At 33.8% G+C, this 136677-nt stretch overlaps 1 protein-coding gene and 1 pseudogene across 1 annotated transcript; both read left to right on the top strand.

Annotated features, from left to right (window-relative positions):
- The first annotated feature begins 57448 nt into the window (after nucleotides 1-57448).
- Nucleotides 57449-61215, top strand: LOC128241288 (protocadherin-16-like). The gene is made up of 4 exons (XM_052958228.1): nucleotides 57449-57585; nucleotides 57848-57954; nucleotides 58745-58798; nucleotides 59882-61215. The coding sequence occupies exons 1-4, from the start codon at nucleotides 57449-57451 to the stop codon at nucleotides 60118-60120; spliced, it is 537 nt and encodes a 178-aa protein (XP_052814188.1). The 3' UTR covers nucleotides 60121-61215.
- A 6265-nt stretch (nucleotides 61216-67480) lies between these two features.
- Nucleotides 67481-122043, top strand: LOC128241287 (calcium/calmodulin-dependent protein kinase type 1D-like; annotated as a pseudogene).
- Nucleotides 122044-136677: the final 14634 nt, after the last annotated feature.

The raw sequence follows: 136677 nt of genomic DNA, 5'->3' as shown, positions 1-136677 counted from the left end.
TAATGATTATAATACCAATCAAGCAAAATAAATCGATCAGCGCCTCGGCTTAGCCAAGCGAACAAATCAAGGTGTGAAAACTGACATCGAGTAATACAAACAAAGCAAAATGTTTACTGTTTACTAGAGAACGCAAAATGACATCGAGCGTGAGAATATTTAACCTCAAAATACCAAGCTAACCGATCGAATTTTATATGAACATATTGAAAAAAACAAACACTTTAAACCTTGTTCGAGCCAACGAGGATATCGAACCTTGCGATACCGATACACCGAGTTTCGACTGTAATCGAATATGAATTTATTGGCATCAGTGGCCGATCTGCCGAGATGAAAACCTATCATATTTATCATTTTGTCACTTCCGATTGCACTTAAGTTTGGGTCGCAATTTTTACACCTTACTTAATATATTGTTTAACGCTATGCGTCTAGAATTTTTATATTCACTCGCGTTACCACGCACCAAGAAGGCAAGTATCTTAAACCATAGCATATTGGTTGTCGCCAGAGTAGGAACATAATAGCGACATTCTATGCCTGAATAGAAGACAGGGAGACCTCAGCCAACTGGTTGTCGAAATTTTGGAATCATAAAAGACATTTACAGTCTTGAACAAAACTTGTACGAGTCTTTACCTTAAAAAACCTTGATAAACAGTGGTCTTCACCATGTCACGGCGCCGTATTAAAACACCCTGAGTCTGAGCAGAGAATACAATGACCTCATACTTCTGAGTATTGCCATAGTTTACTCATTATAGGGAGTAACTAGACGTGAACTGGGTATAAAGTGACCTCAGACTACTTGTTTTCGCACTAGTAGAAACATAATTGAGACGTCCTTGACCTAAAGTGATTATGCAGTGACCTCCGCATGACCTAGTGCCCTAGCGGGCATTAATAAGGTCATCAACCAGGCTCAAATGTCGCAGGCCATCTTTATTATTGGAACATACTGGGCCTGAGTAAACGTATAATAGCTTGCACGTACCGATTGTCGCCCTCATGTGCACATTTAGTGAATCAGCCTACTGGTAGTCTCTCTGTTCGGCACAAATACAGACATACCAGACCTGATTTGATCGCATAAATATTGACCGCCGCCTACTGGTTGTTGCCCAGGTAGGGATTCAATAAGGACATATTATGAGTCCTGAACTGAACAAAGAATGATATCCGCCTAATTTTACCGTTCTAGAAGACACAGTATATGAATATACTTGGCTTGAACTAAACAAATTGTTGAGAAGAAATATAGTTGGAACATACTAGGTTGAACTGATCATACAGTGTCATCCTGGTTATGCCTGACGCCCTTGCATATGCATAAAAGAGACTTACTAGTCCTAAACTGAATGTATAGTGACTTCCGGCATGACCTTGGACCATAGCTTATACTCATTCGGAGCTCCTCGGCCATTTTTTTTCAAAAACAACCTCGGATGTATTTGGACGGTTTACATAATAAAAAAGAGGTACGTTTACGTCCGCTGCAAGTAGATCGCGTAGTGATTTTATTTAGTAGTTAAACTTTATGACTTTACTCTTGGAAATCTTAATTATGTTTGCAATAATATACTTCAATGACAATCAGTTTAAACTTAGATCAGTAAACACAATTCTAAAACACTACATTTCTAAAATGATTTAATTAAAAAAATACGAACTACTTTAACTGATGTACCGACAAACATCCGAGGTTGTTTTCAATAAAAATGGCCGAGGAGTTCCGAATGAGCTTATACTAAGCTTATTCTGAACAAATGGTGACCGCCGCCTACTGGCTGTTGTCCTAGTTTACACATATAAGGGAAATAATAGACATAAACTGACAAATACAACCTTTGGGTAACATGGTTGCGACCTTTGGGAGACATTGAAAATTTTCACCAGAAGGTCATTTCTTCTTCTCGCTAATAGTCAATGCGCGTTTAATAATAATATATTATTGTTAACGTATTTTTATGTAACATGTTTTATTATCCCAGTTGTTATTTGATAAATATATTTGAGTTTTGTTTTGTTTTTGAACCAACGTTCTGATGAAGTGGCTACACGCGCGTTTTGATTCGGACGGAGAATTGATTTTTGCTTTTTTTAATTTGCTAGATATCACACCTTATTAATTCTTTACTTAGGACTTTTAAATAAGGCATCGTTTATTGTTACAAACAAATATGAATAGCATGGTACTTCAAATTAAATTTCTTTGACGCGTACCAAATAAGACGTTTTCAAATACATATACAATCGAAATCCGTTGTCTCGATATATCAGGGACTGGCCATAATACTTCGAGCCTCGCGAATATTGAGCCAAGCGATATTGCGTATTGTATGTGTATATTTATACGTTCAAGAAAGACTTGTTAACCTCGTTTGTTGTTTGCTACGTTATCTCCTAAAGACCTATTATTACCGTGTGCATATCGTACAGTTCACAATATGACAAATTTGATCATATGAAATAATTTGATTTTTTTTTAAATTTATTTACGCAATAAAATTATATAAACCCATCCATAGAAAACATAAACAACTAATCTTGATACTAAGTTAGTAGGAATACGTGTGAATAGCTTAGGTTGTACCGAGTCCTCTCAAGATTGCTCAACATTTGACAGTTGTATTAATTCTTCCATTTGGAGAAACCTTCAGCGCAATAATTTTTCTGAAGACGCCTGATTAAAACACAATCAGATTTATACCTGTACTGACATCACTATTAAAACGCACATTAGATGAGTTTGGACATACATAAATGTGACATAATGCAAATGTTACGAAGGTTGAAGTGGAGATGTTAATCCAACGTGTTTATGATCAATGCGTACTTTGTTGGTTTCAAAATGTTAATAATTGTAAAAAGCTTGAAACGTCTGTACTTATGAAAATAAGTGTTGTATGTGAGCCAAATCTTAACTATATTAATATAATCAAACATAGAATAGCATGTATCAATCTATTAAACTAACACAGTGGGCGATTTGTTAAACACGAAATCCTCGTGCACGTTCTTATCAATGAGATATTTATGTCAAATTTGTTCTTATACATGTATTCAACAATATTCAACCCCTATATTTTCATCAGGCATGTTATTTACAAACTTAAATTATTATTGTGTAAATGGAAAAGTTAATGATAACTTGTATTATATATAATAGCAATATTCAAATATTTATATATTTAAAAGTTTATTGGCAAAGATCGGCATACAAATGCCTATTGCCATTAAACACATAGTCATGGTGATAATATACACAAACAGAAACACACAAAGATTCAGTAATACAGTACATATCATAATACAAAAAAAGACACAAAAACATAAAGCAAAAAAAAACAACATAATAATAAGCCAATTTGTTTATACTTAATTATTTCATTAAATTTTAGAAACAGTTAAGGTTCCAGGGTAGATTTTCTTAATTCCATTGAAAATTTGATAAATCTTACAGTATTAAATAACTTACAAGTTGATTTGTTTAGTAAAACAGATTTTAACATATTTATAGAAGGCCAGGAGGTGTTGCCTAAGTAAGTTTGTCTCAATCTATTGTATAGTTTAGAACATAACATAAAATGATACTCGTCTTCTATCATATTTGAAGAACAACATTTACATTTTCTGTCAACTCTGGCAGTACCAATATATCTACCAGTTTCAATTTCAAGATTATGTGCTGATAATCTAAAACAAGTCATATATTTTCCTAGCCTATCATGTTGAATTTGTACAAGATAATTTCCAAAAGATTTTTTTCGTTAAATTTACAATTTAATGAGTTTTGGCATACTATTTATAGAAGCATTCCATTCTTGAATAAACTGATCACGAATTCTACATTTAAGTAAAGGAAGATAATTTATGTTTACATCGAAGTTTAGTCTTATATCCATAAAACCAAGATGATCAATAATGGAATTTATTCTCTTTGCCCAAGAAGAATTATTTATATTAGCATTCAAATCAGTGTATACCATATGTATTGATGACGCAAGAGAAGTATTTAACTATCATTCCACTAAATCATGCTTTAAATTTATACAAACTTAGATCATGTAATTTTAAATTTCCAGTTGAAACTTTAGCATGGCAAGGAATAGAATACGCGCACAGGCAGTGTCCGCTCTGTCAGTCAGACAGTGGCGACAGCTACCATTACATATTAACGTGCACAATTTTCCAGGATCAAAGAAAAAGCTTCATTTCACGATATTATTGGCAGCATCCAAGTATGATAAAATATAGCGAGCTCCTAAGTACAAGTAATAAAAAAACTCTCGTTAATCTGTCAAAGTTCGCCAGATATCTGATGAATCACGTGAAATTTTAACAATTATTGATTACTCTACTTCTTCTTACCTCCAGGCTTATATTCCTAATCACGCAGCGATCATTATCTCTACTAAGTCCATTATTCATAACTAGTTAAATCTAAATAATCTCATATTAAATTTGTAGTCCAAGACCACTTACACCATTCATAATTTTCTGCACGTGCTTTTTGTACCGTTAGCCAACGAAACGAGGCGAATTTCCATTCATAAAATATCCCGAGTTTAAGGGACTTGTTTTTACAACAGATCTGTTAGTATACATGCCAAATTTTAAGCTGTACAACTTTGTATTACATTGATTTCCTTAATCATGTCTGTTAGCGATTTGTCACTGTACCCGGTGGTAAAATTGCCTCAATTATTATTTTCCGTCATGTTGTTTACCCAATTGCCTGTTTATGTTATTACATGTCTGTTGTAACGATATGTTACCGTGACAAAATAAAAAGTGAATGTGTGTGTGTGTGTGGTGAATTTACATTTTTTTAACCAAAATTTAACCGATCGTTCCTTGCATAAAATGGATAAAGGAAATCTGCCAAGCTCACCATATACAGCAGCGTTAGGGGTTTGTTGCTTTACACCTAAAATATACTTAAGAAATGTAATGGGTAGCTTGTCAACATCCTTAAAGTTATATACCCCGCATACCTCTGAACCGTACAGTAAAATTGAAACAACCATAGCGTCAAACAAAGACAATTTGGTTTTAACATCGAGATGAACTTTGTCAAACAATGACAAGAGCCTTTAGAGCTTGACCATTTAGCATTTTTATTGCATGTGACATATTGCCTGTATAATGAAAGTTAACACCTAAATAAGTAAAGTTATCTACTATATTTACCAATTCATTGTTAATATAGAATTGTACATTTCTAGCTTGCTTCCGTTTTTCAAAAAACACAAGTTTTAGTTTTATTTACATTGATTTTTAAACCCCATTTAACAGAATAATGATAAATAGCATCCAACTGGGCCTGTAAACTTGCTGGATCTGTGGTAAATAATACAAAATCATCAGCGAATAAAATCATATACATTGATAAAAGTTCTAAATCCTTAGTAATAAATGCTTGAAAATTTAAATTCTCAAAGATATCATTTATAAACAATATAAATAAAAGAGGAGAAAGAGGTTCTCCTTGTTTCAGACCGACTGTTACGTCGAAAAATTGGGAAAATTCCAACTCGCCAGCAGAACATAGTTTAACACATGACTGTAAGTCAATGACATTTTTATGTTTATGCTAATAAAACTTAAACTTGACTCTGACATACAATAAACGTCTGTATTCGTACCAGCTAAAGACAGAAATTAAAGTGAAAGCATGTTTGCTCAAACTGTTAAACATTTAAATATGATAATGATTATAATACCAATCAAGCAAAATTAATCGATCAGCGCCTCGGCTTAGCCAAGCAAACAAATAAAGGTGTGAAAACTGACATCGAGTAATACAAACAAAACAAAATGTTAAATGTTAACTAGAGACCGCAAAATGACATCGAGCGTTGAGAAATATTAACCTCAAAATATCAAGCTAACCGATCGAATTTCGTATGAACATATTGAAAAAAACAAACACTTTAAATCGTGTTCGAGCCAACGAGGATATCGAGCCTTGCGATACCGAGACACCGAGTTTCGACTGTAATCGAATATGAATTCATTGGCATCAGTGGCCGATCTGCCGAGATGAAAACCTATCATATTTATCATTTTGTCACTTCCGATTGCACTTAAGTTTGGGTCGCAATTTTTACACCTTACTTAATATATTGCTTAACGCTATGCCTCTATAATTTTTATATGCACTCGCGTTACCACGCGTTCTGTTATGTTATATATTGGTGTTATTATTACCCTCTCCTAATGACTCCGGGTATTCTGCGTTATCTAACACTATGTTTTACAATTTGAGCAAATTTGGCGGAACTAATTTCAAATGAATTCTTAAAATAAAACGCCATTAACATATTGATGCCGGGGCTCTTTCGATATAGAAGATATAAAATTCTTAAGTTCTGTTTCCGAGATTATCCCATCTAGCGACTCATACGCCTTAAAAGGTTTTAATTTTTCGCAGCACCAAAAGGTTTCAAAATGCTTATACAACTCATCTATAGATAAGCCTTCTGAGCTGAGTATACTTTTCTTGTACTGAGTTTTCATTTTTTTCCCAAACTGTTTTGTTTTTGTTATTGCCATGTTAGCAATTCTACACCCTCAATTTATGTTATTATTATATTATTATTATTATTATTATTATTATATTATTATTATTATTATTATTATTATTATTAAACGCGTTAATCGTTACTGTGCGACTGAAGTAAATTTAAGAATGAATTACGTTTATCGTTATCACACGCAATGTGTATACTGGGGATATCCAATTGATCAAGTACTTGAATTCCTGTTTGTAAACAAATACCTTATAAACATATTGTTATTGCCGAGTGGTCATAGAGTTGTGTGGAAGGAAGTATTTCAAAGTTGCTCAAAAGAGAGAAATATCGATAGTTAATGAAAAAATAATCTACCGGGTTATTTGCTTTAGTTTTATTGAAAATAAAGTCGCTTACTTTTACTATCCTTACTAGTAACGTTTTTACGTGGTTGTCTGAACATTTATCTTTATGTAGGAACATTTGTCAACATTTGTTCGAATTGCTCGATGTCTATATTATTATCAGTTTCAGTTTAGTTTATTGGCAATATCAGCAAATACATGCTTTTGGCCAAAATTAACATCAAATATCACATAGATGGCCACAAAAAAAGAAATAAGAAAATTATCAACATACAAACATATGAGTATTTGATAACTATAATTTTAGGCTACACATGGTTACTCACACATGCTCACATTCACACATATAAAATACATACATATATTAATACAATCAATAATCAAAAATGCTACTGTATGTAATCAAAACTTATGAAGCCAATTTCATCCGCCATGCGGCCGTTTAAATTGCAATTTAATGCAAGTATATAATCAGTGCTATATATTTCGATTTCCTGTTAAGTTTTACAATTTGTATGCCTTTCAATAATCGTATATTATCTTTAACACTATCCTTAAAATAAATGGAGAAACATCCACTATAACGATTTTTTTGTATTTTTATTGGAGGTACACCATTTGTGATAAAATAGCAACAGATAAACATGTAAAAATGGAATATAAGACTGATTGTATGTTGTTTGTTTTAATCATATAACTTGCAGTGCGTTTTTCAATTAATTTGAATAAGACTTCTAAGCTTGTTCGGTCAGAAAACAATCAGAGTCAATTATTGATTAACAAAGACATCAAAACAATCTTGAAAAACTGCAAACTTTCCATTAGTTTTTTTTAACGAAGCCGGGCATTAATTTGTGTCATTATAACTTCTTTAATTATAAACAATGCGAGAGATTTGAGTAATAAACGCTTAAACCAAGCTGACTTAAAATAGACCGCTTGTGAAAATACCCATCACAAGACGATAGGCGGATTCGAAATAACAAGACCGACAATCAACGATCCGAATCCGCTACAGAGATAAGACGCGTGGCTTCTGTAAACACCAACGGGGTTTAATGGTCTTATCCGATAAATCAATACTCAACCACATGCTACAAATGCATTTGCGTTTACGTTTGGAGAGGAATTATAAGCAAGATATTAGTATGATTTTTTTCAATTGCTAAAGTGAATTTGATGTTATATTTAGATATTTAGGACATTTGGTATATTTATAAATATAGACATAATTCAAAATAAAATCCTTAAACGTTGTTAATGTCATTTCTGCACACGTTTTTGTTTTGATTCTAAAAATTGATATGGTTTCCGTTAATGTAGGTCTAATACATTTGACTTAAACATAAAATATTACAATGAGGCATTCATTTAGATAACGCTACAAAACAATTATGTTTTATTTAATATCATTGTAATGTCCCAAGGCCTATGTCAAGCCTTCTGTAAGTGACAATTGATCCCCGACCGAAACTCGTGTGAATAACTTCTCGGTATTGATCTTTATTTCAATTGTCTTGTGTTCCCTATTTTTACATAACATTTATTCAGCATCAAATGGTGTAAAAATAAGCACTAGTAACTCTGCAATATATGGTGAACTAGGACGGTACCCTCTGTATTTTACTAGACATGTAAGAATTGTAAAATATTTTCTTAAACGGATTAATTTAAAACAGACAGTTCCTTTTTATACAAAACATTGCAAAGCCTTCGATACGATGCGGAAAATAACGCAAATTCAAACAAGTGGTGTTCTAATGTACGCACACATATCCGGAGTCGATTTATATTGATTATTTTATTTTTTTTAGAAGAAGATTAATCGACTCATTTATTGGACATTGGAAAACTTATATAAACTCATTAAGTTCATTAGTGTTATACAGAGAACTACAATTCACTATTCATATGTCATCGTATATAGATAAATTGTATAGCTATAGACTTAGGAATATTATTGCTAGATTTAGATTGTCTTCTCATATGTTAAATATTGAAAAAGGCAGATATGTTAATATTGAAAGAAATCAACGTAAATGTATTTTGTGTTCATAATGATATCGAAGATGAATATCACTTTGTTTTGATTTGTCCGAAATATAATGGCATAAGGAAAAACAAATATAACTAAATTTTACTATGCAAGACCAAGCATGTTTAAATTCATTCAATTATTAAACTCGGAAAACGCTGCATGTCTACGAAAACTAGCTTTGTATTCCAAACATACTTTTAAGCTACGATATACTGCTTTGAATAATAATGCTTAATTTTTAACATGTTGAAATCATTGATAGTTTATATATGTATAATGCACTCTCGCATCTATCAACTATTGCCATGCAATGTGTTATATTATTGTAACAACGATGAACTGTAAATGTTAAAGTTAACAATAAATGTTCTGTTCTGGTCAATGATATATAACGTTCAAAGACAAAATGCAAAAACATATGAAACAAATCATCGTGATATCATTATAACCATCATGCACGCTGAATTGTGTGATTAACTTGGTTGATATTTTCCTTTTACTCTTTTATTCTTTCGATTTTTGAGTAATTTCTAAAAATTCTGTCAATGATAAAAAATCATTTAAAACGTGTTATACATTAAACTATATATAGTTTGATTGTTTATGTGTGTGTATTCTATATTTCTGTTTTGTATTCATATAATATAACGATGAGCTTTTTATGTTTAAGTAAAAAATAAACTTTCTGTTCTGATCTTTTCTATCAATAGAGAAGTATACTATACATCATAGTATCAAATTCTTAACATAATAATGTTCTCGATCGTAACAAAGATGCATACTATAAATATTTACTAACTTGGCATATTTTTTTCCGCTGTCTGAGGAAAAAGGGTAATACATTTTGTTTTGTTGGCCAAAAGCAAAAATATGGTTTACAGCAATGATTTCGTAGATTATGATGTTTTTGACATACAAAATGATATTCATCTCGATGACATTCATATTACAAAAGCTACATATTCTATATTTTCTTGGAAAGTGATGCTGTCTTCCTGTTTCGATTAAAAGGTCATGTGAGGAAATGTTGTAACGACCGTTCTATATTTATTCATGTGCATACTATTTAGATATTTTCATGCTTGAGTTCATTTTTATACCAGCGATATGTTTCTAGTCTGTTCGATTCATTAATATCTGCATTCCATATATGTCAATTATTCTTTGTCGTATTATTTCGATCAAAATCATAATTGAATGTAAAATATAGGGATGGCAACGAGTAGTAAAGTTAATACTCGAGTACTCGGACGATCGTTCGATCTAGTACCGGGTACTCGATTACTCGGAAAAATTGAATATGTGTTCGCAAAGACAAGATTGTGTATACATGTATCGTTAATGACGTATATTGCGCGTTGGTCGTATTATTGGTCATTTTCACCTTTAAAGTAAACTTTCATTACGTATTTTAACAAAAAATGATATAAAAAGAAAACAAATGTTGTTTCAGGCTTTTAATTTGTCTTATTCGTTTCATTTTATACAAGTATGCACCGCAGAAATGAACAACAATCAGAATTACAATGAACGAAAATTAATAGCATACATAAAAATAGTGAACGAAATTCAATACGAAGTTCAGTTGTTTAGTTGTTCACTCTACAATTTTTTTTAAATGATAGTTTTTTGTACTGTGTAATTGTTGTTTACCTCATTAATATTCATAATTCTTGATTTAAAATATCAACCAATCAATTGTGATAATCATTGCAAAAATAGTTAAAATACGCCCATTAAGAAATCAATTCTCGTAACATTCGATACTCTTTCGCTCGTTAGCGTCCAATTGTTTGGTGAAAGGTCTCTAATTGGTATACAATAGAATTGTGTAGGTGAAAGTACCTCTATCAAAACGCTAATTGACATCAGTGCTAATTTGAAATAGAGGTCCTTTGTTGACAGTTTAAAACTATCACAACAATTGTCAAATAATTGACTGAGGTCAATTGTGTACACAGCGGGGATTAGAGGGACCGTAAATTGTCCTCTTGGCAAATAACCAGATCTGATATTTTGTCTGTAAATCGTGAATTTGGTGATTTTTATAGATTTGTTCCCGAGTACTCGAGTAGTGATTTGGTACTCGAGTACTCGGACGTTCGATCGAGTACTCAAGTCCTCGGGTACTCGTTGCCATCCCTAGTAAAATATCAACAAATCGTAGACTTGCCTTTTTGAAATTGATTTTAAATAGTTTTATTAAGACTGCTCCAAGTCAATCTTTTAAGAAATATTTGAGAATTAAAGTTCGAAAAATAACAATGAGGGTTATTTCTCTATAGTTCTTTGGGTCGTCTTCATTGCTCCCTTTAAATGCAGGTACTAATAATCTTCCCTAAATGGATCTGGGATATTCTCCTGTGGTAAAGATGCGATTTAATAGTTTCAATAGAAACGATGATATATCTGTAAATATGGTTTTATAGATTTCAGCATTACAGCTTCCTTAATCTGCCAAAATGACCTTTTTATCAAGATTGTCATCGCAAATGTTTGCTCTTAATTTTGAGTTGTTAGTATAATCTTAAGTACTATATAGTGTTTTGAAATTATCCTATAAATCCGACGCATTTTGATTCTCAGATTTTGGTTGACTTTTTTATATTCGTTTTTATTTTATTTCTAAAATTCGTTAAGGTTTATTTTGCTCAGGCTCTCACGGCTTCTTTTGAAAGCGATTTTCTAGAAGTTGTATCATTTTGTTTTTTGGCAAACCGACACAAAGACGAATTTGAATTATCTGTATGAACGAATTTGTTGAACCCTCAATGTTTAATTAGAATCTAATTGTTCTACAAATCAAGACAATTGGTTACATTTGAATGACAAACTACTTTTAAGTTCTTCAATTTTGAATGGATTCCATTAAATTGTATTATCTTTATTGATATTATTACTCTTACTATTATTTTTGGCATTATTTTTCCCCAGCTGCTTATTACAAGCGAAAACGATCCATGATTGATTCGAAAATTCGGTTGGATCTTGTATTTGAAAGTCTGAAACAGAAAATATATTTTGAAGCTGAAGTATTTAATAATCCAATACGCCCGATTGATTCTTTTTGAATAAAATGTATATTTGCCCATACCTGATCGGTGTGCAGTCGACATATAACAAAAATATCAAATTTGGAATGACATTACTCGATGAAGCGTTTACCTTGTGTAACTAGCACATAATCTTTTGAATCACGTGGTGGAATATAAGCACAATCTGACAGCTGATTACCCGTCGAATGTTAGGTAATCTATGATTTAGAGCTACTGCCATCCGCTGTAACCAAACATTTATTAAGTTGGTAATCCTTTTCAAAACCGAAAACAATCAAATTGATCATATCGTAATAGTTTACAGTTACTTTATCGTTTTTTTTTCTCAGCAATTTCAAAATATTTGCTAAATGATTTGTGATGATAATATTCATTTCACGCGTTTCGTTAGTATAGCGTGAAATATTTGTCTTGGCGAAATGATAGTATTTGAATACAGTAGTGGTCAGTCTTGCACGAGGATTTCGTGCTATATTGGTATATTAGCGTGAAGAGTCATTCTACCAGTCGACTTCATTCAGTTCACTTCGTAACCTAAATTTTCACTTCAATATTTTTAGTGATTTTGTTTCACTGTTTTATATCCATATTTGAAACCAGACAAATGAATGAGGTTCGACATTCATACGTTGTGGATGGACACTTGGCAAACGAACACAGGTTTCCAGAGTTAACCGTCTCTGGTTTTGCCTGGCCGGTCGGTTGTACTGCATAGGACTTTGCCAGTGAATTTCATTGTGTTGTGCTCTACATAAATACATGTGCTCGTTTTATACTTACTTAACCTGGCTTCACGTCATCTAATCGTAAATCGTAAATGATTCTCAAATTGACAAAATGTGGTCTACAATACAATGTTTACGTTTTCTAAAATAAAGACGGGAACCAAGATTAGCAGAGCGTATTCATAAGACGTCAAAATTACGCGGTGTACTTAAGTTATAATATAATATAACGTACTTTTCTTTATATTTCATCATAATAGTGGCCATCAATATTAAGTGTTAGAGGCTTTTATACATGTTAGCATATGCACAAACCCTAAAATCTCTGACTGGTAAATACCAGCTAACGTTTTACGGGCGTCAACATCACCTCTATCTAGTAGTTTAAGCTCCCAACAAAATTCCCCACACTGGTATAGAAACATCTGCGGTACAAGACCATTTATGTATTTTATTATTCAAATAGTAAATCTACCCAAAGCGCCTTCATTGGTTGGGATCAGGTTTGAGCACTAGATTTCCGCTACGTGCCTTTGTCCGGTCTTCGGGTGCCACATCGCGTCTTTATAATAGCATGAAACCCATCCAGAGTCAACAAACTGGCTTATAATAGAAAAATACGTGGTTCTCTAAGCTGGCCCTTGTTTGCTGATATAAGATGGTAGTTCAAGTTGTCCCCTTCGTACCAGTATCGGTCTTAAAAAGTCAAATCACATCGTTCTAGTATTATGAACCATATTATTCATAACATATACTATTATATTATATTAATAACGAATGTTAAGTAATTCACCATTCACAGCCTTCATGAAATATTTCCTAATTTGCTGTTACGGTAATATTATTTATTAATACCTTGGATATATGTTATATTTCGACGTAACCCGCATAGTTATTTGTTTTAAGCTGCGTTATTTATTGTTTTCATTTTTATCCGTTATCCTTCGTTGGTTAAAATAGGGCCTATATAAGGTTCATGTCGCTCACACATGGAGTGAACCTCAGTTACAGTGATTTATAAGTTGACTGCATTTTTAAAAGTTTCTGTAGATGCTCACTGTCATGCGATACACATTAGTCATAACTGATATCGAAATGAATTTGAATTTAGCAACTAAGCACTCAAGTTGATGGAAAGAAGATATTAATTATAACTGTTTTTTAAGTATAGTCGACTCAGGTTATTGCAGATGTACGTGTATTACGTATTAAGTATGAGTAACTACGTTTATTGTCTTCGAATGAACATTTACATGTTAAAATATTATTTTGGGATACAATATTTGATCTTGAGGATTTGGGGAAAACTAGTTAGATATGCCGCTTGTAAACCATACACCATCAGATTAAAATGTTTGTTTTTGGTGAGGAGGTTTAACCCTGAACTGATTTTGGTTTATCAGTACATGATAACACATTTCGACGTATTTTATGATTTTTGCCGTCCATTTGAAAAATAGATATATTTGCTTAACAGATTTCCGCTTTTATGTCGGAATAATTGATTACAAGACGTTTGTCGAAATTTTTATCTAGTAGTAACCCAGAGCATTTTTATCTAGACATGAAGAAAACGTCTTGTTGTTATCGAAAACATGTACCTTACTTTAATATATGAACTCATAGTGGATTCGTCATTTTCATGTTATTCTAAAATGTAATCAATGCATCAATATAAATGTTAATCAATACAAATAAAACATTAAAACAATTCTATATCATTATCTGATATTCACTATCAACTAATGATAGATGACTTCTCTTAAATTCTAAATGTTGGTCAGTTATAAATAGGCAGGAAACTTGAAGCAGGAAACGACATGTTATGTAAACCTATTTGTACCAGCATCTAAGGATTGAGGAGATATGGCGAAGTTACTGTTTACACTGCATATATAGATAGCAGATATTTGTTTATCTACTTTGCAGAACATGTGTATCCCCTTGAGAACGAATTATTCTTAATAAGCTTAAAACAACCTTATCTATAAGAACAGAGTGATGGTTTTATGCGTTAGATTTTAATTGTTAAACCTTTGATGGATGAGAATAAATGCAACCCAAATTTCTAATTACATGACCAAAACAAATCCGATAATCCATTCAAATTATCGCAGAAAAAATATCATACGCCAAGAAATTGATTTTGTTGATCACTGAATACATGTATATATGTACTGTTATCACATAATTGCTTTATAAATCAATATACTTTTGTGTCTTAGCCATCATTAGATAGTTTGTAAATGGTCAAAGGCAAACATGCCGATTCGCCAATAAACTCTTGAAACTCTTAATCACGAAACTCTTAAACATCAATTAAAATTATAGAATTTTTGCTATAATCCCTTTAAACATTGATTTTGTTTTTGAACGACATTCATCAAATTGATATTTCATATTCAGGAAAATTTATAAACTCTTTAGTTGACCAAGGGTCCATTCTGGGACACCTCATGTTTTATATATATAAATATATACATCATAGGCATTCCCTTTGAAATACAAAATCTGATTGTCTTGTATATGGATTGTGTCTTACCTTATCATAATAATTAACGTAAATGCACAAAAAATAAATGTACGTAGAAACTATTCTTGCACAGCATATCAGAGTGGTGCGTATCGGAAATAAAAGCTATCACGTGTGAAGAAAATAACTAGACTTTAACTAACAGGTCCAAACAAGTATATTGCTTAGCAGCACAGATTTAACGTTTTTTACAACCTTTTTTATTTTTTGTACAGAAATGAGCAGAATTTTTCGTAGTACTAAATATCTGCAAACGCGATAAAAGACTGCTGATAAAAGACCGCAGATTTTCATAGTTCCGTTCTTAAATTTATATTTAAAGCTAAAAGTGTTACTAACTGTTTACAACAAATGCATAAAACATCGAACTTAAATAAAAAATATCTGGGACCAATTTCTGTCTGAATTCTTGTTTTTACATGCATTTTCACATAATTTGGCTCGTTCTAAAACAGTTGTCACAACGTTCAATCTGTGAAATAACAGCTTTAAAACGCGAATAAGAATTGTTTGAAAAAAATAAAACGGATTCAATATATAAACCATCGGTAGTATCAAACAGCTGCATTTGAATATAAATCCTTACTAAATCGTCACACTAGCTATTTTGAGAAATCATTACTCTATCTTATACTGCAGCATAGGACATCGTCTCTAAACGAAGAAGATATCGCTCATTTTAGGCATACAAAACGATAGAAGAAACACATGCTTGTAGAATAAACGTTTAGAATTTTTACGAATAGATAAACATAAATCTAAAAACATGTAAGAATTGCTTTACAACATCAGATGCAAATAAAAAATTGGATTTTTTGTGTAAATTCTGTTAGATACATATTAACAGATAACCTTTAATATTATAGTTGTTTTAACTGATCGATATCCTCTCTTAAATACATTGTATGTGTTCCTTAATTTACTGTAAATAGTTTATAAACATTTTATGTGATAACATGATGGTATCGATGGATCGATACAAAATGGTGTAATCTGTGAGTGTGCATGTGCGCGTGTGCGAGCGTGTGATACACGCGGGCATTCATATTTCTTATAAATGATTGATTTGTTTAATTGAAGTAGCCGGGAAAGCTGCGTTATTGACCGATAGTATTGATAATTCTGATTTTGCGGTCACAATGGACTGCATATGCAGCACAATCAAGTATCAGTGTGACGTTATATCTATTTTTAGAACTGCACAAGTTGAGCTCACTATGGCAGAACCAATTTTATATATACTACTCGTATCAGATGATGCTTAAATTAAATATAAGTTAATTAAAATGTTCCTCATACAAAACATATTGTCATTCAGGAACGGATGTTGTATATTGAGCAGAAATAATAGCCTAAAATCATAGTAAAACTTCAAAAAATCAATCTTTAAAAATGTATATTGATTGAGATAATGAAAAACGAATAATAAAACACTGTGTGCAACTGTTTGCAGTCTTTTTGCAATGGAAAACTAAAGTATATTTTGTCAAACTATCTTTAATTGGTGCAATATTTAGGATATATTCAAGGAGCTTGAAATACCAAAACATATAGTCCTCGACGTTTTGCTGAACCAGTGTTGAATGGTCCATTGTGAAGAAATTAAAGTTTACTGATAAGTAAATTAACAGTTTTCGCAATCATTGTAAAATAAGTAAGACTCATATATTAAACAGTGAAGGCGTGTGACGTTGAAACTGAAATATACGGATTTCAAAACAATGTTTTAAGAAACGCAACATTTTGTGTTGTTTACCATTATTTTGATTCCTTTGATGATAAAATTTCAGCCAACTTATATACAAATCAAGAACACTACCAGGCGGTCGGTCTTAAAGCTAGTTCTGCATTAGCTAGACTTAGCTAACTTAATTTGTAGCCTAATTGTTTGTTTTGATATTTTGTGTATATGTATTGTAAAACACATTTGAACATATATTGCCATATGACAAGAGTGCTTTGTAAATCAGGTATAATAATAATAATAATAATAATAATAATAATAATAATAATAATAATAATAATAATAATAATAATAATAATAGTTGACTATCAATCAACTAGTGATTGATGAAATCCGATCAGGCGTTAACGTTCAATGCTGCTCATCTCTTTAACACAAAAGTATGTTTGGTACCATTGTCGATAAAACATATATTAAGTAATTTAGTTTCATCCTAGATTTCTTACAGGTAACCAATGGTTTCTACAAAACTTTGACATGATGTACTGACTACTGAATGTAATATAATTATGTGCTTACTATCATGATACGAAATTATGTTAAATAAAACCAGTATCTCTATACGATGTTGATCTTAATGTGCGATTGCCTGTAATTATACATTTGGCTTCATTTAGTAAGAAACCATAGGCATAAGTATTCGTATATATTTTTAAGATTAATGCCGTTTGACTTCACGAAACTGTATTCATTTTATTGCATGTAATATTTTGTTTATTCCATGTTATACACGATTGGTGTAAGAATAATATTTGTCAACATTTGTTCAAATTGCTCGTTGTTTATATAATTAACAAAATTTAAGAAGTCAATTGTATACGCCATGCGGCCGTTAAAATAGCCATTTAATACAACTATGCCAGCAGTGCTATATATTTCGATTCCCTGTTCAATAAGATCGAATAAATATATTTAAAATTGTTTTAAAATAGTGGAATTACTTGGTGGTAAATATAGACTGCATATATATAAATCTTCGAATGCTGAAAGGACACCTAAACATATTTTAATCTACAAAACAACATTTTCATGTATTTCAATAATTGTAATATGTTCTCTAAAACTATCCTTAAAATAATTGGAGATACCTCCCATTATAACGATATTTTCTTGTATTTTTATATTTAGTACCAAAGAAAGGCTCATAATGAAAAATTCCTATGTCTAAATTTATAGTATGTTTTTCTGATAGGCATGTCTCTGTTAAAATTACTATATCATATTCACATATAATGTTCACAAATTTAGTATCGCCAAGTTTTCTACGAAGTCCATTTATATTTCACGACTACTATTTTTACTACTAAATTGGGAGCTATGTTTTGTTATATTAACAATTACGGATAATCATTAAGTCGTAATTATATAAAAAAAATAACTTTTGAAATTATCACTTGACCTTTGAAACTGTGCAGATAATAAATGTTTTGCAAATCAATAATTAACTTACGAGGTAAAGTAATCTTGAATAAGCATACACATAACGCACAATGACTATTGGTCGAAAGAAGATATGACCTTCTGGTGAAAATTTTCAATGTCTCCCAAAGGTCGCAAAGATGTTACCCAAAGGTCGGATTTGACCAAATACTTTGGACACTATTTACAAGCATTTTTAGTATTTTCTTACTGTGGCTCTACATCTGTTATTGAAAGTGTCATGTGGGTGATATTTCGTTTCTCATACATGCAAAATATTCACGTAATAAAAATATAAACCCATCCAGATGAAAACAATAAACAAGAAATCTTGATACTAATTTACTACGAATATCTTAGGTTGTACCGAGTACTCTCGAGATTGCTCACCATTTGACATTTGTATTAATTCTTTTATTTGGAGAAACATTCAGCGCATTATTTTTATGTGATCATCAATACGCCTTATCAAAATACCTTCAGATTTATACCTGTCCATACAAGTAAAACGCTTATTAGATGAGTTTGACATACATATATGTAGCATAATGCAAATGATACGAAAGCTGAATTGGAGATGTTAATCCAACGTGCTCATGATCAATGCGTATTATGTTGGTTTGAAGATGTTAATAATAGCAGAAAGTTAAAATCGTATGCAGTTATGAGGAAAAGTTATATATATGAACCCAATCTTAACTATATTAATATTATGAAGTATAGAATAGCATTACCACGATTCAGGTGTTCTAAACATAAACTTATCATTAAAGAAGGTATATACAGAGGCATCGATTGAGCAGAAAGACTGTGCACAAAGTGTAATATGCGTACTTTATGAAAAATGTGCTGAAATATTTGTATTTAAATGTGCTATGTAAACTTTTTATACGCAATAAGGCCAGAGTTTTTTTTTATTTTTTTCAAAATTTTCAAAGAAAGTTTTCAAAGTTAAGCGCCATGAGGAGGGAATAAAATTAAGAAAAAGATGTCGAAAAATGAGCGTCGAGAAAAAAAAAATAAAAAAAAAGATTGATATTTTTTCTTTTTTTCGGAAACATTTAAAGAATGTATGTTTTGAAGTTGTGCACTCTTGTTTCGCACTCCATACTGCCTGTTGTATACTAGATCTGTATAATAATGTCAAAACAAGAAGTCTTTTTCACAAGTAGCCTCAACCATGCACCATTGAATTGTAACCAGCCCCTCCCCCAACCCAGGTCTTAAGAATTGCGCAGACTTTGACTTTCAGTCCAGCTAATCCTTGGTAACACCCGGTCCTGCGTAGATACAGGCGACAATCTACTGGTCAAATCCACGCCAAATCCCCTGCACCCTGAGGTAAGGCCCATTCCCCCACTATTTTCGGCGCAAAATCAAAACCACCGCATTCTCTCAGCACTGCGGGGCCACCTGGAAGGTAAATAACCGCCCATTTCTCTCGTTATCCCCTTTATACTCCCGGACCTAGGGGCCGTGGTTACAATTGACTGGTGCATAACCTGGTCCATAATGCACGTTTAAGGAACTTATTTCAACATTAATTTTGGATATTCATTTTACTTCCTAAACGCCACAAGTCAACTGATTCACACCACATGTAAATATATTCTTCAACTGTAATTCCACAGTATTTAACACTGCACTTTTAAATAAAAATTAGTAAAATTACACAAATTATTATATATGCATGATTTTAATATGAGCATATATACTTTTGTCGTGCTTTTTATAGTCACTGAAACTGCACCGGCAAAACATAAGGCATCTGGCATATTGTTTGTGTCTAAAATGTTGATAAATATCATTGTGGGTACATATATTGAGATAAACAACACATCTGAACAAATTTAATGTCTTTGATATACAAGAAAAGAAACAAGGTATGTAACTCAAACTTACCAGATTTCACAGTAGAGTCCATTTATTTCAGTTTCTTAATCAACATACAAACAATCCATTTTAAAATGAGTAACATGAAAAGAGGAGCCAATGCCCATTAAAATGGTATGCGATATGTTGGTATAACTTAATTGTCTTTAGACAAACAAGCCAAATCCAATGTCACATTCTCGTCTTTTTCTGTAGTCGGAACATTTACAGCAAATTACAATTCTCAATGTTTCCCCCTGTAAACAGGTCTACACACAGAACTATTTTAGAGATCTTATGCTTTGGTATAAATATCACAAAATGACAAACGCACTGATTTTTATTAACAACAGTCTTCAAACTAAATCCACTTTAAAATTTCGTAAAGGCGGCCACTTTCCTTGCAATCGCTTAGATGATGATAATAAGCAAGTTTCAAGTTTTATTTTCATCATCACATATAATATGCATGTGATATCACAAAACAATGAAACACATTTCAGTTAACATCATAAGCAAGAAGCGCCGGCTTCCGCCATCTTGGAAATTGTGCGCGATAATTTGTTGTTGTTGTGAAATTAGCAATAAGTTAAAAAAACACTAAATTTTATTTTCTATCGGAGATCAAAAAAACGGGCGGCGGAAAAAATAAAAATAAAGTTAGGAATTTGAATATTTTTCTTATATGGGTTTTGCAATATTAAGGTACGGCGCTCCCGTAAAACGAAAAAAAAATAATCTGGCCTAAAATATGAGTAAACCAAACAGGCGGGTCCGTGTAGATGCGTACGTGCGTGGGTGCGTCAGTGTTTGCGTAAGTGCGTCCGTTCGGCTTATTAACACTATAAGTTGAACATGCAAGGAGGATAACGAGTGTCAAGATTATAGTCTTAGCTTTATAATAATGAACATTTCTAGAAATAGCGAAGACTGATAATTATTTTGGTTTAACAAGAATTATATATCTTATCACATTAACATAATTATAAGACAAAAAGAAAATAGTAGCTCGATTAGATAAAAGGTCTTCATTATTTATCACGTACATAAGTGCTGAAATAAGTTTATCTATGCAAAGATCTTGAATAGCTTAAACACCATAGTCATATGATTCTTTTAAAAATGATAAATTACACTTTAATCAACAAGTTATTTATTACAGCAGTACAAGTAAGTCCAGTATAAATGCGTACAAAAAAACGCTATGGCATATAAAAAAGGATAATTTCGAACAAAATATTACAAAAATGCTATTCAAAGTACATGCAAAATACAGATATAATTTGTTTAGTCTGTATAAGATTTAAACAACATCAATCTTATTTTGGTTACGATGTATGTGTAGTCTTAGGTGTCAATATATTTCCACCTTTTTTGTGGCGTCTCTTCTTGTGTTCTGGCTTTTAGTGACGTTAAAGCTTTACGATTACTTCTGATTTATCTCTTGCTAAAATCATTTTTCATACAACATTTAAGAAACATAGCAATAAGTCTTATAAAGAAATATGCAAAACATGTTTTGTGGCATACTTCTCACTAACTACATTCCCTGCTTTGGGAGGGTTTCTGCATGTTGCCTAAAAATACATCAAGGCAAAATCTGCATGTTTAGTAACGTAATAATACTGCCCTGTATCACAAATAAGTCTTATTTATTTCATTATATTTCATTATATTACTGACAATTTCTTATTTCAATATGAGATATTCATGAAAACACACACCTTCCCCACCATTATTTTGGGACATTTTTTAAGGAACATTTTATGTGACTGCGCAAAACAACTTGAGCCAGCCAATTCTTTGAAGGTTTGTGTAATTTTCCGTCTTAGACTTATGCTTTATGGCTGGTTGTTGGTACATTCATGTTTTCTGTTCTTTTTGATAATAGTCAGTGTTCTCTGTGACATCTTGTTAGGAAGAGGCAGTGCATTTTTTCTTTAAATCATATAAATTTGACTTCCCAAACCTTTTCGGTCAGAAACGATCACAATCAATAATGAATTAACCAATATAAAATACTGCCATCTAACTGTTATGCTTTCATCAAGGCTTCAAATTATAAACAATGTGGAATATTTGAGTTATAAACGATTAAACCCAGCTGATTGTGAAAATGCCGATCACCACACGGTAGGTGGAGTCGAGATAACAGGACTGACTAATCAACAACCGTATCCGCTAATGCGGTATGCATCTTCTTATAAAGAAATCTATGTAAACACCGTGAGAGGTATAAAGTCTTAACCGATAAATCAATATACAACCCCATAAAAATGCACTGAAGATAAGTATGAAAGTCATATTATGCAAGTTCACTTTTTATGCTTTATGGCATTCGAAATCATTTTTTTCTTTTGCTAATAAAAGTGAATTTGCTGTTATATGTATCTTTATAAATGTATATGTATTTTGAAATATAACTTGAACTTATTTTTTTTTTGCTTTTTCTTGTGAATAAAAGATATGGTTTCCCTATTCTTTGTCTAATACATTTGACTTAATCATTAACCTAATAATAAGAATTTCAATGTATGAACGCTTCAAATATATGCTTATTTATTTGTATTTAAATGTTTCAAGCTTATTTAGATTGAACCCACTATAGGTGCTATAAAATGCTGTTTAAATAAAATAAAATTATATCGTCCGCATAACAATGTTTACATTTTCTAAAACGAAGTGGGTAACCAAATATAGCAGAGCGTATTCATAAGGGGTCGCTGTTTAATAATTACTTCCTATACGGACGTCAAAATCGCACCAGGTTATAATATACTACTATTATGGCGTTTCCTCCATATTTTATCATACTAATAACAACCATCTTCTAACTAGTTTAAGAGGCATTTCTAGTTCTTCACATTTGCACAAATGCGATTGTTTCAACTGGTAAATGTTTAACCAATACTTTGAGCGAATAAGCCAGGACACGGTGCCTTTGGGTGCCATTATTCGCTTATACCAAGTATTAGCCCTAGATGTCCCATACATACCGGTACCCAGTCTTTAGGCGTCACACCACCCCATCTAGTAGTATTTACCCCCAACAAAAATCCACACCCTGGCTTATAAAGGAAAACTCTGTGGTCCTTGACACTTAAAGTCATTTTGAGTAGACCTACCCGATCCTCCCTTATTGGTTCGGGTCCGGATGGTAAACTAAATGTCACCTACCTGCCTGTATCCAGTTTCCGGAAGTCACATTGCGCACTTATTATCCTCCCAGCCCAGAGTCTACATACTCGCGTATAATAGCAAATTCCGCGGTTCCTGACATTAAGACTCATTTACTAGTCAACTTGACTCAAAGCTGGCCCTTATTGGCTTGTATCAGATGGTAGCCCTATATGTTCCCTACGTACCAGTACCCGGTCTTTGTGCGTCACATCACCTCCATCTAGTAGTTTCAATCTTAAAATTTGCATATATACCTATTTCTCTTAATTATGTAAAGGATAAATTTACACCGTTGCCCATATCGCTATTTCTGAAAAAGGGTATAGGCGTAGACAAGTTTAGTATATATATCTAATATTCACATGTTATTTAGCAATTCACCATTAATCAGTCTAAGTCATTTTTGTCTAACTGGCTCCTACGATGATATTATATGCTAATAACTTGGTTATACTTTTTATTTCGGCTTATCCAATCTAGTGATTGGCTTCTGGTTGTAGTTATTCTCTTTTTCATTTGTATCAGTTATCATCACTTGATTAAAATGGGGCCTATTGTTTCATGTGGCGCTTGTACCCCCTAAACCTTTCAGCTCAGTTTGAGGTTTAAAGGTTTTTTCCTCAAATAATTAAGTTAAATCAATACAAAATGATAAATTCAGACGGTTGGCTTCCTTTTAGACAATAAATTATGCTTGGGAAATAAAAGGTGCAGGGGCTGCTGCCCAATTAAACTGCATGTTTAATTTAATTTAAAAAAAAAAAAAACAGAAACTTATTAAGTTATAAAATGTAATCGAATCAATTGCATGATTATTTAATTTCTGATACAAAAGTCAGCTTTAAAATTAAGCTATGCATGTAATTTTGAAAATCTTGTTGTTCAACTGTACGACTTGATAGGGGGCATTTCTACATCTTAAATCAAGAAAAATCATTATAAATGAACTATATATGTATGTAAAAAATAAAATATAATATGCATGCAAAACTTAATTTTGAACACATTGATTTTACGATTCGATTTGTGAACAAAGATCTGTGCACTTAATTAAAACAATACCCGATTAGTTTTAGCAATATTCTAATGCATTCAATTAGACCACTTTTTTCTAATATAATAGTTAATCAATATAAATACAACATAATATTCTCGATTGTTATATCTAATATGCAATAACACCCTAATGATGGCTGACTTCACTTTAATTTGTAATGCTTATGTGTAAAACAGCTAGGCTGGAAACTCGAAGCAGGAAACTAACTGCTAAATGTATCAACTTATCTGTACCAGCATCTTAAGGATTGGGGGAAAATGGCGAAGTGTATGTTTATACAGTAAATATCAATAACAGTGTTTGTTTATCTACCTTTGAGAACGTGTCAAACCATTTGAGAACGAACCATACTTAATCAGCTTAAACAACCTAATCTCTTTACCCAAGTGATCATGCTATGCGTTAGAAATACCGTTATCAAACCTCTGATGAATGAGAATGAATACTAATCCAATGTCTAAATACATGACCAAAACAACTCCAATAATCCTTTCGAATGCAGACAATTGATTTCCCCATCCGGATGAAAATATCATAGTATTTGAATAGGTTAATCACGAAATTCTTAAACATCAATTAAAATATAGAATTTCTAGCTATAACTCATTAAAACATTTAATTTTGTATTTGAACGATAGACATCAACTTATTAAGCTTGAAATGAATATTCACGAAGATTAATAAACTATGTAGTTCTCCATTCTATGACTCATCATGTTTCTTATGCATGAATGTAAATAGCATTTCCTTTGAAATACAAAATATGATTATCCTGTATGCGGATGGTATAACAAGCAAGAATTTGAATGTTTGCAGAAAATAAACTTAAACAGATTGTCGGAGTGGAGCGACTGGGAAAAACAGTAACATGTGAATAAAAAATAAATAAATAAATAAATAAATAAATAAATAAATAAATAAATAAATAAATAAATATGCTTATTTACTTTTAAGCTGGGAAATATGAGGTCATATTGACCCAAAATAAATTATTGAACGAGACGATAGAATAGAGAATACTGATTTTGAGGTTAACAACAACTGTATATTATTTCACAAAAATAAGTTAATAGCTGTTTATCTACATGATAACGCATGACGTAGCATCACGTCATGATAACAGTATAGTTAATTGAGAATTCAACTGATATTAAACGCATTGTCAATCAGGTACGACAGTTGTATATTGATCAGAAAGAATAGCCTTTAATCATAGGTCAAATTAATCAATCTTAATACATGAATATTTATTGAGAAAATGAAATACAAACTATAAGATCTTAGTGTGCAAATGTTTGCTGTCTTTTTGCAATGGAAAACTAAAATATATTTTGTCAAACTATCTTATATGTATTGCTATGTTCATTATTCGGGAGCTAAGGGACACATTCAGAACAGCCGCTCGCACTAACACTCCAACCACATTCCCGCAAGGGACACTGAAGTAACTTTAGTGGTACAAGGGGGATGACACTCAAGAGATATGTTCGTAATCACACGCCTCACTAACACTCCACTTAATCAAGTCACCAATACAATAACAAATACATGATTATGGTATTGTATCGGATTATGGTGGTGTTTTCAGTAAACATAAAAAATATGTTTATATAAGATTTGGGTACCTTATTGTTAGAAATGGTGTCAAATAAAAGACAATTACTATTATAATTTGAAATTAATATTTTAAAACAATCGCTTGAATAAACATTTTGGAAATAAACAAAATGATGCAAAACGCATTGAAATGCACGTGTGTGTGTTTTAATATGCAGCCGTTATGCAATGTATCACGTTAATTGATGTGTTTTCGTGTATAAATTTATTTTTTGTTTGTTTGCAAAAACTGTTTTTTAGCGTTTAAAAATACTAAATGTTAAGTCGAAAACACATGGAAAGAATAAGCAAATGAATCGGCTTCGGGATTTAAAATAATACATCATAGTGAATAACAACTCAAGCGATGTAGGATATTTTTATAATAATAAAAATGATAATAATAATAATAATAAGAAGAAGAAGAAGAAGAAGAAGAAGAAGAAGAAGAAGAAGAAGAAGAAGAAGAAGAAGAAGAAGAAGAAGAAGAAGAAAAAGAAGAAGAAGAAGAAGAAGAAGAAGAAGAAGAAGAAAAAGAGCGATATTAATAATGATAATAAAAACAATACTACTACTAATACTAATACTACTAATAATAATCCAACTGACTGGTTTTTGGGAAAGACATATTAATGCCCTGACCACGCTCTGTAATAAAAATCTTGCGTAAAACCTCAAAGCTGCAATGTACGTGATGTTAGCGGTCTATCGGCATGTCGGCCAAGCGGCGTGAAGTAAGCGGCCACCTAAAATTGCTTCCTAATTCAAAACATTATATATGCGCTTTCTTCTAAAACAATAATTAATATTATGTTCCTATTCACAAATCAATATCCTTAAGCGAATACCGGCATTTTCCCTCAATGGATTGGTGATCAAATTTGTTTTATACTCGCTTTAGAGTGTTGATTGTTTCGTAAACAAGTATTGTTTAAGAAGCAAACACATATAAAAATGATTTGTGTTAATCTATGAATACATATGCTTTGATTAATCATTGTTTTCATAAAATGAAACGAATGTTCAATTGCATTGAAGTAGAGAAGTAGGACGCTAGGCCACCAACTTCACTCCGCAAGGCCGCTCGTTCCCAGATAATATTCAAGAGACCGGGATAATCCATTGAAGTACATTTTACTTCAATAACGTGGACTTCAAAAAAATTCAATTTTTCAAAAGGATGCAAAAATCACATATTTGTTGTTTTTTTTGTGCTGATCTCAAACGCTCAGCAAACTTGATGGATGCAATTCATCGATGGCTGCAATAAAAGGCAGCTTCATGTACGTGAATTGTGCGGCGTGAGGTAAGCGGCCAAGCGACGTAAATTAGCGGCCTTGCGTCCTAGCGGCGTGAAGTTGGCATCCTAAAGTCCTAAATTTGTTCTCTATCTCAAAGAGATTGTGCATGTGTTTAATTGGAAACTAATGATAAATCAATGTTTTATTCACAATTATAGTATAATTGCGGCCTTATATCATTTCTTATTCAAAACATTTTTATATTAGTTTTTTTCTAAAACAATGCTGAAACCATTGTTTTTTTATGCGAAATGCAATACTCTGGAGCGATTATTAACATTTGTTTTAAAAACTTGATCGAGCAATCCAGCGCCATAGCAGCGTAAATCTTGGGGCCTAACGGCCTGATGGCCTAGCGGTCTAAAATTCCGATACCACTCAATCCAGCAGCCTAAAAATAAGGAAAAATGCTTATATGTTCGTAAGAACATTGACCTTTGAATAGAAACATCTAATTTATCATTGTTGAAAAGAACGCATATTAAAAGTTTTGAAATACGGAACGTTGTTAGGCCGCTAGGAAGCGGGGCCGCCAGGCCTCAAACTTCATGCTGTTAGGCCGCTAACTTCGCGTACATGGTTTTACGCAACATGTTCATTTCAGACCTTGGTCAGAGAAATAATATGTATTTTCCAGCCTACATTCAATTGGATTTATTCTATTATTATTATTATCATCATATAATGATATTATTATTATTATTATTATTATTATTATTATTATTATTATTATTATTATTATTATTATTATTATTATTAGTGTTGTTGTTGTTGTAACCGTCATCATCATCCGATCATAGGCTCCCTACATTTCTTGATTTGCTTTCAGTCCGAGATGTAATTTTCTTTAAAAAGTAGATTCATTCGTTTATTATTTCCATATAATGTGCTTTTTTATAAAGTCTTAATTTATTTTCAAACTCTAAGACCTATTAAAAAAAAAAAAAACAACAACAACAGAAAACGAATTTTAACGAATTTTGGAACTGTTATTTTAAATATTCACAATCCAAAACATATGTTAACATTAAATACTGTAAACACCACCATAGTGAAACAGATAATCCGATATGATCATGAAAACATACATGTATTTGTACTGAATTGGTCATTTGATGAGATGGAGTGTAAGCGAGGCGTTTGAAAACAGAAAGATCTTTTGAGTGTCACTCCATTCATTCAACTCAAGTGATCACTTGAGTGTCCCTAACGGGATAGTGGTTGGAGTGTGAGTGAGAGTGCATGTTCATTCGGCCCTAATTTTAAAGAAGATTTTTAAAATAAGACTAAAAAAGAACATGGAAATCCTTGTACCACACAGGGCCAGTCTAGAGAGCAAAAAACCTTAATTTGAACAGACTGTGTAAAGCACCATTAAACCATGCTCAAAAACTTTATTTCAAGGGTCTGCGACTTGCGGTTTCAGGAAATTTTCTTTATTTTCTTTTTTTTACTTCAGACGCTATTTACTAAGGCCAAGGCATGCTTTGGCCAAAGGAATATTATTTGATTTTTGTTAGTTAACAGCAAAAATATGAGGCTACATACAACTTATCAAAATTCTTGTCCTTGTGATTGAGAGACATCTTGGGCAGGCCAATTTTTGGCAACAAAGCAATCATTTTATGTTCTTGTTAAATTGGCATTGAAAAAAAAAATTGACGCACGGAAGAGTGAACACCGCCTCCCGCACTCATCCACCAATACTTGCACGTGTCTTCTAGGGGAAGGCCTTGATCTTAGGTAAAACCAAACACACGTTCAAAAGCATGTCAATACGAATATCTTAGTGTTTGGTTTACAGCCATAGTCAGGCGCGTAGCTAGCCCTCTATTGATGAATGTGCTTGCTCCCCCTTCGGAACATTTGTAAACCACGGTGCAATCTGGTTCATTCTGGTCGTTCTGAGGTGCTTTATTAAGTATTTTGAAATAAACATCAGGTAGTCAAGTATGCGTATTGCAACGTTGTCTGTTTTGTGTCAATATCATATGGATTCAGCCGAGTACTCGTATATCTATATTTACGCGCCTGATAGTCCATTTAACTCTGAATTTTACTAACCTATGACGGATATCGACCGACACTTGTATCCGAGAACAAGGTGCTGGAAGACAAATATATGTGTATAACGTCCCAAATAGACCTACAGTACTACTGTGAACATTGCAGTGTAACGGGGATTTGAACGTATGTACAAGGTAATATTATGATGCACACCAATTGCTTGGTCCGGGGTTGTAAGAATCCAATTCAAGAAGATAATAAGTGTAATCTTCAATGTTTCGATATACACTTTTGCAAAGAATGGTTCTTATTGGGTTGATTGTTAAAACAAGAAGTGCAAAATGCATTGTTTGCACAATATCACAGACGGCGAATTTTGTCACCACATTTTCACAGCCCATTCCTGAACGTAGTAGTCTGGGTCTGTTTCAGCATTGATTCAAACCCGCCACTACTAAATAAAGTTGAAACATGCGAGAAATTTGAATTAGCTCGTGAGACAAAGACATTCTGCAGGTCACAACTATAATGGGTTGTACCTGCTATAACCCCGTTATTGCACTTTGGACACTTATTCATCAGAATTTTATGAGGATGTGTGTACTGTTGCATTAAAAATCATTTTTTTTTTATACTTTAAATGTTATATCTAATGTGCATGCCCTACTTAAACGGGCCAGTGTTTTTTGAGTGCCTATTTGACATGAACAATGATGACCTTAACCCTAAACTAAAAAAAAAACATGAAAGTTATTTATACGGCCGCTTTTTAGAGTCATGATCGCGCCATGGAGTTAAAAAAATAAATACCCTGTTAAATACATCTGATAAATTCAATTCAAATTGACGAAAGTTGTGCATTGATATATTAACGCAATTGCATGTATTCAGAAAGTCTCTGACGTGTGGCTGAACCAGTGTTAAAATGACCATAGTGAAGAAAGTGAAATTTACTGATTAGTTAATTAAGATATTTCGCGCTAATTCTACAATAAGTAAACAGTGAAGGCGTGTCACATTGGAACTGAAATATATGGATTTCAATACAACTTTTGAAGAAGCGCAACATTTGGATTTTTTTACTATTATTTTGGTCTTTGAAGGTATTATTTTAGCAAACTTTTATACAATTATCTAAACGAAAAATAGCTCATTGTGATAAGCATACAGATAATTCCCTTTCGAATTCCCAAAACGCTTAAAAGGGTAAAATGGCACAAATTAAACCAAACAAAAAATCGGCTGAACTTAATACTGTTTTAAGGGACTTAAGATGTATCGAGCAATTGGAGCCGGAGGTCTGTAAATGGTACATGATAAAGCTGACGTCACAGTAATCTTGGACCCTTTTTTATTATCGAAGATTTAATCGGCTGACAACGCGATCTGATTATTTTTGAAACTTATATATCGCCCATGTGCATTTTAGTCTTAGCAACAATAACTGTTTATTCGTCGTATTGTTTAAAATTCGAAAATCATATCACGAATAACGTTTGAAAAGTGAATTCTTCGACAGTGTATACTTTTGAAATTCTTTTTCGGGCGGATTCAACTTTCATAAAAACGTGGTTTGAAATATTCATTTCAATTTGAACATCATAACTATTGCATTGAAATTGTAAAAAATAAAATAAAAAAGTTCATTCAATAAGTTTTCATAGAAAACATTACCGATAAAAATAGGATAATTTATGTCCACTGCCTCATGGGTTTTAGACCTATTTGCGTCGAAATGAGAAATCCTGAGATGAATTGTGCGGCTTCTGCAGTCTGCTCAAAACTACATGTAATCATAACGAATGAGATTTCGGCGCATCACCTTCTGCTCTTAAGAAATGTTTTGATCAGTCCCACAGAAGTACCACAAAGGTTTAAAACAAGCTTTACACTGAAGAGCTGGCCGGAAGGATAAGTATTGAAAATGTATCTGTTCACAAACTTTGACATTGACTCATAGATGTGAGTGCGAGGTTGGTGCCACGACACTTGAAAGTGACGATAATGCAAATGGGGCAATTACCATAAAAATATAAAAATGAGTCATTATCACCATGCGGTTGTGCGGCATAGTTGTTTCGCAAGAGACCCTGCTTCGAATCCTAATCCCGAGTGGAACTATTGCTTATCTAGGAAACATAGTATACTGGATACTTAATATTGGCACCGTTTAGGGGCCATTTTGAGTTAACAGTTTTCGGTTTCTGACTTATATTGTCTGAAGGTTGCAACTAAGTTAATCTTATCACTTTCAGCTGTTAAATAAAGCTTAAAAAGGTCATTGCTTGAGTTCGCGTCTAGGTCCTCACACTAAGTGACCGATATTCTATACTGTAATAATTAAGAAAACTCAAATTATTTTTCTTATAAAGATTACACATAGTTGAGAACCTAATTGTTGAGAAAATGCATATATCAAGGTTATGAAAAAAATATCATTATATCGGTATAGAAGCTAGAAGCACATACTTGTACAATGCACAAACCCCCCTTGTCCTGCAATCACGCCCACTGCTTTATTTTAAGAGATTCTATCGACATTTCAAGATATTTATGGTGTTTTTCACATTTCAATTTAAAAGTTAACTACTGTGTATTCCAAAGTAATAAAACGCGACTTGCATGAACATATATCCTTATATACTCGGTTTTAAAGTCATGCTACAACACATTTAATTGTCAACATTTAAAAACAAGTATCTCTAAGACACAAGTATTATGCTATTCTTGAAAATGTTAACTCTTACTTACGCTTATATAAAGGCAATTAAGTATCCATGAGTTATTTACAGGGACTAAAACATACATGATATGAGTAAAGGGTCTGGCATTTACAGACTATTCATTTGCATATGGTAGACATATTTCATGCATTACTTGTGAAGTGGTAATGCAAGCAACACAATGGAACAACTCAATGAAGTCCGAATTCCTCGGTTTAAGTGTCAGCGGCCAGTCATTGTCAGACGGGATACTAGTGTTGTCTCTACGTCGTTCAGTTCAGGATTCAAGCGATTGACTGTTGAATGTTCGCAAAAATCATATTTTAGTATTTTTAGAATTGGACTTTCTTTGGACATTAAGCAAGAGAGGACTTCTGTGACATTTCATGTGTTTCAAATTTAGTTGAAGAGTTACTGGTCAAAAGATCTCATTTAAAGATTCACTCTCACGCCCAAATTAGAGTAACCTCAATTGAAAGAAGTGTTTCAATTTATCAAAATTAAGAAATATAATTAAAAAATATAATGAAGGACACCGTCTTTAATATGAAACAAAGGAACATAAAAATGTATTTCTTTTATGAGACAATACTTGATGACTATTATTATCTTAGGACCCACCAGTCATTTATGTTTTGTACGGTTTTAGCTACTGAATACATGTTTATAATCTTGTTATATGTAAGAAATATTTTCCATAAATGCATAATTTCGCAGTTCGTTTCGCCGATAATAGTTAACACATATAAATACACGGAAACAGCCAGTCATCTAATTATTCACTAATAACGCATCATTACTCGTTAAACAGTAATGTAACAGAATTAAACTTGTGTTTTACTTTTTTAAACCGTTCTTTTTCTAAAGTAATATGCATATATGAACTGAACCTGTACCAATAAACAAGAAGTATAAATTGAAAATAAATAACCTATTACACTTGTTTTATTTCTAATGATTTCGGCAACATTTGTTGACAACGGAAATAGAAAAGGCTATTAATGGCCTGTATGATTTGAACACAATTTATGGAATGAATATCAGCAGCATTCACTCCCTACGCATTCCATAAAGAAAATTTTTTACCTTTGATTAATGTTTATGTAGATCCAGACCAGTTAAGTAGCATTAAAAGATGACAGCTTTTGTATATATAAAATCACAGATTTCGTTGGCTTCAAGACAAACATATCAGTTTGCATGATAAAATAATACGTGCAGGTATATAAGTGTATATTTTTACTCTCAAATACAGATATTGTTAAATTAACCACCAAAACCTGTTTTAATATACTTGAATTCCGATTCAATGCTTTGTACAAGTAGTTAAGTGATAATCCTTTTAGATGTATCATAGTTTCTTAGCTTAAAAGAGTCATGTAAATAAGAGTAATTATCCTTTTTAGAATAGACTTAATTGTTTTTTATCCTTTATTAACAATGTCAAGATATGTTGTTGTATTTTTAGTCTCCTGTAATTCAATTTTATGAATGGATGTGCACTGAACTCTCAAATATTTGTAGTTTATGTTTTGTAATGTTGTGTACATATGATACATGAATAAACTATAAAACTGCAGTGAAAATCATTTATTATAGCACATTATAAAAAAAATATCAGATAACTGTTGTGAGTCACAATTGTTCAATTACTAACTAAGATATAATATGTGCTTTATTTAGCTTGCAACTCCGAGCAAATTCATTTTATCTGAAGTATTATATCCGAACGTATTTGTAAGTATATGTACCTTAAATGGTTTTGAAATGAACTGTTCCCATTTATATCAGTATATAAATATAGAACACGGTTTTCTGTAATATAGAAACGAAGCACATGCGACCATATTTGCCATTCGTTATTCGCAAATAGTTGCGTCAGGTCCGTCACCCTTGGTAGTGACTGTAGGCCAAATTGAAACTTCCTCGACGTTTGGTTCGAATGTCCAATTAAACATTTTAAAATACAACTATTATAAATTATATATTAGCACTTTTGTCATTTGTGTTTATTAAATTTTCAATAAAATAATTAATACAACTAAAAAGAACATGCCGTTCTTATAGTCTGCAAAGCATTGAATATACATCAACCTTTGGGCGACACGAAAACACGGAACGTACGCTTATTGCGAAAATATTTTTTTGAGGGAATTTCGGAATCTTTAAAATTGAACACAATTTACTTTTCTGTTAAAAAATATTATGTTCTTTACATTTATGAATTCTTATCTCAAACATATACCTATGACAAGAACATTATTGATAAAAATTTAAATGTATCCCAAAGGTTGTTTTCAAAATATACAAACTTTTTAAAAATTCATGATTTTTCCTTAAATGGTATTCCTGCTGATTAGTGCTTAATGACTGAACCTTTTTTAAAGCGTTCAAAATCGTTTGCAAAATTGTTTTATTATTTTAAAAAATAAATTGATAGAAAAAAACACAATTACTTTTGGGCGACACAACATATATCCTATGGGCGACACGAGTCTCCCAAAGGTTGCATCAAAGTTACCCAAAGGTTGGATTGGTCTAAATATATATATATATATATATATATATATATATATATATATATATATATATATATATATATATATATATATATATATATATATATATATAATTGACAGGGTTAAGCATTTAATTGTATGATGGCTAAATGGTATTAATGCTTGTCTCCATGAGGGTAGAAAGGTGCCAATATTGTTCTCCATGAAAAAGGATCTACCTTAAAACGAATGGGGTGCAGCACCCTTCCTTAAATCTATGCAATTTACATTTTCATACTAATAATACAAACAGCAGCCGTCAATTCTGGCTCATTCTTATAAAGCTACATTATAGTAACAATTAACACAAACAATTTTAACGATTGATTATAAACAAACCTATGAAAGACATGGTATAATAGTACCACTGTACCATCTGTATTTTGTACTTGCATAAATTACTATGACAGACATTTATATAGCCCTAGGGTAGGATCACTGGAACATCTGAATGAAGTACTCAAAAACAAAACTATGGCAGATGTATAGCCATAGAATATGACCACTGAAACATGTTTATTAATTCCTTAAAACAAGACCCTGACAAACATTTATATAACCCTAGGGTAAGACCAATGGAACATCTGTACTATATATGCAAACATGCTGCATATTAGACGTACCTATCACGTTTTCTTAATTTTACTTGCTTAATTTAGACTACGACGCTTTCACCAGACTATATTCGCTAAGTTTGATCCGTTTGCTATTAGTTTTATAATGCATACCGTATTCCGGCGTTCAGTAGTAAGTAAAGGAAATAGTCCATGCTTGTAAATAACGAAAGTCGATAACAATCTTGTTTGTTTTCAGTAGTTGAGACATATCCATTTTATGTCAGCGTATTGGTAATGCATAATAACTATTTGTTTTAGAACATCATTGACAATGTTAGAATATGTGTCAATGTCTAACCATTCCAGATGCCACCTTTGATGTTGATCCAACTACTGGAGCTGTGACAACGGCTTCCGATGTTACTCTCGACAAGGCCACAGCAGCCGAGCACACGGTCACCATTACAGGCGCGGTCACTAACGGTGAAAGCAACGACCTTACACTGACGGTGAAAGTCGGTGACTGCAGCGGAAAGGAAAAACTGGCTGCCGCTCTCGGAAGCCTTCTGTTGTCTCTGCTAGTGTATACCATTCTTTCCCTGTAAAAGGCTTTAGTGATTTTAGTTGGCCCGCCCTTCTAGATTCCTGCATTGTATATGTATATGTATCATGAATTTTGCACAAAGTTCCCACGACTTTGTATTCAAAAAGTGAAACATGTTTTCGACGCTTAATATTTAAGGTGCCATAGAGTGAACGCGTTTTAATAGAAAATGTTTTTTCTTATTATAAAATATAAGTTTGAGTAAATCAACAAACGAAGATTTATAACATATGTTACAAGGTATTCATTAACATAGTTGATGTTTGCACCGATTGTTTTAAACTGCGTTTCAATTGAGCCTTATTATTTACAAGTTTCAACAGATACCTTACAGCAATTATTCACACACTTGTAATTATAAAAATATTTTCGAAAGTGTTACGAACGTTTTGGCGAAACATAGTATTTTGTGTCACATTTTAAGATAATAATAACAAAATAGTTATGATTTGAACTATCAATGATTATTTATTCAAAAAGGGCAATTTCATCGCATTTAACACGATACTAATTTAGTTGATGTCTGACAACGAGTTTCTGTTATTATTACTAATGACGTTCAGATCAAAATACATATAATTCAATACAATGGGATTGTGAGTCGAAGGGTGACCGTTTTGTTAAAGCACCGGTTTATTTTCTCTATAACCAGTGTACGGACTACTTTGATTGTGAACGTTTTGGTAAAAATCTTAAAACTTGATAGAGTATTAGCTCATCCGATAATCAAATGTTTTATAAAATACAAATGACAATGCGTAGAGCAGTAAAAACATTATGCGAACTGAATCTTCGAAGACAAATGTCATGATACACGTGTACAAATTGTCTAATTTATCCAAAGAAAATATGTTTTTGTCATGTTTTTGTTGGTCAACACTGGTCGTGTGTTTTGCTTATCTTCCTTCATTGAGAATTCTGCATTATGATGACCATTGTGGTTCTGATTGCTGAATATCTCAGGCTTTTTCACAGTTGTTCTATTTCTTTCTTTCTTTAGCCTACAAAAAGGAAACGTTGATACATGATAACTATGCATGCCTGACATTAGATGAACATCAAGTGGTATAAGTTGATGTTATTTACGTTATTTGACACATACCAACCTATTCATTGTAATAAATAGATTCCAAGTAAATCTCTTAAAATTGAAGTAAACAACCCTGATGTGTCAAAAGCAAATATGTACTTGTATATTAATATTTGAGAAAAATAAAACATGTATCACAATTTAGGAGTTTTGTTTGTTTTTTACATTTTATTTGAGTTATGCAAATGGACGATCCAAGCGCATAGCAGAATGACCATATCGTCCTATATCGTTCACATGCGCTGAAACAAAACAATGATAATACAATGAACAAGTCCAGTAGTCAGACGTTCAAGATGAAGACGCCAAGGACACTGAATAAGAGACACAAACGCACTATCATCAAAACCTGACCAAACACTCTTCACAATAGCTTTATCAAAAAAGATTGGTCAACACAGCGCCTTGGAACAGTCATTGAAAGACGAGTTCACTGTAACATGAAGTTACTGAAGTTTTAAAACTTGTAAAACCTTACATTTGCACCATCTTGTTCCCACATCTAACATTGATAGAACTGCTTTTAATCAGTCAGTCATCAAAATATATTTTGAAACTCATGAAGGTTTATCAAATTCAAAGCTAAAAAGATGTGGTCTGTTTCTGAGAAAAATTGTGTACGGTGTGTCTCGATAAATATCTGGTGCCTACAAACATGTTCTTCGTTAAAGTATGGCTACTGAGCACGTCCCTGGTAAATAAAAAAATTAAGCATCAAGCGTGAACTTTAGTATCTTGTTTAACGTCATACTCCACGCTGAGCATGCAGTCAACTTTTAGGTTATTCGAAAGAAGAGAGTTTTGATTCGTTTCGCGCATGAGTATATATAGAGCAGTGTATATGAATAGGATGTAGCTGAGCCTATGCCGTGAAGGTACTTGTTTGAAGTGTGTCAGCCTAAAGGTGTCTGTAACTTTAATTCCGCTAATTCATTGAGGTTGAATATGAAATGTATACGCGCCAAAAAGTCTGGTAGTTTGATTACGCTGATGCACCTGTCCCTACAACCCCAGATCGACTGCAACAGATTGCGTGCTCAAGCTGCGTTCCAACAGCAACCCTTTGCTCTTTATGTCGATGCCAATCCCCGGAACGTCTTGGGCCCTTTATTGCTCAGCTTCTAGTAGTGGACGCATTCTGTCATTTTCGGAACTACTCTGAACCTCAATGATGGCTATTGTAGCTATAAGTGCTAAGTGCTCGTACCAAAAGCATAGCTAGGAGTTAATTTCGTCAACATACAAATACTCTTGTGGTTAAAACTGTCAGTGCAACAATAAAGCCGTGTTATAAGCTAGTACTGTATTTACGCTGGAGCCAATTTACTAAACCAAATTTACTCGGTGAACCTCATTTCCGCAAAAAAACCTACAGTCGTGTTAAGATTAACCTATCTTACACTCAACAATCTGCGAGAGCAGAGTTATTTGTTAGGAAGTTCAATCACCCATATAGTATATATCAATTAAGTCCCCTAAATACATCTCAACTTGTACAAAAGAAGTGTGTGCTTGACCGGCATCATTTTAAGTGGCCTTATTGCGCATAATTAAGGGGAGTCTCAATTCTTTCTTTTTTATTTCCACACACATTTGTTACAGTGTGTCTATGACTTTATATTTTTTATGATTATTATTTCATAATTGTATTTTAAAAAATGTAATGTTTATATTTTTCATAAGTCACTTACATGCCTTCCAATTATTTTTCAAAATTGTATGTCATGATAAATTTGAGTTTTAAAATTCGATTTACAATTTTAGATTTTGCTTCAAGCTATAGAATGTACATCCTCTATTGTCTCATCACCTTAATTTTAGGGCCTGCCATTTAACATTTGTTTTATTTATTTGTTGTAAGCGATCAATATACTCGATGTCATAGGGAACATGATCGTATCAATATTATGAACTTTAACTTGTTAGACAATTAAGTAAGGGGAAATACTCCTGTTCAGTCATTGGAAAGAGTTGGGAAGGGTTATCATCAATTTTACAACCATGGTTACGTAAAGACTCTTCTTCATAATTGGGTATTTAGACACTTTGACTCATGTTAATACAAGTGATCATAGTTTCGATGTCATGGAAATAGGAATGACTATTTTTCTTTTGACGTTCGGTCGCATGTAAAGAGAAGTAATCATAATTTAATTCCCTACCATGGTAATTGGAATGACTATTATTTATAACCGGGACTGTTCACTTTTGGTCTGATGTTAAGAGTAGTGACCATAATCTGTTTCTTGGTCTCTGGAGTTTTGGTCTCTTGTAAAGAGAAGTGACGAACATTTGTTTCACTACCTTGGGTTAAGGAATAACTATTCTTTATAATTGGGTATTTAGACTTTTTGACTTATGTTAAGAGAAGTGCTCGAAACCTGATTCCCTACCATGGTGATAGGAAAACTATTATTTATAACTGAATAAAATCGGCATCAGCAAACAACAATAGTAATAAACCTTAAAAGTTTTAAAAAGGGCAGTATGCTGCAGAAGTCTGTCGGGTTGCTATGAGAAAAATGGAGTATTGCATCGTTTTGTGAAGAACATTTCGAGATTCACAGAAAAATGTTAGGATTTGTGTTTCAGTGAAGTACTATTAAAAGTCATCTGCCAAATACATTTATGTATAGTTTGTTAATATTTAAGATTAAATCCAAACCAAAAAACATTTAAATTCCTTGAGCTTCTAATTATATGATGGCAGAAGGATGCCAATGCTTACCTTTATAATGGTGGAAGGGTTCTAGAAAGGGTGCAGCATGCTTTACAACTCTTAAGCTTAAACCCGAAACATTATTCTGACATAATTATATCATTTTTACGGTACTCTATGCTTGACCAATACTCCAATATTATAAGACTTTAATAACTGCTAAATTCGAGGTATTTGTTTCCCGTACCACCGCCCTTATAGTACAATTGACAAAAAATACATCTCAACTTGTACAAAAAATGTTGTTGTTAAACAACATAGTTGTCAGCTGCCTGGAACCAATACAATTACCGGGAAGCTTTAAACGCCGAGTCGTCTGCAATATTCTGTGTTAGTAGGTACATGTATATCATTTCTCTCCGACCGATACATTTTTATTGAACATCTTTCCCAGGATTTGCAGCACGAAATACATGGACTTCCAATTCCAAACCGGATTGACGAATCCTTTCCCACGAGAACATTAAACATACAGAGGCATTTCTCGATGCCATTTGAAATCACCTGAATGTTTCAAGGTACCTGTCCTCTTTAATCTCTACAGGCGTGACGATTCAAGTGCAGGAGAATACAAGTATATCCTATTTTAAACACAAAATATTATTAAATTAATCCTGTCGTTTTATATTTGTAAAAGTTTAATAAAATCGTATAAAATTTCAGATTTACTTTCAAGTCAGGACTTACTCTTTATGTTTTGCATTTATCTTATTGAATAAGCGATCAATATTCCCAGTGTCATAAATGAAATGAACTTGTAAGGCAGTAAAGTAAGGGAATGTACTCCGGTTAAGACAATTGAAGGGGATGGAAAGGGTTATCAGCTTTACTACAATTGCGATAGAAAATACTTTGCTTTATATTCGGTTGTCAACAAGTCTCATGTTAAGAGAAGTGTCCACAGTATATGTTGTTTGTTTATTATGACATCTTAAATACAGAATAAGGATACAATGAGGACATTTTTGCTAAGGCTGACTTATTGTCACGAGATACGGACATTCAAAATATCTTATAATCCTGGCTTTAGATAACAATTGTTTAAATAAGATACAACTACCGTTGTAAGTTTTATAGGTTGATATGATCTTTCAAAAACTAACCTATTCAAAATATAAAAATTCATGCAAATTTGGATTATTGTTAATGAATTTCTTGAAATCAACCCCACTGTCTATAGGGCAGTGTCTGATGTATATGGGTCTATATAGCCTATAAAGAGCAGTGTTACCTGCGGATATTCTTTACATCAATGTAATGAACTGAACAGATTTTCAATACATTTTTATCTACTGTCAAAGTAACTCGCTGATGGTTTGTAAAATGCTCGTTTTTAATTGCGAAATAAAGTGTGGCAGATCATAAGGAAATTTAAAACAAATATACCAAAAGCTGGAACCCTTCAGCAAATGTCGATATTTGCTCAAGCATCGTCTTTGAAGACCACAATATTTACTCGTAGTAACGTGATTGAAAATTAATTACGGCTGTAATGTTGCGTGATTGGTCTATTGGCATTATCACGTGATGTTATCAATGTATCCTTAACAGGTCAACATATCCACCACGTTTGTTAAAGTCCCGGTGGCCGTTAGGACTAGCTATCTCTTTTCTACTTTTTCTTGAATTTATCGGCGTGGGTTCGAACCCCACAAATAACAAAATACTTTTTTATGCGATAACTGTATTTGTTCTGCAATTTCATAGACTAAAATTATGATAAAATAAATGTGTTCAGATGCATTATGGGAAAAACTAATTTCTGGTCCAAAATTTGAAATAGGCCAACATGACCCGTGAAAAAATCCGTCATAGAATATGTAATGGTTTACATATAAAAATACAAATAGCGAATAAGTAAAATTAAACAAGTATGTTTCTATCAAATAAATAAACAGCAACTGCATCACATTTCACAAATAAATAATAAAAATAAATTATACTCTAAAATAGTACATTTGTATTATATTATTAACAACAGTATTTATAGAATTTGAAAACTTTCGAATTACGTCTCATTCACTATTGTCTAAATTTGAAATCGAAAGCGAAAGTTGTTTAGACTATTACAGGACTCGATTAAATAGCTCATTTTGTCGGCATTGAAGTTTTTCCTTACTTAAACAAAAATTCGATTAACAAATATTTTTCTATAAATCAAATAGTTGTACAGCGTATGATTTACTCTTTCATATAAATTCTGGTTAACAAACAGTTATCTTCGACCTTCTTTTCGTAAGTATATCTTTGGGTTACAAAGTGTGTTTACATTTACAACGTTTACCCACGTGTGAAAGTAAAGATTATTCAAAACACAACATATAATAGGTGTCATGTGTGTATAATAGATGCAAAAATACGGACAGTGTAAAATTGAATTTCAGTAATAGTTAAGTGACATGTGCAATTTCGTTTATACAAGGATTATTATCAATTCGAGACAGTAGACACAGTTCAGTACACGATGAATAATCAGATAATTATTAACTAAGAATATCGGATTAAAGGAATTTAGTACAGTTGTTTATCATTTAATGATGAAATTCTTCAGAATTGAAGGATATGGTAGTCAGAGATAAATGACTTAAATTAAATGGATAATTTAAAAGTTTATGTTATTATTAATAATTAATTACCAGTCTTTATTAAATGTGAATTTGGAGTAGGATTGGTCCCAGATGTTATAACTAGTAAAAGAATATAGTATACTGTAAATACTATTATTTTTTATAAGAAATTATTTTATAAAATCTTATTTGAATGCGATTCTTTGTGTCTTGTTTTCTTTTCAGCTTTTCTTTTCAAGTCCTGTGTCTGCTTTCTCATGTAATTATACATTTATAGGTAATTAGTAGTTTGTAGTTTTCTAATTGTTGCATCAATTGTCAAGATTTCTAAGTATGCATACATCGTTAGACTATAACATATCAGTACATGTGAACATGCTCGGTCTTAATCTATAGTACTTCTTAATGTATTTTACACGTTATTCATCATATAACTTGCACTCAAAAATAAAATAATATTCATCTTCTTTTGTTACATATACTACACAGTCTTTCATTTCGTGGAATGTTAGACCACCTATCTGTTTCAATATTTAGTATGTGTGATGACACTAACAATCATGTGAAGGCAATTATATATATATTTCACATTAACACTCTTCAGATAATTACTAAGCTCAAATTTTGTAAACGCAAAACTCCTTGTGCTAACCACACATCATTAAAACCAAAATTACATAACATATTTCGTAACATAGATACTCAGTTGATACATCTCGGATTGTTTTCGAAATCTTGCAGTAATACATTGTACATAACTCTCGTATATTTTCTATCTGCACATTGTAATATCTAAAGCCAGTATTTAACTATAGAAGTAAGTCGATGCGAGTATATATCAGTTCTACCTATCTCTCCATATAAAAAGTCATTTTGCAGGGTAATGCACATCAGGCTTTTACAAAACATAGTACAAATTCGTTCAAAAGCACTGGCCTGCGAATAACCCCAAACTTCGCAACTATAGAAGAATATGGGTTTAACCAACTTATTCAATAAATCAAGAACATGATCAACAGATATGTTCGTGAATTTAAACAATTATATTTTAAGCTTGTTAACAGCTTTTTGAGCTTGACACGATAGAGTTTTCTTGACATTCTACCCATGAGCCACCTGACGTCATGACTACCCCAATATAACAATATTTTGAAACAATATCAATTTCAGAGTTGCCATAATAAAAATGTAAATTGTCAGGTATTCTACCACCTTTTCTGAAAATAACATTTTTTGTCTTATCATTATTTTCTGTGAGTTTCCATTTCACACAATATTCATGTAAAATATTTAAGTTAAGCTGCATATCTTCACTTGTTTGTGCAAAAATTACAATGTCATCTGCAAACATTAACATAAATAATTTCAACAATAAAACATCAATGCCATTAGACTCCTTAAGAAATAGCTCATCTTCTAAATCATTATGTTTAACGCGAATGAACCATAAAACACAACGCGTACCTCTTGAAATCCGTAATAATTATTTACGATGTGTGCATTGCCATTCAATAGACCATAAATACATCATTAGAACGACTTTAACCTTTTAATACATTTTCAATACACCATCGTTATAGATGACTCTGGTTACGAAGATAGTATTATGTATTTTGATAATTTGTTTTATAATGTTTGCACAAGACGGTAGGCTGTTCAACTAAAATGAACTGGTATGTACTCGCCCATTGGAGGTGAACAAATATTAACAGTGAATGTTGGAAACGTTGAATGTTTCGTTTTTATCTAACACATAAAAAGAAAACAAAATACAATTGAAAAGAATCAGTTTTCAGTAGGTATCAGGATTAGGCATAAGTCTTGCACATCCAAACGTCACATCAGCTGAAAAAAACTAATTTCGCGCTCACTCAATGAAATTAAATCAATTATACAAGTCAATCTAACAATTATCCTCGTTTAAGTAAATGCTTTCCGGTGGTTTGTATAATTGCGTTAACGTTTCAGAACGATTCATAACATACATCTGAAGAATTTGTGGCAAAGAGTCATGCGTGCAAAACGACCGTTGATCCTTAATAAACTGTATGTTATGCGTATATACATGACAATTTGCCAAACATGGCGTGAGACCACAGTTAGTTTTACTATATGTTTCATATAGACACTAACCTGGCTTTTGACTTTATACACACCCCAATTGAAAAACAAGGACATGGCATCTCTAGAACAATTCAAGACACATAATATAATCACAAGAAAACACCATGTTGACCATTGACCCGACTGTCAAAATTGAGTTCAAATACATAACCCTTCCGCCAGGGAGTCAATCGGTTACAAACAACTAATTTTCAGACTTCCACAAGCTATGATTTACCCAATATTTACATTGAAAACTATCAATTTCTGCAATAGAGTGTCAAATTCAGTCAAGTTCTCTGCAAAAAGAGCATTTTTTGCTTCTTTTTCATTCAATTTTAATAAATTATTGATACTTGAACACAAGCACTCTTTTTTTCTGTATTCACATCCGGATCTTGGTCAACGGGGGCAGATAACTGTGGTCTTGAGCCACATTATGAAATGATAAATGAAAATAATAGGAAAGTTGGTTACAAATGGTAAGTATGTATGTTATTGGGTCAATACGCAATTGTGAAACATTATCTTATTCGATTGGTCATTCACAAAATATCACAAACAATACCGAATTATAATGTTATTAAGTAAATTTTAAATATGTAAATTGATGATATTAAACAAATTGTTTGTATCCCATACAATATTCAGAAACACAGATCAATTCGTTAATGCGAGGGGTTAAAGGGCTATCATTCACACTTAACATTCATTTGTTTCTGAATTCAAAAGCCTTCTAAACATCCATGGATTTTTTATTTTGTATGCTTCTAGTTTCTGACTGGAAAGTTATATTTTAAACATAACATTTCGTTGACAATAAAATCTGATACAGAAGTATATACACACTAGAATTCAAATAAAATTCAAATTAATAATTATTATTTTAAAAACAAAATAGGATCTGTCACGCGTTGTCATATCATGTGGAGTGTAGACTAGTGGCAGATTAGTCACGGTTATAAATAAAACATACCTACCAGTTTCACCTTTGCAAATATGATAATACGACCATCACAAACTGGTAAAGCATGCTGAGTCCCACGCTTCATGCGTTGCGTAAATTTAATACCCATAATTATTTAAAAACGGACTTTATATCCGTTTTTTATTCCGTTTGTTAGAAAAGTGAATACTGAGATGATATCCGGTAGAAATCCTTATATAAACACCATACTGTTTATGAAAACTGTTTGCTCGAAAATGGTAACGTCACACTCGGTTAGATGTAATAATATAAAGATGTAGCATAAATTGCAGTATGTTCATACCATCATTTAAATACAGAGGTGATGAATGTTTTAAGAATGAGAAAATATGACGTTTTCTGCGGTTGCTTAATAAAAAAATCACTCCTTTATTTAAACCTTCATCATAATACAAAATGAGAAATAAAAGTATGACTTGCTTGAACGTTACCAATGAAGCAATCGGTGTTCCAATTGGATTGTATACATGCAACGTGTTATATAACACACGTGTATTACTGAATTAACGTGATGGTTCTATTTAACCGGAAACAAGGTAGAGCTTGTGATAAACGTATATACTTAATTATTCACTCTTGCTTTACCTTGATTTATTTAAAAAGAAATACTAAATTAAAGCATTGTTTTCGGACCATCATGTTTATAACATCATCTGGTAGTTTTCGATTCGCTAACAGCGGATTGTAAGAAGCATCTAGTTCCCTTTTAGCTGTGTGACGGTAGCCTTTGGTTCTTTTACTGTAGTGTGTTGGTTGCGTCACAACCAGTGGCGCGTTAGTGCGTATAGGTCCAATAACAGTGGCTTCCTTACTTGATTTCAAAGTTGCGCGTTAGTAACCTTCGGTGTTCTTACAGTCAAGGCTATGGTCTTTGAATCCCTCATATAAGGGCGTTAGAGGCCTACGGTACTATTTCAGTGCTGCGATTATGGCTTTTGGAACCCATACTGTGGTGTGTTAGTGGACTATGCCTCCTTTTAAGTGGCACGTTTGAGACCTTTTACAGTTGTACATGAGAAGTCTCGGTTTATTTCCAGTTGTTTGTTTTAAGTGGTATTCGGCATCCCAACAGTGGTGTTTATAGCTTCCCAAGCAATATTATATTGATAGCTTTCGCTTGCCCAACCTAGGCTACAACATGAGGAACAGAAACATGATCTTCACATGCGGATAATCAAGGTATACTTACAATAAAAAACTAAATATTTTATGGATAAATATTTGATACTGGGATTTATTTTTTGAATAAAATTTTAAACGCACGAAAATGTGACTGTGTTATCAATGAATATCACTAGCTCGTGGGGGCAGCACATATAGGCATAGTGGACAGTTTAACCAATAAGATAAATAATAAGTAAATAACATTCATTGGACAATTCGTCCCGTTTTGCTATCCAAATCAAACGCACACAAGCACAAAATCGAAACGAAATACTGAGGACGTCATTTCCTTCATGACGTGACGCTTTCGAAACGTTTTGATCGCTTTTCGGATTTAATATTAGTTAAAAATAACATTTTAAGTAAGGTTTAGGCTAAATCAAATACTGAAAGAATACTGGAATTGTGAAAGGGACACGGATGCTCCAACAAGCATATAGGTTCAAATAATTGCCGCCTGGTTGTGCAATGAAATATGAAAGTGCAAAATTGACATACACTGTTTTTTCACTTTACTCAATACTAATTTTATAGAAAGTAGGCTGTGGTAAAATATGCACACGTACGTTGATATTACCTTCTTCACGTATATTGCTATGGTTTGAATGCAATAATTTTATGAAACAACTATCTTAATTAGTCATAAAAGTATTGAAGCAGAAGCCAAAATTTATAGAAAACGAGTAAGCACGAGCTCATATTTTAACTTGCTATGTTAACCCTAACCCCAGTTTCCTCAGTTGTTTATGCAAACTGCATGGCACATCAAGTTTATCGCTTAGTTATAAATCAAATCGTCCGTACAATTCAAGAAGCATCGAACCAATATATTACTATTTTCTAATACTTATTTGATGCACTTTCTTTGCAAATAAAAGAACGGATGGTAATGTAAATCATTTTCAAAACGCAGACAGTGCGGTATTTTACTTCGTTTGATATCTGTTCATTAAAGGACCCCTAAGGCGTTAAATTATTGATGACGCCTGCAAAATTTGGTAGCCGATCGATAATACATTTAATACAAGTTCTCATATATTAACATCAATGAGTCCTCAAGTGTCAGTTTGTTTGCAATTATAAATTGCAACTCACAAGCATTTGTCTAAATAATGGTCATGTAATGTTGTCCTGCTGCCGTAGAAACCCTAGCATTCTGCAGTATAAATTGTCAGGTCGGTGCTGTAGTGCCTCACCGGCTGATTGAAAAACGCTCCGCACACAACTTCAATCCACTTTGCCACGATGTTTCGGGATATAGTTTTCTGTGCTATGGTGTTCTGCAGCGTTCAGATATCTGGTATGTTGATTCATTGCATTTGATTACATTATTAATGATTATAACCAATAGAAAGAACATAGTTATATTAGAATATTAACAGGCCTTTGACTTAAAATCAGCATTTTCTTTCATGCTTTACGATGAAATATGGGGTTTTAACAGTGAAATAACAACAGTGAAAATATCAATTTGATATTTTCACTGCAAAATAAATTTTCAGAACTACTTTTAAAATCCTTTGTTGTTACATGTACTTGCATTGGTCAAAACAGAACACTGGACTTCAGTAAATTATGTCAAAAAAGGTTAAAAAAAATAAAGAAATATTTCATAAATTTAAATAAATATATAATTGGAAATTAACAACTTACCGTTTATTACCGGTTATCCCGTTTATCAAACATTTTACTGATCTTTGAAGCTGAATGTTCGAACATTTGCTTTCATTCCAAACAAATTACAGACAGAAACAACTGTTCGAACATAAATAAAATTTTATAGCATCGATCAAATGTATTTTGAACTGTTAACCGTTGTAGTACGTAAAATGAGCTTCCTGGAGAATTCACACAGCAATTTACAGATGGATCCGATATTTTTTACCCCACCCACATCTCAAAATGTGTCAACAAACTAGCGTGGCATTTACTTTTCTGGAAAACAAACATTTTAAAGCGAAACAGACTGGTCTCTGACAGTAAGATGACTGTATATTAACTTACTATAAAAACACGCGTATATGCAGTCTTAAATTAAGAAGAATGGTTAAAATCCAATGAGTATCCACATTTGTTTTGCTAACACATTTGACCTTCCAAATGTTCATTCTATAAATAGCGGCGTAGTAATTTGGTTAAAATAAAAAGTGTTTTCATTATTTTTTGGAACATTTGTGCACTAATAATACTTCATTTTTACTGTTCATAAAGCTTTGCAATAAAAAACGAGCGAATATTAAGCTATAAGAATGAATAGCAGAGAACTATTTCTCAGCAAACCGAAAGTAAAAAAGTTGACAGCTATAATTATGCATGAGGGGCGCCCCACGGGTAGCGGCGTAAAGCCCACCCTTTTCAAAAAAGGGGGTAATTCAGAAATAAATAAAAAAACAAATAAAACTCCGAAAATAAGCATAAAAGAAACAGAAAATTTGTTTATTTCAGTGTAAGATCGTATTTAATTTCACTCGTGATCATAAAAAAACTACATTTTCACTCGTGGCTTCGCCACTCGTGAAAATATGTTTTTCTATGACACTCGTATTAATAAAATACGATCTTACACTGAAATAAACAAATATCCTCTATATCTTGCACGAAGAGATGATTTATATCTACTTTAATGAGCGAGTATTTGTGTTCAGAAATATTGTTGAAAATAAGCTTAAACAAATAAATAAAATAATACAATATTGGTGACATTATTTTACCATCAAAACACCACAATCTTAATTAACTACTATAATTTCAACCCTTTGAGTTTTGCTAAGGTTCATTTTTTCAAATGCTATTTTACGCGGAGCGAAAAGGTTATGTTTAAACCTTTAGCTATTGAACTTGTTTCTGTAGTTTTTCATATAAATATTGCATTAAATTGATTAATTTTGTTACACTACATTATGAACACGCATTTATTGTCACGACTGACCATATTGCATACACGTCGAAGACAGCATAGTACTGGCGCAGAACAAGATTCGAGCGGATGCCGTACGAATTCGGAACACGATATTTTAAATTGTTCGTGTATCTGTAGCTCTCGCCCGGCTCCCGTTTCCTCCACAATAGAATAGGAATAATTTCGAATATTTTCTTAACAGACGGAATTGCGTGGTAGTAAATAAATTGACCGGATAAATGCTATGAGAATATTAAAAAAAACAGAGCAAACTACTGAAAAGCGACGAAAACGCAGAATATCGTTATTAACGTTCGGGAACGCCGGTATTATGGAACAAAATAGTATTTTTATGATTGTTTTTTTTTTAGATTAAAATAAACCACACAGATAGCAATAACATTTTTAAGAATTTAATTACAATTGTATTTAATTAAAATATAATTTGAAAAATAAATCAAAACGTTCGGGAGCTTGCTTTCACGCGAATTAATGTTTTAAAATGATAAAACAAATTTAAAATAAGAGATTTCTTTCGTGCGGGGGGCTAAGCGTACAGTAATGAAATGATTTAATACTAATAGTTTATAATAATAATAAAATATAATAATAATAATAATAATTATAATAATAATCAGATCGCAATAATGTAGGATATAAACGTATATATTGTAATTGAAAAACATTTTACTACTAAAATACACCTGTACATAATATAATTTTACAAGATAATTTTAATCAATCTCAGCTGTAGAAAATGACCGCGCCGATTTGAAAATTTAGGAAACAAAGGATAGTCGAAGAGTGAAAGTGGAATCTTATTTTAATGTTTCTCAGTTATTTTGACCAAACTAAAATCAGTTGTGCCTGCATTACTAGAGCCATTACTCTGTTTTCATGACACGCGGCGCTTTGTTAACAGATCTTACCAGACGACTTGTTCTTATCCACACTGTACCCAATCCCACATTAGGTTAGCAATCCTCGTACATGCTGAGTGCTTCCGCAATGCGTACATTTAAACCTCACGATTTAAATAATGATGGGACTGGTGCTGTGCGCATCCGATCCGTGGTGGAAACAATATAAGAAATACCGTTGGCTGTTTCTACACACTTCAGCATTGCATTGAATCTGAAGATTAAAAACGACTAATAACATTTAGATTAACTCATATATGTATTGTGTCACCTCATTATTGTAAGGCTATTAGAACGCTTAAATCTTAGCTGTTCATGTTTATTCACTGTTAATTTTTGAAACAAAATGCATATGAAAAAAATATGCGGTAGCTTTCAACTCTTGTTTAACAGCCTCTTAATTGACCAAATAGCTAAACGCTATGAAAGAAAATCAGATGTAAACATCGTATTTAGATATATTAGTTGCTTTTTAAGAAATATTTTGCCAAAGATTTTCGACAACATATTTAAAACATAAATAATTGTGAATATATAACAATGTTCATCCTTCAGTTTTATAATTATACCAAACATTTTCTGAAAATTGCGACTTAAATCAAAACAACACCGTAGGCAAATCAGGTTTATATGACATCCTGCGAGAGAGAGAGCAACATTTTTATTTGACTCACCTGCTGCTACAATTTCTAACTCAAAACTAAATGTTCAAAAAAACTTGTGCCTCTATGTATATAGCTTTTTACCATTGAACAGTGTTTTTCGGTCTTTCGAACTTGCAAATGATATTGGTCCACAAAATATTGTGATCGAAATATATGTAGTTTGTTGCGAAAGCCTTGTCTGGTGCATGTATGATCTGCCTGTATTGTTTTGTGGGTCAGCAGTAGTTTTGTGCCTTTGAAAGGGTCCGATAACTGGTCTATGGTTTTCATTATATATTTCTTTAGCAAAACATCAGTGAAATATTACTTGATAATTGCAACATATAACCGGTTCAGAGATTTTATTTTGATCTTATCAGTGCAATGGAATGTGAAAGTTCAGACTTGACACACAAAATGCCTTGTTTTATCTAAAAGAGAATACAGATGTAAGAAACACACCTTTTTGATATTTCGTTCTTGATGTTTATATGTGTAGAAAACGTATATGGTTTTCAAGCATTTATCATAGAATTTTTCTTTATTAATAAGATAATTATTTAAGCATTAGTAACATATTTACTTAGTTGTGGTGACCCCTGTGTTTTATTCTGTGTTTGCTCAGGTGATTTCGAAAAACCTACGGCGCAGGTCACAACCTGGTAAGCGCGTCGTTATAAATTAAATCATCCTTAAAATGAAGATGCATCGTACTAACATAAAACTCGTTTTATATTTGGTAAAAATTTAATAAATGACAAGTTGTTTTTGTATTGCAGTCGTCATTAAAATCCCCGGGAGACTGTCTGCAAATTAATAATGGGTCCTGCAATGGGGATGTAATAAAATGTTCAAGCACTTTCTTTGCAAATAATTTTAAAAGGATGAAAATGTAAATATTTAATGATTTCACTTTCAAAAGCAGTGTTTAACTTCGTACTTTCGTTGGTATTTGTTTATAACATATCTGCAAGGGCCTACTTGGTATTAATTGATGGCGCATGCAAAAACAGTTGTAGCCAATTGATAATCCATTGAATAAAAACACTTAAATTTTAAAGTCAATGTGTCCTCAGGTGTCAGTTTGTTTGCAATAGAAAACTACTACTCATATTAAATCTGTCTAAATAAGGTAATGTTGTCTTGCTGCCGTAGAAACCCTAGCAATCTGCAGTATAAATCGTCAGGTCGGGACCGTAGCGCCTTACCGACTGATTGAAAAACGTTCCACACATAAATCTACTTTGCAATGATGTTTCGGAAAATTATTTTTTGTGCTTTGTTGTTCTGCGGCGTTCAGAAATCTGGTATGTTAAAAGATGCATTACTGTAATCTTACTTTAAATAAAAAATATTAACGAAAATAAATAGATACACATAAGGATGCTGACACGCCTCCGACTTACTGATATCTTAAAATTAGCAGCGCTTTTGTTACGAAGAAATCATTGATGAATTATATATACTTTAATGAAAGGGTGACTTTGTTCAGAAGTAAATAAACAATCATATAATGTATGTAATTGACATGCTTTTACCAGCATATAGCAAAAGCTGTGTCCATTTTAAGCAACTTACATAATTTCAATCGCATGTGTTTTTAGAAACATTTGTTTTGTTTCAAATGCTATTTAACTCAGAGCGATAAGGTCTAACTTGATCTTTAAAGATACAAGGTAAACCTTTGATACCGTGGACTATGATCCAAATTAACTTTTCAATTAATAAATTCATTAAATTTGTTTAACTCCGAAATACTTTGATTCTATTACGATATCGTTAAGAGAATGGTCCATTATGCATTGTTTAGTTTTTAATAATCCATTAATTTAGAAAGCAAACATTCTGAAAACGCATGTTTATTGCCATGACTGTACTTGAACTTAAGAGAACAGATACATTTCCTTAAACCATAAGTTGGTTGCCGTAGAACGCATCGGGAGTGTAACGTTAAAAAAGTCCGATGTGAGAAGATTTCTAACTGACCGTAGGCTAGCATACACGTTAGAAAATATTGCAACGACCAAGGACGGCCTAATCAACAATCGGGCGGATTCCGTACGATTTCCGGACTGACGTTTTGGAGATTCTGGCTCTTTAAATCGTTCAAGTTTTTAGTCATGTCCGTACGTGTCCATTGCGAGCGCCGTAAGGCGTCTAAAATCGTACGTGTATCTGACGGCTTCCGCCCGTCTCCCTTCCAAGTACCGTACGGCATCCACATGAAACATGCGGTACCATTGCATCTTACTTACAGGCTTCTCGCGATTGGATTCGCTTAATACGGTTGCCGAAGTAGACTAACAATTCGAAGGGTCAGGTGAACAGTTGATTAAAGAATCTGTATTCATTGTAATGATTAATAACGTTTTTAACGGACAGAAATGCGTTGTAGAAAATAATTTGACAAACAATGTGAGAATATAACAAGCAGAGCAAAGTACTGAGAAGCGACGACAATATCATTATCAACGTTCAGGAATACATACGAGTATTTGTATGGTCTACATAAGTATAAATCGCACACATACAAAGATCAATGTTTAAGAATATAATTACTATTTTATTTAATAAAAGAAAATGACAATTAGAATCAAAATGTTGGGGAGCATGCTTTCACTCGTACATATGTTTTAAATTGAAAATTCACCAAAACATGTAACTTTTACAGGTGAATATTTAGCACAACTTAGTATTACTAAACACATCCGCGTTTATTCCGAAACTTCTGAAACATTGGATAGTAGCAGAGTGAAAGTGGAGCCTTAATTAAATTTGTCTCAGTTATTTTGACCAACAAATAATATTTTTGACCAATAACTGTATTATTTCAGTCGTTCGATTTTCAATATCATTTAAAACAACAATGATCTGTTGTTATAGCATTGTGGTGTTCTCATACGTGGTTATGATCGAGGTCGGCGCGCATAAACTCAATACTAGGCTTCAACTATGACACAACAATTGCTCAAGATATTGAAATGAGGCTAGATACATATGTCTTCAGACTCATACCCTTTTATCGAACAAAACCGCTTACTATGGTCCTGTTTAGGTAGGAAATGTATTGTATGGAATACAGTTCTCGTTGTAGTAGGATTTTTATCATCCTCATTTTTGAAGACATAAATAATTGTTGCAAATTGCATAATTGATACAATATACTATTTTGAACAATGCATATACTTTTTCTTGTGCTAAAATGTTTTAGTGCAGATGCAGACAGGAACAGAACTGTAATATTGCACTTTAAGTATTTTTTAAAAGATTGCATATTTACAATAAAAAAATCATTTTACTTAGTTCAAGTATAACTATTCATCGTTTAAACATAGATGAGGCAACTTATTCATTACATTTCGACATTTATAATTCGTTGAACATAATATTGCTCACTTTGGAAAAAGGAACCATTTTGGCGTCTTGCATTAATAAATTAATTTAAAATGGCTTAACTCTGAAATGCTCCGATAATTTTCAATAAATCATTCATTCAGAAAAGAAACGATCAGAAAATGCATGTTTATTATCATGACATTACTTATAAAATATGAGGCATGCAAGGTACCGAGACTGTCCTGTAGGCGCCTTTTTTAATTAGCCGTAGGGCGCATCGGGAGTTGTTGTTGCGAAGTTAAAAGATTCCGATATGAGAAGATTTGTAATTGTAATTGGCCGTAAGCTAGCTTACATATTGAAGTCATCATTGCACGGTTTTGGTCGTTTTTCTTAATCATTACCTTCTAGAGGTGGTTGAAACAAAACTATAATTATCTGATAACCCATGTCACCAGGCAAACACGCGGTCGTTTGTTTAAACCTCACGATTTAAATACTGTTGGTACTACTGCTTGTGTGCATCCGATCCATGTCGGACATATTCGGGTTTGGTGGAAACAAAATTAGAAAGACTGGCAAAAGTTATATTTTATGAACAATCAGAAACTAAAATGCTAAATGTAAAGCATACAGATAATGAGTTTAATTATGTCCTTATCATTTTGATATAGTCTTATTTTCTGCGATTACGTATCAAATATTAGTTCGTGTTTATTTCAATGTAAAAAGTGTCATGACCAGTGACTAGCGATATAAATAGTTATATATAATTCATTTTTGTTTTGTTAGATTAATCTAACAGATGTCCTGTATTACCTAATTCTATAATTGTAAGACTGTTCGAACACTTAATATTAGCTGTTCATGTTCATTCACTGCTGGATTTTTTTTAAACAAAATGCATATAATAAATTGTGTGCAGAAGGAATTTCGACAATCATAGATTTAATAAAATAAATAATTGACAGTGTATTTATAACAATGTTCACTCTACAATTTTATAATTATGACGAATATTTACTAAAAATTCCGACCAAAATCAGAAGGTTTATATGACATGATTGTCCAACGGGAGGCACATTTACCCCAACTCAAGACTTTAATGGTAAATTTAAACATGTTTTTTTGCATTTATGTGGCCACATTTCTCACGAGGATAAATTTGCTCACGTCATATAAACGGGTCTAAACATTCACACATAATATAACACAAAATTACAAAGTTTCTTTCGTGTTTAACATTTTACGCAATATACATGAAGACATCAGTCAAAATTTTCCCCTCATCATTGATAAATTATCACGTATGCGTATAAACATGGCGATCGAGGTTTATAGGGTTTATAAAAAGAAAGATAACTGTTTGAATGCATGACATAAAATGAAATAACATTCGAGTCGTTTATGGCAAAATTAAGAATAAACTTTATACTTTGTTTCTTATGAAATATCTCAAATATTCAAATATATACATTGGTATTAATACACATGTTTGATTCGATATATTTTTCAAAGCCATTGATAAACAAATTTAAATTAATCTCTCATTAAGTTAATTGAAATATGCAAATCGGCGAAACTGAACAAATGGTATCTTACACAATGTAAAATGTGGAATTTGTTAATATGACAGGGGTATTTACAGTTCTGAATTGGATGCTTTATATACAAAGATGGATAATTTCTGACTCTACAAAGATATAGCTTTTAACATAAAGGGTCGTCGACAAAAATATCTTGGTACGGACTAACAAACAAATGCGATACCAACTATTTGTTTACCACATAGATATATAGGATCTGTCATGAGTTGTCATATAGTCAACGAGTTCAGGAAATGTGTTAGTAAGCGAGGATTTTGATAAGCTCACTAAAATAGTTTATATTAAAACGAGTTGAACATGTTGAATACGATTGTCGTTAATATATGATGAAACGAGTATCAGATTTTTAAGTAAATACAGTGGGCTGCAACACAACACTTCGCTTAATAAAGAAATATGAAATTACGTTATTAATAACTTTAATTAACTGTTTAAAATGGATATGCTTTACAGTTTCCATGTGTCACGTACATCCAATTATCGTGTCACCTATTTTCCCCTAATAACCGCTTTGCTCAAAATGTTGGTGATAGTGCGTTCGTTCGAACCAATGTTTTAAATTGAAAATTCACCAAAACATGTAACCTTCACAGGTGATTATTAAGCAAATTCTAGTGATCAGGGAAACGACCGCGTTCGTTCCAAAAAAAAGAAACATAGGATAGTAGCATCTTCTAGTGAAAGCGGAGCCTTTATTAAATATGTCTCGGTCATTTGAACCAACAGAAAATCACTTATAACTGTATTTTATTAGTCGTTCAACTTTCGATATTATTAAAAAAAATTAACAACACCAATCTGTTTTTATAGCAATGTGTTGTTGTCATATGTGGACATGATCGAGGTTGGCGCGAATAAACTAATACTTGGCGTCAACTATGACTCAACAATTGCTCAAGATATTGAAATGAGGCTTGATACATATGTCTTCAGACCACATGCAAGGCCTATCATAGCAATAATACTGTTTTATTTACACCCATATATCGAACAAAACTGCTTGCGATGCTCGTGTTTTGGTTGGAAATGTATTGTATGGAATATAGTTCCCGTTGTTGTAGGATCTTTATCGTCCTCCTTTTGATGACATAAATGATTGATTGTTGCAAATTACATTATTAAAACAATATACTATTTTGAACAATGCATATACTTTTTCTTGTGCTAAAGTGTTTGAGTACAGATGCAGGCAGGTACAGAGTTGTTATATTCCACTTTTAAGTAAAACATGTCGCACATTTACAAAAGAATCTCATTTTACTTAGTTAAAATATAAATATTTATTCTTTAAACATGGATGAAGCAACTTATTCCTTACCTCACAGCTTTATTATTCGTTCAACATTATATTGTACACTTTGAAACAATAAGCCTTTTGGAGTTTATGAACTCTTACGACCGATTACGAAAATGGACGAAAATGATAAAATAACATAAATTCAAATAACAAAACACGAAAGAAACATTATTAAGATAATATTAGCCGTTAAAATGAAATTTTCTTTAGGTCAAAAACATATCATTACCATATAGGTGTATAATTAATGATATAGTGATGGCACCGCAATCTCAGGATACACGGTCACCGGAACTCCCAAGTGTGGTGACATTAGCCGATGCTACTGTAGGCACTGTTACGCTTTCAGCCACAGTGGATTATGAAGTTAACAATGTATTGGTTCTTGTACTCGAGTAAGTCTATAACAAAAGAACGAATGGATTATATCAATAGAACTGTTTTTAAAACAAATTTATACTAGACTATAAAGACACGCAGCATCGTCGACGACCTTAACGGGGCCAACTTTGCCCGTGTAACTATGTTAACGACTATCTGTCAACTGTTGGGTCATTGAATATATCCGTAAACAACGATTACAGTTGTTACTTATACTTACTGAGTCTTGTTATTTCAACTGATATCAGCGTTCTAACAAACGTTCTTTAATTTCAGAGCCACAGATGGCACTTTAACCGCTACTGTTTCAGTGCAAATTGGAGATGTCGGCCCTTTTACAACAACAACAAAAGAGCTATGCGTAGAGGATGGTTTAGGTCCAGGTCGGTAGAAATTTCCGATTGAAATTTTAACGATATTTCCAATGATCGGTATCAATATTAAATTCAGAAGACCGGTGTTTAAACTTTTTATGACATTATCTTTTAAATGCATATTGAACTATATTGGAGAGTGGTTTCTTCTTTGTTTTTGTTTACACATTCATTATAATACCAAAGTGGTAACCATAAAAGACAGAGCTGTAACTATGCAAGTATTAATGTGCGGATAACAGACAATGATATAACAACATATGCTGCGAAAATGTAAAATGGTTTAGAATAGATGAAAGTAAAAACATCGTTGTATACTTTACATTGATTTGAGGTTTTGATCTCTTCAAATTGTTTACACATAATACATCTGCAGTCTCTATTCGAATTGTTGAAATCATATTCGAGCGTTCTTAGCATTGTTTAGAGCAGCATTCACGTAGCGTGCGAATAAGTTAACATTATACGTCTGCACTTTACTTGTTGCACGATACTTCTGGCTACTGTTCCAATATGAAGGTATGATATTGTGCTCTACGAATATCTGTTTGTACAGTAATTACCTGCTTGTCACGCCTTACTTTATAAATTTTATTTATATTCTTTTTTTGCTAATTATTGGACCAAAGGACATTCATTATGAGACAATTAGCAGGTTATATACGTTGTGGAATCTCCAAATTTACCAGATGTTAATCAGTGTTAAAACTATGGCCCTAAAAAGCCCAAAACTCTTTAGAAACTCTTTTTGACATTTAATTATTGCTCATTTAACATAACGAACCTTTGTTGTTAATAGGTAAATCGGTTGGTGACATTTCTGCTACCGGTGTCGACACTTACGCGACAACTGGTACGTACCTAAACTTATTTATTTTGCATCGATTGATAAACAAGTCATTACAACATTATATTAATCACTCTCGTGTGGTACGATTTCACGCATGAGTATAGTCTAGTGTTTTGGAGAAAACCAGATTACTCGGAAGGAACCCATTTGTCATGGTTGATGATCCTGAACCAAACTCACATGCTCCCAGGCCGGAAATCGTACCGATCGTCTCGCCTTGAAGAGAACGGAATGCGCTACCCACTGCGCTAACAGGACAACTATCTATAAAATAGACAAAGACACTTGATTGACTCGAGAATTTGATCGTAACATGCATTATTAAATATACTACGGTGTTTAGCCCGGTTTTATAATTTACAGGGTAATGCAGAAGAGAGACAGGGTTTTACAGAAAAGGACATATTGTGTCCCCCATATAAAGCTGAAATTGTATGGTATAGTATATTTCAACAACCGAATATGTAATACTTGTGTGAATGATATAATCATTTTTTTAAAGTTTTCATAAAACAACAAAAGATATGAATGACATGCTTCAGCATTTAATCATATAAAGGCTTGTCTCAATGATCGCAGAAGGGCGCTACCAAAATATATCAGTGCATCACCCTACCATAAAACATGTATACAATTTACATACATTTACCAAGAACAGCAACAGCCATCACAATAGGATAGACAGAAATTCTCGACAAATAATTGCTATATGAATAATTTACTTCTCTTAACACACCTTACCATGACAAGATCTAATTTTGTATTGCGTTGCTTTAACAACATATTCTTAAAACATAACATCAACCTCATCAAGCATTAAAGGAAAATTGAATGAAATGTTTAAACTTTATTGCCCTTCTCGAATTTGAACTGACAAGTCGTATTCAATTTGTATTACAACACATAAAAGAACCCGTTTTGTTTACAAAGATCAAAAGTCGACAACAATGATGTTTGTATGCTAAAATTGAAACATATATGTTAGATTTATGTATTTGTAATACGAAAAGTGTGTGATTTAGAACACCGTTGACACTGATCGAGTCCCTCTCTCTATCAATGTCTTAAAACGCGTAACCATTGCAGATACCGACTTTGATGTTGGTTCAACAGATGGAGCTGTGACAACGGCTTCCGGGACTACCATCGACAAGGCCACAAAAGACGAGTACACGGTCGCCATTAAGGGCACTGACGCAAACGGTGAAAGCAACATCCTAACACTGACGGTGAAAGTAGGTGACTGCAGCGGGAAGGAAAAGATGGCTGCCGCTCTCGGAAGCCTTCTGTTGTCTCTTCTTGCGTTTACCATTCTTTCTCTGTAAAATACTTTAATAATTTTAGTTAGTGTGCCCTTATCGATTCTCGGATTGTTTATGTATATGTATCATGGATTTTACCCAAGTGGCCAAGACTGTGTATATCAAAGTGACACATTTTTCGACGCTTAATATTTTAAATGCCTTATTTTGGTATAAGTATATAAGTATATTTTCGAAAGTGTTACGAACGTTTTTATGAAAAATACTATTTTCTGTCGCATTCAAAGATAATAATAACAAAATAGATATATTTTGAACTTTCAATGATTATCTATTTCAAAAAGGACAACTTCATCGTATTTAACACGATACTAATTTAGTTGATGTTTGCCAACGTGTTTCTGGTATAATTACTAATGAAGTTCAGGTTAAGTTACATATAATTGAGTACAATGCGATTGTGAGTCGAAGGGTGACCGTTGTTATAATGCACAAGTTTATTTATACATAGGATTTTTCGCTTTTGGACCAGTGTACGGGCTGTTTGTGAACGTTATAAAGAATATTTAAGTTTAAAGACAATCTATTAGAGTATTAGCTATTTCTTTTATGATATAAAATATATGTTATAATATACAAATGACAATGCATAGAGCAGATAAAATTTATTGCGAATTTAATCTAAGAATACAATTGTTATAATTTTAATGATAGTGGGATAAGTGTCAATTTTTTTAATTCATCCAAAGAAAATAGGTTTTTATCATACTTTTGTTTGTCAACACTGGTTTTGTGTTTTGGCTTATCTTCCTTCATTGAGAATTTTGCATTATGATGACCATTGTGGTTCTGATTGCTGAATATCTCAGCCTTTTTCACAACTGTTCTATTTCTTTCTTTCTTGTGCCTACAAAAAAGAAACGCTGATACATGATAACTATGCATGCCTGACAGTAGATAAACACCGTGTCAATACGAAAAAAATCACCAAGTGGTATAAGTTGATGTGATTTACGTATTTGACACATATCAACCTATTTATTATATACAATAGATTTAAAGTAAGATGATTGCAAATTTCTTTTAAAATTGAACTAAACTACCAAGATGTGTCAATAATAATGTTTTTACTTGTATATTAATATTAACGAAAAATAAAACATGTATCACAATTTCAGTTGTGTTTGTTTTTTACGTTTATGTCTGAGTTATGGCGATGGACGATCCAAAAAATAGCAGAATGGCCAATATCGTCACATATCGTTCACATGCGCTGAAACAGTAGTCAGTTATTCAAATATAAACCATGTTGAGAGGCACAAGATGATGGCCCAAACGACGCTGAATAATTGACACAAACGCACTATCATCAAAACCAGACCAAATACTCGTCACAATAGCGTCATCAAAAATGATTGGTCCACACAGCGTCTTTGAACAGTCATTGAAAGACAATTTCACTGTAACACGAGGTTACTGGGGTTTTTTAAACTTGTTTATATGCGCAAAACCTTACACTTGTTCCCACTTGATCCAACATCTAACATTAACAGAACTGCTTTTAATCAGTCAGTCATCATAATATACTTTGAAACACATGAAAGTAAGATGTATGTGTGGTCTGTTTCAGAAAAACATTTTGTACGGTATGTCTGGATTAATATAATATATTATGGTGCCTGCACACATGTTTTTTCGCTAAGTTATGGCTACTGAGCTTGCCCCTGGTAAATAAAAGAAAAACAAGCATCAAGCGTTTACGTTAAATTCTTGATTGACGTCATACACCACGCCGTGAATGCAGTCAACCTTTAAGGTATTCGAAAAAAGAGTGTTTTGAATCTTTTCGTACATGAGTATATATAGAGTATTGTGTGTCAATAGTATTTGACTGAACCTATGCGGTGAAGCTACTGAGCCCTGAGCTCTTGGTTTAAGCGTGTCGGCCTTAAGGTGTCTTTAACTTTAATTCCGCATTTTCATTGAGGTGGAATATGAAAAGCTACGTACGAGCCAAAATACGTCTGGTAGCTGGATCACGCTGATGCACCTGTTCCAACAACCCCTGATCGACCCTTGATTGCTTGCTCAAGCTGTGTTCCAACAGCAACCCCTGGCTCTTTCTGTCGATGCCAATGTTCGGAGAGACTTGGGTCATCATTCTATTGCTCAGATTCTAGTAGTGGACGCATTACGTCATTGTCGGAACTACTCTGAACCTCAATGATGGGTATTGTAGCGAAAAGTGCTAAGTGCTCGCACAAAAATGTAGCTAGGAGATAATTTTCCAACATAGAAATACTCTTGTGGTTAAAACTGCCAGTGCAACAATAAAGCCGTAGTATTAGCTTGTTCTGTCTTTACGCTGAAGCAAATTTACTAAACCCAATTTACTACAGTCGGGTTAAGATGAACCTATCTTACACTCAACAATCTGCGACAGCCGAGTTATTCGTTTGAAGTTCAATCGCCCTTATAGTATATACCAATTAAGTCCCCTGAATACATCTCAACTTGTACTAAGAAAGTGTGTGGTTGACCGACACTATTGTAAGCGGCCTTATTGTTTTATTTCCACACATATGTGTTACTGTTTGTCTATGACTTTATATCTTTTATAATTATTATTTTATATTTGTATTATAAAACAATGTTATGTTTATATTTTTCGTGAGTCATTATTTTTCAAAATTGTTTGTCATGATACATTTGAGTGTTAAAGATCGGTTTACGATTGCAGATTTTACTTCAAGCTATTAAAAGTGAAAGATCTACTGTCTCATCACCGTAATTGTAGGGCCTGCCATTTAACATTTCGTCACCTTAGTGCAATAACTGAATAACAGCATATATAAATAGAATCAGATATTGAGTTCTTGCACTAAGGTGACGATTTATTTATCTATTTGTTATCAGCGATCAATAAACTCAATGTCATAGGGAACATGTTTGTATAAATATTATGCACTTCAACTTATTAAGCAATTAAATAAGGGGGGAAATACTCCTGTTAAGTCGTTGGATAGGGTTGGGAAGGGTTATCAATATGACAATCATTGTTACGTAAAGCCTCTTCTTCATAATGGGGTACTTAGACATCTTGACTCATATTAATACAAGTGATCACAGTTTCAATGTCATGGTAATAGGAATGACTTTTCTTCATAACTGGGACTTTTGACATAAGGTCTCATGTAAGGAGAAGTAATCATAATTTAATTTTCTACTATGGTAATTAGAATGACTAATATTCATAACTGGGACTTTTCACTTTTGGTCTGATGTTAAAAGTAATGACCATAATTTGTTTCTTGGACTTTGGAGTTTTGGGTTCATCTAAAATGAAGTGACGAACATATGTTTCACTACCATGGTTATAGGAATCAATATTCTTCATAATTGAGTATTAAGACTGTTTGTCTTGTGTTAAGAGACGTGCTTAGAACCTGATTCACTACCATGGTTATAGGAAAACTATTTTTTTAAACTGAACAACAATAATGGTAATAAACTTTAATAGTTTTAAAAGTGCAGGATGCTGCAGAAGTCGGTCCGGGTACTTTAGAGAAAAGTAAAATCCAATATTGTATCGTGCTGTAAAGAACATTCGAGATTCACAGACAATGTTAGGATTTGTGTTTGGATGAAGTACTATTAAGAATCATCTGCCAAACACATGTATGTAAAGTTTAATACTTATTATCATAATATGAGATAAAATAAAAACCAAATAACCATTTGATTTTTTTGAGCGTTTTTTTTAAATGATCGTAGAAGGGTGTCAATGTTTACTCTCATAAGGGTGATAAAAAGGGTACAACACCCTTTCAAACTCTTAAGCTAATACCCGAATCATTAATCTAACATAATCAGAGAGCCATACATATTACATTTGCAGTACACTTTGCTTGGTATTCGTTCCACGAATCATCGCCTTTACAGTAACCATCAAGTCACCAAATACACCTTAACTTGTACAAAAGGATGTTAGGTTGAGCAACATCACTATACGCGGCACAATTGATGAAAGTCGATATACGCCGAGTCATCTAAAATATCCTGATATCCTGAGTTAGTAGGTATATTATCTCTATCTGCCTTATACATTTTTATACAAAGGATTTGAGAGCAAAGAAACACATGTACTCCGATCACAACTCGAATTGAGGGATCGTTTTTCCATGAAAATATAAAACATACAGGTGCACTTCTCCACGCCATTTTAAATCACCTAAATGTTCCAGAGTGCCTGCCCTCTTCAAACTCTACATGCTTGTCGATTCAATTGTAGGAATACACAAGTAAAACCCAGTTTACACAATGAATAATTAAAGAAATCTTGTCGTTTTATTAGGAACTTATATTTCATTTTGATTTTTTTGATTTTAATTTTTTCACCCATATTTGTGACAGTGTGTCTATGTCTTAAAAATATAATGGTCATACTTTTAACAATGTTCATGTTTATATTTTGTAGGTCACTAACTAACTGCACTAGGTGTCATAATTATTATTTTAAATCTTAATTAAGATCGTTTTAAATTTCAGATCTTTCTTCAAGAATCTACCAGGACCTACCATTTAAGTTTTGTGTTACTGTTTGTATAAGCGATCAATATATTTAGTGCTATTAATAGAATAAACTTGTTAAGCAGAGAAGAAAGAAGAAATTCTCCAATTAAGTCAATTGAAGGGGTTTAAAAGTGTTATCATCAGTTATGTAATGACGACATAAATTATTTTCTTTACAATTTATACAGTCTTGACTGTGTGTCTCATGTTAAGAGAAGTGACCACACTATGTGGTACTTGTATATTATAACAAGGTTAAAAATAAAGTCGAAATTGTTCTTAAATCCGGAATAAAGATACAGTGCGGAACTGTTTGCTAAGGCTGACTAATTGTCACGAGTAAATGAAATTCATAATAACCATAGAATCCTGACATAAGATAACAACTGTTTTAAATAAGATAAAACTACCAAAGTTGTATTATAATGTTATTAATTGGGTGATTTCATATTGACCCAGTAGATATTTGTCCGAGGTTAGCTGTATTTGCCTGAGCCCTAGTATTTGAATAAAGAACTTTTACCATTTTGGTTAAAAACATTCTTATAACTTACCTTTATTTCACAGTGAAGCCGTATTTATTCCTTATCCATTCATGGTGTCTGCTTTTCTAGACTTGACTTTGCTGATTTTGACATGCATCCTTAGAGTGACATTGCACATACTTATGAATAAAGCACTGTACATTGTAAGGAAGCATGTCTTTTCGTCTTAAATTCGTAAATCATTTGCCAAAACGTCAAATGTTTCACCTTCGTCGTCCTTTTTGTCGGTGCACAAAATCGTAATAGTCGTAAAATCCACAAAAGGGTGAAATACAACTGTAATATCAAACCGTACACGGTGGTTCAATCATTCAATATGTTCAAGTATTCCAAATAGGTTTATAAGAAGCACAAACTTTTTAAAATAGTCGGAAAACGAAAAACAAAATGGCTACTATAATAATTTCCGACATATTTCTCATATTAGGCGAGTTTCGACAGCCAATGAAAATGGTCCATTTCTCAAATCCTATATTAGGCGAGTTTTTTAGCCAATCAAAACGGAGGAAACTCATATTAGACGAGTTTTGTTGATATTGCCCGAGTTTGGTAGATATTGAGCGAGTTCTGGCATATATTGTCTTCAATTATCTGGTATTGGTACCGCTTTTGTCTCTGTATCTCGCCAAATACGTAATAGTTGATTAATAATGGTTTATATGACCTTCAGGTTTAAATACTAACCTAGGGAATATTATGTTAGTCGGTTTATTATCCTTGTATCACTTTGAGACTCTTGCGTCAAGTCCATACCGCATGAGAATCAACGAGAAGTGATACAACCCCACAACAGATCAACTGACTAGAATATTTTTTGTTTTCTATCAAAATTTAAAGTACTTTTAAATAGTATTAGTTTTACTTTCACAAAAGCAATTTAATTCGACGAAAACCGTACGTCCTATTTCTTTCAAATTGTATTGCTGAAGATTAGCGGAATCAGTAAACTCATTATGCAATACACATTTTTCCGGGTTTAAATTTTAAACGGAAATTTAACATGTATTTAACTTTAATGAAATAAAACTCTTTATTTACGAAAATTTCTTTCATGAGATACAAATACTTAAGTTACGTTTTACACTTACTTTAGTCAGGTTATGAACAAAGTATAATACCGGAGTCTTACTGTAGCGACGTTATGTTCAAACAGTAGTCACGTTATGCTCAAACTTAGTCGTGTTATGTTCAAACTGTAGTCACTTTATGCTCAAACTGTAGTCGTGTTATGCTAAAGCTGTAGTCACGGTATGCTCAAACTGTAGTCATGTTATGCTTAAACTGAAGTTATGATATGCTCAAACTGCAGTCACTTTATGCTCAAACTGAAGTCATGTTATGCTAAAACTGTAGTCATGTTATGCCTAAACTGAATTTATGTTATGCTCAAACTTTAGTCACATTATGCTCAAACTGTGGTCACGGTATGCACATACCGTTGTCTCGTCATACGCATACTGTAGTCACGTTTTGTTCAAACTGTTGTCACTTTATGCTGAAACTGTAGTCATGTTATGCTTAAACTGAAGTCATGTTATGCTCAAACTGTAGTCGTGTTATGCTCAAACTGTGGTCACGGTATGCACATACTGTTGTCATAGTCATATACAGCTGTCACGTTATACGCATACTGTTGTCATAGACATATGCAGCTGTCACGTTATACGCATACTGTTGTCATAGACATATACAGCTGTCGCATTATACGCATATTGTTATAATAGATATATACAACTGTCACGTTATACGCATACTGTTGTCATAGACGTATACAGCTGTCTTATTATACGCATACTGTTGTCATAGACATAGGCAGCTGTCATGTTATACGTATACTGTTGTCATAGACATACACAGCTGTCACGTTATACGCATACAGTTGTCATAGACGTATACAGCTGTCTCATTATACGCATACTGTTGTCATAGAAATATGCAGCTGTCATGTTATACGCATAATGTTGTCATAGACATACACAGCTGTCGCATTATACGCATACTGTTACAATACACATATACAACTGTCACGTTATACGCATGATGTTGTCTTAGATGTATACAGCTGTTTCATTATACACATACTGTTGTCACCAACATATACAGTTGTCCCATTATACACATATTGTTGTCATACTGTAATCACGTCATACACATACTGCAGTCACTTATATGCAATCAAGTAACGCTATACACATATTGTAGTCACATGCGCAGTTGAAGAAAAACAACAACAACATTTCTTGTTATTAAAATGTAGCCAAACATTGCTTGTCTTGCAGGCGGGCAGTCAGGAGTTCTTGTTTGAGATGTCACCCAGCGTGGTGACTCCCCTGTCGAGTCTTACAGTGAAGGCGGGCGAGAGCGCCGTGTTTATATGTCGGATATGCGGTCGCCCGTACCCCTATCGTCACATGGACGTTTAACAGCAACATTTCTGTGGTACCGGACCACCGAATAATCACGACGTACAGGGAAGATGGCGTTGTTACTCTGCAGGTATTTGGACGAGCAAACAAGTTTTACAATCAGTTGTGCGATTATCGTGATTAGCTCTTCTGGCCAAATGGTAATGTACGTAGTATGTGCGTCCGTGCGTCCGTGCGTCGGTAAACAATTGCTTGTGAACACGATACAGTCTTCAGTGTTGATTGTATCTCGATGGAACTTGTACAGTATTTAGATATCCATAAGAGCTCGGTTCTTTTTGAAAACCAGATCCGCCCATGCATGCCTAAATTATGGGCCTTGAAAGTATAAAAAAATCACTGCGTCTGTAAACGCGATACAGTCTTCAATTTTGATATACCAGTTTATGGTTCGAGCCAATCACAATCGGTATGAGCGACCCCTGCATCCCCTCCAACTTCGTCGCCATACCAACCGAGTCAGGTAGTTATAGTCCAATGGAGTTTTGTTATATTTAAAAAATATTATATAAATATCACCTGAGGCGTAAGTATTTTATTATACCGAACAAAACGAAGTACATAAAAGGTTTAAACATGTTTTTGATTCATTTAATTAAATTATTGATTTTATTGGATGGTGCACTGTTTGTTGTTTGTGTATCTATACTAAACGTTCGTTCAGTGTGCAAGCAATTTAACATAGTTTTTTTCAGTGTGCAGGCAATTGAACGAAGTATTGTCAGATTGCAGGCAATTGAACAAAATCCTGTCAGTATGCAGGCAACTGAAAAAAAGACCTGTCAGTGTGCAGGTATCTTTACCAAGTGTTGTCAGTGTGCTGTCAATTATCAATTGTGCAGGCAACGGAACATAGTCCTATCGGTGTGCAGGTATAAGAATCAAATTATGTCAGTGTGCAGTTAAATACCTAGTCCTGTCAGTGTGCAGGCAACTGAACAAAATCCTGTCAGTGTGCAGTCAATCACCAAGTCCTGTCAGTGTGCAGGAAACTGTGACAAGTCTTGTCAGTGTGCAGGCACATGTGACAAGTCATGTCAGTGATTATCCAGGCACCATGTTTGACCAGTATGTTTTTCAATATTTTTTGAGAACAAATATCAAGCAATATTGATAACAAAGGTTAAACTCTTTTACTCAGGTGAGCGATTTAGGGCCATCATGTCCCTCTTGTTTATATTTTCACCTTTAATTAAACGATTAAATTAAAAAAAATAATCACAATTATATTTTCATAAAAGGACCATAATATTTTATCATAAAGGCATGAAGCGGTTTGTTTTTGACGCTAATGGTCTTCCATACTTATCTTTAGAACTGACAGAGAACGCTGACGGCAATTTTACAACGTGGAAAACCACATATGAGAATGACTTCACCGAACTCGAGGAGCTGGAAAAGGTATGATAGTTTTGTAACTCTACGTAAAAATTTTGCGTGTAAACATTTTACTACGGGAAGGCATGTCAGTGAAACATACCGTAACATGATTACATGTAAATATTTAACTCTGGGAAGGCATGCCAGTGAAACATTCCGTAACATGATTACATGTAAATATTTAATTCTGGGAAGACATGTCAGTGAAACATTCCGTAACATTACTACATGTGTAGTCCAGTTGAAATTCTGAGAGTTTAAGGGAGACAATTCATGCATATTGATTTTACTTTTTTACCAGTTATTGGTTATTGTTTCCCTTAGACCATGATATGTTATATGGTTGAGTGAATTCTTTGAAATTGGTCAGGTGACTGTAATTATCATTGATGCAAAGATTTTACCCTCATTGTTGAAAATGTTTGAGAAGTTGTGGAAGCTTTTAATTTGATCTTGTCGAGGTAAAGGAAAACTATTATGGTCAGTATTGGTTGCATTTGATCTTTTAACTATTTTATTTGTGTTTGCAATGTTTTGGAAATGTAATAATGCATTTGGTAGATTTGTTAGGCTGAATTATGTATTTTCGTGGTATCAGACTTTTGAGGATTGGTTTCAATATAGCATAATCTGCTAATTGTTCTTTACATTTAATATTGCATTCATGGTTTTGGGTTTTCAGTTATAACCAGCATGAATTGCATTCACCTTAGAGATGTGTGATTGAGAGTGAGGAGTTCAGTCCCTCAGACATGTTTGTTTATTGTATATGTACATTGTATGTCATTGAATGTTATGTCATTTTAACGCCACTAGACAATAACCTGACGTAAGTGTCATATCATATTTAAGTAACGCATATATTTTTTGTTTACTATGTACCTTATGTTTATATTACAAGAACAGTTATATATGTATTGTTATAAGTATTGTTACTCTTTTCTATTTTCAGAACGTTCTCTCTTATATTATATGGAATACGGTTATTGGAATCTACATGTTTATGATAACTGAAACGGTGCAATAAAGACTTAAAAACGAACCCGTGACTTTCTTTCCAATAAGAACCATTTAATAAGCTTGGAAAGTTAAGACTGGTAATATTGGCGCCCAACGTGTGTTGTGCCTTTTAACCCATAACCATTAAATGAATACAGGAGAAATCAGAAATTTAATTTTAAAGAATGGAAAGACAGTGGAAATATTATAATATATGCACCGTATTGAACATCTACATTGATAAAAGTGTATGATTTGGTTTATCAGCCTGATTAACATTTGTAGCAGTAATCGACTGCCATAACCAAGTTGATGAATTTGAACATATAGCCATATGGATTATATTGGATCGTTTGGACTTTCGCTAACACCATATCTGGTCGTTTTGTGGCCAGGCTGTACGTGATGATGTGCCATCGTTCGGGAACCTTCTTTGAAATGCTGGGACGCATTTCAGGCCGCAGGGAGACAGGATGTGTATTGTGTGTATTGTGATCACCAGGAGACGTATTCTTCAATCATCAAGGACAGAAACTTTGTAGCAGTGAACTTCATTTGTGAATTGTGAATTAGGACTTGTATATTTGTGTCTAGTGGCAGTAAAGATCAAGGTTTACAATGTGAGTAAAATAAATATTGCATTATAATCTTTTCAGAAATTGCAGTTATTTCAGTAAATCTCTATTTATTTTTATTATTTTCTGATTTGAAAGTTTTACTTTCACAAGGATAACTGCAGTTTTTGATTGAAAAGAGAATATTGATGTACATTTTTGGTGAGCTATTGTAGTGTGAAACCGAAAGTAAGAGTATTTTCACTTTGCATGTACTTTAATACTAAAAAAGGACATAAACTTACTAAGTAACTAAGTTAATTTTAGCACTGTTTAACATTTAACACTATATTCTGACTATTTTCCGCTACATTGAAACCACTCTGATATTGATTTTAATCAGCTGAGTTTGTTTACATTTGCATTCCAACACATGGTCTACATTTTGCCCTCATTTTGACCTAGTTGTGTATTGAATTATATTTGGCAATATTACCCCAGACATTTGATTTTCAAGCCTCGAGTGTATTTGTCTTGTATTAAGTCGAGTTTTGGTGAGATCATTTGTGAATTTTGGTCATTTGTCATTGAATCAACTAGGGAATAGTTTCTGACATTTGAAGTACTGCTTTTTGACAGCTGTGTTAGCTATTCCGTTTTACCCCCACTTTAGTGACGTTTGCATATTAATTAGTAGAAGTTGACTTTCATTGGTTCTTAAATTAGAAGCTAAAGGTCATGTGACGTGTCAGGTGATTATTTAGTAGTAGAGTAACCTTATTTGGAAAGGTCATGACCCATGAACTTCATTCAACAGGTAATGAATTTACTATGAATAGATTCTGAAATAAATACACATATACAATAGTAGTGATTTGTTTAGATAGACGTACTTGTAGAAAAGAATTAGCATACTTTAGGTTATTTAGATGAATAGGGCTACTTAGTATATATTTTTGACTAAGAAGTATTAGAACCTATTGGGAAAATTATTTAATTGATTCATGCATTGAATCAATTAAACTTAGAATAAATCTGGAAATAGCTGAGAATGATGAAATTGTTGTGAACAATCTCTGTATTCTTAGTTGAGAACAAATGCGATTATATATAATCTGATTAGTTCGCCTATTACATAAAATACAGTTACCAAATTAATTTCTTTACTGAAACTAATTTGACTTAATTTGAACTCTGAATTGTCAGTATTTAAAATAAAACATTGTCATTATTTTAAATAAATTTAACTGGTCATATATTTATTTTACCCCAAACTTGTTTTTGTATTTTGAAATGTTTAATATTTGTATTTAATTAACATAAGGGAACTTATTAATGAATTTGTAACTTAGAGTTGTGTCATTTTATGCAGTTGATGATTGTTTACATGAAGAGTGATCATAACAGATGAATATTGATTATTGATTTTTGGTGACTAATTATTGTGTGTGCAGTGCCTAGCGAAAAGGTACCTTGAATTTAAGCTGTGTATAATGAAAAGAGACACTTGCAATATAAAATATTTTGGATTGCATTGATAGTTTTGCAAATTATTGTTTGTACTTAGACAATTTGCAATTATTCTATTGTGAATTATTGACACTTAGATTTGTTGTGCAATAATACAACATTACCAATGTGTTTCATTTATTAAAGGCTCATACATTAATTGATGTTTTAGATTTTATCTGAATGACCGATGACACATCTTGGTATAAAAATTTAGAGAAACTTTTTATTGCTACAATGTGATTAAGTTTTTGAGTTATTTGATAACTTATTGGTGATAAAGTCTGGTGCATAGATAATGATTGAATAAATAAGCATTGGTTTTAAGAGATGACTTAGGTACAGATGATGTTTTGCATGCTGAATTAATTTCTCAATACGTGTAATTTGGGTGATAATTTTGACTTTGATGAGACAAGTTGTTTTGTCGCAGACATTGTACAATTGTGTATTACCTTTAAGCAATTGATGTGATATACTATATGTGATTGCACAAAGTGATAAGAAATATTGAATAGTAGATTTGTGTTACGCGGGACATAAAATTCTGTGGAATTATATGAATACTAGTGACTAGTGTTCAGAAAGTGCTTATGTAATATGTTTGATTCGAAGATAGTGATTATGAATTGAAGTGAATGGAAAAATGAGAACTTCTAGTCTTTAAGAGAATGACTTGTATGGTAGGATATCAGACATTTTAAAGTGACTTTGAGTTTGTGATTTGATAGTGATATGGTGTTGTGCTGTTGAAAGTGATTGCAATTATGACAGAAGATTCAGAAGATAGTGAATTTTGAGTGGGAATATGAATCTTATCTTTGTCCACGAATTTCAAAATTTATGGGGATAGTGAACAAGATGAAGTGTGCTAGGACACATTTAAATTTGAGGTGGAGATATTGTTGAATAGTAATGAATTTAGTGAAGATGTGGTCAAATTAGGTGTTTTGAAGGCTCTGAAGAGATCTGCACATGATGCTGCAAGAAGGCTTGGAACAGAAGCTACTCTGGGACAGATTTTGAACACAGTTGATTGTAGTTTTGGAAGTGTAGAGTCAAGGGAAGACATTTTAAGACAGTTTTACTCATTAAGTCAAGATACTGATGAAAGTATTAATAGTTACTCAAGGAGGGTTGAGGTATTGTTCACAAAGGCAGTGCAATTATGAGGTCTAAAGTCTTCAGATACAGAAAGTTTACAAAATGTATTGTATGCTGGATTGAGGAGAGAGATAAAATATAGGGTAAGGTATAAGTTTGACACAGTGAAAGTGTATGAAGATTTCATTTTTGAACTTAGAAGAATAGAAAAAGATTTTAAGCGAAGTTGAAGAAGATGCACATAGTAATGAACATGATGCTTATTGTGGAGCTAGTGTGAAGATTGATGGATATGCTGAAATTGAAAGTGATGTTAAAACTGAACTTCAAATATTGCTAGATAGAATTAAAACTTTAGAGAAAGAACAATTAGGGGTAGAACAAAGAAGATGGTACAAGGCAAGCAGAAAGTACAGAAGATATAGGGGTCATTATGATAATAGAAGACAGAATTATAAACCCAGAAGGCCAATCGCAATAAATATTTTTATGCCTACATGTTTTAATTGCAGACAAAAGGGTCACATTGCTAGACTTTGCCCAAACACTAGATACATGAGTCCTCCTACGACACACAGAGATAAAGTGAAGAAAGAGCCAGAGCTAGTTGTGAAGCCAATAAAGTAAAAGTACTTATGAACAAAATAGAACTGAATGCTCTCCTAGACACTGGAGGTTGTGTTAGTATTATGGCCAAAACTTTTCATGACAACAACTTAGCACATACAGAGATTAACCCCCTTGATAGTATATTGAAAATTGAACGTGCGGAATGCAATACCTTACCATATGAAGGCTATGTAGAAGTAGATTTGGAAGTTCAGAAAGGCATACCAGGCTCAGATGTACTTAGATGCATGTTTTTGGTCACCACAGATACTAAGTACTCATCTACAACACCACTTATTATTGGAATAAATATTTTACAAGTTTTACTAAATAATTGTGAACAAACACATGGTGAACAATTTCTTCATAGAGCTGGATTATATGTACCTTGGTTTTTGTCATTTAGGTGTATGGTAGTTAGAGAAAGGGAATTAAAGAGAAACAAAGACAGACTTGTCATTATCAGAAGTGCAGTAGGAGAGAAGATTGTACTAAGGCCAATGAAAGTAAACATATAAATGAATATATAGACAAGGCAGTTAATCATGCAAAAACCACAGCAACTATTCCAGAATCAAATGAGAGTGAACTGCAACCCGCCAAGGTTGACGATGAAGTGTTCAACAAGATTGAAGAAGACAAGTCAGATGTACTTAGGCAGACACATGTTGATGAAGACAATAACCGAACTTTAGATGAAAGAAAGAAGATAGATAGTTTACTTGAAAAGAATAGGGACATTTTTTCAACATCAGACACAGACATTGGAATTGCGACATGATTAAACATCGAATTGACCGTTTACGAGATTGCCAAGCACCTTTCAAACAACCACATCGCAGAATACCACCTCAAATGATAGAATGCAACCTGAAACTATTTCCCGAGAAATGCTTTTTCATACAACAAAAAGTTCATTTTCTTGGACATGTAGTTAGTGGGGAAGGAGTGGAGACCGATCCAGGAAAGATAGAGAAGGTGAATAACTGGCCGACTCCAAAGAACAGTGATGAACTGAGGTAGGTATCGAGAGAGAGATGAGAAGGAGAAGACGCTTGATGACGAAGCAGTTAAGGCCATATGCAATAGCACACATGAGACACCACTGATTCAGACAATACCAAATATGAATATCAACCTAGTAGAGACATTAGAAGAGGCAGGACAGACGTTAGCTCAGAAGGAGTTGAGAGAACTGAGAAGAAGTCAGAGACAGGAACAGATGATAGAGAAGTGGAGAAGAGCTGTGATAGATGAAAGGTTACCCAGGCAGATACATAGTTGGGATGATATAGTGATGAGGAGGCATTTTAAGAATTTGATGATGAAGAGGGGGCTTATGTATAAATACATAGGAGAAGGAGACAAATGTTATGACCAATTGATAGTACCTCCATGTTATAGGGAAGAAGTCTTAAAAGGAGTACATACAGATGTAGTACATCCTGGAAAGGATAGGACCATGTCACTACTGAAAGAAAGGTTTTATTGGCCAGGAATACAGCAAGATGTGGAAAACTGTATTAAGAATTGCCAAAGGTGTCTCAAACACTGGAACCATCCAAAGGCAACATTTCAAACATCTTAGTCATTTCAGACCATTACACTAAATTCAAGCAAGCAATTCCAACAAAGAACCAGACAGCTAAAACCACGGCAGAAGCTCTTTTCAACAACTTTATAGTTCATTACGGTATACCATCCACCTTACATTCCGACCAAGGCGCAAGTTTTGAGTCTGAGACAATGCAGGAACTGTGTAGATTGACAAACATGAAGAAGTCAAGGACAACACCTTACCACCCGATGGGAAATGGTCAGACAGAGAGAATGAATAGGACCCTCCTAGACATATTAGGGACATTAGAGCCTAAACAGAAACAGGACTGGAAGCGGTACATTGCGCCATAAGTGTTTGCCTACAATTGCATCCCTCACAAGACAACAAAGATATCACCTTACGAGTTGATGTTCGGACGAAGACCGAGATTATCTATTGACGCAGTTTATGACATAGAGCGAGATAGCATCAAGAACCCAGCAACTAGGGAATATATAGAAGACCTTAGGGAAAGGATGAAGGGAACTAACGAAGTAGTTCAGGAATACACACAGAAGTCGAAAGCAAAGCAGAGTACAGGATACGACAAAAAGGTAAAGGCGGTTAGGATAGAGATAGGAGACACAGTATTAGTAAAGAAACTAGCATTTGATGGGAAGCATAACATCGATGACAAATTTGAAGAAGAGATGTACGAGGTCGCGGATCAGCCTAGAAGTGAGATACCAGTGTTCAAGACCAGAGGTAGAAGATCAGGATTATTGAAGACAATTCACAGGAATCATTTGTACCCGGTTAATTGCCAGGGAGACGACAATGAGGAAGTGGTGCAAGATGATGAGGAAAAGAAAGTGAAAGAAGAACAGGGGAAACAGTCATCTAACGAAAGTAGAACTGAGATACATAAGGAAGAAGATAATGTATATGAGAAAAATAGAGACGACGTCAAAGATGAAACAGAAAGTGAAATTGAAGAGGGATATGAGTGTGTAGACATGACACACCGAAGTGGGGACGACTACAATCCCAGAGGAGTAAGTGAAGTTAAAACAGGTACCGGTACAAGAGGAAAAGAAATAGAGGATAGAAGAGATAGAGATGATATTGTTGACCAACATATAGAGCATAGAGCTGAGCAAAGAGATGATGTTGGTAATGAAATGGAACAACCCTCTCAGACGAATGAGGATACAAGACCAAAGGTAGTTGAAGATAACACAACAGGAACTACAGTTGGAGACAGGAACACTGAGGACACTAGCAGGAGAACATACCGTTCAGATGAAGAGAGAGAAGAAACTGATGATATCACTAGAAGAAAAGATGTGATAGAACAGGTAGAAGTAGACAGAAATGCTACAAGAGACACTTGAGATCAATGTCAAGAAGGTCAGATAGATGAAGTTGATGAGAGAGAAGAAATTGCAGAGGAGCCAGTAATAAGAAGATCAGAGAGACAGAGAAGACCACCAGATAGGTACAGAGGTTACCAGATAAACCAGATGGTTCAGAGACAACCTGATTTAAGGATTGAAGCTCTTGAAATTCTAGCACAGTCAGGAGTTTTGAGAAACTTGGATTTGATTGTGGCACAGAACGTGATAGAGTCTCTGATGAAGAAGACTAAAATGAGATTAATAGAGCTATTGAACCAATTTTATGTTTTATTGATACATGTTTTTATCAAAATTTTGGTTAATTCATGAGTGAAACAAACTGTTGACATGCAGATTAGATTGCGTTGAAGCAATATTGAAGGAGGGGAGATGTAAGACTAACATTTTAATGGTTGGGTTAAATTGATCAGCTATGGGGATGTATTTTTGGTAAAAATGAAATACTGGTTGATTGCTGGTAGATTTGAACTTTTTGTAATTTAAATAAGTACGTTTATATGGTTGATTAAGTATTTTAGACCACTAAAGTACTCTAGTAAATACTTATGGACAGCTTGTGTTGTAGTGTTATTGCTAAAGTAGTAGTGATTGTTAGACAGAATGACGAGCCTAGAGTGAATGACGGGACGTCATTTTTCGGAGAAGGGAAGTATGTAGCCCAGTTGAAATTCTGAGAGTTTAAAGGAGACCATTCATGCATATTGATTTTACCTTTTTACCAGTTATTGGTTACTGTTTCTCTTATACCATGATATGTTATATGGTTAAGTGAATTCTTTGAAATTGGTCAGGTGACTTTGATTATCATTGTTGCAATGATTTTCCCTCCATTGTTGAAAACGTTTGAGAAGTTGTGGAAGCTTTTAATTTGATCTGGTCGAGGTAAAGGAAAACTATTATGGTCAGTATTGGTTGCATTTGATCTTTTAACTATTCTATTTGTGTTTGCAATGTGTTGGAAATGTAATAATGCATTTGGTAGATTTGTTAGGCTGAATTATGTATTTTCGTGGTATCAGACTTTTGAGGATTGGTTTCAATATAGCATAATCTGCTAATTGTTCTTTACATTTAATATTGCATTCATGGTTTTGGGTTTTCAGTTATAACCAGCATGAATTGCATTCACCTTAGAGATGTGTGATTGAGAGTGAGGAGTTCAGTCCCTCAGACATGTTTGTTTATTGTATATGTACATTGTATGTCATTGTATGTTATGTCATTTTAACGCCACTAGACAATAACCTGACGTATGTGTAATATCATATTTAAGTAACGCATATATTCTTTGTTTACTATGTCCTTATGTTTATATTACAAGAACAGTTATATATGTATTGTAATAAGTAGTGTTACTTCTTTCTTATATTATATGGAATACGGTTATTGGAATCTACATGTTTATGATAACTGAAACGGTGCAATAAAGACTTAAAAACGAACCCGTGACTTTCTTTCCAATAAGAACCATTTAATAAGCTTGGAAAGTTAAGACTGGTAATATTGGCGCCCAACGTGTGTTGTGCCTTTTAGTCCATAAACATTAAATGAATACAGGAGAAATCAGAAATTTAATTTTAAAGAATGGAAAGACAGTGGAAATATTATAATATATGCACCGTATTGAACATCTACATTGATAAAAGTGTATGATTTGGTTTATCAGCCTGATTAACATTTGTAGCAGTAATCGACTGCCATAACCAAGTTGATGAATTTGAACATATAGCCATATGGATTATATTGGATCGTTTGGACTTTCGCTAACACCATATCTGGTCGTTTTGTGGCCAGGCTGTACGTGATGATGTGCCATCGTTCGGGAACCTTCTTTGAAATGCTGGGACGCATTTCAGGCCGCAGGGAGACAGGATGTGTATTGTGTGTATTGTGATCACCAGGAGACGTATTCTTCAATCATCAAGGACAGAAACTTTGTAGCAGTGAACTTCATTTGTGAATTGTGAATTAGGACTTATATATTTGTGTCTAGTGGCAGTAAAGATCAATATTACGTGAGTAAAATAAATATTGCATTATAATCTTTTCAGAAATTGCAGTTATTTCAGTAAATCTCTATTTATTTTTATTATTTTCTGATTTGAAAGTTTTACTTTCACAAGGATAACTGCAGTTTTTGATTGAAAAGAGAATATTGATGTACATTTTTGGTGAGCTATTGTAGTGTGAAACCGAAAGTAAGAGTATTTTCACTTTGCATGTACTTTAATACTAAAAAAGGACATAAACTTACTAAGTAACTAAGTTAATTTTAGCACTGTTTAACATTTAACACTATATTCTGACTATTTTCCGCTACATTGAAACCACTCTGATATTGATTTTAATCAGCTGAGTTTGTTTACATTTGCATTCCAACACATGGTCTACATTTTGCCCTCATATTGACCTAGTTGTGTATTGAATTATATTTGGCAATATTACCCCAGACATTTGATTTTCAAGCCTCAATTGTATTTGTCTTGTATTTAGTCGAGTTTTGGTGAGATCATTTGTGAATTTTGGTCATTTGTCATTGAATAAACTAGGGAATAGTTTCTGACATTTGAAGTACTGCTTTTTGACAGCTGTGTTAGCTATTCCGTTTTACCCCCACTTTAGTGACGTTTGCATATTAATTAGTAGAAGTTGACTTTCATTGGTTCTTAAATTAGAAGCTAAAGGTCATGTGACGTGTCAGGTGATTATTTAGTAGTAGAGTAACCTTATTTGGAAAGGTCATGACCCATGAACTTCATTCAACAGGTAATGAATTTACTATGAATAGATTCTGAAATAAATACACATATACAATAGTAGTGATTTGTTTAGATAGACGTACTTGTAGAAAAGAATTAGCATACTTTAGGTTATTTAGATGAATAGGGCTACTTAGTATATATTTTTGACTAAGAAGTATTAGAACCTATTGGGAAAATTATTTAATTGATTCATGCATTGAATCAATTAAACTTAGAATAAATCTGGAAATAGCTGAGAATGATGAAATTGTTGTGAACAATCTCTGTATTCTTAGTTGAGAACAAATGCGATTATATATAATCTGATTAGTTCGCCTATTACATAAAATACAGTTACCAAATTAATTTCTTTACTGAAACTAATTTGACTTAATTTGAACTTTGAATTGTCAGTATTTAAAATAAAACATTGTCATTATTTTAAATAAATTTAACTGGTCATATATTTATTTTACCCCACACTTGTTTTTGTATTTTGAAATGTTTAATATTTGTATTTAATTAACATAAGGGAACTTATTAATGAATTTGTAACTTAAAGTTGTGTCATTTTATGCAGTTGATGATTGTTTACATAAAGAGTGATCATAACAGATGAATATTGATTATTGATTTTTGGTGACTAATTATTGTGTGTGCAGTGCCTAGTGAAAAGGTACCTTGACTTTAAGCTGTGTATAATGAAAAGAGACACTTGCAATATAAAATATTTTGGATTGCATTGATAGTTTTGCAAATTATTGTTTGTACTTAGACAATTTGCAATTATTCTATTGTGAATTATTGACACTTAGATTTGTTGTGCAATAATACAACATTACCAATGTGTTTCATTTATTAAAGGCTCATACATTAATTGATGTTTTAGATTTTATCTGAATGACCGATGACACATCTTGGTATAAAAATTTAGAGAAACTTTTTATTGCTACAATGTGATTAAGATTTTGAGTTATTTGATAACTTATTGGTGATAAAGTCTGGTGCATAGATAATGATTGAATGAATAAGCATTGGTTTTAAGAGATGACTTAGGTACAGATGATGTTTTGCATGCTGAATTAATTTCTCAATACGTGTAATTTGGGTGATAATTTTGACTTTGATGAGACAAGTTGTTTTGTCGCAGACATTGTACAATTGTGTATTACCTTTAAGCAATTGATGTGATATACTATATGTGATTGCACAAAGTGATAAGAAATATTGAATAGTAGATTTGTGTTACGCGGGACATAAAATTCTGTGGAATTATATGAATACTAGTGACTAGTGTTCAGAAAGTGCTTATGTAATATGTTTGATTCGAAGATAGTGATTATGAATTGAAGTGAATGGAAAAATGAGAACTTCTAGTCTTTAAGAGAATGACTTGTATGGTAGGATATCAGACATTTTAAAGTGACTTTGAGTTTGTGATTTGATAGTGATATGGTGTTGTGCTGTTGAAAGTGATTGCAATTATGACAGAAGATTCAGAAGATAGTGAATTTTGAGTGGGAATATGAATCTTATCTTTGTCCACGAATTTCAAAATTTATGGGGATAGTGAACAAGATGAAGTGTGCTAGGACACATTTAAATTTGAGGTGGAGATATTGTTGAATAGTAATGAATTTAGTGAAGATGTGGTCAAATTAGGTGTTTTGAAGGCTCTGAAGAGATCTGCACATGATGCTGCAAGAAGGCTTGGAACAGAAGCTACTCTGGGACAGATTTTGAACACAGTTGATTGTAGTTTTGGAAGTGTAGAGTCAAGGGAAGACATTTTAAGACAGTTTTACTCATTAAGTCAAGATACTGATGAAAGTATTAATAGTTACTCAAGGAGGGTTGAGGTATTGTTCACAAAGGCAGTGCAATTATGAGGTCTAAAGTCTTCAGATACAGAAAGTTTACAAAATGTATTGTATGCTGGATTGAGGAGAGGGATAAAATATAGGGTAAGGCATAAGTTTGACACAGTGAAAGTGTATGCAAATTTCATTTTTGAACTTAGAAGAATAGAAAAAGATTTTAAGCGAAGTTGAAGAAGATGCACATAGTAATGAACATGATGCTTATTGTGGAGCTAGTGTGAAGATTGATGGATATGCTGAAATTGAAAGTGATGTTAAAACTGAACTTCAAATATTGCTAGATAGAATTAAAACTTTAGAGAAAGAACAATTAGGGGTAGAACAAAGAAGATGGTACAAGGCAAGCAGAAAGTACAGAAGATATAGGGGTCATTATGATAATAGAAGACAGAATTATAAACCCAGAAGGCCAATCGCAATAAATATTTTTATGCCTACATGTTTTAATTGCAGACAAAAGGGTCACATTGCTAGACTTTGCCCAAACACTAGATACATGAGTGCTCCTATGACACACAGAGATAAAGTGAAGAAAGAGCCAGAGCTAGTTGATGAAGCCAATGAAGTAAAAGTACTTATGAACAAAATAGAACTGAATGCTCTCCTAGACACTGGAGGTTGTGTTAGTATTATGGCCAAAACTTTTCATGACAACAACTTAGCACATACAGAGATTAACCCCCTTGATAGTATATTGAAAATTGAACGTGCGGAATGCAATACCTTACCATATGAAGGCTATGTAGAAGTAGATTTGGAAGTTCAGAAAGGCATACCAGGCTCAGATGTACTTAGATGCATGTTTTTGGTCACCACAGATACTAAGTACTCATCTACAACACCACTTATTATTGGAATAAATATTTTACAAGTTTTACTAAATAATTGTGAACAAACACATGGTGAACAATTTCTTCATAGAGCTGGATTATATGTACCTTGGTTTTTGTCATTTAGGTGTATGGTAGTTAGAGAAAGGGAATTAAAGAGAAACAAAGACAGACTTGTCATTATCAGAAGTGCAGTAGGAGAGAAGATTGTACTAAGGCCAATGAAAGTAAACATATAAATGAATATATAGACAAGGCAGTTAATCATGCAAAAACCACAGCAACTATTCCAGAATCAAATGAGAGTGAACTGCAACCCGCCAAGGTTGACGATGAAGTGTTCAACAAGATTGAAGAAGACAAGTCAGATGTACTTAAGCAGATACATGTTGATGAAGACAATAACCGAACTTTAGATGAAAGAAAGAAGATAGATAGTTTACTTGAAAAGAATAGGGCCATTTTTTCAACATCAGACACAGACATTGGAATTGCGACATGATTAAACATCGAATTGACCGTTTACGAGATTGCCAAGCACCTTTCAAACAACCACATCGCAGAATACCACCTCAAATGATAGAATGCAACCTGAAACTATTTCCCGAGAAATGCTTTTTCATACAACAAAAAGTTCATTTTCTTGGACATGTAGTTAGTGGGGAAGGAGTGGAGACCGATCCAGGAAAGATAGAGAAGGTGAATAACTGGCCGACTCCAAAGAACAGTGATGAACTGAGGTAGGTATCGAGAGAGAGATGAGAAGGAGAAGACGCTTGATGACGAAGCAGTTAAGGCCATATGCAATAGCACACATGAGACACCACTGATTCAGACAATACCAAATATGAATATCAACCTAGTAGAGACATTAGAAGAGGCAGGACAGACGTTAGCTCAGAAGGAGTTGAGAGAACTGAGAAGAAGTCAGAGACAGGAACAGATGATAGAGAAGTGGAGAAGAGCTGTGATAGATGAAAGGTTACCCAGGCAGATACATAGTTGGGATGATATAGTGATGAGGAGGCATTTTAAGAATTTGATGATGAAGAGGGGGCTTATGTATAAATACATAGGAGAAGGAGACAAATGTTATGACCAATTGATAGTACCTCCATGTTATAGGGAAGAAGTCTTAAAAGGAGTACATACAGATGTAGTACATCCTGGAAAGGATAGGACCATGTCACTACTGAAAGAAAGGTTTTATTGGCCAGGAATACAGCAAGATGTGGAAAACTGTATTAAGAATTGCCAAAGGTGTCTCAAACACTGGAACCATCCAAAGGCAACATTTCAAACATCTTAGTCATTTCAGACCATTACACTAAATTCAAGCAAGCAATTCCAACAAAGAACCAGACAGCTAAAACCACGGCAGAAGCTCTTTTCAACAACTTTATAGTTCATTACGGTATACCATCCACCTTACATTCCGACCAAGGCGCAAGTTTTGAGTCTGAGACAATGCAGGAACTGTGTAGATTGACAAACATGAAGAAGTCAAGGACAACACCTTACCACCCGATGGGAAATGGTCAGACAGAGAGAATGAATAGGACCCTCCTAGACATATTAGGGACATTAGAGCCTAAACAGAAACAGGACTGGAAGCGGTACATTGCGCCATAAGTGTTTGCCTACAATTGCATCCCTCACAAGACAACAAAGATATCACCTTACGAGTTGATGTTCGGACGAAGACCGAGATTATCTATTGACGCAGTTTATGACATAGAGCGAGATAGCATCAAGAACCCAGCAACTAGGGAATATATAGAAGACCTTAGGGAAAGGATGAAGGGAACTAACGAAGTAGTTCAGGAATACACACAGAAGTCGAAAGCAAAGCAGAGTACAGGATACGACAAAAAGGTAAAGGCGGTTAGGATAGAGATAGGAGACACAGTATTAGTAAAGAAACTAGCATTTGATGGGAAGCATAACATCGATGACAAATTTGAAGAAGAGATGTACGAGGTCGCGGATCAGCCTAGAAGTGAGATACCAGTGTTCAAGACCAGAGGTAGAAGATCAGGATTATTGAAGACAATTCACAGGAATCATTTGTACCCGGTTAATTGCCAGGGAGACGACAATGAGGAAGTGGTGCAAGATGATGAGGAAAAGAAAGTGAAAGAAGAACAGGGGAAACAGTCATCTAACGAAAGTAGAACTGAGATACATAAGGAAGAAGATAATGTATATGAGAAAAATAGAGACGACGTCAAAGATGAAACAGAAAGTGAAATTGAAGAGGGATATGAGTGTGTAGACATGACACACCGAAGTGGGGACGACTACAATCCCAGAGGAGTAAGTGAAGTTAAAACAGGTACCGGTACAAGAGGAAAAGAAATAGAGGATAGAAGAGATAGAGATGATATTGTTGACCAACATATAGAGCATAGAGCTGAGCAAAGAGATGATGTTGGTAATGAAATGGAACAACCCTCTCAGACGAATGAGGATACAAGACCAAAGGTAGTTGAAGATAACACAACAGGAACTACAGTTGGAGACAGGAACACTGAGGACACTAGCAGGAGAACATACCGTTCAGATGAAGAGAGAGAAGAAACTGATGATATCACTAGAAGAAAAGATGTGATAGAACAGGTAGAAGTAGACAGAAATGCTACAAGAGACACTTGAGATCAATGTCAAGAAGGTCAGATAGATGAAGTTGATGAGAGAGAAGAAATTGCAGAGGAGCCAGTAATAAGAAGATCAGAGAGACAGAGAAGACCACCAGATAGGTACAGAGGTTACCAGATAAACCAGATGGTTCAGAGACAACCTGATTTAAGGATTGAAGCTCTTGAAATTCTAGCACAGTCAGGAGTTTTGAGAAACTTGGATTTGATTGTGGCACAGAACGTGATAGAGTCTCTGATGAAGAAGACTAAAATGAGATTAATAGAGCTATTGAACCAATTTTATGTTTTATTGATACATGTTTTTATCAAAATTTTGGTTAATTCATGAGTGAAACAAACTGTTGACATGCAGATTAGATTGCGTTGAAGCAATATTGAAGGAGGGGAGATGTAAGACTAACATTTTAATGGTTGGGTTAAATTGATCAGCTATGGGGATGTATTTTTGGTAAAAATGAAATACTGGTTGATTGCTGGTAGATTTGAACTTTTTGTAATTTAAATAAGTACGTTTATATGGTTGATTAAGTATTTTAGACCACTAAAGTACTCTAGTAAATACTTATGGACAGCTTGTGTTGTAGTGTTATTGCTAAAGTAGTAGTGATTGTTAGACAGAATGACGAGCCTAGAGTGAATGACGGGACGTCATTTTTCGGAGAAGGGAAGTATGTAGCCCAGTTGAAATTCTGAGAGTTTAAAGGAGACCATTCATGCATATTGATTTTACCTTTTTACCAGTTATTGGTTACTGTTTCTCTTATACCATGATATGTTATATGGTTAAGTGAATTCTTTGAAATTGGTCAGGTGACTTTGATTATCATTGTTGCAAAGATTTTCCCTCCATTGTTGAAAACGTTTGAGAAGTTGTGGAAGCTTTTAATTTGATCTGGTCGAGGTAAAGGAAAACTATTATGGTCAGTATTGGTTGCATTTGATCTTTAAACTATTCTATTTGTGTTTGCAATGTGTTGGAAATGTAATAATGCATTTGGTAGATTTGTCAGGCTGAATTATGTATAACATTGGTATTAGACTTTTGAGGATTGGTTTCAATATAGCATAATCTGCTAATTGTTCTTTACATTTAATATTGCATTCATGGTTTTGGGTTTTCGGTTATAACCAGGATATGAAATGAATTCACCTGAGAGATGTGTGATTGAGAGTGAGGAATTCAGTCCCTCCGACCTGGTAGGTGATTGATATGAACCGTTTTGTACATGTTTGTTTATTGTATATGTACATTGTATGTTATTGTACATGTTATGTCATTTTAACGCCAATAGACAATTACCTGACGTATGTGTAATATCATATTTAAGTAACGCATATATTCTTTGTTTACTATGTACCTTATGTTTGTATTACAAGAACAGTTATATATGTATTGTAATAAGTATTGTTACTCTTTTTTTATTTTCAGAACGTTCTCTCTTATATTACATGGAAAACGGTTATTGGAATCTACATGTTTATGATAACTGAAACGGTGCAATAAAGACTAAAAAACGAACCCGTGCCTTTCTAACATTCCCATCGCCCCTGAGAACATAAATATGGAACTACATGTATAAATTATTTATATACGATGATTGTTCGTATGCTCAATAACTTACACAAGTATACGTTTCAACACCTCCAGGGGTCGGTTGTTAAGGAAACGTCTCAGAACTGCTTCGGCAAACATTTTGCCGCCAAATACATAAAGAAGCGCGGCACGTGCAAGGCGCTCGTGGAGACCGAATACAACACCGTACAGAGCCTGCAGCATCCGGGCATGGTCCGCGTGCATGACTTGTACGAAACGCCCGACCACTATCTTCTGATCATGCAACTGTGAGTGTTTTGATGCCAAATATATATTTATATAAACCCAAAGGTCATTGTCAGATATAACTTTGGTATTCTTTACGTATACATGTAATGGATAACCAAAACAGATCATTTTATGATTTGAATGGATTGTTTACTTTCACTACTGATCTCGAACAAAGGGATTCACTTTTATAGAACTCACACCGTACGCATATATATGCGCGGTGATGAGACCACTTAGCTTTGTAACTATATTAAAAGAAATGAAAATTATTACAAAAATTACAAACATGTTATAAACAGAGTCCGGATAATTTTTCTAACGGACGAGAACCGCGGGTTTTTCGAAGAATTTGCATGGTTTGACCTTTAACCCCGTGTGTTTTTCAGGCTTCCACAGGGCCGGTTGTTTGAGTACATCTGCACTACCTCCCACTTCGACGAGCTGAATGCTGCAGACTTCACCAACCAGCTTCTGGAGGCAATACAGTACCTGCATAACTGCAGGATTGCTCACTTAGATATTAAGGTATAGCGATATAGTAAATGCAGTAGCTGAAAGAATGAGTATCATGACACTGCATACTTGACTGCCCAGCTACTTGAGGCCATTCAGTACCTGCATAACTGTAGGATTGCCCATTTAGGTTTTAACATATAATACCAGTGTATAAACTGCATTCTAAAACAAAATGATATTCGTCTTCCGAGACGGCGCATAATCTGATAACAGATTAAGACTTTCGTGCAACTCATTATTTGTTAAGCTTTATAATAAATAAATATGATTTAAATGAAGCAATGATTTACACGTTTTTCACAGAAAATAGACTCTAGATCTTATGAATACATAGAGAACAAGAATGGCGATAAAAATTCTCCCTGCCTCACGCATAGTACACATTCATTCGTTTCACTCAAATTGTTACAATAATTTACTCTCGACTTAACTGAAGAGTACATACGTTCAATAATGTAAAATATTTTTACATCGTAATCCTCCTAGCTTGATAAGTTTTCACGAAAGATTGTCTCTGACAACATAATCGAAGACTATAGTAAAATCGACAAAAACACAATACAATTGTTTCCCTTGGTTAATGACATGCGCTTATAAGCTATGAAGTACAAACATATTATCTACATTACTCTTATTCGATCCAAAACCAGCCTGTGTTTCAAAATAAATATTGTAATTTTGAGATCACAGAGTCTGTTGTTCAAAATACGTAATCCGTATTTAGGCATGCAATGTATATATATATATATATTGCACATTTTCCTTCACTTGCACCTTATTTTATCCAGCCGGAGAACCTGCTACTAGACATCAGCAACTCGGTTGCAATGGTGAAGCTGACGGACTTCGGTGACGCTCGACACATCTACAACAATTACTACGTGCACGCGGCTTCCGGTGACCCAGAGTTCCTCGCACCAGAAATAGCCGCCGGCACTCCCGTCGGTCTTCTCTCAGATATATGGTATGGAAATGAGGAACAAAACTTATTAGATATTATTAACAATAATCACTGTTTGTAGTACTACTTGTTTGTACTGGTTTAAATTGGTCCTTGACATGTTTATGCTTAAAATCACGTTCAGTATTCAGGGGCGTAACTAAAAACTTTTAAATGAACGCCCTTCGATATTAAAAAGGTATTTTATTTTTTGGGTTTCAGTGTGAGAATTTTATGATAAAAACAGTATTTTAAGAACCGTGTTCGAAGCGAATATTCGGTGTGAATTGTTAGCCTTCGATTTAAACTCCAAAGTTTAAGATTGAAGCACGTGCGTGTTTGGAGGAACCTTAAGGATTTGTTCGCCCGGGCGTACTGGAGTACGCATATAGTCTTGATTTGTATAATGCTTGTTTCATTTTTGCGTGTTTAGATTTTGAGTTTGCATATGATTGACAGTTTACTACTTTGTGCTTTGCTGGGATTTATCAAACAATACAACGCTATAGCTTACCGTTAACAATGTGTTCTTTACAGTGTTACAAAGTAATTATGGTTCTGTATGCCTTGCTGACCTTAGACGAATGCGAAGAGAAGACTTCCTCCAACATTACGAGTAACAAATGTCTGCCTTGTCTATTAATCGTGTACATTGATATATACTGTAATGTAAATACCCTTTATCCGTATCCTCAGGGCGGTAGGTGTGGTACTGTACGTTATGCTAAGCGGCGTGTCCCCGTGTTTAGACGAAAGCGAAGAAGAAACTTGCTCTGACATTCTGAGGACCGACTTTTGCTTTCCCGACGAGTTCTTCGCCGGTGTCACTGCTGAGGCAAAGGAGTTTATTAAGACGCTGCTCGTCGATGACATGGGGTGTGTACATGTTGTCTTTGAACATTTTGACAATTATTTTTCATCTAAAGACCACGATACCCTAATAAAAGCAATCAACTATGTCATTGTTTAACGGGACCATGCCATATTACAAAACAAGGATAGCACACAACTGTAAGCACAATACACATGGACAGAATGTTGTTTTGCTTTTAGAAAGCGGCCCACTGCGCATACGTGTCTGGACTCCGCCTGGCTGAAGAGGGCGGCGCTTCACCGAAGCAACCAGATTAGGCCCCACCCTCTCTCAACTGCCCGTCTTGCTTATTTCCTGGACAGAAGGCGACACCTGGTGAGATTTTATATAATGGATCAATAGTTAAGGAATGATATTCGAGTTCAAGCCGATTTGAATGAATTGAAAAATAGGTTGTAATGTACACATGACAGTTGTTTTTGCTAATAAAATTGATTGAGCTTTAAAATTGTGTACTGGAAATTAGAGAGTAGTATTGGTTTGGCAGAGCGATATTCAGGGGCGGGCCCAGGAATTGACATAAGAAGGGGCGTAATTTAGGGGTGCAATCTTTTGACATGAGTACCTCTATTATAATTATTTATTTATGGTTTAAAATGCTGTCAGGGGGTTCTGAAATTTTAAACCATTAAAGTCAGAAATGGTGCATTATGAGCGTGTTTTATTACTTTTTTCCGATATTGACACATAAAGTAATATAAGAAGATTTTTATATGAAATATCGGAACGTACCACGGTATCGCTACTTCGGACCAACGTTACTTAACATCTGATGAGCAGTATCGGTCCGGTAACGTCATGTTGGTCAGAAGGAGCAGTATCTACTCGGTTATGCAACATCGATCCGGGTACGCACTTTCCGCGCGCTACGCAATAATTTCCTAGCTGTTACCGTGCAAGGTACCCAAACATAATGATTGGTAATTATTTATATTTATAGAAATATATGTGTTACTGTTAATAGTAAAAATATTATAATGGGGTTTTATTTTTTTTAGGTTTTTGGCCACATCTTGATAAGAAGCGACGTTGGTGCATCTGACGAAAGGCATATATCTCAATTCTTTATAATGACTTTGTGTGTATATAAGGTGTCTTTCAGCAGCCTTTTCTCACCTATTCCGTTAGATCAACATGTATAAGACCGGGTCCCAGTGACTCGAACATACTCAAGTAATTTATCTTTACTAATCTCGACATTTTTTACAACTAAACAGCGAAACATGGGAAATGTTTTTTTTCTGTCAGATTTAAACTTATGGATTATTTTACTGTATATAGACTTGTTTGGAGAAACAGAAATGCACAAAATATGTTTAAGGGCTAGAAATGATCTTGCCAATGAGTAATAACTCGAACATTTAAAGCTGTACTCAACGGTTACAGATTATTCTTCATTAAGTTATAAAATGAAATACTCGCACAATTAAAATGATTAATAAAGCAATTATATGGAATAACTACATTGTATTTGATTTTGTTCACATTATACTCGGGTTTTTTAAAAAAGCTTGAGAATTTTCAAGAAACTGGGGCTAGTTTTGTGTATATTCTACAAAACCAAACTGGACCCCTTAAGTGAAGCTAAAATCCGTGTATAATACCAACTGTTCGAGCTGTAGTTAATTCAGTGCTTGTGTATAAATTCAATGACTCGGATTGTGGGTGCAGGCCCGAAAATATAAGAATTTGTAATAATTAATGGGAAGTCTTTTGAATACGGCCTAGCTTTTAAGTTTGATTGAATTATAACAAGGCTCATGCACTCAAAGCAAATGTTGACTGAAGAACGACTCTCTTTAAAGAGACGCCCATACACTAGCCTTCTTGTCTTACTTTTTGGTATTAAATGCCAAAATAGTTTATGGCACAGATTCTTTCCTTGTACTGAACATTTTACAATTAAGTTTCAAACACGCCCAAGTCTATTACTCCCTAATATAACCATGGGCTTACAATCATTCATTTGATTTATTATAAATTGTGTTGCATGAGACTGGGGTTAAATGTATCCGATGTACAATAATGTGACATTTAAATGTCTGGTGAACCCATATTGTTTTGGTATCATCTGAAAAAAGGTTTAAAGGGACTAGACACCAGATAATACAATTGCATGAAAAAAAGGAGATTAACAAATGCTTACACACGATTAATATCGTTTTGCACAACGCATAAAATCTTACTTACTGATGTATCTTATCGCTAATGACACATGTATCTTTTGCAGGTTTTGCGTATTTATCCAATACGAAATTTACTGGTAAATACCAGTAATTTGAAAATATGTTTCTGTACTAATCGCACGACGTTCACATGCTTGATATACACACTATAAACCGGAAAACCGTTATGATTTTTAAGGGTAAATTCAGCTGAGACAGCGACAAAATATTCTTTTTATCATGTAAAGTGATGTATTATCGTCTTAATAACAAGCTCCTGTTGACAAGTATAGGCTTGTTTTGTGGACATACTGAGGTGGCAGATTTTGGGACCATCTGGTGTCTAGTCCCTTTAATGTTTAAAGGAAAAATATGTAAACATGACACTGATACAAATATTGCAACATTAAAATATTGAAAAATCGACCGCTTCACTATCCGAAATATATTTTCGATTTTTTATTTTATAAATTGGTAATCAGGGGTCAATACCCTTTGAAATGAAACCAGATTTATATAGGGTCATTGTACTTATCTCCCAGAGATGAATACAAAAATATTTCTAATTATTTAGAATGAATATGGGGCCCGATGCTTAAAGCAGTTGGCTGACAAATCAAACAAAAACCAAAACAAGACAAAACAAACACTATTAAAAGAACGAGAAATGTAAGCCCCGCCTCGAACCTGTCCACGTGGTTTTAGTTCATGTTTAGGTGCAAAGTTTCAATGCAACGATACAAAGCCGACGGTCGCTCTCAGCGAAGAAGCAAAGTTCTAGCCACAGAATATTACGGAGGGCACAAATGTAACATCCCATTACAAATGGTTCGTTCCATGGGCTTATGAAACGCACCATGATCTTATTCCCTTCCCTCCATACTCACACAGGCCAATTGCTTAACTTAGCTTAACTTTATACTGTTTCAAATAGTGAAATAACGTCAGCGCGCATGGGGTTTGGAACAATTTCATCGATCTTATTTCCAAAATGACGCTACGTTTCCACAAACTTGGCGCGTTTCTCTGAAAAACAGCGATTATTTGTAAATTTATATCCTTTTCATGCACATTACAAATGTTTTCAAATATCATATTATTTGAACTCTCATCGAAGCCCACATTTTTTTTTATATCGTTGCTACGCCACTTTTGGTGCACACTTGGTGAAATACATTACGATCTATCTTCTATGTGGTGGCAAATAGTAAATTCCGTTACCGAGTAGCGTTTTGGTCGTAGCTACCTTCGAAATTGTTCGTTGAATGCCTTAACGCTTCCGACAAAATCAGAAACTGAAACATGTTTAACGTTCACTCTCGGATTAGAATTGATGAATGTTTTATAATACAATTAAGATTCAATACTCGCACTGTCTTTTTAATAATATAGTTAAGAAAGAGAATGTTTTATCACTAAACGGTCTCCGCTCGTGAAGGAGTGCCTTAAATCATATATCAGTGAGATAAATAAGCAGTAAAATATCGTTTTGATATCAGTCACTGCATGGCCAATTTGTCCCGTTTTGAAGTATAACATCAAACGTCAGCGCGCACAGAGCTGGAACAAAATATTAAGGACCTCATTTCCAGCATGATGTGACATTATCAATAGAGTTTCTGATTAAGAAACTGTTAAAGGTGTTTTAAGCATAAAACAGATATTATAGAAAACTTGAATTGTGTCTTAAGGACTCGGATGCCCAAACAATCTTGAATTCATCACATAATTGCCGCTTTGAAAGTTATTATGCCATAGTCAAAGCAGTTAAATGTTTAAATGTACTTGACCTTAAAATGATCTTGCGAAACTCAATACCATATTTTTAGAAATAAGCTAACGTGAAAAACGAAAACCTATTTTGACAATACCCTAACGACGTATTTTGGTATGTTTTTTATGCATTCAATTTATTAAAGATTGGAACCTTTAAACAATATTTTAGCATTAGTTAAAATATGTACAAAACTTATCAATCTTGTTCGATTTAAACATCATTCAAATGATCGTATCTCAAAAGTCACAATCTTGCCAGCAGAATGAAAAACACATCATGTCCCGTCCCATTTAATGCCCGCATTTATAAAACTATTTTGATACGCGAGCATGCAAACAGTCAAAATAGCATGGCTATGTTTACACTCAACCTTGAGTTTGATACTGCGTTTGAAAAACCACCTGCACAGGTCATAGCCTGCTGTGCGCATTGTAATAATAAAGATTTTATACAAGGTTTTTAAAATAATGGTCCCTTCTTCGAGTTCCGTTCTGAGGCCTGTTATCAGTTATTCATTTTCCCTTATTTTTCCATATGCACCGTACCAACGTTCTTCTTATTATTTGTTTAGTTGTCTCAAAATTTATGTAGTGAATGGCAAACTATTTGTATTGCATCTCCGAGGAGATAGCATGAAGTACTTAAACATATTTACTTGACCTTTCTTAACGAAAGAAACATTGACATGCCGAAACCGTAAATATTTGAAGTTTTCATCGTTTACTTCATCTTCTCAAAACGAAGAAAGTAAGTTGTTGAACTTTGTATTTGCCAGTGACTGCAAAAGAAGTTTCGCCCATTGAGACTATATGAATAAAATTAATTAAATATTAAAATCAATGTACCCTAAAGTGTCTGTTTGCTATTAAAAATGTGCAACTCCTATGAAATTTTGTCTAAATAAGGTAATGTTGTCTTGCTGCCGTAGAAACCCTAGCTCTTTACAGTGTAAATTGTCAGGTCTGGGCTGTAGCGCCTTACCGGCTGACTGAAAACGTGTTCTGTGGCATTCAGATATCTGGAACGCACCCAAGATGTTATACCCTTCCCTCCATATTCATGCAAGCCAATTATTTACTTGCAGAAAACATTATTTTGGCAAAATTATTTAGAAAACAAGTCAAATTCGTCAATATACGTTCGGTTTGATTGCATCTAGATTAATGATTCAAATGGTCACAATGCATTTCGATCCATATTATAATTTGTGACAATGATACACTATCAATAATTTATCATTTGAATTTATATGGACATGCAGTTTGTGGTTATAACACTATTTAATACAACGTTTTTTCTGTGAAATACAGGTTTCATTAATTTTACTTGTACATTTACATTTTTGTCATTGATATTATAATCACATTTCTGCTGTGTATTTAAATTGACATTTGTTTTTTATTCTCTATAAACGCTTGATGAATGTAATCTTGATGAACAAGTTTTTTTACACTATTTATTGGTAGTTCAAATACTATTTGCTTGTATTTGACTGTGTATATTGTATTGTATTTATAATAATAAACAATACGGATTCAGATGCTGTTATCATATTCATTTAATGTGTATTCAGACACACCTTTAAACAGCGGCGAGCTTCCACTAAACTTATGTTCAAAAAGCGCGACAAACAATCAGCTAAGAACTATCGAACAGTGAACCTCGCATCTATAACAGGTAGAATATTGAAACACATTATATGTAGCCACCTATTGAAATTCTTTGAAAAAAAAAACAATGTCTTGACATCACTTAACCATGATTATATATCTGGATTCTCTCCTGAAACACAGCTGCTGGTATTAAAAGATTACTTATCAAATGACTTTACATGGTATTTAGAGGCATGTTATTCAATGCAAGAAAGTGTTATTTTCCAAGAGTCAGAACTAAATAAATTAACATTTATGAACTTGCCAATACAAAACTGAAACACGTGAACTCAAACTCTTACCTAGGATTACTGATCAAATGACTTTACATGGTCGAACCACATAGCAAATATCTACATAAAGACAAACATACTCTAAACTTGGATTCCTTCGACGTAACTTGAAACATTATCCACTAGAATGAAAGAAAACCGCCTTCATTGCACTTGTTATATCTCAATAAAAAAATAACTTAAACAATTACAAGACAAAGGAAGAAGGCTGTTTAACAGAACTGCTTAGTACACTGGAACTCAGCTCTCTCTACCAGGCCGTCGTGTATTCCTAGAAACAAAAGTTCTTACATAGATATATAGTTCTTACATAGATATATGTTTTGTCAAATGACATTTAAACATCATTTCTTTGAAGGTTTGACAGAAACGAGTTTGCTGCCTTTAGCACTAGACAATTTTCTTTTCTTACTATAAAATGCACAAGTGTCAACTGATCCTTTCCTGTTCTCAGATGCTTGGCTGACAATATGCTTACTTCTGGCAACATCATTAATTCTGTTCTTACTTAAATGTTTGCCTTCTTCCTGACACCTTTCTACACATTTTCTTCCCTTCTTAATTCTTTTTTCTGCACTCTCAAGCATTCCCTGCGCAACGTGCATTTCAACCTCATTTTGCATTTCGTTTTGTTTTCAGGGCTGCCCCCAGGTTTGATGTAGCTTCTTTTAGCAGTACTTCTGCCATTTTTATTACATTACTAATTTTATCTCGTTCATTTTTCAAGGCCTTCTCCTTTCTGTCAAAATTTGCATTTAGTTTTCTTACTTCTTTTTGTTCCATTTGTAACAGTTCTTCTTCCATCTTATTTTCCTCCATAGACATTTTCCTTCTGCCTGTTTCTTCCTTTTTTCGCAATCTTTCATTAAAAAGTTCTTTGCTTTTTGGGCCCAAATGACTTGTTTGTTGAAATTCTGAACATTGTGCACACCCTTAACCTGACTTACTTAGTCCATTGTAGTCTCAGCCCATTGATGGTCCCAAAGCTAAGGTCTGTTCTGTCTGGGGTAACAGTGTTTTTGTTGTCAAATAGTGGCCTTTCAACATCAGCATTTCCATGAGCAAGAGTCAGTGCTTACTTTACTACCTCGGTCATAATAGGGTACTTCAGATGACCACGTTTTGCCCTCTGGTCAGTCACCTTGTTCCAGTTCTAATAAATTCTTTCTTACTTACCATCATCATCTTCTGACCAGTGTAGTAGAATGCCAAAGGTGCTATAATATAACCATTAATTTATTAGGGATGGAAAACAGGGTTTCCGATATCTTAAATTAAGGAAAACTTTGTCAAAATTTGTAAATGTCATTACAATGTCATATCAAAGTACAATAGTAGTCTTAAATCGCTCATTGCTGATAGTATTGCTCATCCAGATTTTTATGGTGATGTTTTAAAGAAAATTAGTAAAATTAAAATGTTTCCAGCAGTAAGTTGGGCAGATAGACTTAATGAATTACTTGGATTTTATTTAAACCGTGGATATAAAGGCAATATTTTGAAGAGCACTTGCCTTCTTGTTTTTGAAGATGAATACCTGAAACAAAATATTGGATTGAATATAGCATCCTTTCATAACTAAACTTTCAGTGCTTTGATTTTTATGAAGAATTTGCTAATTCATGTTTAAAACCGTTTTTGGCGGACACGTGTTGACTGACTCCGAGTGTTTTGGCTGTGACTTAAATTTCTTCAAATATTTTACGTTTTAAAATCATTTGGAAGGAGAGAATAGCATATACTAGTCGCTTATATTTTTAATAATGTTATTTTTTTATAATTTGTTCCCAGTTTAAGTACAATGATGCTTTTTATTATGAAACTCTATGATCACACAGTTTTAAACATTTTAAGGCAGAGTGTGATGTTTTTGGTTTCTAACGATGACTGCATCGTATCTTTGAAACGTATTTGCATTAAGTGCTCTGAATAGTTTCCCTCCGTCTGCAGATAGAGTTGGGATCTCTAATCATTGAAGTACGTGGCGTTTACCTTTTCTTTTATTATTATTATTTGTTTTATTGATAAGTTTCTTCAAATTAATGCATATTTTGATAAGATTTATCTTTTGCGTTTTATCTTTATTAAGAATTGTTGGGATAAGAGTGAGGTTTGTGCACATAAACTGGTTTAAACCCCCAGTAAATTTACATTTTACTGACCGTTCCAAGGCGCTACCTAACAATTCTTGATAAACATACCAATATATACCAAACCATACCAATATATATATATATTATGTATATATATAGTATTTATGCACTGTGCTGTTTGTAGAGTTGCGTGCTGTTCTATGTTTCTTGTCTGTGAATTTGTGTCTTTGGCGTTGCCCATTGCCACTAAACCGGGTTTATGTTCAAACTTTTTGCTACTGAGCATGTTTCTGTAGCTTTTTGCATCTTATAGGGAAAGAGCACAACATTTCCCCTCAGTATTTCAATATTAGGGTAGCACATGTAACATTTATATCATGCTCTTTTGTCTTACCTTTAAGAATTGATGTTCGGCATACTCTTCATCAAAGGTGTCCAAATGGATAACCATGTGTGTAGAACAGCAATTCTGAATGATTGACCGTTCTGAGGCCAAATGACAGTATTTGACTGTAAATTAACAATACATAAAGGCACAATCAATCCTTTGCTTGCTTTCAAAATATAGCGGCGTCACTTTTAACAAAATAAAGGAACAAACAAAAAATGGGAGGTTTTTAAAAATGTAGTTAATTTCTCAAAGTTGTAAGAAAATATAGAATATAAGAGTTGGCTGACGGCCTTGTTTTTGCCCAAACTGAACAGTATACACATTCATGTTTTCTCGGAAACACTCGTCAATTTAAACAACCTAGAATATAGTGCATGTACAGTCGAGGGCTCTCCCACAGCGCTACTAGAACCCCTCCATCCGTAGATATATGCCAGAAAGGTCCTTCTACGTACTCGAACAGATACAGATACAGATATTGATCGGTCATAGAGCAAATATTATTATTGATGTTTTATATAGGAAGACTTGTAATAAATATAAATACACAATTACAGACCTTCGAGATGGTGCAAGTTTTAAAAGTTCAAAGGGCTCTTGCTATTGTTACAATATGTCGTGGCCAAACCGCACGGTGGTGTCGAAGAGGCATTAGGAAGTATAAAAGGTGGACATTTAACATCACTAATAGCTAGCGAATGGCGTGTCTTATGTGAAATTGAAAACGTCGTTGTGTATTCGAAGAGCCAAACGTCAAAATACTTCTTTACCACCCGGATAACCCAATTTAACCTTGGTATCCTTGAAAATTGGGGTGTATTTGTGAAATATATGACAAAACCGATGATTAATCTTAAATTAAAAATACAAAGGTCATGTTCAGTGCGAATAAATTACTAAACAAATAAATGCCACTCAAAATCAGAAGTAATAATTTACGTTGTCGTATTATAATTATAAAACATATAATTATTTAAATGCACGCTACTACAAACGACTCAAACACGGTATTAAATATTTACGATGAATTCATTGTCATTCAATAGATCCTCAATACCTCCTTATACCAATGCATGTTTTTACTCATCCTCAATGCATCGTGTATAAAAGTAAATATTTGACAGACACACTGGTCACAAAGATAAACTTAAGTTGTCGTTTTTTGATTATCAAATGTGTTATTATTCAGGGCGGATCACCGATCATCTGATAGATGCTCTATGAGCTCAAGTGAGAAGTAAACAATGCTGTATTCACAGGGACTGTAAGGATTTTACTTGTTTTGTTATAAATAACCTAAGATTGCCACAATGAAGTATCAGTGTAACGAGTATTTACATGTCCATGTCTACAGACATCAACATTTTCTGATTTATTATAAGAAATGGATAATCATCTACTCCCCTAGGAAACTCACCAATATTTATTTAAAAAGTATTCGGCTTGCTTTTAAATTCACATTCACATAACAACCTTAAGAACGTATTAAAACAACGTGGTCTTTTAATGTGTACTATTTAAAACCGCATAACACCATACTTCGCATTTTTGTACCCCGGCGCAATGATTATTTTTAACATGTCATGTAAAAAAAAAGATCTGACGATACCTCATTTCGATTTGTGGTACTTACGTATGTAGTCTTGTCATGTGGTTTATACGGGCCGGAAGCGACAGGCATTTGCGCATTCTACGGTTCACATACACAAAGCCTGAACGGGGATTACTTTCAAGCAGCGGTATGATGGACCTTCACATTTTCGGTTCAGCTAGATGGAAGCAGAAAAGGTTGACAATTTGACCAATATCCAAGGTCCAACAGCCAATGGGAATTCGTACGGCAATACCCAATTTTTCTACACATAATGTATACACACTACGTTTTCACGTTCGTGAAAGTAGTTTTAACAAACATAGATTTATTATATGCTTGCAGCAGATTTATTTGAACCCGACACTAGCGATCTGGTGGCTTGTGTCACGTTCAACCTTTACGACCTTAAGCGATTAACTAGTGAAATGAAAATAGAACTGCACTGTAATACGGTACTCTTTCAAATAACGCGAGCGCGCTAGGGGTTGGGAACAATTTCATCGACCTTATTTCCAAAATGACGTAAAGTTTGCACACAACTTTGCGCGTTTTTTTTTCTGAAAAAACAGCGATTGTTTATATCCTTTACATGTACATAATAAAAAATGAGAGGACAAATAACATTGGACCTCTGACTTAAACCCACATTTTTTTTAAATTGTTGCTACGTCACTTTTGGTGCATACTTGTTGTAAAACATTACGATCTATCTTCTTTGCTGTGGCAAATAGTAAAATCGGTTCCTTACAATGTAGCGTTTTAGTCGTAGCTACCTTCGATATTAAGCATTGAATGCCTTAATGCGCTTTCGACAAAAATCAGAAACTGAAACATGTTTAATGTTCACTTTCGGATTAGAATATATGAATGTTTAATAATTCAATTAAGATTCGATATCGACCTAATTCATTTATCAGTGAGTTAATAAGCAGTGAAATATCGTTTTAATATATGTCACTGCATGACCAATTTGTCCCGTTTTGTTTCATTAAATTAAACGTCAGCGCGCACAGAGCTGGACAAAATATCAAGGACCTTAATTTCCGACATGATGTGACGTTATCAATAGAGTTTCTGTTTAAGAACCTGTTAAAGGTGTTTTAAGTATAAAACAGATATGAAAGAAATCCTGAATTGTGTCTTGAGGACACGGATACCGAAACAATCTTGAATTCATCATATAGTTATCGCTTTGAAAGTTATTAAGCCAAGGTCGACGCAGTGGAATGTTTAAGTGCTCTTGACACTCAAAATGATCTCGCTAAACTCAATACCAACTTTTTAGAACATTTGCTGACGTGAAAAACGAAAACTTATTTTGACAGTTCACTAACGACTTATTTTGGTATGTTTTTTTCCGCATTCAATTTATTAAAGAATGGAACATTTAAAAATTATTTTAGCATGAGTTAAAATATGTACAAAACTTATTTTTGTTCGATTTAAACATCATTCAAATAAACGTATCTTAAAAGTCACAATCTTGCCAGTAGAATAAAAAAAACCTCATGTCCCGGCCCATTTATAAAACTATTTTGATATGCGGGCATACCAACAGTCAAAATAACATGTCTATGTTTACACGCAACCCCTGCTTTATCCGGTGTCTGAATGAGTCCTTTTCGCAAAGCCGCATGCATAGGGCATAGCCTGTTAAGCGAGTTGTACAAATGAGAAGTTTTTATACTATACAAGTTTGATAACATGGTCTGCTGTTTGCGTTCCGTCCTGAGGCCGATTATAACCTTCCTTATGTTTTCCCATGCACCGCACCAACATTGTCATTATTATTTGTTTAGTTGTGTCAAAATAGTTGAAGTGAATGTCAAACTATTTGTATTGTATATCCGGGAGATTGCCTGCAGGATCAAAGCGTATTTGCGGGCACTTTCTTAACAATAGAGTCATTGACATGCTGAGACCGTAAATATTTGAAATTAACATTTTTAGTGCATCTTTTCAACGTAGGCAGTACAGAGTTTCACTTTGTATATGCCAATGACTTCCCTGTAATTATTTACAGCTTCTGCAAGAGGCGTTGCCCTTTGCTACCGTTTGAATAGAATTAAATAAATATTAAATTTAATGTGACCGAAAGTGTCAATATGTTTGCAACTCACACAACATTTTGTCTAAATAAGGTAATGTTGTCTTGCTGCCGTAGAAACCTTTAGCATTGTGCAGTATAAATTGTCAGGTCGGGCCTGTAGCGCCTTAAAGGCTGATTGAAAAACGTTCCACGCACACCTGCGATCTACTTTGCCAAGATGTTTCGGGAAATTGTTTTCTGTGCCATGATGTTCTGCGGCGTTCAGAGATCTGGTATGTTAAAACATTTGTTATTTTACTTTAAATAATTATTCTTTAGAAACAAATAAGGATGTTGAAAGGCCTTCGATTAAATGATTTCTTAAAGTCAGCGGAGTTACGCAGAACTCAGAGTTGGTTCATATCTTCTTTAATGAACGAGTGCTTTTGTTCAGAAATCGGGCAATTGGTAACACAAATAAATACAATCATATTGTATATGGAATTGACATAATGTTACCAACAATATATGCTAAAGAAAGCCGAGCTAAGTTGATTTTTAATTGCGTAATATCATATAAATTTCAATCGCTTGTGTTTTAGTAAGCTTCTTTTTCAAACTTTGTTTTACATGGAGCGATGAGGTTAAAAGTATTTTCATGGACTCTATGCAGACGTTTGATACCGTGGATCATAAGCAAGTTTAATGTATTGCATTTATAAATTAATTTAAATTGGCTTTACTCCAAAATACTCCGATAATTTTAAGCCCACGTTAAGAGCATGTTACATAATGCTATGTTTTAAATAAACCATTCATTCAGAAAAAAAAACGATCCAAACAAACATGTTTATTATTATGTCATTACTTATGAAATATGAGGCATGGAACGTACTGTGACTATCCTGTAGGCGCCTTGTTTTTTTTTAATTATTAGCCGTGGGGCGCATCGGGAGTTGTTGTTGCGAAGTTAAAAGAATCCGATATGAGAAGATTTGTAACTGGCCGTAAGCAAGCTTACATGTTAAAGTCAACATTGTATGATTTTTTCGTTCGTTGTTTCTTTATCATTAGCTTCTAGAGGTGGTTGGGACAAAACTGTAATTATCTGATAACCCACGTCACCAGGCAAACACGCGGTGCTTTGTTTAAACCTCACGATTTAAATAATGTTGGTACTGTTGCTTGTGCGCATCCAATCCGTGTCGGACATATTCGGGTTATGTGGAAACAACATTAGAAAGACTGGCAAAAGTTATATTTTATGAACAATCAAAGAACTCAAATGCTAAATGTAAAGCATACAGATAATGAGTTTTATGACCTTATCATTTTGATATAGTCTTATTTTTTGCGATTACGTATCAAATATTAGTTCGTGTTTATTTCAATGTAGAAAATACGATTATTGAAATGAAGTCTTTTTTATAAACCGACGATATTCTTCTTAGAAATACAATCATCTGTGTTATCAAGTAAATATGATCATAGTGTCATGACCAGTGACTAGCGATATAAATATTTATATATAATTCATTTTTGTTTTGTTAGATTAATCTAACAGATGTCCTGTATTACCTCATTCTATAATTCTAAGACTGTTCGAACACTTAATATTAGCTGTTCATGTTCATTCACTGCTGGATTTTTTTTAAATAAAATGCATATAATAAATTGTGTGCAGAAGGAATTTCGACAATCATAGATTTAATAAAATAAATAATTGTGTATTTATAACAATGTTCACTCTACAATTGTATAATTATGACGAACATTTACTGAAAATTCCGACCAAAATCAGAAGGTTTATCTGACATGAGAGTCCAACGGGAGGCACATTTACCCCAACTCAAGACCTTAATGGTAAATTTAAACAGGTGGCTTTTTTGCGTTTATATGGCCAAATTTCTCACGAGGATAAATTTGCTCACGTCATATAAACGGGGTCTAAACATTCACACATAATATAACATAAAATTACAAAGTTTCTTTCGTGCTTAGCATTTCAAGCAATTTACATGAAGACATCAGTCAAAATTTACCCCTTATCATTGATAATTTATCACGTATGCGTATAAACATGGCGATCGAGGTTTATAAAAAGAAAGACAACTGTTTGAATGCATGCAATAAAATGAAATAACATTCGACTCGTTTATGGCAAAATTAAGAATAAACTTTATACTTTGTTTCTTATGAAATATCTCAAATATTCAAATATATACATTGGTATTAATACACATGTTTGATTCGATATATTTTTCAAAGCCATTGATAAACAAATTTAAATTAAACTCTCATTAAGTTAATTGAAATATGCAAATCGGCGAAACTGAACAAATGGTATCTTAAACAATGTAAAATGTGGAATTTGTTAATATGACAGGGTTATTTACCGTTCTGAATTGGATGCTTTACATACAAAGATGGATAATTTCTGACTCTAAAAATAAATAGCTTTTAACATAAAGGGTCGTCGACAAAACTATCTTGGTACGTACAAACAAGCAAATGCGATACCAACTATTTATTTTACAACAGAGATATATAGGATCTGTCATGAGTCGTCATATAGTACACAATTGTATTCAACGAGTTCAGGAAATGTGTTAGAAAGCGAGCATTTTGATAAGCTCACTAAAATAATTAATATTAAAACGAGTTGAATACGATTGTGTACCTCGTAAATATATGATGACACGAGTATCAGATTTTTAAGTAAATACAGTGGGCTGCAACATAACATTTCGCTAAATAAAGAAATATGATATTACGTTATTAATAACTTTAATTAACTGTTTAAAATGGATATGCTTTACAGTTTCCATTTGTCACGTACATCCAATTATCGTGTCACCTATTTTTCCCTAATAACCACTTTGCTCAATCCTGCAAGAGAAAATAACATTTTTATTTGATGCACCTGTTGCTACAATTTTTAAATCAAAACTTGACAGTCAAAAATAAATCTGAGGCGGTTATGTATATAGTGTTTTTCGGACTATCCCACTTGTAAATTATATCGGATCATAACATATTTTCGAAGATTGTGGTCGAAATATATGTAGTTTGTTAGAGAAAGTGAGATTATAACATCATTTTTTAGTTTCTGATACATGCGTGATCTGCTTGTGTCGAGGGTCTCACGTTTAGTGTCTGTTAGCCTTAGTCATACGTCTTTCAAATGTGGTCTTCGTTTAATATTTGACAACTGATCTTAACTCTTTTGTGTTCAATTTGTTCATAAAGCCTCATATCAGTGAACTAGAACATAATAATTTTACAAGTTAAAATATTTAAACTGTTTGCATCAGTGCAATGGAAAGTAAATTGCAAAATTGACACACAACATGTTTCCATTATACTTAATACGAATTGTATAGAAAAAGAATGTTACTTTATTAATATGACATCTTTTTTAAGGTTGAGTTGCAATCTATACAGAACAAGTTCGCGGCGCTCACATTTACCTTGCTGGTTTTTGTCCCATGTTTTATTCTGTGTTAGATTAGGTGTGTTCACACAGAGCACGGTCTGTTCAACGCGTCGTTATTAAATAAAAGTCGTTACAATTCAAAATGCACCGTGTCATTATATACTTCCTTTTCTGTTTTGACAAAAGGTTATAAAATAATGACAAGTTGTGTTTGTATTGCATTTGTCATTGCATTTGTCATTCAAATCCCCGGGAGACTGTCTGCAAAGCAAATGGGTCGAGGAACAGGGATGAAATAAAATACATTTCCATTCACTTTCTTTCCAAAGAAAATAACAGCTTAAGCATGAGAATGTAAATATTCAAACGTTTCATCTTCAAAACGCATACAATAAAGTATTAAACATTGATCTGTATTTTTTTTTCGATTTTAATTTCGGGAAATTGTTTTCTGTGCTTTTGTGTTCTGCGACGTTCAGAGATCTGCTATCTTGAAAGATTCTGTCTGTTATCTTGCTCTAAATATAACATAAATACATACACATTAAGGAGTTGGAACGCCTCCGACTTAGTGATATCTTAAAGTCAGCAGCGTTTTTGTGACGAAGAAATCATTGATGAATATAATCTACCTTAATAAAAGAGTGACTTTGTTCAGAATTCGGGTTGAACACAAACAAAAACAATTATAAACTATGAAACTGACCTGCTATTACTAGCATATAGCACAAGCAACTTCTTTGATTTTTAATCGAGCATCTTTTTCGAATGCTATTTTTACACGGAGCGATAAGGTCTAAAATGATCTTTATAGATACCCATCAGCGAAATTAACTTGTATTTTATGAATGAATGAATTAAAATTGCTTAACTCCGAATGCTTTGATACTATTAAGAATTCGTTTACAGAATGGTACAGTATGCATTGTTTATTTTTTTATATTCCATAAATTAAGAAAACAAACATTCTGAATACGCATGTTTTTTATACTATTAAGAATTCGTTTAGAGAATGGTACCGTATGCATTGTTTATTTTTTATAATCCATAAATTTAGTAAACAAACATTCTGAAAACGCATGTTTTTTGTCATGACGTTACATTTGAACTTAAGAGAACAGTTACATATCCTTAGACCATTAGTTGGTCGCCATTATGTTACAAGTTACGTGGAAAGTTTGCAATATACCACGGCGGCAGCGAGGGTACCGTGGCTATCTGGCGTGACTCATTGGGTTCTTATTAAGCCGTTAAGCGCATCGGGAGTGCCAAGTTAAAAGATTCCGATGTGAGAAAAATTCTAACATACCGTAAGCGTGTCATCATACACGTTAAAGACAACATTGCACCGGTCCAGTACAGCCCCAACAGAATTCGGGCTGATATCGTATGATTTTGATTTTATGATTTTAGAACTAACTGTTCTGAGTTTCAGGCTCTTCAGATCGTTTAAGTATTCTACAATCCAATATACACGTGTGATTCAATACCTTATCTGTCCCTCACGAGCTTCATGCGATATTCACAAATCGTATGTGTATCTGACGGCTCCCGGTCGTCTCCAGTCCTAGTACCATGCAACGTCCGCATGAAATCCTAGGGCACCCTTGTATCTTACTAACGGGCCACTTGCGATTGAAGTTTCGAAGAAAATGATAGGGCACAAGGCGGGTACCGATTCACACCGTTGCCGAAGATCACTGACATACCTTATCCAAATCGGCAAGAATAACAAATCGTACAGATCAGTTGGATAGATAATTGTAGAATTAGTCATTCTTTATTTCAGGTAAAGATTATTTTTACCTTAATAATAAAACACGAATTAATTCGAATAACGTTTTAAACGAACAGAAATGCATTGTTGTGAATAATTTGACCGGATAAACACTTTTAGAATATAAAAACAACAACAACTGAAAGGCGACGACAACACAAACTATCATTATTAACGTTCAGGAAAGTCAGTTTTATCGAACAAAGGTTTTTTTTTATATTGAATAAACATAAACCATCAAAATAACAACACCATATACATAAGAATTGGTTAAATAAGTGTAGAATAAGAAAGAAATTTTAGAATTAAAATGGAAACAAAATCGAAATGTTCTGGAGCGTGCGTACACTTGTACTGATGTTTTTAATTAAAAATTAACCAAAACAATAATTTTTAATAATAATCTGACGTTAAAGCAATATCTAATCTGCTTGCGTGAAGCAGTGCACTCATTGATAAAATTATTCAATCAGATTGAAATAATGTAAGACATAAATATATATATTGTAATTGAAAAAAAATTCACTACGGAAACAAACCTGTATATAATATAATTTTACAAGATAATTTTAGGCAATCTCAGCAGTGGAAAATGACCGCGCCGATTTGAAAATGAAGGAAACAAAGGATAGTCGAAGAGTGAAAGTGGAATCTTATTTTAATGTTTCTCAGTTATTTTGACCAAACTAAAATCAGTTGTGCCTGCATTACTAGAGTCGTTACTCCGTTTTCATGACACGCGGCGCTTTGTCAACGGATCTTACCAAACGACTTGTTCTTATCTTTGGAAGGGATTATCCGCCAGTTAATACATGCTACTTTATGACATTTCTTATTTTAAATTGCAATTGCATTCGTCTAAATGACAGGTGCCTTCGTGCAATTGCTTCGTGCCTTTTTGTTATTGACAAACGCATTTGTCTATGTATACAACTTTAAGTTGCCTTCACTTTATTGCTTAGTGTTAACGTCTAAACGACATCAGACATGTGTCAAGTTCTTACATTTAAATAACTAAATAACTAAATCGTGTACAAAACTACAATTTAACTATAAATACTAAATAACTAATAGTATTTATATACTGTAATGAGACCATTGAAAGCTAAATTAATATTCATAAATAGGAGTATGCATTTGTCAAAAAGCATATAGACGATAGACGAATGCATATAGACGAACGCAACTAAACGAATGGAATAAGAAGGGAACCAGTAAATATTAGTATCCTGCGTCAGCAACATTAAATGGGAATGGAAACCAACTGCTGGTACCCTTCTTATCCACGGGAGAGCACTCTCGCGACTATTTATACGGTTGTAGTCACAGTTTTCGTGCAGGAGCTGTCAAAAATATATCTAGAAGAGTTAATGTAACATTATCTGACCCTAAAAATTTGATATTGATTGATGCTATTTTCTGCTGATTATTTTTTCCTTGATGTTTTTATTCGGTACAGAGCTAGACACATATCCAAATTCTAATCTGCTAACATGAAGGAGAATAAAAGTTGTACACATAGACAAATGCAGTAGTCCATTACAAACACGAACGAAAGAATTGCATGAAGGCACTTTAAACGAATGCACTATCCATTTTAAAAAAGAAATGTCATAATGCAGCATGCATTAACTGGCGGATAACCCCTTCCATACTTATCCACACTGTTCCCCATTCCACATTAGGTCACCAATCCTCGTACAAGCTGTGTGTTTCCGCATCGCGTACGTTTAAACCTACGATATAAATACTGTTGGGACTAGTGCTGTGCGCATCCGATCCGTGGTGGAAACAATATTTGAAAGACTGGCGGCTGTTTCTACTCACTACAAAATCTCATTGAATCATACGATTAAAAACGACTTATAACATTTAGAAAAACTCATATATGTCCTGTGTTACCTTATATAAATGGTTTGTGTTATGAGTTTAATTTCAGTCTATAAATAATTTAGACATAAAGGATCGTTGACAATAATATCTAGGTACATACTGACATGCAAATACAATACAAAATAATATTTATTTTTAAATGAAAATATTTAGGATCTGTCATAATTCCCCATTTAGAACACAATTGTAAGTTCATTGAAATTTGTAAGCAAGCGAGCATTTGAAGGTCTTTTGAACATTAGATGAGTTAAAACCTATGTATACCACGATGTTTTACGAATGTCAGATCATTTTATCACTGGCCCCTTTGTGGTATTAAATAACAAACAATTACGTACCTGTTTAACCTGCGCTAATAATGACCTGACAAATCAATTTTCCGAGCTACATGCATTGCCTAAATATAGTACCCGGTAGTACTTATCCGGTAAGAATCCGTGAAACAGGTGACGTCACATCTGGTAAGATCCGTTTTATGAAAATATCCCATTTTCTTCTAATGATGTAATGAAAATTAACCACTAAATTCAAATTAGTTTTTATCACCAAGACAAAAGGAGACATAAACGTATAACTTGCTGGAATTTATGCAATATTTGGCTGCAATACACATGAAGTGCTTTATAAGTTTCGTGTAAATTAAAATAAATACACAATGGTAGCATTTAAACGTGCTTGAAATGACATTCAAGTTACCCGTCAATATGATTTAAATGATGTTACTCAGTTTACGCCAAGACATCGTGGGCTGCAACACAACATTTCCCGATATAAAAAAAGAAACAACGTTATGAATAACTTTAATTGACTGTTTAAAATGGATTCATTCTACAGGTTTCATTTGACACGTATATCCAACTATCGTGCCACCTATTTTGTCTAATTACTTATCATTTTGCGAGAGAGGGAGCAACATTTTTATTTGACTCACATGCTGCTATAATTTCTGACTCAAATCTAAATGTAAAAAAAACTTGTGCGTCTATGTATATAGCTTTTTACCTTTAAACAGTGTTTTTTCGGCCTTTCGCACTTATATGTGATATTGGTCCACACAATATTTTCAAAGATTGTGATCGAACTATATGTAGTTAGTTGACAAAGTCTTGTCTGGTGCATGGATCATCTGCCCTTTTTCCGGTTTTATGAATTAAACTGATTGCATCAGTGCAATGTAATGTGAAAGTACAGACTTGACACACAAAATGCTCTCACTACACTCGATACTTAATGTATATAAAGGAATACTGACGCAAGAAACATGCACCCATTTTGATATAACGTTCTTGATGTATATTGGTATAAAAACAACAACATATGGCTTTCAAACATTACATTTATCATAGAATTTGACTTTATTAATAAGAAAGTATTTAAGCATAAGTTGAATATTTAATTGTCTGTGTTTTCCCCTTTGTTTTATCCTTTGTTTGCTCAGGCGTTTTAGGAAAAAAAAACACCGGCGCAAGGCACAGTCTGTTCAGTGCCTCGTTATAAATGAATTGTCCTAAAAATTCAGATGCATCGTACCAACACATGTTTTTATTTTTGTTGTTTTGGGGTGAAATAGGCATTGAATTAATAACGAGCCGTGTTTGTATTGCATTCGTCATTAAAATCCCCGGGGACTGTCTGCAAATCTAATTGGTCCCGGAATACGGATTACAAAGTGTTCTTTCACTTTCTTTTAAATGAAAACATTGTCAGGCTGAGACTGTAAATATGTTTAAAAAATCATGATCAAAACGCAGAGAGTGCAGTGTTTAACCTTGCACTTTCTTTGGAATTTGTTTATTCCAGAGTCTATTTGGTATTTATTGATTGTGCATGCAAAAACAATTGTAGCCCATTGAAAACACATTGAATACAACTACTCAAATATTAAAGTCAATGTGTCCTCAGGTGTCAGTTTGTTTGCAATTAAAAAAAGCAACAATTCACATTAAATATGTCTAAATAAGTTTATGTTATGTCTTGCTGCCTTAGAAACCATAGCAGTCTGCAGTTTAAAGTATGAGGTAGGGGCTGTAGTGTTGTACCGTCTGATTGAAAAACGATGCACACACAACTGCGATCTACTTTGTCAAGATGTTTCGGGAAATTATTTTCTGTGTTATGGTGTAATGCGGCGTTCAAAGATCTGGTTTGTTAAAAGATTCGCTACTGTAATCTTACTGTAAATAGTATTATCAAATAGAAAACGAAAAGAAAAAGTAGTTGAAAGACCTTTGACTTTATGGTATCTAAGAGTCAGCAATATCTAGTAGTTTAAGGTCTACTTTAATAAACGAACTCTCTAAAGAAATCAGGTTGATAGAGTCTGCAGATAGAGTTGGGATCATTGAAGTACTTGGGGTTTACCTAAAAGTTTATTATTATTTGTTTTATTATTAAGTTTCCTCAAGTTAATGTATACTTTGATAAGATTTACCTTTGACGTTTTTTTCTTTATTAAGGGTTGTTGGGATAAGAGTGAGGTTTGTGCACGTAAACTGGTTTAAGCCCCAAGTAAATTTACTTTTTACTGACCGTTCCAAGGCGGTACCTAACAATCCTTGATATACATACCAAGTGTTCTATATATCGTATCCACTGTGCTGTTTGAGGAGTTTTGTGCTGTTCTTCCATGTTTCTTATTGGTGATTTTTTGTTTTTGTGTTCTATGTCTTTGGCGTTTACCCAGTGTCATTAAACCGGGTTTATGTTTAAACCTTTTGCCACTGAGCTTGTTGCTGTAGTTTTTCACATAAGTATTGAAATAAACAAACAAATACAAGTATATAATATATGAAATTGACATTAAATTCCAAGCATACGGCACAAGTTGTGTTTTAATTACCGACATCTTATGAATTTCAATCGCTTGTGTTTTACTGCGCCTTTTACACGGAGCGATATGGTCCAAAATAATGTTTATGGATCAAATATAGACCTTTGATACCATGGTCCGAAAGCGAAATTAGGCTATCTCAAACAAGTCAATTAATTCAAAATTGGTTGAACTCCCGAAATACTCCGATAATATGAAGGGTGAGCTAAGTGCAAAGCACAATTACGCATTTGTAGATGCTTAATTAATTAAAAAAACAACATTCGGAAATCGCATTTTCATTGCATTAACGCTACATTACTAAAACCCCAGCATCCAACCTTCGGTTCGGTTGTCCTAAGTTGTCCGGTTAGAGCACCCGATGTTCACCTAGGCCCGCGGTGTCTATTCCCGGCCTGGGCGTATGTGAGTTTGGTCTGTGGTTACAAAACCGGACAAGTGTGTTTTCTCCGGGTACTCCGGGTTACCCAACAACAGAATACCACATTTTAACGCGCAACATCATGCCCACGACAGTGATTAATAAAAGTTGCAATGACTTGTTTCACAATCATTGTAAAATAAATAAGTTTAAACCATATCTATCAGTTCCGAATAAGGTGCCCGAACAGGCCATATTTCGGGTATTATTTGCAAATCTCACGTTGGCATCATGGCTAGCTGGTTGGCGCCTTTGCGTTCATACCTCGCCGTAAGGCGCATCGGAAGCTTTTAGCACGGATTTAAAAGTTCTGCTCTGTCGACCGTAAGCCCGTATATTCACGTCGGAGATATTCAATGGACACCGAACGGGCCCAATACGGCCTCCACAGTATTCGTGTGTGTGTCGTTTCATTGTGGGACGAAATTTCGCACACCTCATATCGAACGACTCTCCTACGACCTTAGAATGTCCGCTAAGTTTTAGCGATACTCCTTCGGCTTACACACGTCAGGAAAAGAACAGTTCCCGCAGAAAATTGCACAGCTTTGTACGGATTCCACAGATCCCTTGGCTCAAATCTCAAATTTCCAAAATCATAGAAAATACGCCAAAGGTAGAAATACAACTGTAAGGGCCCGGAGGATATGTGACCGTAGCATAAGCCATGCCCTTACTCCACAATACGCATAATTTACAGTCCTTTTGTGTAGGTAAATTGTTGCTGTTTTAATGTGAAGGTAATACTCCATCGGGCCAAAAAGATAAGTTTTCTATATAGGCACATTGTTAAGATTTGAAGAAATCGGAGATAACATAGGGAGCTGTATTAAATTGATATTGATAAGGCATGTGAACAATCTTTAATAAATTTAAAAATACTCAATTACTAAATTCGTTCAAGAACAGCACTATCCTCATGGCTAAACTATTTAGTCATTTTTACTAGACGTTTTTCCTCTTTGTTTTCAATGACGTATTTAGTGTTCTAAGAAATGCTTAATTCAAAATTTCGCAAATCAAATCAAGTACACTAACCGAAAACCAAAAAGTGCGATGATGAATCTTTTGCCGGAAACAAAATGCTCAAGTAATTTAAAATTCATATTTACTGGTTTTACATGTGCCTTATTAAATATCGTTATACATATAAAATGCTCAGAGATGACAACTTAGACTAGTGTTACGCGTGCATGACTAATTTAGCCGAGCATTCAATGAAATAATTTGTCTGTATGATTATTACTTAAGGACGAATGATTGCAAACAATGTTAACAACACTCATTGGAAATCAAGTAACAAAAATAAACAAAACAATCTCTTTAACTGCCATAGAACGACCGGCAACAAGATGATTTCTCAAGCAATTTATCAATAAATTCCAACTTAGATTGTAAGTGATATAATTCGAGTGCATAATATCTTCTATTCCAATCTGTATCTTGCAGCAATTTGATTTTAATGTGTATAAAATTGTTCAGCAATATTTATGTCTCAAACTACATAGCCGAACATAAAATGAAATACAATCACTGTACATTAATACCGAAAATATGAGATCCATATTATGGACTTTGGCTTTTTTGATGTTAACGTTTATTTATACTGAACTCATTGTCATGCATATTCCAGATTCATATATTTGGGCATTTGCTCATATCGCCATATTAATTTCATTTTGAATTCACACATTATTATACCGTGTTTATGCATCTCCAATAGAAACTGAGTATTCTCGTTTTTCTTTCCAGAGGCAGGCGTAACTGAATGGACAGCACCCGGAGCTATAACTAGCGGAAATGGCAGTTTTACGATTCTAGCCGGAGATGCAATAGCAGAAGACAGTCCTGCTGGGACATCCCTATTTAAAGCCACAGCAACTGTTAGCGGTACTGCATTATATGCTCTCATTGTTGATGCGAGTGGTAAAGGAACGATACATCAAACCACTGGCGTAGTGTCCTTAAAAACCGGCCAAACGCTGGATTTTGAAACGAATACGACTTTAACCTTTGAAGTTGAGTACGTATGTATTTTATTATTTCATTTTTACTTAAAGTGTCTTTTGTTTAAATGTTTAATTTTACTGTAATTGGACAAGGATTAGGTTGAGTACTCATCAATGGGGTAATACTCTCAAGGAATGACTCTATCGCTGACCATTCACAGGCGGTAACTCCAACATTTTTTAGGATATAAAAAAAATATGTTTTCCTCCTATATTCACGATATTTTAAAAGTCACTTTATTTTATATCTTACGTAGTTTCTATTAACCTGGAAATTCGAAAAAAGTTATATGATTAATCGTTTTCTAATTCTTATAATTTAAATTGATGCCAAATTTTATACTTTCAGGGCTACTGATAGTGGAGACAGCGATGTTGGAACAGCCACCATAACCCTCCCTATTTTAAACAACACAGCACCAGCCTACGCAGAAGCACAAATCACTGCATGTGTTGAGGACAGCTCTGGCGCTGGTAAATTATACTCCGAGATAAATTAGCTTTCATTATGCGTCTGCTGTCTGGGGTTGTTTCTTAGAATAAGCCGAACTGTACACACCATGTGACACTGACGTCAAACTTAAACAACATTTGGACCATTATTTCGGACATTTGTCGGAACTTGAGTATTCCCATTTTTCCGTTTTCATTGACTTTTATGAACTAACAGTTACTGGCAGATACGCATTTGAACATAATTTTGTAAATTTAAGCCTTCCATAATTCAATTTTCAAAGCGTTAGTTTAATTATCTTAGTTTCATTAAGATACATGAAAACACACAAAACATATTATATATAATATTGGGTTTTATATATGTATATACATATATATATATAAATATGAGTGTAAGGATTAAGGAGGTAGCTAGAAGCTGGTATATTTCCTTTCTCTATTACTGACGCCGTTTAGCAAAACTTACCATTTTCTATCACATGTGGCAATTCTTATTAACAATAGAGCACTTTTTTGAACTCCTGATGAAGTTTAATAGTGTGCAGTCTTATTGAAATATAGAAACTTTAGGTTTAACATTGCAATATAATTTTAGACTTTTAAAAACCTTCTATGAACTTGGATCCTTGTATTCTTTGAATTCATGTCTATAGTTAACAACAATCGTGCATCATTTCAGACACGTTGGTGGGCACATACACAGCCACAGACGCAAGCAATACCATCGCATACTCCATCAACTGTGAGTTAAACTTTCAAAAAATGTGAAACTCGTTTTTGTTTATTTGAATATTTTACTTTTATCATTTTTTCTACCAATAGTGTTAACTCAGATTTATCAAGCTCATTAATTAACATTGTAATTCATACCGGATTAAATAACAAACAAGCTGAGTTTTTCAATTACAATACTAAACCAATCATATATCTGCAAGCAAACCATATTGCAACGGATGGTAGCTGTATATAACTTGGTGAAATGAGGCCGCATTTCTAATCAACTGGAAGCTCGATGATGTTGCAAAAATATGCAGAAATCCCCATTAAAATTTCGCGGTCAATGTAAGGATATAAAAACTGTACAATGTGTTCATTTTCAGCTGGAGACACCAATTCTGAGTTCGTGTACGGGACAGATGGTAAATTGAAAGTGGCGACCAGCAAGACGCTTGACAAAAGCACAATGGCAACCTACACGTTGGTGCTTCATGCCGCTGATGCCGAGCCTCTTACCGGATCAGCAACGGTGACGTTGAGCGTCGAGTCAACATGCAGCGGCGCGAAAGCCTTCGGTGCCATGTCTGCGTCTGTGCTTATGTCTGCGATTGTTTCTTATCTGATATAAATAAGTGGGTTCTAAAGTTACCGAAGAGAATATCTTTCAACAAAGCTGATATTTCAGATTAATGTGAACAACTAACAATCATTAACATATTATGAAATAAATCAAACATAACATAACATATGGCCAATAATCCATGAACATTCTAAAAACAAATCGATGCTTAGTTTTTTTAATTTCCAGCTGTTATTTTGTTAAAATGTCTGCTTTAAATGAATACCCTATATTATTTAAAAAAATAAATCTTTAGTGATAAATATTTTAATTTTGCATCTTATTATAAAAACCTTCAGCAAATACCATAGGTTATGCCAAGACATATTTTCATAAAATAGTTCTCTGAACTTACGAGCCAATGTAACTTAAGCGAGGTTGCGAAACTCTTCGTATACGTACAAATGCTATACCTTCAAGTCATGGGCACAATTGATGAGTTATAAACGTGTAGCTGATATGAATCCTACTCCCATTGGTTTGAGAAAGTTAACGCAAACTCAGTATACACACGGTAACACTGGTAAAAAAATGAATCCAATCACAAGGAACGCGCACCGACGTCTTTGAGCCAACACGTACAAACAACTTAGACACCAACTGCAACATTTAGTGCAACTACACGCAGTGTTTCGCAAACGAGTTGTAATCTCTGTTTTATCTGAAGTGATGTGCTGTATACCCTCAATATATACTTTTATTATTATACCTTGATATGTATTTGTGATCTTTGTCCAATGACATTTTTGTTTCTTACGCATACGGTAATTGTATTTTGTTAAAAAAATGTCAACTGTTTAATCTATTATAATATCATACGATTCAGATTTGTAAACATAACTTTTTATTAAAATTTAGTTGCTTGGATAGCCACCATCCAACATATGTGATACAAATAAGACAAACAATTTGAATTCAACTATTCGGCTTTGTACAACCGATTATGAGTTATATTACCCATATTTCTTCTATTAAAGTGTGTAGTGTGTATACTAATTTCGGATGCCAGTCAGAATTACGGAAATTGTTTCGATTTAAAAACATTCAAATTACTTCTTTTGGACAATGTTATGATTTTCAATTATATAGCCTAGGTAAATCCAACATGAATTACTGGCACAGTAACGACACTTGGATTTCTTAGAGCAGTACTTTTACGTTTTGGTCACTCTCGAGACAATTTCTTCTCTGACAAGCTACCGATTGTGTGATACAAATAAATGATATATAACGCCATTGAAGTTGTTTTTTTAAATCCAACCATTCCGTTCTTACGAAGTACAACTGGTATATTCTGACAGGAAAACAGTGAAATAATGGGCACTTATGAAATAACAAGAATATGGGACAACTGTAGATAGTAGTGCATTCACTGTATGATTTGAAATATACACACTTAACTGAGGAATGAGTTATCGAAAACAAAGGGCTAGTTTGGTTAGTTTGCTAACCCCATCTGTGAATTACCAAAAGTCCCCTCATTATGTAACACGATCAATACTTAAAAACTACAGAAATACTGTGAAAAACTACAGAAACAAGCTCAGTAGCCAAAAGTTTAAACATAAACCCCGTTAATGGCACAGGGTAAACGCCAAAGACATAGAACACAAAAACAAAAAATCACAAACAAGAAACATGGAACAGCATCACAATTGTATTCAATGTTTTGTGGACATGCGTGTTCTTTTGCTTGAGCGCAAGCAAATTTGTTCCTATTATGACTTTTAAAGTCGTACGGTCCTTCGTTTAGTGATTTTTTACCTGGTCATTCGGGGTGGCAATTTGATACAAAATGGGATAGGGTGTTCTGTTTGTGGGCTACTTTGTCCTACATTTCGACGACGGAGCCATTGTTTTGTTGGTCGCCCAAATGACATTGTATTTGTCTGATATTGGATTACGAATAGCCTGTGCTGTCCTTGAGCAATAGACAAAACTAATTGCTATTTTGAAAAATATTTAAATACAAAATAACACACCGACAAAATGCCAAACAATTGATTAAACGATATACAACCCTCCCACGTAAACCAGGTCAATATTTTCATAAAATGTCCCATGCAGAATAATTTATTGTTGTACATGGATTTATGTGTAGGGGTCATTATACTTGAAGTGCGAGTTAAAAGTTGAAATCACAATCACGGTTTTAAGAATAACCTGATCAGGTATTACATGAATATTCAATTGTATAAAATAAGCACACTCAATGAGAATAATGTTCAATTCCATATCCAAACTATTATGGATAAATCACCATGGGTACCTCAGAATACAGCACAGTTGTCTGGTACGACGTGGCAGATATTATATCTGCTCTTCAAGGGAAATTATAGCAAAGAGATTGCGTATCTAGATGGTTACCAGGCTTTTTTTTATTCTGAGAACAGCTAGAACTGTCGCAAAAACCTGCATATAATAATACGGATTAACAACAAGAATTCGAAACAACTTTAAAAGCATGTATGCTTACCGAGTACGTAGTTATGAGTATACGTGGCAGGTTATAACGGAATGTATAATAATGCTAAATATGAACTGGCATCAGCCAACATAAAAGTTTGATTATTAACTTAATTGGTCGGCTGAAACATAAATAAATTGCAATGGTAATTTAAATTAGACAAGGGCGCTTTCATGTATTTTCATTTAGGGATTCAACCAGGTTTGAAACAGGGCATGTTCTACAGAAGTAGGACTGGGGCTAAAGGAGAAATTAGGGCTGTGTGAAATTCTGAACTGAAAAGTACACGTTAGGAATTGTGTTTAATTATAGTTTTAGGTTTGGACGGCTAAATATGTAACGTTAATATTTATATAAGCGATGGCCACGAGTAATGAAATTGGTACTCGAGTACTCGGAAAATCTTCCAATCGAGTACTCGGGTACTCGAGTACTCGGAAAACTTGAATTGGTTTTCGAGAAAGTTCATGTGTGTATCAATTGGCCATTTTTCATCTTGAATATCGTGTATTTTGTATATTTCAAACAGTTGTGACTCGGGTACTCGTTGCCATCCCTAATTTATATAATTAAAATGAATAAGGTGTAATGAAGGAAAAAATAAATATTTGACTCTCTTAAGCAATTAATTATATGAAAGCAGACGGACGCCCAAGCTAGCATTGAATTCAATGATATGAGAGCGAATGGATGCTTCCGACTTGGACTTGGTGCTGCTACTTTGAAAAACTCTATAGCTAAAACCCTATTTTTTTGTTCTGACATAACCAGAATGATATGTTGCATTTGCAAGTACCTTATACTTGACCAATATTCATAAGGTGTGTTTCACAGGCACAGGCGACGAATTCGTTTCAAGCTCAATCGCCTTTACAATAACCACCGTGTCACCAATATACATACTAACTTGTACAAACGGATGTTGTGGTTGACCCTCACCATTGTTAGCGGCCTTATTTAACACAATTAAGAGAAGCTTCACTTCGTTCAGTCGTTTATATCCTACTGTGTATGTAGGTTTACCAATCCTATCAGTTCGTCGGGAATAGAGCACGAAACGAATAAACAACCGACCCCTATTCGGGTAAAACCATCCTTTATCCAAGAAAACATAAATACACATATACAAGTATACCAGTGCACTTGTAGAAGTACCTGCAATGTTATGAATGCCTTTCCCCTTCAAATGCTTCAAAGGTGATGAATCATGCGCATACGCAAAACCGTTGTAACGCATTCCATTTCTACATTGAATTACAACCGTCTTGCACTAAGCTCGCGAACCATATTCTTTTATACACACTTAACGATAAAGGCAATACTGTCGTTTTATTGAGGATTAACATTAAATTATTACAAATTTTGTATTTGTATTTTGTATGGCCACACAGACTCAAATACTAACAATGTTTATATTTGAAAGTCACTAACAAGCTTTATTCATTTTTGATCATTTGATAGGAGTCATATAATAAATTTCAGTTTTAATTAAGATCGTTTTAAATTTCAAATTCTGCTTCAAGCTTTTAAAAGTCCATCAGCTTTCGTTCACTACCTTGATTTTCGGACTAACCATTTAAGTATTTTATTTAATCTAATTGCTATGATCGATCAATATACTCAATGGCATTTGGCACGTGTTGGTATTTCAACTTGTAATGCAGTTAAGTACGGGGAAATACTCAAGTAAAGTCCACTGCAGAGTGTGGAAAGGGTTATCATCAATTTAAGTACCATGATGATATGAAAGATAAATCATAATTGGGTATTTTTGTAATTTGAGTCATGTTAAAAGAAGTGATCAAAATCTGTTTCATTACCGTAGCCATTGGAATGAATATTCCTCATTACTGGGACTTTCGATCATTGGTCTTGAGTTAAAAGAAGTGACCACTAACAAATATTGAAATGACATGCGTAAAAAATACAGAAATATAATTTCAAAGTATCATTATTACAGAAATGCTAGTCATGACTATATTTTAAGTTCATAGCGACAAATTAACGGCGGCAGGTATAATAATGCTGATTATGAATTGGCATCAGCAAACAAAAGAGTAATTATTATCCATTTCGGTTATCACAAAAAATATCCGATTTGCAATGCTTCTTAAAATGTGCTCAGGGTGTAAATAGCTGCGACCGCCGAGGTATTTGTTCCACGGTCAGTCGGCTTTACAGTACCAATCATGATTGTCACTTAATTCATCAAAACTTGTACAAAAGAATGTTTTGATTGACCAACAACCATGAAACGGGCTTTTTCTGCACACTTAACTGGAAACTTTTAAAGGTGGATACGTCTGCAATCTTTTATTTTAGTAGATTAACATCTTTATCTGACCGATACATTTTGATAAAAACTTCCTCGGGTTTTGGGGCACAAAACATGAATTTTTCGAATCCCTTTTCCATAAAAACGTAAAACATACAGGTACATTATTTAATGCCACATTGAATCACCTGAATGTTTAAGGGTAGCTGCCCTTTTCAAACTCTACACACGTGTCGATTCAAGTCAAGGAGTTTCCAAGTAAATCGCATTCCATATGTTACACAATTAAAGCAATCCTGTCGTTTGAGTGGTAATAAAAGTTGATAAACATTTACTGTTTTTTATTTTACATTTCCACACGTATTTATTACGGTATGTCTATGCCTTTTTATGCCTAAACATTTTTTGTTTATTTTTCCTTTCTTTTTTATTCTAAATATTCAACAATGTTCATGTTTATACCTTGCTTTCCAGTATCCCATTGCAAAAGTGATTTCATCATTAATTTATGTTTTAGATAAAATCGTTTTCAAAATTCAGATTTTGCTTCAAGCTTTGAACGTACAACACGTTTAACTACCTTCATTTTTAGGGTTGTCTAATGCTTTTGTTATTGAGCGATCAATAAACTCAATGCATAGGGAACATGTGTGTATAAATATTATGACCTTCAACTTGTTCGGCGGTTAATTAAGGGGAAATACTCCTTTTTAGTCAATGGAAAGGATTGGAAAGGATTATCCTCACCTTCTACTACCATCACAACGGTTCATAATCTGATTAAATACCATAGTTATATGAATGACGATTCTTCCTTACTGGGACATTTAAATTGACACCCTAATTCAAAATCAATACATACACATGTATAACAAACATCAATTTTGAGTGATAAACCTTTAACTACTTACTAAATAATGCATATATGGAAAAATAAATATAACTGATAACAAGGATGTAACCCTGTATTAAATTTAAAAAAAATATAACTGATAACAAGGATGTAACCCTGTATTTAATAACAGAAAACGCAAACATATTAAATGATTGGTGAATGCTTAAAGATTTTTGCGAATCCTGCCTGCTCCGCGGTATACTGCGATTTGTAATCAGCATTTCATTTTTGTCTTTTTATCTTCACTTTACCTCCAGTTTAACTAATTTGAATAAGAAAAACATCACAAAAACAACAGTTATCGTAAATAAAAAGAACTGTACCAGGACAAGCGGGCGTGTGTCAGCCAAATGGAAATTCGACCTATGTGGTGAAGTACGTATTCGGACGGAATGATTTCGGATGGAAAATCGACAAACCGTAAAAAATGACCTTTCAGATTTGTATAAACTTTCTTTATCACTTCTATTGTGCGGCGACGTTTCGCTTAACATTGGACCTTCTGGTAACAATTCGAATAATATTTTCAGTGTTTGCCTAAAAAATGTACGCAAATATCATCATATTTAACTTAACTGCACCTGTCGTCATAGGATTCATAAAAAATGTTCCCAACTAAAGGAAAGAAACAATCAAGATCTTAAATCAGTATCAAATAATAATCTCTCTGATAACTCATTTACATGTCCTCCGTGTGCCATATGCCCTGAATATAACAATTGCTTTTGTTTTTCAGACTCATTTTTTATCCTTACACCAGAGAACATATTAACCCCAGCGACGAGGTGGACCAGGATTATCTGCAACTGACAGTTGCAACCAGTATTTAGATATAAATGACTCTTTTCAACCTATTCCAGATCCTGAAGCAGACTGGCTACAACCTGGCGAAGACACAACAGCGGACACCACAACCCCTATGCCTAATGATTCTGTCTATCTTGCTGCACAAATAGCGACTTTTCAGATTTATTCGACAACCTTAAAACTCTCAGAAATAAAAACAATAAACGCCAGGTAGGTATTTAATCTACCTAAATATTAAAAGCATACGGTACAGATTCCATGAAAATTCGTACAATCCTTGATGATAAACTTTTAGATCTGGTCGTAATTGCTGAAACCAAACTGGATGAGAGCCTCAACAACAACTTCTTCAATGCAGACGGATATAAGTTAGAAAGACGAGATCGCAACTGCCATGGTGGAGGACTGATGGCATTCACCCGTGCTGATCTCCCCTTCAAACGCCGCAGGGATCTGGAGAATGATTAACTTGAGTGCTACGAGCTGTCACTCCAGAGGCGGAAATGGGGTATTCTGTGCTTGTATCAAAAACCGTCGATGTCAGATCCAGACTTTGAAAATTATACTTCCAAGTGTTAGGACAAAATGTTGATAGCGTTTGAACATAATTATTATCTGCATACGAGACTTGAATTATGACTTACTGAACAAAGAAAAATGTAAACATCTTCATAACATTTGTGATAACGTTAGCCTGGAAAAAACTATCTCTTAACCTATGTTTTATGAAAAATTGCCGACCCACACTTATTGATGTCATCCGCACCAATGCAAAGTCTTCTATGTGTAAAACTGTTAACTTTAATTGCGGCCTAAGCGACTGTCACAACCTCATAGCTAATAATTTAAGGGAACAATCTAAGCCATTTGTGAAAAAGAATGTCACTTTAAGGCCATACAAGAACTTTGACAAAAAATAATTTAATGCACATCTTTCTCATGTACCGTTCCATCTAGCCCATACCTTTGAGGACATGAACGATATTTATTGGGCTCACGAACACCTATTGAAACAAGCATGCCCCAGTAAAACAGAAAACCCCAAAAAGGAATCCACCACCTTACATGAACTCTACGTATCGTAAACTAATTTACAAGGCTCGTCGAGCAAGAAACACCTATAAAAGAAATCAGAAAATTGCCAACTGGTTAAACTACACTTATTTCAGAAATCTCAAAACCCAGGTAAAAAGAGAATCGAGCAAGAAACACCTATAACAGGAATCAGAAAATTGCCAACTGGTTAAACCACACTTATTTCAGAAATCTCAAAACCCAGGTAAAAAGAGAATCTATACCTGTTTATTTCCAAGAACGTAGTAGTGGAGGACCCAAATCTAAGGACTTCTGGCCGACAATTAAACCGTTTCTCTCACAGAAACCTACAAATAAATAAGATTACCCAATTCTACTCAAAGACAACATCGGGAATTTGGTTTCTGATCAAAACCTGGTGGCCAATAAAATGAATTCATTTTACACTAATACAGCAGAAAATATTGGAATATCTGGAACTCAGCTTAAATATAAACACCCTAGTCTTGACAAAATAACGGAGAACTGCAAAATATCCCCTGACTTCACTTCATCTCGGTCACCGATAAAGATATTGAAAAATACATTGACAGGTTAAATCCCCAAAAAGTTACTGGTATAGATCTGACTCCTCCCAAATTTATCATTGCTGGCAAAGATACTTTACAGGTTCCCATCCGAAACATGGCCAATGAACTTATTAGCCAAGGATCATTTCCAAATAGTCTTAACCTAACACAAGGTACCCATATTTTCAAAAGAAAGATGACCCCTTTATTGAAAACAACTATAGACCAGTCAGAATTTTACCATCAATGTCCAAATTATATGAAAGTGTCATAAGTTATTAGTCATTTTTCATCCTTTCCTGGCAGCATTCAAACAATTTTGTATGTCAAACTACCCTGTAAAGGCTGGTGGAAGACTGGAATAAGGCCCGTGATGAGAACAAATATGAAGGCGCAGTTTTAATAGACCTCTCAAAAGCATTTGACTGCCTGCCCCATGATCTTATCTTAGACAAGTTAAATGCATAACAGCCTCCGTATGTAAACTTATGCACAGCTATCTTACAAACAGAAAACAACGTTTCAAACTTGGTCAAATTACCACCCTGAAAGGCATACCACAAGGATCAATATCAGGGTCTTTAGTTTTCAACATCTTCTAAAACGACATCTTCTACTTCATCAATAATGCAGCTTTGTATAATTATGCAGGTGACAATACTCTTTCTGTGTGTGATAAAATCCTGATGTTGTTAAGACCACTCTTGAAGAAGAAAGTATCACCTTTATAGGTGAATATTTAGCAGTTCTTAGTGATCAGGGAAACGACAGCGTTCATTCCAAAAAATATGAAACATAGGATAGTAGCAGAGTGAAAGCGGAGTCTTAATTAAATATGTCTCGGTTATTTTGATCAACAGAAACTCACTTATAACTGTATTATTCCAGTCGCTCAATTTTCAATGTCATTAAAAGAAAATGCATCAACAACAACGATTTGTTGTTGTAGCATCGTGGTGTTCTCATAAGTGGTCATGATCGATGTCGGCGCGCATAAACTCAATACTAGGCTTCAACTTCGACTCAAACATTGCTTAATATATTGAAATGAGGCTTGATACATATGTCTTCAGACCCAAGCAAGGCCTTAATTATAGCAAAAATAATGTTTGATTTATACCCTTTTATCTAACAAAACCGCTTGCGATGGTCCTGTTTAGGTTGGAAATGTAATGTGTGGAATATAGTTCACGTTGTAGTAGGATCTTTATCGTCCTCTTTTTTGATGACATAGATGATTGTTGCCAATTACATAACTAAAACAATATACTATTTTAAACAATGCATATACTTTTTCTTGTGCTAAAATGTTTGAGTGCAGATGCAGACAGGTACAGAGCTGTTATATTGCACTTTAAGAATAATCGGCTATAACTGGTTGGTCCGGTGACGGCACAATAACTGGGGCAGATGGAACAATAACACCGCACCGTTGCCCGAGGATTCAGCAGCAGGAACAACAGTTGTTTCACTTACAGCGGTAAGTGATGGCATCGCAATCTCAGGATGCACGGTCACCGGAATTCCAAGTGTGGTGGTATTAGCCGATGCTACTGTAGGCACTGTTACACTTTTAGCCAAAGTGGACTACGAAGTCAATGATGTATTGGTTCTTGAACTCGTTTAAGTCTAGAAAAAATAAACAAATGGACTATCTCATTAAACAAGTTTTTAAAACAAATTCATACTAGACTATGGAGACATCGTCCCCGACCTTAACGGGCCAACTTTGCCCGCGTAACTAGTTTAACGACTATCTGTCAACTGTGGGGTCATTGAATATATTCGCATGTTTTTACAGTTTTTACTTATACTACTTGGAGTCTTGATATTTCAATTGATATCAGCGTTCTTACAAACGTTCGTTATTTTCAGAGCCACAGATGGCATTTTTACCGGAACTGCTACTGTTTCAGTGCAAATGGGAGATGTCGGCCCTTTTACAACAACCACAAAAGAGCTCTGCGTTGAGGATGGTTTAGGTCCAGGTCGGTAGAAATTTCCGATTGAAATTTTAACAATATTTCTTATTATTGGTATCAAAATTAATTCAATATGCCGTTGTTTATACTGTTTTAGGACACTATCTTTTAAGGGGCATATTGTACTTTTTGGAGAGAGATTTATTCTTTTTGTATGCACTCATTATTATACCAGAGCGGTAACCATAAGACAGAGCTCTAACTCTGCAAGTATTTATGTGCAGGTAACAGACAATGATGTATCAATATACGCATAATGGAGGAAATATGTTGCGAAAATGTCAAAATGGTTTAAATAGTCCTAAGAAAAACATCGTTGTATACATTACATTGCTATGAGCTTTTATCTGTTCAAATCATATACACATAATACATTCTGTGATCTCTACTCGATTGTTGAAATCATATTCGTTCATAGCATTGCTAAGAGCATCATTCAGGTTGCGTGCGTGTAAGTGAACATCGTTAGTCTGCACTCTACTAATTGCACGATACTTTTGGCTACTGTTTCGATATGAATATAAATGAATGAGCGAACACAAACAACGCATTTTACAAAATGATACAGGAAACAGCCGTTCGAAATAACGTGGTGATTAAAAACTAAAAATGAAAGTATAAAACAGGCATTGAACTATTCCATGTTTCAAAATATGACAGTTTGTAACATGCAACTGTTTTATATTTATCATTGACAATGATATTATGCTCTACGAATATCTGTGAACAGAAATTACCTGCTGGTCACTCCTTACTTTATAAATGAATAGCCAAATTTCATGTATATTTACTTTTGCTAATTATTTGATCAAAAACAATTTATAAATTAAAGAAGACGAATCCAGATAAATTCTAATTGAAGGGTTTCCAGAACTCTTTGTTACATTTGTTATGAGAGAATAAGCAGTTTGTATACGTATTTGAATGTCAAAATTAACAACCAGATATTTATAAGCGTTAACACAATGGCCATGAAAAAGCCAACAACTCTTTAGAAACACTATTTCAAGTTTGACTATTACTCATTTAACAAAACGAACCTTTTTCTTTAATAGGTAAATCGGTTGGTGACATTTCTGCTACCGGTGTCGCCATTTACACGACTACTGGTACGTACCTTAACTCATTGATTTTGTAACGATTGTTTAACAAGTTATTACAACATTATAATGATTACTCTCGTTTGGCACGATTTCACGCATGAGTATAGTCTAGTGCTGTAGAGAAAACCAGATTACCCGGAAGAAACCCATTTGTCAGGCTTGATGATCCAGAACCAAACTCATATGCACCCAGGCCAGAAATCGTACCCGAGACGTCTTGATGAGAAGCGAGTGCGCTAACCAATGCGCGAACAGGACACATATCTATAAGATAAACAAAGACACTTGACTGAGGATTTGGTCGTAACATGTATTATTAGATGTACTACGGTGTTTAGCCCGGTTTTATAATTGACAGGGTGATGCAAATAAGAGACAGGGTTTTACATAAAAAAGGCATATTGTGTCCCCCATAGAAAGCTTAAATTGTAAGAATTTGTCAGTAAATGCTATATTATATTTCAACTACCGAATATGTAATACATGTGTGAATGATATAATCATAATCTAAGTTTTCATAAAACAACAAAAGATATGAATGACATTGTTCAGCATTTACAAAGGCTGAAGTTTTCCCATGCTTGTCTCAATGAACGCAGAAGGGCGCTTCAAAAAATAAACCGGTGCATCACCCTTTCATAAAACCTTGTATACAAATTACATCCATTTACCAAGAAAACAAACACCAGCAGGTATCACCATAGAATGTACAGAAACGACATTGCTATATGAATAATTTACTTTTCTTAACATACCTTAACGTGACAAGATCTAATTTCGTATTGCGTTGCTTTAACAACAGTTAAAAACTATACCTAACTCATCAGTCATTAAAGGGAACTTGAATGAAATGTTTAAACTTTATTGCCCTTCTCGAATTTGAACTGACAAAATGTATTGAGTTTGTAATACAACACATAAAAGAACCCGTTCTCTTTACAAAGATCAGAAGTCGATAACAATGTTGTATGTATGCTGTAGTTGAAATACATATTTTAGATTTTATCTATTTGTAATAAAAATAGTGTGTGATTAAGAACACCATTGACAATGATCGAATCCCTCTCTCTATTAATGTCTTAAAACGCGTAACCATTGTAGATACCGACTTCGATTTGGTTCAACTGATGGAGCTGTGACAACGGCTTCCGGGACAACCATCGACAAGGCCACAAAAGACGAGTACACGGTCAACATTAAGGGCACGGACGCTAACGGTGAAAGCAACGACCTTACACTAACGGTGAAAGTCGGTGACTGCAGCGGGAAGGAAAAAATGGCTGCCGCTCTCGGAAGCCTTCTGTTGTCTCTGCTTGCATATACCATTCTTTCCCTGTAAAAGACTTTGATACTTTCAGTAGGTGCACCCTTCTAGATTCCTGAATTGTATAAACGTGGATTTTACCAAAGGTGTCTTAGACTTATAATACCAAAATGACACATTATTTCTACTAATTTGAATACGTAAGGATTCCAATACTGTACTAGTTTAAATATAAAAAAGTGCCCAGTTACTGTAACCCCTCTCGGTAGCAAACAGTTTACAAGTAATGCGTTAATACTAAATCTTTTTAAAAATAGTTGTAATCAACAAGTTGCATACGTTTAAAACAATCGAAAACTATATTAATTGTATGTAAAGATTGTATATGCCTCTAAATATCAAGAAACTTTAAAGTTTGCTTATAATAAAGAACTAGTCAAACAAAAAACGAAGACCTATAACACATTTCACAAGAATTTATTTACATGATTGATACTATTGCTAACGATTGTCTGAAGCTGCGTTTCAATAAAGCTATTTATTAACGCGTTTAAACCTTACAGCATCTATGAACATAATTTTATATACAAGTATATTTCCGATAATCTTTTTAACGTCTTTTGGCGAAACAAGCATTTTGTGGCACATTTTAAGATAATAATAACAACATATTTGTAAATTAAATTTTTAATTATGTTTTATCTTTGAAATAGATAATTTCGTCGCATTTAATACGCTTTTAATTGTGTTGATGTCTGACAACGAGTTCCTGGTATTCTTATTAATGCAGTTCAGATAAAATTACATGTCATTGAGTACAATGAGATTGTGAGTCGAAGGGTGACGGTTTTTTAATGCACAGGTTTATTTTTTCTCTAGAACCAGTGTTTAGACTACTTTGTGTTATCGTTTTGGTAAAACATTTAAACTCTAATAGGGTATTAGCTATTTCGTTAAACAAATGTGTTTTAAAGTAAAGATGGCAATGCATAGTGCAGTTAAAACAGTAAACAAACTATTTTTTCAAAGACAAAAATCATAAGATAAAGATATAGTTTAGAAATTATCTTATTTATATAAAGAATGTGCTCATGCTTTTCTTCGCAACTAAACACTGGTTCTTAGGTAATGGCTTATCTTCCTTCATTGAGAATTCTGCATTATGATGGTCATTGTGGTTCTGATTGCTGAATATCTCAGGCTTTTTCACAGTTGTGCTATTTCTTTCTTTCTTTAGCCTACAAAAAGGAAACGCTGATACATGATAACCATGCATGCTTGGCATTAAATGAACACCAAGTGGTATAAGTTGATGTTATTTACGTATTAGACACATACCAACCTATTCATTGTATTAAATAGATACCAAGTAAGATTATTGTAAATCTCTTTAAATTGAAGTAAACTAGTCTGATGTGTCAAAAGCAATTATGTACTTGTATATTAATATTTGAGAAAAATAAAAGATGTATCACTATTTAGGAGTTGTGTTTGTTTTTTACATTTTTATTTGAGTTATGCAAATGGACGATCCAAGCGCATAGCAGAATGACCATATCATCCTATATCGTTCACATGCGCTGAAACAAAACAATGATAATAGAATGAACAAGTCCAGTAGTCAGACATTCAAATATAAACCCTGTTGCAAAAGATGAGGGCCCAAACGACACTGAATAAGAGACACAAACGCACAATCATCAAAACCAGACTAAACACTCGTCACAATAGCTTTATATAAAAGATTGGTCAACACAGCGCCTTGGAACAGTCATTGAAAGTCGAGTTTACTGAGTAACTTAGGTTACTGGAGGTTTAAAACTTGCAAAACCTTACATTTGTTCCATCTGGTTCCCACATCTAACATTGACAGAACTGCTGTTAATCAGTCAGTCATCATAATATAATTTGAAACACATGACAGGTTTGCTTATCAAATTCAAAGCTAATAATGCAAGATGTATGTGTGGTATGTTTCTGAAGAACATTCTGAACGGTATGTCTCGATTAATATTTGGGGCCTACAAACAGGTTCTTCGTTAAGGTATAGATAATGAGCTTGTCTATGGTAAATAAAAGAAAAAACAAATATCAAGCGTTTACGTCAAATTCTTGATTGACGTCATACGCCACGATGCGCAGGCAGTCAACCTTCAAGGTATTCGAAAAAAGAGAGCTTTGATTCGTTTCGTACATGAGTATATATAGAGCAGTGTGTGTCAATAGTTTGTGGCTAAGCCTATGCCGTGAAGCTACTGGGGCCCTTAGCTCTTGGTTTTAGGCGTGTATGCCTTAAGGTGCCTGTAACTTAAATTCCGCTAATTCATCGAGGTGGAATACGAAAAGCTATATACGTACGAGTCAAAGAACGTCTGGTAGTTGGATCACGCTGATGCACCTGTCCCAACCCTGATCGACTGCAACATATTGAGTGCTCAAGCTGCGTTCCAACAGCAATCCCTGGCTCTTTCTGTCGATGCCAATGCCCGGAGCGACTCCGGCCCTCTATTGCATAGATTCTAGTAGTACACGCCTTCCATCATTTTCGGAGCTACTCTAAACCTCAATGATGTAGCTATTGGGGTTAAGTGCTCGTACAAAAAGCATAGGTAGGAGTTCCCTCAACTTAAAATAATGTTGTCGTTAAAACTACCAGTGCAACAATAAAGCCGTAGAATTAGCAAGTTCTGTCTTAACGCTGGAGCAAATTTACTCAGTAAACCTCGTTTCCGCAAAAAACCCACAGTCGGGTTAAGATGAACCTATCTTACACTCTTGATCATGGAGGATACTTACAATCTGCGACAGCCCAGTTATTTGTTTGAAGTTCAAACACCTTTACAAAATATACTAATTAAGTCCCTTGAATACATCGCAGCTTGTACAAAGAAAATGTCTGGTTGACCGACATCATTGAAATCGGTGTTATTGTGCATAATTAAGGTGAGTCTTAAAACGCCGTTTTGTCAGCAATCTTTAATTTTTTATTCCAACAAATATTTGTTACAGTGTGTCTTTCGCTTTATAAGTTTTATAATTATTATCTCATATTTTTATTTTAAACAATGTTTATGTTTATATTTTCGTAAGTCACTAACTTGCTTTCTAATTTTTTTTAGAAAATTGTTTGTCATGTTTAATTTGAGCTTTAAAGATCGGTTTAAAATTTCAGATTTTGCTTCAAGCTATTGAACGTACAACATCTATCGTTTCATCACCTTAATTTTAGGGCCTGTCATTTAACATTTTTTCTTATCTATTTGTTATTAGCGATCAATATACTCAATGTCATAGGGTACATGTTCGTATCAATATTATGAACTTTAACTTGTTAGGCTGTTAAGTAAGGGGAAACACTCTGGTTTAGTCATTGGAAAGGGTTGGGAAGAGCTATCATCAATTTTACAACCATTGTTACGTAAAGACTGTTCTTCATAATTTGGAAACTTAGACATTTTGTCTCATGTTAATACAAGTGATCATAGTTTCCATGTCATGGTAATAGGAATGACTATTCTTCTCCCTTGGACGTAAGGTCTCATGTAAAGAAAAGTAATCATGATTTAATTTCCTACCATGGTAATTAGAATGGCTATTATTCATAACTGGGACTTTTCCCTTTTGGTCCGATGTTAACAGTAATGACCATAATATGTTTCTTGGACTTTGGAGTTTTGGTCTCATGTAAAGAGAAGTGACGAACATCTGTTTCACTACCATGGTTATAGGAATGACTATAATTGAGTATTTAGACTTTTTGACTCATGTTAAGATAAGTGCTCAAAACCTGATTCACTACCATGTTGATAGGAAAACTATTATTTATAACTGAACAAGAATCAGCAAACAATAGTAGTAAAGGACATTGGTTTAAAAAGGGCAGGATGCTGCAGAAGTCGGTCGGGTTGATATGAGAGAAAAGGAAATATTGTATCGTGCTGTGAAGGACATTTCGAGATTCACAGAAAATGTTAGGATTTGTGGTTGAATGAAGTTCTATTGAGAATCATCTGCCGAATCAGGTAGAATTCCAATCTGGCTGCCAAAAGACATACAATAAAATATGCCAGATTATTTCAAAGATCTGTATCATCAAACAAGAGTAATCATTGACTGCACAGAAATAAAAACAAAACGACCATCTTCCCTTTTACTGAATTCATTGGTTTATTAAAACTATTAAAGTTGCTGTACATTTAAATGTTTCATAGGTATTGCACCAAACGGGATTACGACATTTATTTCCCTTTTGTATAAGGGATGTTTGTCAGATGTAGAAATTACAAAGCTACCGGGACTCTGGGACCTATAGAGCTAGGCGATGATGTTATGGCTGACAAAAAGTTACACTGAATACTTCACCATTTAAAGTTGCAAACAAAAAATTACCAAATCTGAAATCTAGGAGACGTTGGGTTGCAAAGTTGGGTATCCATATTGAAAGAGTCAACATAATTATAAAAGAGATTAATTTATTTGATGTTCCATTGTCTTTAGAAGGCTCAGCAATGCAGTTCTGGGCTGTGCCTGTCTCTTGTCAAACTTTAGAGGACCTATTGTCCATTCATGTAGAGAAGAGTAATGTAAAAGTGTTTTTGGTATTAATAAAACCAAACAATTTTGCTGTATATTTGTGTGTGTATAGAGGATACACCAAGCAAAAACATACACTTTGTTCCGTATAATTAACGCACTTAATTTTGTATTCTTTACGTACACGTGTATTCAAATAAAATAGTCGAAAAAGATGTGGCCACTTTGTCTTTTACATTATCCCAAATATCTCGGTTAAGGTATATGGTTTCTTCATGATAGTCATTTTCACATCATGCCAAATACCACACCACTCACCTGTCACTGCCAACTCAGAAAGGGCTTGATATAAGGAAGGACGCCTCAAGTACACTCATCACAAGTGGACATTTTATTTCAAGAGGACCAAAAGGGGGATATCTTGTCGGATTATATTTCTTTCGGTTTGGGTTTGCAGCTAGGCATGGTGCTCATTGGTTGACAATTACACCAAAAGGGTAGCTATTTACTTTTTCTCCCATTGCCTCTGAATAGGCTATGGTTGCTGTTGGTTCATTGGCAATTCCTCTTCACATGGCTTCACAGTTTCAACACGTCGTTTTGACCTCACCTGTTCTACTAACCCTTCATTCCATCTTTTCGACGCTTAAAATTTTTGCCTTTTTTGAGGCAGTAATTCCATGTTTCCGTATACGATGCCAAAGACGACTTTGACTATGAAGTCTTGTTTTCACATCGAATTTGCTTATTTCATTTAGAAATAAATGTAGACTTTCTAAATCGACAATTTCAGCTGAAACGCGATTGTAATTTTCAGCCATCATATTTGAAATGTGAAGGTTTGGAAAACCAACACCGTCAAATACGTTCATAATAAATTCATCAGTTAGCTTTTATTGGTAGCTCAGAACACTTCCCATGGTTGTTTAAGGGCACATCTGAAGAGCTAACATTACAAAAAGGTATGGCTGTCGAACTTGTGAGTAACCACAAACCACAACATCAAATGGGCAGCTTTCCTACATTGTCATAACGGCTGGAGAGTTCAAGATTGGAGTCGGTTTATACAGTGGTTTTTCAAAAAATATGATTCAGTAAAACATCTGGTCACATCACTCATTTTCAAGATTGTGTGTTTAAAAATGTCATATTTAAATATATTTTACAACCAAATAGAAACACCTTACATTTTAAAGGCAATCTTAATGTCAGCAATTTTGTGAACAAGAGAGATTAAGATTGAGAACACCTATTGAAAACAATATTAAATCAATCATTCGTTAACATTCATTTGAACACCATTTAGTTAAACTTGAACACCTGTGAGATCAAATGTCTAAAACAGAACGCGCCCGGACGTGTAAAATGAACTATAAGTTTGCAGTGTCGATATCGAAAAGAGAAGCCGAAATTGCTGACGATGATATAAGTTATTAATAAACACCGACTTCATTTAGATTTAAGCTCGCCTGTTTATCATTTCATGGTGCAACTGCTGTCGCTGTTGTGACAATAGAGCAAACCATTTTATAAATAAATAAATGGTTACACATACGCATAAAATGCCTATACACTACTGAACTATATGACACGTTTTCATAGATGTCTACGTTCCGTTCGTTCCTATTAAGCATATTATTCATTTCCATTTAAGGAATGCTATCAAATTGATTATTGAAAATGAGTGGCGCCATGTTGAGAGGCCTCTACAACGTTTACAAGACGGAGTCACGCAGCGACCAGGGGCCTCCTGGTAACAACTTCGACCAGCCGCACAACAAAATCCTACAGTCGTACATCAATAAGGGGACAACACGCGACAATACACGTAAGCCGCGCAAGAACCCATGACCACCTTGCCAGATTTTGACGCGCGACCCACTGGGACCGCCGCACAACTAGCAGCCACTATATAGCCGCGAACCACAAATGTCAACCATTGGTATGGAGCGCATCAGCCTTGTCATATCGTGCAGCTACAAGTGGCAGTAGATAATAAGCATCGCTTGCTGCACATATACCAGAAACAAACATACATCATCAGTCTGCAGGGGCTCTGCATCATCCTGTCGAACAATAACCTGTGGCCGCCGACAACCAACATCGGCCTGCAGCGTCTCAGCCCTTTGCATTTTCTTCGAAAACTAGTATCGGCCTGCACCGCCTCAGCCTCGTGCATTGGCCGTCGAAAGAAAAACACAAGGGCATGTACCGCCACAAACAAGTCCTGTCGCACATTTACTTCTGGAAGACTAGCAGCGACCAGGGCCTGTCAGAGTGCCGGCTCAGAAACAACAAGGTGCAGCTCAAAGGGATCGCCGAGACGCAGCCGCCGCTCTCATGTCGGACTATGAGATAAGCGATTCAAATGAATCGTAATCTTAAAGGAGGCCAAAAATGCGCATTGTCGACATTTTGAAAGAATATCATGAAATTAACTGCTCATTCATGAAGAAATAAGATATGTTTCAATTGGTGCGCTGATGTTTCGTTCTTTCTTGTTGGTGCCCTACCAACGCGTCAGAACGATATGGCAAATTTATTCCATTATATCTACGTACGAGACTAGTTAGTGATCTCTGCAATTGAGTGGATTTTACTTGGCTGGGCCACAAAGCTGGGGCAAAAAGGCACTACATATAAGCACAGCAGTGTGGCGAGTTTTGGGTCATGTCACGTGTTTTCGTATGTAAGCTTTTATCTGCATGCCGCCACGACGACAGACGATAGACAGGGATGTGTCAGAGTGCACAACGTTTTCTCTTAAAAGGATGTTCTTGCTTTTGTATATATAGAATAAAATTAATACACTATTTGTATCATATTGCCACTTTAAATATAAGAGGTGATTGGTGATCGACATCTAGAAAAGGATAGGGATAGTTAACACAACTTTAAAAGAAAGTATTTTGGTTACGGTCTAGCTTTTAAATTTAAATGAATTATAGCAGGGCGCATTCACTCAAAGCAAATGTTGACTGATAATCTTCACGCTATGAAGAGACGCCCATACTATAAGCCTCCCTGTTATACTGATGGTATTAATTGCCAAAATAATTTATTGCACAGATTCGTTCCCTGCGGTGAAAATTTTACAGTTTAGTTTGAAGAAGGTCCAAATCCATTACTCCCTAATATTACCAATAAAACCAAAGGCTTACAAATCATTCTTGATTTATTACAAATTTAATTTGTTTGTTTTTAGGTTTTATGGATTCCGATGAACAATAATGTGATATTGTGATGTCTGATGAGACCATATTAGTTTGTTATCATTTGAAAGGGGTGGAGTTTGTAAATGAAAAATATGTTACTTTTATACTGACTCAAAAATTACGAACACACTGTGTTGACCCTTAAGAATTGAACAATCGTCTGTTTCACTTACGATTTAAAAAAAAAAAAAACAAAAAAAGACATGAACTGTCATTTCAGTTTTGGATAGGTATATTCAGTTATTTATTTTACATATAAGTAATCAGAAGTCATTACTTTATACAATTGGTAATATTTGATAAATACCATTATCTAGAATATATGGTGGCATATTACTGCCCTAAGATATCCAGATACCGTTCGCAAATTGATTTTGTTAACTACTTAATGTTCGCGATAATTATCTAGCTGTCTGGTTAATATTTGCTAAAAAAATCGGTAAGATAATTTTCACTAGATTGCATGTTTGGCACTGATATCATTATCATAGTTCTGCTGTGTAATTTATTGACCTTTCTGTTTATTTTTTCTATGAATGCTTGATAAATGTTACCTTCAGGAACACGTTTTTTATTCCGACATTGCCTCTTTGCATGTATTTTTCACTATTAATTGCTAGTTCAAATACTCTTCACATGTACTTGACTGTATATGGACTTGCATTTATAATAATATACAATACAGATTCAGGTCCTGGAGTCATTGCCATTTAAGGAGATTCAGATCTAGCTGACATTTAGTTTAATACAATTGAATTAGAGACCATCGTGTGGTGCAAATTTAATAAGTTTAAATTTATGGTGTTCATGAGCATGTAAGGTGAGTTGATGTGTATAATGTAGAAGCAAACGCGGCAATCTTATCAGCAATCGTATCGTACGCGTGAAAATTCGTATCGTTCCTTCTTAAACGCAATGAGATAGACTGGAATTGTTAAGCATTATTTGAATTTATAAAATTAAAATCTTATTATAATAATTGAGTTTTGAGTTATATATGTCGGTCGGTCCGTTGCTTTTTTCCTTGTCCGGAGCATAGCTCGATGACATTTTGATAAAGGTCACTGATTTGTCCCGGTTTGCTCTCAAAAACCAACGTCAGCGCGCACACCGCTTTAAAACAATGTTCATATCATCATTTGTGGCATGAATTCTTGTGATCAGTACATTTTTCGGATTCAAAAATAGGTAAATGAGTTTTAAGCTTTAAGCAGATGATGAATGAAAACTAAAATTGTGTCAAAGGGACATGGATGCCCCAAATTCTTTTAACATAAATCAAATAACATAATTGCCACTTTGAAAGTAAGTTGTGCCATAGTCAGTACTATGGAAAGTGAACATTTGACAAACAAAATGTACTCAATGCTTATATTAACGAAATATGCTGACGTTAAAAAC

This window comes from Mya arenaria, chromosome 7 (assembly GCF_026914265.1).
Source record: "Mya arenaria isolate MELC-2E11 chromosome 7, ASM2691426v1".
NCBI lineage: Eukaryota > Metazoa > Mollusca > Bivalvia > Myida > Myidae > Mya > Mya arenaria.
Note: the sequence above shows the minus strand (reverse complement) of the source record. Positions and strands in the feature narration are given on the sequence as shown.

Excerpts from the sequence above, each read along its gene's own strand:
- LOC128241288 (XM_052958228.1), top strand. The coding sequence starts at position 57,449 with ATGGCACCGCAATCTCAGGATACACGGTCACCGGAACTCCCAAGTGTG. Across the intron at positions 57,955-58,744 it reads AGAGGATGGTTTAGGTCCAG|GTAAATCGGTTGGTGACATT; the intron begins GTCGGTAGAAAT and ends TGTTGTTAATAG. Across the intron at positions 58,799-59,881 it reads CGACACTTACGCGACAACTG|ATACCGACTTTGATGTTGGT; the intron begins GTACGTACCTAA and ends TAACCATTGCAG.